General features: G+C 30.9%; 1 protein-coding gene and 2 long non-coding RNA genes across 7 annotated transcripts; 2 read left to right on the top strand and 1 right to left on the bottom strand.

The window, feature by feature from the left end:
• Positions 1 to 22,059: 22,059 nt before the first annotated feature.
• LOC129906653 (uncharacterized) lies at positions 22,060 to 23,399 on the bottom strand. 4 transcript variants are annotated; one of them, XR_008770841.1, is made up of 4 exons: positions 23,039 to 23,399; positions 22,932 to 22,965; positions 22,487 to 22,840; positions 22,060 to 22,426 (listed from the first exon to the last, which is right to left on the bottom strand). It is a non-coding gene; the product is annotated as an uncharacterized LOC129906653 (long non-coding RNA). The 4 variants fall into 4 exon arrangements; XR_008770840.1 differs by having other exon boundaries at positions 22,932 to 23,397; XR_008770842.1 differs by lacking the exon at positions 22,932 to 22,965 and having other exon boundaries at positions 23,015 to 23,397.
• A 5,916-nt stretch (positions 23,400 to 29,315) lies between these two features.
• LOC129921057 (uncharacterized) lies at positions 29,316 to 123,946 on the top strand. Its single transcript, XM_056002693.1, has 14 exons — positions 29,316 to 29,505; positions 29,750 to 30,006; positions 30,061 to 30,143; positions 38,477 to 38,623; positions 38,684 to 38,776; positions 42,631 to 42,848; positions 42,908 to 43,073; positions 43,127 to 43,289; positions 43,352 to 43,409; positions 43,478 to 43,561; positions 69,898 to 70,030; positions 107,939 to 108,038; positions 121,864 to 122,332; positions 122,401 to 123,946. Exons 2-14 carry the CDS (start codon positions 29,893 to 29,895, stop codon positions 123,321 to 123,323), a joined length of 2,751 nt encoding a protein of 916 aa, XP_055858668.1. The 5' UTR covers positions 29,316 to 29,505; positions 29,750 to 29,892; the 3' UTR covers positions 123,324 to 123,946.
• A 6,406-nt stretch (positions 123,947 to 130,352) lies between these two features.
• LOC129921061 (uncharacterized) lies at positions 130,353 to 132,099 on the top strand. 2 transcript variants are annotated; one of them, XR_008773456.1, is made up of 3 exons: positions 130,353 to 130,603; positions 130,661 to 130,896; positions 130,955 to 132,099. It is a non-coding gene; the product is annotated as an uncharacterized LOC129921061 (long non-coding RNA). The 2 variants fall into 2 exon arrangements; XR_008773455.1 differs by having other exon boundaries at positions 130,950 to 132,099.
• The last annotated feature ends 8,981 nt before the right edge of the window (positions 132,100 to 141,080 follow it).

Genomic DNA, 141,080 nt, shown 5'->3' with positions numbered 1-141,080 from the left:
TTCTATATATTTGGCTTTTTTTTACTTTTGTATCCCTTACACATTGATTTGACACTGAACAAGTTTAAGATTGACCTAAAATGACGACAAAAACTTAAAATGAGACTTTGTTCCTGAAAGTCTCAGTTTTAATAATCGGATTATATTTTTTTTTTTTTTGAAATATACCCGTAAACGTGTTTTTTTTTTTGTGAAAAACTCATATCAACGCAAGGCACGGACGAGTTCAATAACTTAGACGCCAAAAATTGATAACAGTTTTTGTAAAGGGGTTCAATACAATCATTTTTTTTTAATATGGGAGCGGGTGGTTTATTTCCACCCGGTTTGGTGAAAGGGAAATTTTCTTAAAAAATTTATTTTAAATAGAAAAAAAAAATGTTAAAAAAACGGCAAAACCAAGAGTTATGAATGATACCTTTTTTCAAGTTTTTCCAAGAGTCAGAATTATACACATAATTCTTATTCTTAAACCAAGTTATTTCAATTCAACATTTAGTCATTTTATGTCAACCTTTCTTTAACTTGTTTTTTGAAGAAAAATTTTGTGTCTACTATTTTTATGAATAACATTAAGTTTTATTTAAAAACATACCTGTATATACGCTCCGTGATCATTTTCTCGAATTCGCTTTCGGTTAGCGAAATCCAAAAAACGTCACACTTATTGCTTTCCATTGAAACGTCCTTGTAATTCGGGTCGTTTCCAGACTCGTTGAGAGACGTCGACGCGGACGCATTACAGATTGATATTTCTGGACCAAGCAGTTGTTTGCGAATTTTAATTGGTTTATCTCCACCCGGTTAGATGAAAGGGAAATTTTCTAAAAAAATTACTTTAAATTAAAAAAAAAATGTTAAAAAACGGCAAAACCAAGAGTTATGAATGATACCTTTTTTCAAGTTTTTCCAAGAGTCAGAATTATACACTTAATTCTTATTCTTAAACCAAGTTATTTCAATTCAACATTTAGTCATTTTATGTCAACCTTTCTTTAACTTGTTTTTTGAAGAAAAATTTTGTGTCTACTATTTTTATGAATAACATTAAGTTTTATTTAAAAACATACCTGTATATACGCTCCGTGATCATTTTCTCGAATTCGCTTTCGGTTAGCGAAACCCAAAAAACGTCACACTTATTGCTTTCCATTGAAACGTCCTTGTAATTCGGGTCGTTTCCAGACTCGTTGAGAGACGTCGACGCGGACGCATTACAGATTGATATTTCTGGACCAAGCAGTTGTTTGCGAATTTTAATTGGTTTATCTCCACCCGGTTAGATGAAAGGGAAATTTTCTAAAAAAATTACTTTAAATTAAAAAAAAAATGTTAAAAAAACGGCAAAACCAAGAGTTATGAATGATACCTTTTTTCAAGTTTTTCCAAGAGTCAGAACTATACACTTAATTCTTATTCTTAAACCAAGTTATTTCAATTCAACATTTAGTCATTTTATGTCAACCTTTCTTTAACTTGTTTTTTGAAGAAAAATTTTGTGTCTACTATTTTTATGAATAACATTAAGTTTTATTTAAAAACATACCTGTATATACGCTCCGTGATCATTTTCTCGAATTCGCTTTCGGTTAGCGAAATCCAAAAAACGTCACACTTATTGCTTTCCATTGAAACGTCCTTGTAATTCGGGTCGTTTCCAGACTCGTTGAGAGACGTCGACGCGGACGCATTACAGATTGATATTTCTGGACCAAGAAGTTGTTTGCGAATTTTAAATCGCGATCCCACAACATACGAATGTATGGTTGTGGGTTTTATCATGTCTTCCAATTTTTTGGATAATTCGGCCCAAACGGAACTGATTGCCGAGACAATTACACCACTTTGCACAATTTTATTTTTTTTTTCCAGCACTAATTGTTCCAGTGCGGACATATTCACTTTGGGACTTTTGCCTCTTTTATTCATTTTAGTTTTTTTTTAAATAAAAATTGTTTTCTAAAACTCCAAACTTTTTCACGTACACTTCACTTTACTTCACACTATATGGCTAGATACGCTTATGTATGGAAAATGTTTGCTTTGCAAGCATTTAGACCTACAATACTAACGGTTCTATTAAAATCATAAAATTAAGCAGATCAAATCGCGACACCTAGTGGTCAAAGTAAGAAAACAAATGAAAAAATAGGGTAGTACGGACTTACGTTGGCATCTTAAGGGCTTAACTACATCAGCTCAAAAAGCACAAGCACTTTTTTTTAGAGAATTTTTACTTTAAAACAAATATACCTTAGTTTGTTATCTTAAAATAATTTGTATGCAATCAACTGCACTAGCGGAATAAATATTCTTTTTGAATTTTTGCAAAAAAAAGGGTTAATAGCCGTGTTTTATTATTCATGTGGATCTGGATCACTATCAATTTTACGTATAAAACAAAAACAACACTAATGCTGCTTTCTGTCGAGAACATTTTCCTTGAACCAAAAATTAGTTCCTATTTTGATAAGTAGATGGCTTTTGTACGTCGATAGGTAGAAAAATAAGAGGTGGACATGAATTGGATAGTAAACAAACATGAGGGAAAAAGAGATGAATTTACAAATCTGCATCTATATTGATTTGGATCATTTTATTTTGTATCCCTCATCCGGATCATTGGTCATAATAAAACGCAGCTAATATGATTTATAGTATTACTCCAGTATTTTACTAAGAAAAAAGGTGAAGTAATTTTCAGTAAGTTTTTGTTCTTGAACTATAATCACTGAACTTAAAAGTCTCACGGAGGTAATGTACGACTTTTTAAAAAGACATAAGGTCTACTTTTTGTAAATAAAATGTAAATAGAAAGTAATGGTAATGAAAGTGCAATAATGAATATTATAAAATTTAGAGGTATAGTGAAGAATATATGCTTTACTAACTGATAATTTTCTACACATATTAATATTGTAATAATTTTGTAATACTTACATTTTTTTAGCGAATAATTGCCCGTTGAAAAACATTATTTTATATTAGTATATCTACATTATAGATGTCTGAAATTGTATTTCTGTTCCAACGCCGATGTAAAATCAGTTATCAGTTGAGTTTTGAACATCGTTTTCAAAATTTTTAGCTCTTAAAGGCGACCACTTAAAAAAAAATCCAAATAATTATTTATTTTCTCTATATATGTATGTTGATTTAACTTACTTCTTAAATATTGTGCAACACAAAAACGTTGTCAGCAGCGTTTTAAGGCTGTCCTACACTTAAGACGACCGACGAAAGAAAAAGCCGCCGACAGTATGAAAAAGGAACTCCGCAACTGAACGTCGACGTTTCATCTTTGCAGAATTGTTTTCATACAAAAACGTAAACGAGTGCGTTATGGCGTGTTATGCCTTAATTTTTAATTCAGAACCGATATTTTTTTATTAAAGGCATCAGCATCAGCATCACATTTCTTTTGTTAAACCAAATAAAAGACATAATTTACTTTTTGAAAAGAAATGTAAAAGGGACTAGCAAGTAGCACCATCAAATGGTCATAATTATTGTAAAGCCTTAACTACATTGGCTCAAAAAGTGAAAAAGTACAAAAGTGAAAATTTTCCAACGCATTTTTGTATAGTTTTTCGGCCTGAAAAATTAAAACAAATGATGCAGAAAGTTTATTTTTTGGTCTAATAAACAATTTGTTTACTCTTGTTCACAAAAAAATAGCGCTAGCCAGAAAAAAAATATTTTCAATTTTGTACTTTTTCAAAAAGTGGTGTATTTAGTTAAGCCTTAAATCAGTTTTTTATGGTATGTATGTACCTACTTTCTGTAGGTGAGAAGTATACATATATATACATAGAAGTATACATATATTTTTAAAACTCTCCAAATATTCGATCGCAAATAAAAATTTACAATGAAAAGTAAAGGCTTGATCACACCGAAAAGTAAAGGTTTGGCCACACCGAAGGGTACGTGCGGTATAGACATTCAATCCATCATACATACCATCACTCAGTTCTCAGAACATATCGTCGCCTCAATAAAATATTGTCGTATGTGCAAAATTGAGGTTTTGAGATTTGAATGCAGTTTTGCTAATTGATTTTTTCTTTTTCATTCTGTTCCGTTTTTCGATATCTGTACCCGTTTCCGAGATAATCACTATGCATTTTGTCGTATGTGTAGGTTTACAAACATTTTCAGTAGCTTTTTGTCGTAAGTGCACAGAAAACGTGCACATACGACAAAAATTATCACATACTACAATTTTTTCATACAAATCTGTGTTTTTCTTCGTTCGGTAAATAATCGTCGTATGTGCTGTTTTTGCAACACATACAACAATATTTTACTGGAATTTCAGTAAACGTTTGTCGTTTGTCCCATAAGGAAATACACTGACGAGTGTAATTTCAGTTGCAACCAAGATGTCGAGCAGGTCAGACGAGTCGACCTGCGCCAAGGTTTTCCGAGGAGCTTTATACTCTATTTAATGCATACAAAATGCATAAAATAGTGATGATTTTATTAATTTAACATACGTAACGAAATATTGGAAGATGAATTCTTTGATGCCGATCCTTTAGGTTCCCCCAATGTTTCAAATCCAGTGACAATGAAAACTTGGTCCTACGAAATTTGTATGAAGCTTATCGTGCTATCTTAAAACTGTAATAATTTTAATTCAACTTGAATAGTAATGCCGACTTTTCACGAGTCGATTTTGGCCGCACGATATGTCGGTCGACTAGGATTTTTCTATGGGGATTGTCACTTTAGTCGCCTGCGACTTACGTTCACACGGGTCGAAAAGCTTCGCCGCACGGCAAAAATCGACTCGTGAAAAGTCTCCATAACTTAATTTTAGTAAACTGTGATCTCAGTAATTCTAAAATTGCTTTAAAAATAATGTACCTATTATTTTTTTTTTCTATTTACATATGTGATTTTATCTTTAGGAAAGAATTTTGTTGTGAAGTCAATAACGCATAGTAATATACCTACCCGAATTTAGCAAAAACCTCGATTTTAACAAAAAAAAAAAAACATACATCTCACTTCCAAATTAAAAAAGTTATATCATTTTATAGGTGAACTGCTTCTAAACCAATTGTTTAGAAGTTAGATGTAGGTTTGTTATTTTACCATTGATGTTTTTGTTAAAATCGAGTTTTGCTAAACTCGGGTTACTACCAAGAGCCAATGTGATTTAATAAATTAATGTGAGTTAATAAATTAACGTTAGTTATTTGTTTTTCGCATTGAATTTGACATCTACATATTTGTCGTATATCGTAAACAAGTGTCGAATAAAACTTTGCTTATTTTTGTCGTATGTGTCATCAATTTGTCGTATGTGTTTGGCTAACAAATAGTTTCTGTGAAAACGTAACATACGACATGGGCATATTGGAGAAAATTGACTATTATTTGTTTCTGGATTGGAATATTGAAATAATTGTAACATAATTCAATAGACAAATATTTTCTTTATATGTCATGATATTTTTAAAAAAATGCACCGTACAGTTTTCGCGAAAAAAATATCTGAACTTTAATTGCGTTTTCCCAAAAGTAGCCGAATGTAACATACGACATTATTTTATTGAGGCGACGATATGTCCTAGAAATAAACATACTTCAAAAATAAATGGTGCATGCGATTGACCTACACAATTCAAGAACACCTTACCTCGCCACCAAAAATTTTTTTTTTATGACTTTATAGCAACCACTTAACAAAGAATGTAGTTACATAAATAAAATTGAAGTTTTTTTCCTTTACTTTGAAAAAAAAAAAATTCCAAAATAATTTCAAGTTTGCATTTTACATTAAAACCAAGTGTGACAATTATTTGACAAAAAAAAAATTAAATTTTGATCAGCGGTTTATGAAACAGAAGGTATGTCATGCTAACTTTATGTGGAAAGTGACTCAAAAAATAGTTTTTTTTTAACTTTTTTGAAAAAATCAAGATCGCGGCAATTTTTTTGGGTTTGCAGTTTTTATATTAACCCAATGCGGCAATTAATTGGCCAAAAAAATTTTAAAATTGTCCAAGGATTTAAGAAATAGACGGTTTGTCATGCTAACTTTATACGATATGAGGTCAAAAACAGTTTTTAACTTTTTTTTGAAAAAACCAAAAGCGCGGCAATTTTTTTGAGTTTGCAGTTTTTATATTAACCCAATGCGGCAATTAATTGGCCAAAAAAATTTTAAAATTGACCAAGGATTTAAGAAATAGATGGTTTGTCATGCTAACTTTATACGATATCAGGTCAAAAACAGTTTTTAATTTTTTTCGAAAAAACCAAAAGCGCGGCAATTTTTTTGAGTTTGCAGTTTTTATATTAACCCAATGCGGCAATTAATTGGCCAAAAAAATTCTAAAATTGACCAAGGATTTAAGAAATACAGGGTGTGTCATGCTAACTTTATATGGAATAGGGTTAACAAAAAATAGACTTTATTTTTTTTTTGAGAAAACCAAAAGAGATATATTATTTTTGATTTCACGTCATAATTACGGCAATTAAACTTTAAATAATTAGCGAAAAAAAAATTGAAATTGATCAAAAATTAAAGTTGTCATGCTAACTTTATATAAAGTTAGCATGACAAACCTTGGTTTACCGATTCTGACCAAACTAAGCGCGCGGCAATTTTTTTGACTTCACGGCATAAACACGGCAATTATGCGGCAATTACTGAGCAAAAAAAATTAACTTTTCAAAAGTTGTCATGCTAAGTTTATACGGATAAAAATGTGATAAAGGCAGTGTCGACTAAAATAAAAACTATTTTTAAAATATTTTGATTAATTCAACGTGTTTTTTCCACAATTATGGAAAAGAAAAATCTGAATTGTGACAGAAAACTATGCGCGCATGTGCTCATTATGGTTACTCCTCATCCTTGCGAAAAATGTTGCTTCTTGTGTATACGCATAACTTCGTTCGACGGGATTTCGCGTTCGAATTTCAGACTTATTGTACCTGTTTTCACCCTCAGTCGCAAAATGCGAATAGTTATCAGAAGATACTTCTGTAATGCGTAGCCACTATATCCCACTAAAACTCTGTCACTTATCGTGGGAACTGCCTGGCCATCTACAAACAATATTTTGAATTTTCAAATGAACACAAATGGTTTGAACATTGAATGAGAAATAGCCTTTTCTATTGCTATAAATTTCGGCTTCACTTCCTCCTGGGGATCTTATTTATATGTGTGTGCAGTCGATGGCTCCAATACATTACGGAAATTTAGCAATGTTGTAAAATTGTTGTCGAACATGATGTATTTCTACTTCAACTCCAGGAGAGTTTATGAATTGATTTTTTAAGGAAGCAATCTCAAGTGATACATGACGAACAGTTCTACTTGCTGTAGACTTATGGACGCCACTAAAATCGCCGAACCGAACACACTTAGAAAAGAGCCCGTAGCGTAGTATCTTAAATTAAGCATTCATTTTGATGCAAAAGAAACAGCGTTGTAAGTCTTATATTTGACTTACATGCTTGTTGAAGAAGATATTTTCTCTGTGAGTAGCTAGTCCTAAAAGAAAATTTACAGCTTCTTTCGACATCCGAAAACGATCGAAAAAATCCTGATCATTCCACTTAATAAAATGATCCGGTAGCAATCTAATTATTAAGGGTCTGCGCTCTACGCGGAAAAGCAATTAGAACAGCCAATTCAACCAAATCTTCATCTTCAACATCGCTTATATGAAATAGATTTTATTATATTTTCTTCGAAAATAATTTTTTTTTATTTTTGCTTTAAAACTTATTTTCTGATTTTTTTTATTTGTATTTTTTACTATTATTTATACTTTGATATAATACCCGATGGTATTTTTTCATTAACATCTTCGCTGTTTATATTTGAGACTTCAGTTTTTCGTTTCGCTTCAGCTGCGTACTAGGACTTAGACTAGAGATACATTTTCGTAAGATCTTTCTTTCGAGATTCTGGAGTTCACGCGCTAAATTTGGAGAGATGGTAAACCAAGATCGAAAACCATAAGACATCAGAGGACGAATTAATGTTTTGTACATCAGAAGCTTAGTATTCCTCTCCACATCCTTAGAGTTAAGAAGAGTTTTCAGAATTGCAGCTGCCGCTTTACAGTTATGAAGGGCATATCTTATCTAGCATATCGACGGTTAAACTTCATAACCTCGTAAGTCGTTTTTGCAAGTTTTTTAGAAATCAAAAAACAATTTGTTGTGTTTTTTGTTTTTGTATGGGATATATCAATACGAGCTTTTGAATTTCGTCATTCCTGAAAAATGTTCAAAACAACATTGTTGAACTGAATATACCAAAAGATAGCTCTGAATTTTCTGAATTGTTTGCATTAATAATATTTTTTTCGAATTTTTCGACTTACGAGGTTATGAAGTTTAACCGTCGATATGGGGATTTACCTTCAGTCTTTCATGAAGCCTTATTCCTAAATACTTAATTGTCTGCTTTAGGGGAATGACATTACCATTAATTGTAAGTTTTAGATGCTTAAAGTTACAAAAATCTTATATATGACTTACATGCTTGTTGGAGAAGATATTTTCTCTGTGAGTAGTCCTAAAAACAACCTACAGCTACTTTCGACATCCGAAAACGATCGAAAAAGTCCTGATCATTGCACTTAATAAAATGGTCCGGCCGCTCTCTAATTATTTTGGGTCTGCGCGGAAAAGCAATTATAACAGAAAATTCAACCAAATCTTCATCATTAAAAATAAGAAAAAAGAGGTAACATGCGTCTCAATTTGTATTGAATTTTCTTAGGATCTAGGTATTTCAATATTTCACATTCACTTTTATTTTATTTTGGGTTTATTATAACTTCAATTAAATAAAATAAAAGACTACAAAAAATATACTAATTTATTACTCACCTATTGTTTTAGTTTAATCTTTATAAGTTTATATTTTACTTATCGTTTTTTTTTTTATTTAAATTTCACTTGAAAATACAAAATTCTTCAAAACAACCGCGACCGCGAGCCGCAATGCCGAGAAAAAATAATTGTTTTAATTTCACTTGAAAATACAAAATGCTTCAAAAGTCAAAACAAACTCGAGCCGCTCAAAAAAAACTTAATTCTAAGACAAAAAAAAAAGAAAGTACTTGAAAAAAAAACAATCAAAAGAGGAGTACAATAAAGCAAGGAACAAAAAATATTTTTGGGAAAAAAAATTCAGTCTCTATCTGCTCACTGTGCCTTTTATCCCGATTTGAGAACCAAATATTTTCCATAAATTTTCTCTTGCTTTATTTCAAGCAATGACTTTCTTTTTAGGTGGGATTGGGATGTAGAAGCTTTTACGGCTTTTAACTGACTTCCAAAAAGGAGGAATTATTCAATTCGTCTGTATTTTTTTTTTTTTTTATGTTTGTTACCTCAGAACTTTGGACGGAGTGAACCAATTTTGATAATTATTTTTGTATTGGAAAGCTGTGCCTGCAGTGTGGTCGCATTTCAATTTCGTTCAGTTTTGGCCATATGAACTATTAGAAAAACCATAAAACCTAGTTTTGATCCATGGAAGTCGGTTTTGTTTTTTTGATAAAAAAGAATTATTTCGGCAATGTTTTTTGTTAAGGTGGCGTTGGTTCATTGTGTGCTCCTTCTTTTTCCAGAATCTTATGTTTTATTTTTAATAATTAGTTGGAAAATGACGAATTTCTTTGTGAATGGAAAACAACTTTCGTCACTCCAATCTATAAAAGTGGTTCAAAACAAGTCATTGCAAATTACAGACCAATAAGTAAATTATCTGTGATTCCAAAATTGTTCGATAAAATTTTATGTGATCGGTTTTCATTTCATTTAAAAGAAATAATATCTCCATAACAACATGGATTTATATCTGGTAGATCCACTTGTAGTAATTTAACACTTAGACTTTAGACTTAACAAATAGGTTTTCAATCGAAAATGCTGGATTGGTTAAGTTCATATCGCACACAATGTGTGAAAAGTGATTCAACAACCTCTAAATCTATAAAAGCTACGACTGGAGTTCCACAAGGTAGTCATCTTGGTCCACTACTTTTTCTAACATTCATAAATGACTTACCCAATGTTTTTTCTTCTTCGTCGTGTCTTTTGTTTGCAATGCTCTAAAAATGTTTTCTTGTATAAAAAATCCTAATGATTGTTATTTGTTACAAGAAGATCTTAATAGGCTTTCGGTATGGTACAATAAAAACAAATTGTTTCTGAGGAGATGGATATTTCTAAATGTCAAAGTTTTTCGTTTACTCGTCGTTTATCTCCCTTATTGTCTAATTATTGTATTGATAACGTTGTTCTCGAATCGAAAGAGTTTATGAAAAGAAGAATCTTGGAGTTATCTTTGACTATAATTTTAACTTGAATCAGCATGTTGACTTTATAATCAGTAAAGCCAATTCAATGTTGGGTTTCGTTATTCAGAATTCCAAAGATCCATTTGCACTTAAATCTTTGTTTGTAGCATGAAGTCAGATCAGTTCTTGAATATTGTAATGTGGTGTGGAATCCGTTTTATAAAACATAATCACTAAGAATTGAGAAGGTCCAAAAAAAGTTTACTCGATTTGTAAAAAATAAATTTCATTGGAATTATATACATATAAAAATAAAATTTAACAATTTGTTGTTACTGTTGAAAATACAAAATACAAAACCGCCAACGCATACCTTCCGGTGTGTTCATTTTTCATTAACATTGCCCAATATTTTTTGTTTACAGGCCGCCTTTACATGTTAACGTGTCTTAACAAGAAATGTCTTGTGGAGGCTCTGCATTTTTTGTTATGATTCAATAGGTGTGTTTTTTATTACCACCGGTCTTAACTGGACGAAAAAAAAATACAGTCTGGGCTAAGCAATTTACATGTTAAATACAACAACACTTTAGCCCCTTGGGCTTAGTTGTTTAGCCCAGAGAATTCTCTGTGGTTAACTTTTTCAACTGATTTAAATTTGTGCTACCAAATCAACTTGTTCGTAAATTGTTTAGAATTTGTTTAAAAACATCAAAACTAATGTTTGTAATGACAATTATTATTTTTAATATTTATTTAATAGTTAGTTAAACTTTTTTTTTTCAAAAACACACAAGAAAACCCAAAAGCGAAAAATATAACAACTTTATATTTTTTTTGTGTCAGCTAATTTCGGAACATTTAATATGCAGTGCTGCCAATTTTTCTCGCTAAGCCCCGGTGCGTTTTTTTTTGTCCAGTTAAGCCCTGTGGTAATAAAAAACACACCTAATGATAGACAATCGTGTCTTCGATTTTCTCACGAATGTCTAACATTGGAATTTGACAGAGAATTGTTTTTTTTTTCTGTTGACTGAAAATGTCATTTTTTCATAATTTGTTATCTTCTCCCGTGCGTGGTTGCTGCTGCAGTTGCGGACACATTTTGTATTTTAATTTTCAATGTTTAAATTGACTTTCGCTGATGGTAGAATAGTAAAGGTAAAATATTTGTAATGTAGGATGAAATTTTCAATAAAATTAAATTTTATCTTTCTAGGACAAATAAATTGGCTTTGGAACTTCAAAAGTCCTCTTTATAAAAGGACAGACTTAAAGAAGAAGGCATGGTAGGCAATGTTTACCTACTGTGTTCCTAAAAGACATAAATGAAATTAAAAAAAAAAATTAAACACCTTCGTTCGGCATATTATGTTGGCGAAAAGAAAAAAGTAGAGGACTCTATGCGTTCTGGCAGTGGGTGCGATAAGATTTACATTCCCCATCTGTACTACTACAACGAATTCAATTTCTTGGATTCTGTAATTGTGCTACTTAAGACCAACAGTTACTTTTCACTGGTTATTAAATCAACAAATCTACGAATTTGATTTAAATAAACGTTGAAAATTAATTACTTTTTTCTTTTTACAGGACTATACTCTGGAGAGAGCTGTGGAGGCTACCGAAGTACAGCAAGAAGAAAACATTTCGGAGGAACTCGATGTACCTCCAGCGAACTTTTTTTTGTAGGATGTTCTTTTTATTATCATTTTTTGCTCTTCTTTTATTTAATGTAAATGTAAAATATGAGTAACAATAGCATAGACATTAAAACATTATAGTTTGAATAATCAAACAAAAAAGAAAATAACAAAATAGAGAAATAAAATTCTGTATTCAGTGTCGATGTCCGAGTTAAGTTCACAGTTTCTTGCGGATGACAAACATAGATGCTTTGGGCTCAACCCTAACGAGTTCCTTCAGTTCTGCTTCTGCTGAAATTTGAAACATTTTCTCAGTGACACCTGGGCATTTGTATGAGCGAACATGGCTACTGGGATTTTGCATGAAAATTGCGATTGCGTTGATGAAGTATTTCCTTCTAAGAAAGTATGTTGATATATTTTTTTATAATTTATTTATTCATTCTTCACTTCTCTAAGCAACAATATAAGCATGTTATCCTTAGAGCATTTTTTTTCAAGTTAATGTATTAAAAGACAGTTTATAAATTCATTCATAACTCTTTGTGACTAATACGTACCTTCTTTCAATTAGATATACTGCAAAAAAAAAAAAAAAACAATCCAAAGAAATTCAAATTTCAATTTGTATCATTTTTTATTTCTTTTTTTTTTACTAATGCTGCATTTTTGAAATAACAATTAATTATGAAATAAAATAAATAATTAAATTAACATGAACAAACAATAAAAGTAACAAAAATAAAAATAATAGTAATAAAAATAACAAAAAGAAAATATCACTGCCCCCTAAATTGTATAGTATTTGTTAGTTTATTCCTAACTGGCCTTACAATTTCATTAATGTTATTCTTTTTAGCAGTGAAATGCAAAGCAACTTTTGAACATTGTTTAATAACGAGCTTTATAACTTCATATTTATGATTGTTGAGAACGTCACCGTCAAGCACGGGGCTATCGAGCTCGTTGTAAATATAGCTTAAATCTGAATTCCTTAAACTATTAAACTATATACATTTTTGGTTGTTAATCGTTTAAAATTTCTAAACACTTTTTGCAGTCAAACGTTTTTTTAAATTTATTATTATTATATATAGCATTCGCACTTTTATTTAAACTAAACACAAATTATTTAACCTTTTCACAAATATATTTCACCTTTTAGCAAATATATTTCACCTTTTAGCAAATATAATTAAACTAAAAGCAATTATAATTAAACTAAAGCAAACTATTTAAACTTTTAGCAATTCTATTTAACCAAAACACAAACTTATTTCACCTTCTAAATTCTTATCCCTTCTTCTTAGCACGATATCAAAAGCCTTTTCTAAAAAAGGTTAAATCATTTTGCGTTTAGGTTTAATAGATTTGCGAAAAGTTTAAATAGTTTGCTTTAGTTTAATTATGATTGCTTTTAGTTTAATTATATTTGCTAAAAGGTGAAATATATTTGCTAAAAGGTGAAATATATTTGTGAAAGGTGAAACTAATTTGTGTTTAGTTTAAATAAAAGTGCGAATGCTATATTATTATTATTATTTCTTCCGAAGGACAATCATTGAAAGGGATTATGCATTCGAAAGAAATATTATCTTCGTCTCCAATATCATCTAGAATTACTTTTTTCCTGCCAAGGTTTGAGGAGGCAGTCAATATACTTGTGTCGTCACAAGGAATGCAGTTTGCTTCCCGCTGCCCTACCAAAGGGCAAGAGGGAGAGGGTGAAGGTCAAAAATATAGTGAAACATTTTTTTTTTAAGATAATGATAAAATTCGGAAAAAGTACCACTAAAATCTGGGAAAACAACATTAGTTTTTTTCTTGTAGCTCTCGTTTTTAAATTAAATACATAATAATATTAATTAAATAATAATAAAAAAATATTAATAAAATTGATTTTTTATTAATATTTGCAGAACCAATGAACAAATACGCTTCCTTTGGGAAAAGCGTTGCCGGCCAATTGGAAGATTTAACACCACTGTGGAGGCATTAGCAGCTATGGCCGACATCCAGCAAGTGCTATCCAAGCACGTTGTGCGTTCATTTCAAAGAAATTCTCTCACTCCGCTCACATCCTCTTTATCAATTTCAACAGAAGGAACTAACTTATATTAGAAATACAATATTTAAGCCTCTCATTTCACACTCATCCTATCTATCAAGTTCTACAGGAACTGATCTTCTTCGAAATGCAATGATAGACTGCGACATAATATTTGACCGCGATAATTAATAAACCTCGATAAATAAAAATAAGTTTTACTGTTTAATTAATATGTGTTATTATTTAATATAAAACACATTTAACATATACACATTTTTGTTTCCTATTTTTATTTTAAAATTTTTGTCCATTGATATCGAACATCGCCATCCGTTACACACTAATGGGCTAAGTTTTCCCTTATTTTTGAGGCATATTTGTAGCCAGATGCTTCCTGGCTTCCTAGGTCCAACATCGTCTCCGGTAGTGGATTTGAACTTGCCTGTACCACATCAGGTGCTTTATTTAAAGTTGTTGAAAGATAGTTGTGGAGCCTGGAGCACACAACAAGCTTATACCAAAGCTTCACTTGTCCCCAAGGCCAATTCAATAAGACGATGGAAGATCCTGAATCGTGATGCTAACCGTCCAAATGCCATCAACCGACAACGACTAAGCCTACATATAGTTCTATATTTCCTGTTGGGTGTTTAGTTTTGCAGCCCTTCCAAAATCTTTCATTAGGTGCTTATCTAGGCTAAAAATGTCATCCCCAATAAAAAATAAGGAGTGACAACCTGCTGCCCTTTTAGGCATTTTTCTTTTGGAACATTGAGGCCATAAACAAAAAATACCAAGACTGGAAACTGAGCGGTCTAATGACGTTTGCCTACAAGCTGCGAGGTGTGGTGAATGTCGTCAATCTATCGTTGTGTTCGTGTTGGATGTGTGGTGAATGTCGTGAATCTATAAATGTGTGCGTGTTAACGTCATTTACCAACGTGGTGGCAGTCACATATATTCACAGACAACACTGAACACAAAATGGTTTTGGGGGGGAAGACGTAGGAAATTTTCCAGTCTTGGTATTTTTTGTTTATGATTGAGGCGACCGGCAGTTAGCCCCTTATACAGACTACAGTTTTTATATATAATAACATCAGAAGCTCTGCCTTTGCCCCCAACGTCTATAAACTTGCTGTGTGCGTCTACTGCGAGCAAAAATATACTAAAATAACCCTTATAGTTGTAGAAGTCTGATCCTGAATGTGATAGAGCGGTTATCCGAATATGTTTCCCATCTATTGATCCCAGAGTTTGAGGAAACTCCCAATATTTTTCGAACTCGTTCGAAATTTTCAACCACTCACTTTCTGTCCTAGGAGTTTAAAATAAAAATTTATTCTTAATTACATAATTTTTCGTTTAATTGGACAACATTGCATGCTTTAAGTAACTATTGTGAAGTGCATCATATATTGCAAAATGCACATCTGGGATAAACTTTCCAATGGTTTTTCTAGATATCCTAGATAGGAATTCCACTGACCGATACGAATCGCCAGTGGCAATGTACCTCAGTGTAACTGCAAGCCGCACTCTAGGCGTAGTTGCGAAAGGCATCCGAGTGTCCTATATAAAATCAGAATACCAAGAGAAGGACAGCCGTAAACCTGTCGATGGAAGTTTTGGTAATCATGACTTTGTTCCTACAAAATGTCTTTAAGCAAATAATGTTGCTCAAGGGCATCGGTCTCTCTTAAAATTAAGAAAGGATTGACCCAGAACCTATACTTCCTTTTTTCCTGCTCTTCTTCCATTGCCTCTAACTCCTCTAATTCCTGGATGGCCTTGATCTTCTTTATAGCATGCATATCAGTTTTTTTTTAATCTTAGGGCCTGGCTACACAGTGTTGTGCCCAATCACATTCCAATTCACATTTTCTAGGAACAAACATCAAAAAGAGGAAAATCCTCAGTCCTCACCCCTCTTGCCTACAACCTGACTGGATAGGCGATTGAAAAATCACCGTGTATCCCGGCACTTAAGCCATAACAATGATCTAAAAAGTGAAAAAGTGGGAAATTTACATAAGTGAACATTTTTTATCTCTTTCTAGCGCTATTTGTTTTTGAAAAAAAAAAAAAAATACAAAAAATGTTTTTTAAACCAAAAAATAAGCTTTCTGCATCATTATTTTTAATTTTGTGGTCAGAAAACTGTCACAAAATGACTGAAAATTTTCACTTCTTAACTTTTTGCAAAAAGTGGCCGTTGTAATTATACCTTTAATTAAAAAAAAATCTTATGAAAAAAATTTAGTTTGAAGAATTTAATAAGCTTTCTATATTTTTAGCTTTTTCATTTATTAATTATTTATTTTCACTACTTAAAAATACAATAATTTTAAAAGAAAAAAAAAAACACAATTTAAATAACGACAGATATTTTTTTTTAAATTTTATAGCCTGTTTTCACTAGAGCAAATGAGATGATTTCGATCAAATTTGCCAAATGAGGTTCGAAATGAGATAATTTCGCATACAAATTTCAAATTTGAAATGAGATAATTATCATCTCATTTCAACGAAATTAGCTAGGAAATTAAGTCAAATCGCCTGAACACAGACAAAACTTCCATTGTGAATAGGTCACAATTATGAATTCTGACAAAACGTCAAATAAAAAAAATTTAAAAAACAATAGCACATAGCGGTAAAATTAAATTGTGTATTTTATGTCGCGTCGGTAAATAAAAATATAAAATAAACCTTATAATTCCGAAATTTGTATGCCAGATCATGGTGCCACCAAAGGAACCTCAAATCGGTGTGTCGCATACATTTGCTGGTTGGTGCGCATGAAGAAGAAGTATGTCAAGTGAAAGTTTGTTCATGTTGTTGGCTTTGAATAGTTTTGATTGTACAACAGGCATTTGGAGCCAAACATCAGGTACGTGTTTCTTCAAATTATCAAAATTCATTGAACTGAATCCCATTATTCCAGGAGTTTGAATGCAATGCAACTTTGGAGGTATCTCCTTGCCACATGCAGTCGTGACAAATAAGTCTGGATCTGGGAAGTTGCTGGCGACATTGAGTTCTTGGTGAAGTCAATTCCAACCCCATGACAACTGCAACTCAATGGATCTGCTGATATTGCATTGGAACTTTTCCTGCCACTGTTGCAGCTTTAAATGCCAGCCCTACAAGGTCATTTGACACTCGAGGTGGCTTCCTAAGCATGTCTCTAATTGCTAAAGGCTGCTCTGAAGCCATTTGCAACAAATATTTTTTGGAAACTATGATAAATATTGTAAAAGTGAGCATCAATAACTCGAATCGCCTTCTTTGCATGTAGCCATGTAGCGAAAAGTCTTCGAAGATATAAATAAAAACAATCATTTCTTTTTGCCAACCAACAAAAACCTTCTCTTATTTTATTAATATTTTTTTTTTTTAATTTTATTTTGCACTTAAAATCTAGGAACAATAAATTTCTACTGAGCCTCCTTCATTGTTGCTGCTTTGTTCAACTCTTGGTCATCGTGCGTCGTCGTCAAACTTCACGTGATAAAAGTGCTATCCTGAGATCTGCAGAAAGTTGCTGTTTGTCAGTTGTTGGAAGATGGTTGTTTTTCTTGCTCCTTTTCGTGATGCTTTGAGGAAAACATGGCAGCGAAATTGGGGATGATATGGGTGTTGGTTTCTTCGTTGGTGGTTGGGCTTGAAGCGTTTGGACGGTCTTCTGTTTCTATTCTGAAGTAAATAATTTGTATGTATTGCAATTAACCTTTGAAAAGATAATTATTCAACTTACCAGGCATTTAAATTTCCATTTACTAAAATAATTCCATTTTCAAGAATGTTTCTTCTGTTTTCACTTTATTTTAAATTTTTTTTATTCATTGAGTGTCAATCTGTCAATAAATAAATCAAAAGTCATACTTCAGTGTTGACACTTGTCAGTCGAAATGAGATAATTTGTAGTGAAAACACTTTTTTGGTAATTTTCTAAATTACCTCATTTGGGGTGTAGTGAAAACAGGCTATTAAATTAAATTTCTTTTGATAAATAACTCCTATTCTAGTCAAAGCTTAAATATTCAAAATTGGTTGACAAACATGACTTCATAACATTAATTTTGATGCGTTCATACCATCAATCACCAAACCAAAATATTACATATTCATCAAACATATTTAACAAGGTGCATTCCTTAAATTTCGTCCGCAAAGATTTTTTCACGTCATCCCTCCATGCAGTCGAGTAAGGAAATTAACAAAATTTTCCCAGCCAAGAAAAAAAATTGTTGCGTTTTTATATAATTGTTCGTGTTAGACATTGAGTCACGGCCATATAAGCTGTGTTTTATTTTCCTCGTGATCTAGTAAAGCTAATAAAAACAATGATCTGATCTGGATCACGATTAAAATAAAATACAGCTATTATTCACTAGTTTACAAATATCAGATGTATTTTTTTAAATCCAATCGCGTAAAATCCAAACAAATTTAAACTGCTCTCTGGAGGTCTGTTTAAATTTTATAAATCCAGATGTAAAATTCATTTTCACAGTGGTTAGTTGTTTTGTCAAGTATTTTGAAAAGGAAAAATAAAGATAAAGTAAATTATACAAAATTTATTGAATAATCACATAATTTTTTTTTAAATGGTAGGTAGTCAGAAAATTTTTAAATTGTTGTTGAAATAAAAAAATTATAAACAATTTTGTTTTGGGGAGACGATTGCAGCAATCGTCTAAAGCGTGTTTTGAGGAGACCAAATGTGTGTTCAACAATGACACGTCCAAAAGAATGGAGATCGTTGAATCTCCTTTGTACATTTGTGATTGCCCCATTGTCCTTAAACGGAGGAACTAACCATTTGAGTGAGGGATACGCAGAGTCTCCGAGTAAAAACATTTTGTTTGGAAAAAGTAAATTTACATCATCAAAGGCAAATCTGAAGAGATCAGATTTTCTTAAAACCCGACCGTCATGCAGGCTTTCGGGTTCCCCACAGAATAGGATTCCGGGAATGTATGCATAAACATACTTTACCAAGACTGGAAACTGAGCGGTCAAATGACGTTTGCCTACAAGCTGCGAGGTGTGGTGAATGTCGTGAATCTATAAATGTGTGCGTGTTAACGTCATTTACCAACGTGGTAGCATTCACATATATTCACAGACTACACTGTACACAAAAGGGTTTTGGGGGATAAGACGTACGAAAGTTTCCAGTCTTGGTATAGTTTGTCGATGGTTGTATGCTTCAAATCTCTGCTCTCTTCTTCAAATATTGAAAATTCTGATGAACTTTGATAGGATTCCTCATCGCTTTAAAAAAAAAAAAACTAAAATTTAAAATAATGAAAGACAATTATTGTCTAATATATTTGTTAAATAAACTCACATCTGCAATCACCTCCATGATTTTTTGTTTTGTTTTGTTTTTATTTTTTGACAGATGACTGCATGTCAACTACCACAACAGAGAAAACAAATTTTGTACTGATCCAGATTGTTTTATTAGTGCCTGGCTACACAGTGATTTTTCAATCGATTGAAAAATCACATGCGGTGGCTACACACTGTTGTGCCCAATCACGTTCCACTTTTACATTTTCTAGGAACAAACGTCAAAAAGATTAAAAATTTAGCAATGGAAATGAACTTCCCTCAGAAAATTCAATTCATTTCGTGAGCATCTTCCCCCTTCACTCCTCATCCCTCTTGCCGACAAACTGACTGCTTAGGCGATTGAAAAATCACCGTGTAGCCAGGCACTTCGTGAGCATCTTCCCCCTTCACTCCTCATCCCTCTTGCCTACAAACTCACTGCTTAGGCGATTGAAAAATCACCGTGTAGCCAGGCACTTAGGTATTGTTGGTTAATCTATGCAGATCATTGGTCAAAATAAAAAATTACTATTATATGTATGAACAAAAAATTAAATCCTTGGATTTATGAAATTCATTTCGAATTCCTTTCAATGAAAAAATCGAATTTTCGGCGATCTTGAAGCGAATTTTTTCTAAAAATCATGTTCCATAGAAAAAAAATTCGCCTCAAAGTGCCTGGCTACACAGTGATTTTTCAATCGATTGAAAAATCACGTGCGGTGGCTACACAGTATTGTGCCCATTCATGTTCCACTTTTCCATTTCGTTTTGGGGGAACGTGAAAAAGAGGTTTTGTTTGACGTTATTTGACATGTTGACAGCAGGTTTAACCATTTTATTTGACAATTGAAATTAAAAAATAAGAAAGTGAATTTGTTTTTTGTGTTTTTAGGTTCATGGAAGAGGTGTGGGAGTCATCTCTGCAACCGGCTGTTGAGGCGGGCTTTTTGATTTACGCTTCGAAGAAAAACAATCAGTCAAAACATTCTGACCAGGCAATCATCGCTCGGACACATTTACAACTACCAGACTCCCAAGGTGGCACTTCGTCATCGTCGGCTGCCGCCACAGCTATCCCGAATTATTAGAATTTTGCATAAATGAGAGACTTCCTCCACGCAATGCTCACAGTAGTAGCAGTAGGACCAGCGTTGTGGAATAAAGGACTGATTCTGCTGCTGTGGCTGGGGAAGGTCACGTTGATATTCCCTCCTTATTAACTGCTGCTAAAGAAATGCAGAAGGTCAAAACACCAAAGTTTGGGCACGTATATATATCACTCCCCGCACCGCTTTTTTTGGATCTCAACACGTGGCTTTTTTCCTTACAATATTGGCTCCGAATTGTTCGTAACTTTAGCCTAATGTCTCTAACATTGGCATTTGGTTTCAATAATTCTATTTTGTCCAATATTTCTCTTTTTGTTCGGTTTGTGTAGTCCGAGTGTTTAATGTAATACAAATTGGGGTAATCTTCCAATATTTCTATCAACTTGGTTGTTTGATCTTTCGTCCATGTGGTCATTGTACTTCCAAAAAAAAAATGTTCCTTAAAAAAATATGGATGCTCGCTCCTTACAATATTTTTAAAAAAACACATTCGAATTGAATTAAATAAAAAAAAATTTCAAATGACAAAGCTAGAAAAAAATAAACGTCAAAAAGAGGAACAATTCAGTAATGGAACCACCCAGAAAATTCACTTCTCTTCATGAGTATCTTCCACCTTCATTCCTCATCCCTCTTGCCTACAAACTCACTGCTTAGCCGATTGAAAAATCACCGTTTAGCAAGGCACAAACGAAGCACAGTTCGAATTTTTTTTAAACCCTCTTTTTTTAGGGATTTACACGGATTTGCACACACACTTGGAACATTTGACATTTCTCAAACGTCAAGCTGAAAGTTTTCTTCTTGTTGTTTGAAAAGATGCACAGTCGCCTGCTCTCTCGATGTTGAAAAAGCCTTCGATAGCGTATGGAGGGTGGGGCTTATCTCTAAACTCGTATCAATTAATCTTCCTAGTTACATCTACAATATTCTGCACAGCTTTCTATCTAATAGAACTTTCTTCGTGCAAATTCAAGGGACAAAGTCGAACCCCCGAAGCTGCGACAGTGGCGTCCCGCAAGGGTCAATATTGGGCCCGCACCTATACAACATCTTTGTGCACGACTTCCCCCATACATGGTCAGAAAATAATTTGGTCTCAACCGGTCTCCTTTACGCCGACGACACCATCGCGTACTCCAACCACGAATATCCACTAGTAGCTCTACACCACCTCGAAAAACACATCGGGGTCATAAACGACTATTACAACACCTGGGGTATCAAGCTGAATGTCCCAAAATCAGAACTGATTTGCATCAGAAACGCGAGTGGTAAAGGTCCAATTGGAGTAGTAAGGGAAAGCAAACATCTCACACTAAACGTCAACGGTTGCCCAATCCAAGTTCAAAACAAGTTGAAATATTTAGGAATCAACTTCAACAATCTATTTAAATTTAATTATCATGCTAAACTCACCATTGAAAAGACCAGAAAAGTCTCTAACATGCTGATGCCCTTTTTCAGGCACAGAGCCTTAAACAAAAAATCCAAACTACTGTTTTATAAAACATTAGTTAGACCAGTAATGACATACGGGTTTCCAATATGGTTTACCATCTCTCCCTCGGTAGCCCAAAATATGGAAATCCTTGAAAGAAAACTTCTTAGGCTCTGTGCTGGTAAAAACTTTGAGACCCGGACCAAAAGATTCTCAAATAACTTTATTTACAGCGACACAAATACTGTCCCGCTGATGAGATACGTCTCGCTTCTCATGAAAAAAACAATTTCAAACTTTGAACAATCCGAAAACGACTTAATAATACATTCCTTAGCATCCCAGACTGGGTCCTCTTGGGACGGCGTTGGTTATCTGTCACCACTCGGAATACTCTCAGTGGATCTTGACGCTCCAGTGTTAGAACCTTTAGAGTTCTATAACAGGGCCATCCCAAATCAAAATCGCGGATAATTATCCATTCGCCACTTGCGTCCCGCGATTCACTACAGTGTACGTTGGGGGAACCCCTTTTCTACCTATAAAATTATTAAAAATAAGTTACCAAAATTCTCTAAAGATTGGCCGACAGTACTTACTTAAAAATACTAGAATAAGTATCATTTAGTTATCTTCTAATTGAAATAAAATACATTTCAAGTATTTATCAAACAATATATAACAGGTATTATTATAAAATAAATAATTACAAAATCACCAATGTAAAAGACAATTAAATGAACAACAAATCAAAAGTAAAAATATTTTATAAAACAAATAATTGTAATAATCAATGTTATCTGTCATTCATTATCTTCATTAATGAAGTTTCTTTTTTTTTTTCTTTTGTAACACCCTCTGTGTATCTATGTTTACCTCGTCTCGTACACAACAATCGAAGTATAAATGTGTTCCCCGATAAATGCCTTTTTCCTCCATGTTAATAATATTCACTAAAAAGGGAAAAAAAAAAAAAAAAAACAAATAAATAATGAATCTAAGGGCGTACTCGCTCTTATAAACGAAAATGTTAACCTAACATACAATGTATTCACAAGAATCTGACTGAGCTCTCGCTCTAACAAAAAAAAAAAAAAAGAAAATGTATATTTGTATTCCGTACATACTATGTATATTCGTATCTCACAAACCTAACAAATGTTCAAGGCATTCTATCGTAGGGTTAGTTTGTAAGGTATCTGTAGTTTTTTTTATTGTATATATGTATCCTAGTTTATAAGAGGGTGACAAAACGTCACACAGTTAACGTAAACAAAACTCTCTGTCATGAGCAAGAGTAGAAAAAAAAGAAAAACATTTTACTGACCGCCATGAGGCAAACATTGTATTCATTTTCATTACAAAGCAACTGAAAGAGCAGGCAATACATTATAGCCGCCAGTTTAACTTAAGTAAAGTAGTAAAGAATTGTTATTTTTAGACTAAGACAGCAACTGTAACCTAAAAGACTCAATAAAGAAATTCAATTCAAAAATTCTTGTTGTTTGTTTATTTGAGTACACCAACTTCAAATAAAGAGTAAATTATAATCGTAGGTATATCGTATTTTTATTGCGGAAAAATATGAAATAAATAAAAAAAAAAAACAATGTGCGATCAAACATATTTTTTCCTGGCATACTTTTTGTGAAAAAGTCAAATTACTGTGACTTTTCTTCCCATGATTGTCTTCAGGAATTTTTTTCTCTGTAAAACCACAGCATACGACCAAAATAATTAACCTTCTACATCTACTTCATCTTCACTCAAGCCTAGTAGATACGCAGATCGGGAAAATTTTTATTTCTCATACAAATTTTTTCTCGGGACAAATTTTGTCTTGAATATTTTTCCAAGCAGTACGCAGTTCACCCGCAAAATTTAAATTTTTGGAGCCGTTGTAAAGAAAAAGTCTCCACATTACTTTGCGCGGACAAATAATGTTCGAAGCCTTATTCTGTCGGCAACAATTGTGACAATGAATAAAATAAAACAAAATTGACAAAAAATTCAAACAAAATTAAGGTGGACTCTTTAATAAAATACTTGGAAAGTGAAGACGAAGCAAATACAACTCGGAATCAAATCAAAAACAAAAAAATGTATTTAATTTGAAAGAAGAAAAAAACTATTGATAGAAATTACTTAGAGTAAACTACCCTATTGTTGCCACTCCCTATGTGATTGGCACCTTGAGCTTAAAAACCATTTACAGCTACTATTTTAATTTTTTGTTTAAAAATTCACTCTTCTCGCCTTTTTTGGCATATTCTTAGCAAACGAGATACTAGCTGCGTTCCTTTGGAAATATTTATCTACTTTTTAGTACTTAAAACTACTTTGAACTACTTTTGCTATACTGAAAAAGTAGTTCAAAGTTTCAAAGCAGCTTTAAGTACTAAAAAGTAGATAAATATTTCCAAAGGAACGCAGCTATTAATTGCCGCATTGGGTTAATATAAAAACTGCAAACTCAAAAAAATTGCCGCGCTTTTGGTTTTTTCAAAAAAAAATATTAATAGTTTTATGCTATACGGAAAAAAACGGGAACCAATGATTGGGCAGTTTACCCTAGGTAATTTCTCCAATTTCAAAATTTTGCGCAGGATTAAAAATGTTTTGTAGAGATTAAAATTGTAGAGATAAAATTTGTTTTTTCCCGATCTGCGTATAGGCTTAAATTAAAGTCTGGCAGCTTTAAATCGTGGCTTTATATGGTTTCTGAGGGGTTAAATATCGCGAGTTTTCCAATTAATGTGAGTAGGCTAAATTAACACAAAATCACTATCTGAATATAAGGACTATGAACAAACTTACTTTTAAAACGATACAAAATTTGTTTTTTTATACATGCAGAAAATTCGCCTTAGGAAAATAATATGAAATTGACTTTCTTGATATGATTTTTAGCTTAATCTTCCATTTCCAAAAGAAAAACACATCTATCAAAATTATAAATTTTATTCCTATCCAGAAAATCAAAGATTAAATTCTCTAATATTGAATTCTCATGTGAAATTGAGTGCCTCCATTAAACTTTTCATGTCAAGACTCTTCGACATGCACTGGAACCTATTGGGGAAACTTCCTACAGATCGGTATTAGTTTTTACCTTAGTGTAAGGTAAAACTCACTCTATGGGAAGTTAAAATTGTAAAATCTTCATAGAAATCAATAAAATAATTGTTACTAGAATCTTAAAGTAAGATCAGTCATACGCCTTTTTAGTAGAAAGTATATTTTACCCTACACCGAAAAAAAAAACCAATATCAATTTAACATTTTTTAAATATCAGCCAAAAATGCTCTATAAAATGTGTTTTATGATATTTAAAATGTTAAAACAACATTTTTATTATCAGGATGATATTTAAATGTCACATTTTGGAATTTTTTTTTTGATATTTTATTATCATTTTTTCATATCAATTTCTCATTCCAAATTATTGAAAAATATTAAATAAAAATTCTTAATGTGTACTAATTTAAGGGCGCTTTGTGTTTTTTCGAAGTAAAATGTATGATTTACTGAGAAAATTTGATCGGCACTAAGATTTTACTTCACATAGTTTGGGAGAAAAAAAAAAACAAAACAATTATATCACCTATACATATAATAGAAAAAATAATATCACCACTATTTTGTAAAGAATATTCCCTTTCAGTAATGTTTTGAAAAAAGAAAGAAAATTCTTAAAATAATTAAAAGAGAAGAAATAGGTTTCATTATACCTTACAAACTAAAACGTAAAATTTAGTCAAGATTAATATTTTAATTGTCAAAGTGAAATTTTCACTATCCACTTAAATTTAAAAAAATGTCAAAATGATATTTTAACTACTGTTAAAGTGAAATTTTTACTGTCCCACCTGAAATTAAGAAATGTCGAAATGATATGATAAAATATCAAAATTGATATTTTAATTGTTGGACGACTTTTGTCACTGAAAAATGTTAATTTGATAGCTGTTATTATCAAATTTTTCGGTGTACGTATAGGGTCAATGTGGGTAAATGTAAACAGGGGTAAATGAGAACATGGCTCATAACAAGCTTCAGTTAAGTCTCTTTGACGCATACATAACTACAAATCGCGGACGCATGCATCTCTTAACTTATACGTCAAACTCAATGCTGTCAAGGGAGAATTCATTCGACGAGCGTATTTTCCGTGAAAGATAATTTTTTAAAGTGCCAAACAAGTCGTTCTCGTTAGTCTTTCAGAAATATTAAATATTTTTGCAGATTCAATTAAGTCAGTATAATTTGCAAATACTTCTTAGTTTTTAATTTTGATGTAGATTCTATGTTAAACAAACAAATTTTAAAATACAGGACATTTAAGGCTTGGCCACACCGGAGGGTATGCGGTAGCGGTATGGGTAGAGGTAACGGTACTTGTATGAAAAAAATTTCAAACTGACATATCAACGTTCAGATGTATAATTTTTTTCATACAAATATCGTTACCGCTACCCGTACCACTACCGCATACCCTCCAGTGTGGCCAAGCCTTTATGTCGATTTGCATGTGTTTACATTTATCCCAGAATATTTTTCATAATGGGTAAATGTAAACAACGTATTCTGGGGGTAAATATAAACATATATTTTTGCTGAAATTATTTGTTTTAATAAAAATAAAGTATTTTTAGTCATATACTATTGCTAAAGTGCCGTGGAGTCACATTTTAAAGTAGCCAAATCCATCATTTTCAGTGGATGATGTTGCAAAATCGGTCTTTGACGTAAAAACAAAAGAAATATGACGGTCAGAGCTGCTCAGGATGCATATTGGGTGCCTATATAAAGAATCAAAGGAAGAAAACAAAAACTTTTATTGGAATTTGAAAAAGTTTTTGTCAAATACCTTCTTGAACGTTTTTCAAGTCGTTATCCATATGATAAAGAGGAAATTCTGAATTTTAAATCAGTGTTCACATTTACCTCAAATTTGTAAAAAAACACAAACATGGTGGGGTATTTGTAAAACATGCCATATTTGACAGTAATTTCAACAATTTGGGAAATATTTGTTTATATTTAAAAAGAAGAATTGCCATCATTTCATATTTGCATTTGAAGATACCTGTGAAGTTGTTCCGTGAAAACATATTAAAATCTAAAGTCAAAAGAAAAAAAAGACATAAAATTGTTTACATTTACCCACATTGACCCTAGTAAATATTGCTATAGGTAAAGGGTATACTACTTTATTTTTCTCACTATAATTTTCTTGTTAAAATTACTACGGATCCAATAAATGTTCAATACGTAAGGTAAATTTTTTTTTTAAATCTAGGGTTTTTTACTTTAATTATGTTACTAGTTAGATGGAGTTAAAAATACTAGATTCATTTTTCACCGTGTAGCGGAATGGCCCTAAAGGGTAAACTGCCCTATTGTACCCACTCCCCATGTGATTGGCACCTTGAGTTTAAAAACCATTTACAGCTACTATTTTAATTTTTTGTTTAATAATTCACTCCCAGTGGCGTATTGAGGGGGGGGCTCAGGGGGCTCAAGCCCCCCCCCAAGCCTCCAAAATCATGTTACTATTTAGCTGATTTCATCATAATCTACATGATTAACTGAAACTTCTTCGTAAATCGTAGAGTTTTAGAGGCAGCTCAAATGATCGAGCCCCCTCCAAATTCTAAAATGGTTGTTTGTGTTTGTTTGAGTAAGAGCCTTAGTTGACGTTGAGGTTTGGGATTTTCAGGATTTTAGTCCAATTCAAAATTCTTCAAATAATTTATTTATTGTTTTGACGCCGAATTACATCACCGTTAAATTTTGCAAAGCTTCTTATGCAATCACGTCGTATTTTATTGTCTTGAGTATGAATCTACAATTTTTGGACAAAATATTATCAAAACTTATATATTTATTGTTTTGTAATATTTATTTGTTGTTAATTTAATACAAAATACATAAAACACATGAGGCATGAAATATCATGCCTCTGTGTTTGCAACCTCATTCGCTTTACACTTTATCTAATTAATTTTTCTTTGAAAATTTGCAATAATATCACCCATGTTCTGCATTACACTTACATATTTCATATGTTTCGCAAAATGTGATTTCTTATTTTTTCTTTTAAATGCTGCTTATTTCCAATAAAGTTGCCAATAAAATTGCATCCATGTTCAAAGTAGCAGTATTTTAACTTTAGAAACAAAATAAAAATGGATGATAATTCAGTTTTGACAGTTCGAAGAATTTTTGAAGTTTTCGAAATCGATCGAAGATCAAAATTTCAAGTGAAATTGAAAAGTGATGCCAGTTCACTTTCGGTCGAATTGCGGGAATATGGGCATTTATACCGAAAAAAGTGATGATTATAGCTTAAAAACTAGACGTGATAGGAATAAATCTGTAAACAGTTTTGAATTCAACACATGAAAAAGTTCGAACGTAAAAGTGTTTTTTTTTTTTTTAACAGATTACTAAACACCTTGCTGTTTGTGTAAAATGTTTGGGATACAAGAACTTGGAAAAATAGCTACTTTGAATGTGAAAGGAGATAGTAGTACGAAGTTGTCGGGAGCAGTAAAATGCTACTATACGACTTTCAGTACCGCAGCACAGCGCTTTTCTCTCGATCAAAGATGAATAAAAAAAGAGACAAATTTGTAGTACATTTACCTTATCAAAAATGTTAAAAATTTTTCAGCCCCCCCCAAATTTTTTTCTGGATACGCCACTGTTCACTCCTCCCGCCTTTTTTGGCATATTCTTAGCATATTGATAAAAAAGTATAAATAATTGTTTTATGCTATACGGAAAAAACTATACGGAAAAAACGGTTTGCCTAAGTATGCGTGAAAAAATATACATTTTTGGCTAAGTATGCGTGAAAAATCGTACATTTTTGCTTAGGTGTGCGTAAAAACACCGTGGCTACACTATGTGTGTTTTTCACATTTATTCACGAATACAAAAGAGATTACAACAACACGAAATAAACAAATGGGTTTTGGGGGGTAAAACGTACGAAAGTTTCCCATCTCCTTTGGGTATCTCTGTATAGTACCGAAGAAAATAAAAAAATTATTGATCTAAGGAATCTCTGGTTTTATTTTGCAGACATTTTTTTGATTTCAGCTTGACGTTCGTGTAAAAATTGTTGTAAAATGACACACATGCACTAGCAAAAAGTATTGGGTCTGTTTTCATGTTCCTTTTAACACCAAAAATTTGATTTTTTTTTTAAGCGATTCGAAAAATTGAAAGAAATTCGACATGAGTTTCATTTTGCATTTTGCAATTTCTGTCTGCCTGTAAAAAGAACCGATGAGTACATGGGATAAGAAAACCACATATCGCCTCCTAGCGGCAACTAGCATCAACTACCTCCACAACACATCCCTGTACTCTGTTTTGACAAAACTTCTTCTGTCTTCCACGAAACGAAACACCCATATGACAGCTGTCAACAATTTTCCATTCTAGTCAGAAGTTTTGCTTTTGCCAAAAAATATTTGTCTGTTCCTTCAAAATTGTTTTCACAGAAGAAAAAACTTTATTACGAAGTTTTGGAATAAAAACCAAAAGAATTCACAAATCACTTCACTCAAGTGTTTCATTCTAAACTTGATTCCAAACAAAAAGGTTAATAAATAAACCAATTAATTGCGTCATACCTTCAAAAACCAGTAAAAAAAAAATCGTCCCAAAAATTAAAAAAAAGACTTGCAAAACAATAATTATAAACTTTATGTGATAATTAGTTCAGACTTTTTGGAATGAATGACCTTTTTTCTGATGTTTTTGTATTCTCTTATTTTTTTTTTATAAATAGAAATTATTTATTTTGCATAAATTCACTTGAACATTGTTTTTATTTTGAAATTAGTTGGAGCAAAGAATAAAATGTTGCGCATGAAGTTATTCACATAAATCATCACACACATCACTCTTCAGTAGCTTCTTCGAATAGAAATCCCAACCAGCAGGGATTATATATCTAAAAGGACAAAAAAAAAAATAAACCAAAACATGACCGAACCAGCAGCAAATCCGAATTTGCCGCGCCCAGACAATGGCAACAATCCGGATGTTATCATTTCGCCACCCGTCAATAATGCCAACAATCGAAACAGGAACACTCAAGTAAGTCTTTATTTATTCAAGACTCAACTGTCTACTTTAACTTTTATTTTCCAGAATGCTTTGATTAACGTTCGGGACAGGCTTTTTCATGCCATTTACTTTAAGGCAGCTGTTCTCTATGCTCAGATATTTCCCAAGTAAGTACAATATTCTTATAATAGTGGAGTAACTGAAGCTAAAAAAAATGGCAATATTAGGGAACCCGACCGAACAGCTCTGATTTTGATGATTTTTTTTTTCAAACGTCGGTAATTAAAAACACTAAAGTCTATAGGTTAAAAATTGCCGCTGTTGCCGTTTTAATTTTTTAAATTTAATTGAAGATTTTTGTGAACAAAACATTTATTTTCTTAAATTTCATAAATTTATTAATGCCAAAAGATTGTCTAGACAATTAAAGGAAAACAACTACAGCTATGGACAAAGAAATAGCACAATTTTGATTTTTCTTATAAAATTTGGATTTATTTGGGAATTTTAACTTATACAGTGCTGCTAAAAACATTCCAATTTTTTTTTTTCATTTTCAAAAATTGAAATTTTATAACACAAAACTGGAACAAAATATTATTTTAATATTTTTTCTAGGTCGTTTATATATCAGTTAAGACTGGGTTCCCTTTTTCAGCAAAGTCAAATCTCATGTAAAAGCATTTGTGTGTATTAGTGAATGTGTTTCGCTCTCTCGCCATCGAATTCTCTGGTTTTTTACTCTCAGGATGTTGGTTATGGTTTTCATTCATTGTCTCTTTGTGAGATCGCCATCGCACTCACCCGTGCGGGGTGACATGCAAATGGATGTAGGTATACTACATAGATCTTTATATGGATATGGTGTTTGTGGACGAAAACTGGTTTGAAATTCAATATTTTCATGAAAGATTTCTGGAGTGTATACCTATTTATTTTTGAAATGAAAACTTGTTTCCATGTTGCTGTTGTGGATGGCATTTGAGTTTTTTGTGTATCAGAGAAATTTTTTGCATTATAATAATAATTATAGTTGTTCAGCGGAGAAGCAGGTAGAGGATGTGTTATATGGGTGCATTGATATAATATACTTGACAGTATCCTTTGTGTAGTTTGTATAAAAATATGAGTAGATGCGCAGAAGGATTGGTTTTCAGGTTCTTGCTCACTTTTCAGTTGTTCTTCGTTGAGCAATTTTTTATCTCGCACACGCGCGTGCCGGCTGACATGGAAATGTATTTACTTACAATATATAGAATGTTTAGGTTCTTATCTATATGTTGTTTGAGGATGGACTCGATATCAATCCAATTTACTTTCAACACCTTTTTAATAAAGATTTTTTTAGAGTCACCAATGCAATGAACTCAGTTGAATCGATTTTGTTTTTTATTTACCTATACCTACATTATTAGGAAACAAAAATAAGGCAGCATTAATAACACTGGTCAACAAAATTGAACTTTTTTTTTGCCACAAGAACCAAGATATACTTTTCTATAGGTTTTTGATATGCTGAACTCGAATCTGAAGTCAAAAAAAATTTGATTGGCCTCCGTTTTTGAGATATAACAGTTATAAAATGCTGAAAAACGTCATTTTGGCTCTTTTCTAGCTTCTGTTTTTATGTGGGGTAATTCATTATAAACAAATTTGTTGCCAATAGCATTTTTCTGATTGCGCATTCGAGTTCAGCAACTCAAAAACCTTTAAAAAAGTATATTTTGGTTCTTGTGGCAAAAAAAGTTTAATTTGTTTGGCCAGTGCTATTTCTGAGTCAAAGACCACTCCTTAAATTTTAAATATCTCGGGAAGTAAAAAAGATATTGGTAAGATTTAAACATTTTGTGAAAGAATAAAACCAGTTCTTATAGGAACCGTTACAAATTTTTTCATAAGGAACTACCCCACATAAAAACATAACCTCGAAAACAGCCAAAATGACGTTTTTCGGTATTTTCTAACGGTAATATTTCAAAAACGGAGGCCAATAAACATTTTCTGACTTCAGATTCGAGTTCAGCATATCAAAAACATATAGAAAAGTATATTTTGGTTCTTGTGGCAAAAAGCTTGTTGACCAGTGTTACTTATATAAGTTACTTTTTTTTAAACCTTGAAATTAATTTTTCAACTATGTAATCAAAGTTTAGGGAAGTTTTCAAAAATAATTTTCAAGCTCAACACTTTGAAAAAAAAAAAATGATCTATTTTTTCAAACTGATATTTTATTTATAAATTCAGATAGGCATTAGCTACTTTTTTGCTTGTTTCCTCAGTAGGTGTAATTTTAAAAACTTTGTTTTTGCTAAGGAAACATACTGAGCATCTTCACCTATTCAAAACTATTTCTATAAATACCATCAGGTGCATTCTAACCACAAATACACTTATATAACCCTTTACACATTCCCCCGCGAAAATATAACTATTATACCTACAAACCTACAAAAAAAAACCGAATCCGCAACATATAAACAAAGACTATGAAAAACAAAACGATATATTTATATTATATAACCCCGCACGCACGCGCGAGTGTAGTATAATAAACAATACAACCCAGAAATCAACCTAAATATAGAAATCAATCATTGTGCACAAGCACATGTCAAATGTCAATACACATTTTTACACACAAACAAATGCATACCACATATCTAATCCTTTACCTATATCCCCGCACGAGCGATGTGAATATTACACAATGCAAAGAATTTCGCTGACACCAAAAAAAAAAAAACCCAAAAGTGTCAACTCGCAACCGCGGGTGCGATATTATAAACACGAAATGAATTGTTAGAAAAAACCCAAGAGTCAACAAGAACAAAACAACCCTTTTTGAAAACAAAAGATAATGATCTTGCAAAAAATATCTACTATCTACCTACTCTCTGCAGCATCTTCATAATTTCATGAATGATTTCTGCCTGCCTGAGTGAGGAAATAGGAAACAAAAAAAAAAAAGTACATATTATGTAAACACAAAAAACAAAAACAAAATATAACGAGAAAATGAGAGCGCAAGAGCAAGTTTTTTTTCAATAAATAGAAAAGAACAGAAAAAAAGAGTTCATCAGCGCCAGCTTATGCGTGGCATTCTTTTGAACTAAATTTGCATGTGTGCGTGATCAATGGAATTTTCAAAGTAAAAAAAGCTAAAATAGACACTTTTTCAATAATTTATATTAAAAATACTGTGATATATATTTTTTTTTTGAAACTGATTTGAAATATAATGAAAAAAAATAATAAAAATAAATTGTGGTTGCTTTGACTGCCCCTTCCTCAAAAACAGAATGCAAATATTGGTTTATTAAAATCAAATTTTTAGTGTGTAAATAAAAAAAATATTTTTTTTTGGCAAACGGGTTGCATGAACAACTTTATTAACTTCTCATTAAAAAATACAAAAACATTTTAAAAAATAATCACGCTTTGCCCCACGACCAAAATGCTAAAAAAGTGCATTTTGACACCTTTCCTTCAAATTAACCGTTCAAACTAACTTCAAATTAAATTTTAGAAATTTTATTGGATTCTCCTAATTTCCCTTTATTGTTTTCTTTTTGTTTCATCTAAAAACACTAATAAACGGTAAAGTTATTCTAAGAAGAGTGAGTAAAAAAACATGAAATTACAACAAATTAACGAAGCTTTTTTTCTAATAAAAAAAAAAAAAAAAAAAAATCTGTTTCGCGTACTGCATGAAAACACATTTGATCATTATAAAACAAAAAAAAAATAAATAAAAAGTTTATAAACAACGGTGCCCCAACCAAAATTCTGATTCAATCTAAATTTGCAGGAAAAAAATCATTTTCGACCCTTATAAAAATCGCACAAGAAATGTTTCTAAAATTTAAATGATGCAAAAATATTTGTACGTTTATTACCTTTTCAAAAAAGTACGTTTCATAAGATTATCTTATAAACTGCAAAAGTTATACAACAATTAGTCAACCGTCTTCCATTAAAATGCTATGGAAACCCCCCCTTAAGCAATTTCAACAGAAAATAGTGATCTTTAATGCATACAAAAATTTTAAAAATTGAAAAATGAAGTAGAGTCAGAATTTCAGCTGTGAAAAACTAACCGGATTTTTTAATGGTAATTTTCAAAGTTAATATTTTGTGTATGTTCAATTGGTGAAAATGACAAAAAAATCCGGAATGTTTTTAGCAGCACTGTATGTTATAATTTTTATATTAGGACATACATACATACATACCGGGGATTCAAAAAATTAAAAGTTATAAATTAATTTATTTCATTTCAATTCAATTTTTAAAAATTATGATTAGTAGAGAATGGGCACGTTCAGGAAATATTAGGGAATAGATATTTAGGCAACGTCAATTTCCGAGGAAATTTGAGTAAATTGACTAAATTAGTTTGGATGTGATGCTATTGTCAAATTTCGAAATTTATTTAAGAATTTTACCGGTCGCATGGGTAAGACACCAAATTTCACTTAGCTGTAATGAATAAATAAAATTAATTATAACCGATAATGCACTTTTTAGTTGTTTTTCTCACAAATAAATTGAATTTTGCAAAATTAATTCTTTAAATAAAAACAATCTGCTGTCATGTTGACAAAAAAAACTTTCCTAAATTTTTAGGGAATATTTTCTTGCCTAACTTTCCAGTCAGCTTTCCAATAAAATTACCTAAATTGGAAGGATTTTTTTTGACAGCTCACCAATCAGAGACCGAGAAATTACCTAAATATTTAGTCCCTAACGTTTCTGAACCTGCCCAATTAAATATTTAATCCTATGTGGGCTTGAGGTCAAGCACACATAGGATTAAATATTTAATTCAACAAAGGTCACGAAGTAAGGAATAATTTATTAGTAGAGAATACCCTCTTTTCTTGTGGACAAGGAAATAGCACACATTCCGAAAATCATAAAAATAATCATTTCTAAGCAAAAATTCTTACAATTTCCAAAAAATTCAATACTACTAAGTCAGTAACTTGTTAGTTAGAAAGACATAAAGACCACGGTTTTTCAAAGTTCCGTGGCACCTTTTTGGTAAACTTTCAACTAACGTCTGGTACGTACGATACCACGCTTCTTTGATTCTGGGCCAAAGATCGTTTGAATTTTCGAAATTTGTTTCCCCAAGCTTAACCTTGACATCAATTTATAAATTTTCTATGGAGTTAAGATCGTAATTTGAGATGGCTAGGTACAAACATCGATTTCCGAAAACCTATCTTGTATTATTTTTGATGCATGTTATGGTCATTGTCATGTATGAATATCTAATTAACTAGCGAGAAATATGGTTCTTTGGTATTCTAATGTAATATTAAGAGAACAGAATTTATCAATTCTGCCATCCACCTAACCAATGGGTACTTACCATTTCAGGAAAATGCGCCCCAGACCATCAAATCCTATCTTCCTAGTTTCATCGTCTTGAGACAATACTTTGGCTTGTCCTTTTTACATTTAGGGCGATAGACAAACGTTTTGTCATCGGTTCCAATGCGATTAACCTTTATTTCATCGCTCCAAAAGACTCTCATTCAAAACTGCAAGTTTTTATTCAGATATTTTAGCTAATGTGAGGCGATATTTGATGTGTCTTTTTAAATCATTGGATTTGTATTGCCGTCTATACAACTCAGCATCATTAAGTAGAAATGACTTAAAAAGCCCACATTTGCATTTATTTGTGATCGCTCTATCCACTCGTATGAAAGTTTTGCGGGAAGGAAGTTAACGCAATTTAATTTCAGAGTTTAAATTTCTATTTCCCCCTATCTAAATAAATGGTATCCATCATTTATTCGAAAAATTTAGAGTTTAAGCTAATTGAGAAGGATTTTTCCTTTGACTATGAAGATCGAAAGTAATTCTCCCTCTTTTAGCAGTTTAATGATTTTTGCTGCCTATTTTTTTTTTAAATACTTGCTAATTAAATAGTAGCAATAAAATAAATGCACTTTTAAACGCGGAATAAAAATGTAACGGTTAAACAAATGTGCTATTTCTGTATCCACTAGTGAAAGAGACAGGAAAAGCATTATATTGCTAGGGCAAATAAATATAGAAAATAACGATACTTTTAAGATATTTTTGTCTCCATCACTTTATTTCGACAATATACCAAAAGAAAAAAAAAAGTTATAAAAACCATTCCTAATATCTAAAATTAGATTTGCATGATTCTTTTCAATAGTGTGCTATTTTTCTGTTCATAGCTGTATATAGGAGTGAAGGGAAATTTTCCATAGTTAAGGCGATAAATGCAATTTTCTCACAAATTGACTTCAAACACACACAAAAATATTTGAACACAACGGCAACACCTACAATATTCATATTTGTAAAATTAAAATTAAGTAAATTGAAGAAAGAGTTTTTGAAAAAATGGTAATTAAACTCAGATTTTTGAAACAAAAATTATTGAAAACTGTTAACATGTCCTTTTCAAAACTTTTTCATTCATTTATTTTTCAATTTTGATTGGCCACATTTATTATGATTTGAAATTATAAAAGGAAATGTCAATATGTATTACAGTTTATGAAAAAAATGAATAAGTACATTAGACTGGGCCAAAAAAATAAAATATTTTTTTTTTTGAAAGTTACTTCGACAATCTTGTTCAGGATGATGAAAAAAAAATTTGGTGAAAATTTGAGCCGTAAAAAAAAATTTTAAGAGGTCTATCATCGGTGTTTTTTATTTTTATACATGATATGATGTTTTACAACAGAACTGCTAGACGATCAAAGTAAAAAAAATTTCTGTTCATTTTTTCTTATATAAAATTAAATTTCCTACAAAAAAGATCAAATTGAAAATTTTCGTCAGACGAGCCGTATTCGAGTAATTAAGCTTTTTAAATCGAAGTGTTTTTTCAATTTGCCTGTTTCACTTTGGAATTTTGTGATGAGCAAATAAGTGAATAGAAAAATAAAACCTCGACAGATTCTTATAGGAAATTTATTTCTCTACAAAAAAGGTCTTGTAGTAATTTTCCCTAAATTGAGTTTTGAAGAAGTTATTCACGATTTAAATCGAGAAAAAAATTAAAAAATCAATTTTCAATTTCAAAATTTTCTAATTCACTGAAAATTCAATATTTTCAAATTAGCAAGATGTTTTCTTGTAGGGAATTAAACGTTCTATAAAAAGTTCCTTGGCAGCAAATTAATTGCTTTAACCGTTTAGAAGATAATCGTATTCAAATCGCAAATGCATACTTGTCATAAGAAAACTATTGAAATCAGTGGGCATTGGTTTTGATACGAATATCTTCTTAACGGTTAAAGCAATTAATTTGCTGCCAAGGAACTTTTTATAGAACGTTTAATTCCCTACAAGAAAACATCTTGCTAATTTGAAAATATTGAATTTTCAGTGAATTAGAAAATTTTGAAATTGAAAATTGATTTTTTAATTTTTTTCTCGATTTAAATCGTGAATAACTTCTTCAAAACTCAATTTAGGGAAAATTACTACAAGACCTTTTTTGTAGAGAAATAAATTTCCTATAAGAATCTGTCGAGGTTTTATTTTTCTATTCACTTATTTGCTCATCACAAAATTCAAAAGTGAAACAGGCAAATTGAAAAAACACTTCGATTTAAAAAGCTTAATTACTCGAATACGGCTCGTCTGACGAAAATTTTCAATTTGATCTTTTTTGTAGGAAATTTAATTTTATATAAGAAAAAATGAACAGAAATTTTTTTTACTTTGATCGTCTAGCAGTTCTGTTGTAAAACATCATATCATGTATAAAAATAAAAAACACCGATGATAGACCTCTTAAAATTTTTTTTAACGGCTCAAATTTTCACCAAATTTTTTTTTCATCATCCTGAACAAGATTTTCGAAGTAACTTTCAAAAAAAAAATATTTTATTTTTTTGGCCCAGTCTAAAGTACATAGGTATTTCATTTTCAAAGAACTTTTTTAATAGAAGTTTTGAAAAAAAAAAATGTAATTATTTTTTTTTTGAAGGTCAACATTTAAATATAAGGTTATTTTTTTTTCATTCATAAGCCCTTATTATGGAAAGTTAAATAGAAAAAGTTTAAAGTTCTTATTTGCCAAAGTATTTGAGAAAATCAATTATTTCAATGCAAAAATTCTGTTTTTTATCAAAAAAAAAAAAAAAATCCAATGAAATTGAAGTAATTTTTTTTTATGACATTTAAGCAAAAAAAAATGGTTTTGTTTAAAAAAAATTAAATTTTAACTAAAATAATAATTTTTTATTTTATGACATTTAAGCAAAAAAAAAAAAATGGTTTTGTTTTAAAAAAAACTAAATTTTTATTAAAAAAAAAACAATACGGCAACATCAGCAATTTTTAACCTATAGACATTAAAGTATTTTTAATTACCGACGTTTGAAAAAAAAAGATCATCAAAATTAGAGCTGTTCGGCCGGGCTCCCTAATAATTTGTTTTAGTTACTCCACTATAAGTTGCTTGTTTTGCTAAATGTTTTATTTATTTTTTCAGACCAATGCAACGCGCTTTGGAACTAATAATCCTACTCAAGGCGTTGGGATTTTTCTTTGCTTTGGTTTATATTCATGTGACATTTATAAAGAATCCAGCTACTTGTTTGATGGATGTTAAGGATTGGCCAAGAGATGGTGTTCTTCGGTATTTTTTTAGTTGAATTTATTTTTGTTGAGTCAGTAATTTAGTCCTTTTATAATTTAGAGTTGAAGTTCTACCAAATCTAGACAAACATAGAGCTCAAGTAGAAGCAGCGAGGTTGGATCGAATGCTAATGAAGAGTTTACAAGAAAACTTGTAAGTTACTTACTATTTATCATGTTAATATTGATTGAAAATTTATTTGGTTAGCGATATTTTAAGAAATAGTATCCCGAAGATACAGTTAATTGTGTTGCATTTGAAATTATGAATTAACCATTTTTTTGTTTATTAGTTTTGCTCACAATACTTTTTCTATGAAGACCAGGGGCCTGTTGTGTATTTAAACATCGTCAACGATACAACGACATTTCAATCTTAAAATGAGCCCCATTGATCCTAAATAATTCAAATGATCGAAAAACTATATTCCAAAAAGGATGTACTAGGAAAAGTTCAATGGATACGTCTTTTTAATATTTAAAGTCTTTGATGTTGATCGAGGAGAAACAGGTCGCAAGTATAAGTTCGGTTAAATGACATCGTTCTGGAGTGATAGACAGAAACGTCTATATGTATAAGGGGCATCTGGGCTCCTGAGAATGTGAGGGCCACTGTATAGAATTGAATGTGTACTATTATAGATTATATTGAGATTCAATGCTTTGGCTTCCAAATAAAAGTTTCAAGGATTCCAAGAAAAAGTTTTTCCAACAAGATAAATATATTTAATTTAATAAAAACGATGTTTTCGTTACAGAGTTTAGATTCAGAATAAAAAATAATTTAAATGAAAATTGAAAGCTAATAACAAACAAAAAGTAGATTGCTACAATTTCAATAGATTATTACTCCAATTCATCCATCTGAACTTTTTTCAAATATTTTAAAATATTAATTAAGTTAAGACACTCTTCACCACTTTTGTTCCTTGGGGTAAAAAAATTGTTCGGATCCAGTTTGAAACTCATGAATTCAATCTTTTAGAGCTAGCCAAATATATTGGAGGAATTCGTTCCGTTTCTTAGCTATATGATGAAGGTATCAATAATTCTATATCTCTTCAACGAAAGAGTTACCGTTAAATTTTATGCGTTTTGTCTTATTCTGTCCACTTTCATGTCGAGATTTTCCGAAAGCTTATTTTGATTTTGGATATTATCTTTTTTTCGATAATTGTCATACTTTCGAATGGGGAAATAATACTCCCACCTCACTACTTCACCTTAAAGTTTTACATATAGAGTTCCACAGGTTAACTTATTCTTGCACTCATCTCGAATAATCGGGAGCATCGCATTATAATCAAACGTAAAGTTAGTTTTCGAACACTCTTCATTTGAAGAAATATCTGACGACGCTACAAGAAGGTTTTGCCAAACTTAGATTTTGTATGTGGCCAAATGTGAGGTACATTTTTTTCAAAGAGAAAATGTTTTTTCTCTTAGAAAATCTGGCAGCTTATTGAAAAGAGTTCCAAATGAGATACTAATTTCTGCAGTTTTTTTACGTGCTCTAGATTCAACACATTTTTTAGAACTATTGTTTATTTAAATATTTCTCGTTAAACAAAAGTCTCTATTTTTGTTTGTTTTTTGCTCTGAAAACCCATGTTTTGTTGAATTCAAATTGTAATATTTTATGATCTAACTTCAACTTCAGAAACTTTTATACCTTTTTAAAAACTGCAATACCGGGACAAGTTTTTAAAATAATAAACCAGTTTCACACCATACAAATTTTTTTGTCGGTGTGTTGTTCTGAAATAAAAGTAAGAAATTTAATAATTCGTAGCAAAATGGCGAATGAAATGGAAAATTTGTTTATCAATTAATTGTTTCCTATTATTAAGCAATGTTTAAGTGAAAGAATATTAAAAAACAAAAATCATTTATGGGCGGAGGGAGCAAAAAACTGTTGAAAAGTAGAGATTTTTCAAAATTTCACAAAAACTGCCTTTAATAGAAAACCGTAAGGATTTGGGACCTATCAGCATATTTCGTTTGATCCACTACTTTCGAGACACCCTGTATAATATATCCGTAGACAGCATCTAAGTTCAAATTCAGCACCCAAAATCGAAATTAATTCCGTGGCAACTTAGCATACATTCAAAACTAGTTAATGGCCCATATAGGGTCCATCCCTTAACATACCACTACTGTTAGAAACAAAAAAGTATAGCGTGTTGTTGTTCAATACAATTTTTCTGTTCCAAATTGTTTATTGATGTTATCTGGAATAATTTAAATAAGGAAATATTTTATTTGCTGTTTTTTTTCGTTTGTTAATTTAGATCTATTTTACCATTGGATAACAATGATCTTGTAATTAAATTAATTACAATAAAAATATATTGCCACAGTTAATAGATCATGCAAACAAAATTCATTTACCCCCAGTTTCACCTCCATTTTTGGTTGAAACTTCAGTTCAATACTTAACCTTCCACTACTTGAACCTAGTTTAAGGTTCAGCTGAACTTAAGTCTAAATCTTTACTGTGAAACTGGGTTTTACTTAGCATTGTATCGATTCTTATTCAAATAATCCCTTGAGCCACAAAAGTTTGAATTTGTAGCAAAAAAAAGTAATGGATTGTTATTATTTTCAGTGTAAAAAACAGCTAAAATTTGGTGGATGAGGCATAAACCTTATTTTTATCGATATTATCAACTATCGTTACATTCAAATAGAATGATGACATTTTTTTAATGTTCTTCTCTTGGCAAGGGAGACTTTTTATTGGCTGTTGGCTTGAATTAATGACTTGAATCTTATACTTTATACTGAAAGCAAAAATAAAAAAATATAAAAATAGTGCATTGTTTCTGCGCTGCCGTTATTATAATTCCTCGACTTCAATTTGCTCAATGTCAATTGAAATGAGTTACGATCACAGATGGTTCCAAATAACATTCGATCCTACACTGCGACTAGACATGTTTAAAACTTTTCGAGCATTTATGAAACGAGCCTGAACGAAGTGTTAGAGCCCAAAACCCAGCTCCATCAACAGTAAATGAATTTAAAACGGCATTGGTAGTCGAATGAGAAAGAATCCCCCAGAAAGATAAACTGAAAAGTTAAATTTATCACCATAACAACTACAAAACACTACATAGTTATTAATTAAAAATTCTTGTTCAATAAGAGGAAATTGAATAGTTGAATAAGTTGTTTAATAGGATTTGGGAATCGAGTTTGATAAAAACCAACCAAAATTAGGATAAGTTGAACTTTGACTTTGATTTACTCTTGAACTAATTGATTTTATGAAAAATCGTTTGACTCATTTTTGTAGAGCGTTCAATTTTCTATGGAAAAGTGCTGAAATATTTCCTGCATGACGTTTTATTGTGGAATTATAAATCGTCACCCCAGAATTGGTTTAAGGCGTACGACAATGTTAGTCTATGCCAACACGACAAACAAATTTTCAGGCGACGAAATATCAGAAAAATCAATTTAATTTTGGCCATGTAAAATCAAAACTCAAAATCGCCACCTACAAATCTTAGCTGGGACATAGTCTAGAGATTTAATGATTTTTAAATATTTTTATATCGATTTTTAAATGTTAAGATATGCGTCTAGCTATACAAAAGTTTCTCCCAATAATTAAGTTAACTATCCTGAATTCGTTTCCATACGCCATGGCGTGACAGCTATACTTTTCAGCATTAATTCAAAGATATCTCATACCATCGCTTCCCATAACAAAAGTTGTGATCGTATTAACTTGTAAGAATTGTCGCAAGAAGTGTCATAATCCTCTCCTCTAAAAATGAATCCTTTTCCTTTTTTAAACGTACATAATTAAAAAAAAAGCTTAGAGCAGTTATACACTTTGTTGAAATAATAAAATCGAATAGCATTTTTCTTGAACTTCAAAAAAAAAAAAATAAAATAATTTTTCATAGATATTTGTTTAACTACAATTCGTTTTTTGTTCATATTATCATGAACTCTTCCTAGATTGTTTTTAATGATTTTAAAATAATTTTCAAGCTACTACGGAATTGGTCCTCAATCAAAGACCTATTATAGTAAGTACAAAGAACTCCTCAAAAGGACATCTGGTCAGTTTCGTCAAAGATATTTCCCTGCTGGAACAATCGCTGCAAATGATACAACCGTGCAATACTTTGAATATGGCACTTCAGATTCATTGAAGGAAACTACATCAAATGAAAAAGGCACTGCAACGGAAAACGCTGAATATGATGGTAATTTCACCCTAAAACAAAAAAAATATCAGAAATAACTTTTTTTTATTATCTTGTAGAAGACCAATACATTGTGGAGTATTCCTTAGAATATGGTCATTTAAGGCTCTCCCAGGCAACACGTCAAAGACTTAAAATTCCTGTTCGAGTTGTCCAATTAGATCCAATGAACAATAAATGCTTTGGAGATTCATTTAGTAAATTTCTCCTTAAAGAATTTTTAGGGTAAGCAACAAATCACTGTCTATTAAAAATAAACTAATTATTATCACACGAAGGTACGATGATCTACTGATGGCTTCAGTTCGTGTAATTGCTGAGCAAGAAGACAATAAAGGTTATTTAAGAAATGTAATTACAGGAGAACATTATCGTTTTGTCTCAATGTGGTGGGCTGCATGGAGCTCCTATCCAACAGCATTCTGCGTCATGTTGCTTTTTGTAAGAAATCTAAATGCTTAAACAAATGAAATTCTATTTAATTTTGATTAAACTTATTTCAGACATTTTCGATTTCTATGCTACTTCGTTTTTCACATCACCAGATTTTTGTTTTCATCGGTTAGTATAATTGTGTTTTCTCATGCAAATTCTTGAATCATGCAATCTTATTATTTTTTTTGTTTTAGTTGACTTACTTCAAATGCTGGAATTCAATGTAACTGCAAGATTCCCAATAGCTCCTTTATTGACAGTGATTTTAGCTCTAGTCGGTAAGTGAATTTAAAATACATAATATCAATTTGAAGTGATAAAGAAACTAATTCCGCGGGGTGTTTCGACTTGTACTATAGAATACTTTTTTTTTGCTAAGAACCTTACTATGAACTACAATCAAACATTAGACAGAATTATCGCCGACTGATATTTGTAGATTTTAATGCAGACTTCTCCATTAAAATAGCCCTATACTTCTCAGTAATCAATATTTGAAAAAAGCGCTATTTGTATGAAAATAAGGATATATTTTGCCGTTTTTTTTTTTTTATTTTAGAAAATCTAAAGAAATTTTGAAACTAATGCTAAATATTAGGATAGGGTATTTGTCGATAATTTTGGATAACAAATTTTAGGTTGTTTAGATTTAAAAATTTATCTTAAAAGAATATCTTACTCGTGTGCGCTTATTTCAGGTGGCGTACACGATCTCAACTAGTAAATCAGGTCGATTGTCAAAATTTTGCTAGTTTATCAATGAAATAATGTATCCAAATATAGTATTTGCTTATAAATTGTTATTATATTGATCTTTGGTGTATAAATTTTAAAGTAAAGTATGTTACTAGCACCGATTTCATATAAAACGAATGTTCATAAGGTTTAAAAAAAAGGCAGGATGAGGCACACTCTAGAAATAATTTTAAAAAGTAGCTAGCCTATATGGCTTATGTTTTATAAAGAACTATGTCCTACAAGAGCAAACTTATTTCGCTGTAACTCTGAAAGTATGGTGATCAAAATATAAAAAAAAAAAAAAAAAACACTTACGATGAAAAAAAACGAGTTTAATCTTTTTAAATAACGGTTTATTAGTTGCATTAACATTTTACCTTCCATATTTAGTAAAAGCAACTTTTGTTCGCGTTCAATGACATTATTTTCGAATTTGATGCGTTCAACTTCAACTCCCTTTAAATGCAATTTTAGACCATTGCGGAAATTTCTATAATTAATTCCAGCTAAAATAGCGTTCTAGCCCACAGTGCGCCACTTTAAATTAATTTTTCTTCTGTCCCTTTATTATATATTAAAACTAATAGTGCGTCAGCATGCCTAATGTGTTCCAATCATTTTAACCTGCGCGTATAGGTAGTTTTCAATGTATTTCTCAAATTTTCCACTATAGCAGGAATGGAATGCATATTAGCCTCTTTTTTGAATACATAGATTGACAGTAAAAACAACGATATTTTTGCTCCATAACTTGTCTTTTACAATTGACTAACGTGTTAGCCGATGCCACCCCAAGCCTTCCTTGGTTCATTAAGAGATGGTTGTTTTAGCAAAAATAAACAGTCATTGCCAATAGCGACTTGAACCAACAAGCTTTTCCAGAAAGCTTTATCCTTATCCAGCTCTGAGGGTCGATTCTCGTTCTGTGATATTTTGAAATGAAAAAAAAAAAAAAAAATTCACAGCTGCACAACAAATTCGATTCTTGTTTTGTGAAAAAAATTAAATAAATGTCAAAATATCTTCACATGAAAAAAAAAATATTTATCACAAACAAATTTTGTTGTGAAGAACAACTTTGAAAAGTTGCTCAGGAGATGATTGTCCATGTGTCCTTTCTTAAGGATTGGACAATGCAGAAGTACGGTTTTGCGGGCTTGCTTCATTCTTACCAAATTTGGCAACCAGGTCATCGCCTGATGCTATAGTATAGTAGCTTTATTGGATTTTAATTTGGATATGACTTCTTTCACTTTGGCCAGGTCGAAGAGACGGAAATGATAGCCTTTATCGTCCTTATTGAATAATGCAATGAAATTTGGGCGGGCTGGTTTCATTATCGCCATTATAAAGCTTGCATATCGACGGTTAAACTTCATAATCTCGTAAGTCAAAAAATTCGAAAAAATATTATTAATGCAAACAATTCAGAAAATTCAGAGCTATGTTGTTTTGAACATCTTTCAGGAATGACGAAATTCAAAAGCTCGTATTGATAGATCCCATACAAAAACAAGAAACACAACATATTGTTTTTTGATTTCTGAAAAACTTGCAAAAACGACTTACGAGGTTATGAAGTTTAACCGTCGCACATAGGAGTATTTGCAGTTAAAACCTGGTCATAAGTCGATTTTCTGAAAATCAAAATTGACACCAAAAAGTTTGGCAAAGTGGGTGTAAAATAAACATGTGTCAATATGCTGCACTCATTTTTTTGTTTTTCGATCGTGTCTTGTTAAAAAATGAGTTCAAAGTTAACTGTTACATCTACCTCATTTTTATTTGGATGCGAAGTATTTTGGTAAGTGTTATTCTATATGCGATATCGAAGTGTTGTGATAGAAATCTAAAAAAATTTAAATGGAGAATTCTTCTTCAGTTATTTATTAACGATATTAATAAAGTTTTGAAAATGTTAGATGGTTTTTTTCTATTTTAATTCGGGCTTAGAACTAGTATCTAAAAACTTGATATTTTTGGTTATTTTTGGTTTTAGTATACCCCGTTATTCTCCGATGAATTGAAATTTATGAGTTAGTTTATATATTCTTTAACACAATGCAGCAAAAATTGGGTGCTCTTAGGTGCTCTTTAGAGAATCGAGGGTCAATTAGTTTTTCACTTTCTGATAGAAAATACTCCTTACTTTATGCAAGGTTTTTTTATTTTTAAATTAAATTTATTAATGTTATTAGTGTATTTTATTTTGGGTGATCTTAATTAAGGTTGGGAAAGAGAGAAAAGAAACTGAGAATTGCGTATTAGGGATGAGAAAAAAAATTTGAAAAAAAAATAATGTCGACAAGCGGAGTACAGGTCATTAATCAGTTTTTGGTAAAAAAATAAAAATAACAAAACTAGGTTTATATTGTATTTTCTTGTAGGAATACTCATTTTAAACAGAAATAATAACAAAAACCACGAAAAATAATTATGGCCAGGTTTTTGATGACAATACTCCTATGTGCGTCGATATGAGATTTATGCAACATATTTACAAATATCAACATCGCTGTCAACTCAACTTGGATGTTTCCTTAGTCTCTGCAGGTTTTAGTTCCGGGTTTGTAATCTTAAGATATCCTTCTTTACCTCAGGTAGAACTTCCGTATCACATTCCTGCTAGTATAGCATTATTCTATTTTTTCGATGGATCCTACTTTTTTCTTTTAAGAAGCCGAAGTTCCTCTGTTCTTTTTTGCTTGTGGCTTCTGGTCCTTCTATGTAGTGCGGATTGTAAATTCAAATTCAATTAATTGAAATAAGAAACAAAATTGACGTATGGAGAAGTATTTTTTTTTTCTCGAAAGCAACAAATGAAATAGCAACCTTTTTTTTGGCATTTATGAAAGTAATATTAGATTAACTAAAAGGATGCAGATCAACGTCTATCATTAAAAAGCAACAGACTAAATCGCTTCGACCTGTCGGCCTTGGGAGACCCTTCTGCGAACAAGTTCCGCGGTTATGCTCCATGGTTTGACTTCATATAGACTTCTCCACCACGTCAAGGCTTACTTCCATTTTTGTTTGCGCTATGACGAATATGGTTTTGAAAAGAATGTTATTTGCAAAAAAGTTCACCACGAAGTCGATTCTTTTTTTGAATGAAATTTTACATAGTGCATTAAGAATCAGCAAATTCAATTCATAAAAACTTATTCCATTGCTTTGAGTATAAATTTTCTTACTTTCAAAATTAATCTTTAGGTTTTATTTATGAACATTAAATTAAAATCTTTTAGGCTTTACATAATAATACAATGAATGTATTCAACATATTTATAAATAAATTTATTCAAAGCATTAGTGTTTGCATTATGTATTAAATTTTAATAATAAAAAAAAAAGTAATAATATGGCTCATATTGCTTTATCTAATAATAGCACATTTGGAATTTTGTCATCGATGAGCCGATTACAAATTTAATAACCAATTCATAAGAAGATAATAAAGTTTCATGCTTCACCTATGCTCATATTAATTTAAAACATAATAAATCAATGAATTACATTTGAAAAATTGACAAAAAATCCAAACTATAAAAAAAAATAAAATGCAATATTGTTTCTATTATCCTTTTCGCTATGATTTCAGTGTTGGTTTAATAAATTTGACATTATAATTAAAGTAAAACCCTTCAAAAATGTCCACCAACAATATTTCTATAAAAAAAAAAAAAATGAAAATATTATTTATAATAATAATAACCAAAAAGAGAAAGAAAAAAAAGAATTTCCACTAATAATTCAAGTGTGGAATTTAATTTTGAATTTTGTAATTTAAATTCCCAATGTACATAGATGCAGTTATTGATTCAATTTGCAATACTAATTTGCGATTTATTGCAAATTGTCACTCCATACACCAATCCCATGTCACCGAATTATGCCAACCCAATGATGATGATATGGGCTGCTCAATCACTCATTGGAAATTGTGGGAATCATTATATTCTGACATGAAAGTCCACCTCATACCTCACACATGTTGGAATGGGTCGAGTAAAATTTCAAAAGCACGGACTATAATAATCAGTTTAATGAAAATATTAGCTGGTGCCAATTAAATCAGCGAATTTACACGCTTAATTATTGTAATAATTTATTTTAATTAAAGCCATGTGCTAATCAGATTGCACCTTTGCCCTCCAGATTTTCAATACAAAGTATATTATGGAGTGGGGAAGTGGGGGATATTATTCTCTCGATAAAAGGGAAATGCGTGTCATATATAGAGAGAGAAACCTTTGGTATTTCTGATGCTTGATAACTCAAAACTAATCGGCATTTACATGTGCTTATGGTTTTGTTTTGAGAAGAGTTCTTTAATCAGTAAAGTTCAATCCTATACCTAACCATAACCCTATTTTCACCTGTTTGAGCTGACGCTCTCGCTGCCGCTACAACCACTGCCGCTGCCAACACCGCTGGTGCCGCTGCCGATATACCGTTGTCATTTCATCCCACATAATGAGATCAAACACAAATACGATGGCAGTCTTTTCAAAATATCATAGGTACACTGTTTCATGTTTATATGTGTGGTTAATTAATTATCTGTTAAAATAAAATCAAAGCCATTGTGTTGTAAGTCGTATTGAAAATCGATTTTGTTGACTATCTATCCCGTGTGAGTATATGTTTAGCGGCTGTTCTACACTCTCAATCTTGTAAATAGATTCAACATGGAAAGTAATTTTTCTTGTTATGTAGTTCAGTTTTGGGGCAGTTTTCCCAATGTCCGGTGAAGATTCTCAGAATTTTTCTCTTAAAACCATGTAGCTCCTTTGTGGCTGTCTTGGAGATGGTATACCATACAGGAAATCTATAAGGAATCACTAATCGGAGAAACTGCTTGTAGGCCAAGTGCTCCATTAACTAGCTTAATCCGCTTCTTCTCTTCATCAGAAAGTGAACTTGATTAAAGGCATGGTTGGTTTTTGTGAGGACCAAACGAGAGTGTTTCGATTTCGATGAATTTGTTTCCTGATATGAGTACAAAATTTTCGGACGGCTATTGATGTACAAATGGATTAGCAATATGTGAGTGAATCGTCAGCATAGAGCAGGTTGTCTTATTCAATTGCAGTCGGTCGCGAGCTCGGATGTATTTTATTGTAGACTTCTAGTTCTCCATTTGTAAGAATTTTTTTTTTAAAGCACACATTTTTTTAGCTCACTAACCCGTGGGTATGTTTTGTATGGTCCCCATACAAATTTGTATAGGAATTTTTCTTTCAGGGTAAATCATATATTTTTTATTGATTGTGGTCGGAAAATGGTATTTTAAAAATCACATTCAATATTTCATTTCCCGCTTTAAATTTTTTTATATTTTATTTCGATTTTTACTTCTCAAAAAACACCATATATTACAAAATATTTGATGCAATTTTATTGGTTTATAATTTTTTTCAAAAATTTGTGTAGATTTTTGATCACTTTTGAAGATAACGGACACGCTACTGTACATTAAAAAAAAAAGCGCATACTAATTATTATGTACATGTAGGTGAGACCATAACATGTTTGGTTTAGGTAGATTGGAATAGATCTTGCTGTTTATTATTGTTAACACCCAGAAAAAAAATGTTGCCAAAGATAGATCTTCTGCCCTCGATACGAAAAATGAAAAGTCAAATACGGTTTACCTGTTGGCATTTTTCACTGACTCCAAATCTTTTGTTTCGATTTTCTTTATCAAAACTATTATCAATTTTGGAACTTGTATCAAGAATCAAATCAAATACTAATCATAAGTCTTTTCGTTCCGCGTATACTCACTTTCAGTGTCGGCATTGAATAGTACAGTCTGTCTTTGAGCCGAGTTGATTTCGTCATCGCCCTTGTAGAGATTTTAGAAGTGATTGAAAGAAAATCTCAGCATCTCTTGTGAATCTACTACGAACATGGATCCATAAGGGTCTAAGTGTGTCGGGTAATTTGCCTGACAACCACTACTACTACGATGTTTCATTGTTGGTGTTTGTAGGCTGTAATTCTAGGTTTATAACTTTGTGATGTTGTTATCTAATCCCTTTATTTTCTTGGTCGCTCCTTTCTCGTGTTGCCCCTTTTTTCTTCTTAGAAAAACCAATTGGCAGCTCTGGTCCTTCTCTCCAGTATGTTGTTTTCCCCGTTTACATATTACTTTTATCCCTATATTTTCACTATTTTAAATCTCAAAAACGTAAATTTACATGTGACTGTTATTATTTCATTCAAAAGCTATTCTAAAAATGTTGCATAAATTATTTTTTGTTAAAATGGTCCACAATGAAACAATGAACACCGAACCAACCTAAAGTTGGGTTCCCTCGATCTCCCAAAAAATGAAAAACATTTTGTCGCACGAAAATTTTATTGATTTATTTTATGGAGACAACTTAAAAACGTACTACTTTTTTTTCCTTGCGATAAGGAAAGTTTAGGATTCGTAAAAAAAATCGAACTCGAGATAACAATTTTACATGCCATTACGATGATGGAGACTGGAGAGTGCCAACAAAGTGGGTCCGGCAATTCTGTCTGTCTATCTGTGTGTACCTTGGATAAGCTAATGGAGCGATTTTCTTCAAACTTGGTATTTCACAGTTTTGGATGATTCCCTAGAGGACTAATTGAAATTTTTTTTAGACCAAAACTAACGGTACATGTCATACAGTTTTTTTCAAAAACGGCTCTAAGGATTTTGATTAAAATATTTGTGTGCAGCAGCGTTACCACTTGCAGAAAAAAAGTCGAAGTAGATTTGAAGAAAAAATGGAAGTAGATTGAGAAAAATCGAAGTAGATTTCAAAATATCATTTTTAATAAAAATCCATCTCAAAAAAAAATTATTTTCTTAAATTTATTTAAGTTAAATAATTTAATTAGTAAAAACAACTAAAACCAAAAATTTGAATTCCTTCAAACTCTATATTTTCGGTATAAATATTATTTCAATACATTATTTTATAACAATTTTTAGTCAAATATTTGGTTTTCTGCAAAAATAAGTAGAATTGGCTTATATTTTGATAATTTGAAGTAGATTGTAACAGAGATTTTAAAATGAAGTAGAATTCGTTATTTTCGTGATGGTGCGAAGTAGGAAGTAGATTTAATTTTTTTTTTGAAAAAAAGAAGTAGATCTACTTCAATTGAAGTAAAGTGGTACCACTGGTGTGCAGTGTATTACATAAAAGGTTCCTATAGAAATTAAAAAAAAAATTCTACCGTTAATAACGGTACCTGCCATAGAACGGTTTTTTTGATTTATGAATTTCTTGTAAACGACAAAGCAGATTTGGACCAAAATTATTATACAGAAACTTTAAAGCAATCATTATATAATTTTTTTTTTAGTTTCAAAAAACACATTTTTGGATTTTTAAAAAATTAAAAAATTTTTGAAAAATCCTTTTTTTTTTTTTGAAAACGGATTGATGAATTTTTTCAAAATTTCGGTTTTATGTGTTCGTTTTTATGTGTTCGTTTTTATGTGTTTTTTGATAAATGTTAAAAAAAAATTATTAAAAAAAAAACGGCTATAACGGCAAGAAATCAAATGGAAAACTTGGTTTTGTGTAAAAGGTCATTGAAAACAGTGTTTAATTAATTATGAAAACAGATTTTTTTTTTTACGAAACTCCTTAAAAATACCAAATTTAAAATTTTCCCTATTTGTGTTCAGTAAAAATCTTTAACATTAGAGTTACTTTTACCATAAGAGCAAGAACATGCGATCCCAGTCGTGCATTTTATTCTGTATTGACTTGGGAGAAAGTCAAGAATTTAAAAAAGAAAGATTTTGTAATAATGATTTTTGCGAAGAACCTTTTTCATGAACCTATTTTAATGACTTCTAGTGTGCAAGCGCATACACAATACATAGTATACATGCATTTATTTATGTGCGGATGCGGTATTTGTGGATATCCTTGTTTGTTGTTTCAATGAAAGGCTAGATACAATTGTTCAATATAATGTTTTCGATGTCACGTGATCACATGTCTGTTATCAGATTTTAGCCCAAACACCGCATTTTCCCAATACCTCCGACCTTATGTATGTATGCGCTGCATTGCACAGCACATACATCCATATGTACATATATGTATTTCGTACGTTGTCATTTCATCTCATATTACCATATGGGAATTTGGGTTCCATTCATAATGGAGATGGACAAAGAATACGTAATTAGGATGGAAATAATATTTTCGAACAGTTTGATTGAATTTTGGACCTTTGTTTAATTTCATAAATGTATTGTCTGAACAATTGGTTGAATCAACATCCCTATACTATAGATCAAAATGATGGTGTAGGTGCATGTTGTTGTTGTTGAGCACTGGCGCTACGCTTTTATACCCAAAAACATAACACAAAGTAAAAATAATGCAGTTAGAGTTTCAGTGCATGTTTTTCGGTTGAGCTCTTATGAAAAAGACTACCTAACCTATTCCATGATGAACTTGTTACATTGTATAAAAGATTTTATGAGATAAAATACATACATATACAAATTTACATGCTGTTTAATGCTATAAAAAGCTTAATTTTGAAAATCAGAATGTACGTACGCACAATTCTGTATAGTAATTCTGAAATCTGATTATAATTTAATTTATAATTTCGAAAGGTTTGCTGGATTTTTCGAAATAATCATGATTCCATGAAATATTTAACAGACATAAAATTTCTTTGGACTTTTGCATACATATATCTGCAAAAAAATATTGTTTTTAGAAGAATAATGTCATGAAACCATATGAAACCCCCACTGTGATCAAATCCACTATAGTGATGCTGGAAAGGCACTAAAGTTATGATAAAAAGGTTTTTGTTACTATATTCCAAATCGTTTAAAGTTTGTTTGTAACGGCTTTGTGGCGAACTTCCGTCAGTGTCTCATTTCGTTGAAATTGGCTAGGCTAGGTAAATTTCAGCATCTCAGTATTTTTATAAGTTTGGCAGATAAAATCCTTGTGGGCTTTTTGAACAAGATGATTGAAGGATAAGTATTTCCTACATATATAATATTTTTCGCTAAACTCGTACAAACTCTGACTATAGTAATACATTTTATTACCTAAACGATAATGCATAACACTTGTTAGGGGACTTTTTTGGGTGAGGAACAACTTATTGTTGTTTTTCTTAATCTTTGCGTTTGGTAATTCTGCTGAAGTGGCTAGTTCTTTGATTAAGTTTGATACATCTCTCTTCGCAAAAGTCTCTATAAGCTCTTCAGATGTTATACTTTTTAGTCATTTAGTTACATCTTGCACTTAAAGTCTTTCAAAATTAATGCATTAGAATCTTTAACTGGTCGTCCCATACTAAATGCTCTAAGATTTAGAACAAATATTTCCACAATTTTTTACAAAAGATGCTAGCAACTTATGCATTTTATTTATTGAAAGAGATAATTCGTTTTCAAGCCATGTTTCATTTGTAGTAAGAAATCTTAAAAGCCTTTGGAAGCTTTTCCTTCTTATCTCTGTTTTATTGTTTTTACTAAAACTGCTAATAAAAATTTTCAGACTTAGACTCTAACCTTCTAATTCAACATTGTGTTTTTCTATTATGTAATTATAAATGAGGTTATTCCTATTCTGCATTCTAATATGATGATAAATTTAAAAATTTCACGGTTTTTCATACTGTAGCGGTCACAATAACAACCCATAGCAAAATATGTTCAAAAAACTCCTAGCTGATCTAATTTTACCTAAAATTGACTTTTGAACTTTTCTTGGATCATTCATCGTTTAAGCCTAGTAGGTACGCAGCTGAAGCGAAACGAACAAATTTGAAGTCTCCAAAGTCAACAGCGACCATTCAAGAAAAAAACATCAGAAAATAGGTTTTAAAACAAAAACAACAACGTTCAAGTTTTTGTTGTGCTATTTTTGTATGGAAAATTTCGTTAATTAAACGTCTTTTCTTTTTAAATTCGAAATTGCAACTGCCAGAATGGCAGACAAATAAGGATGATACATGCTATAATAATGTATTAATACGTACAGCCTTGGCCAAAAGTATTAGGCACCCCAAAAAAATGCTTTTTTGAATACTGGAAGCGCGGATTTTTTTCATTTTCCATTTTTTTTGGCTGAAATTAGTCATAATGCACGTGGGTCTCTTAAATATATACAACTTTAACAATTTATCCATTGGTTCTCATATTGTTTGAATGTGGTATTGGGCCGATTTCACTATTTTTTATCACTAATTTTTAAATAAGTCGGGAAGAATGAAACCCAAAGTCTTAATTTTTCCTCCACTGTATTAAGGAAATGATGCTTCTTCTTCAGCACCAAATTTCTTTGGAATATATTGTTGCAAAAAACAGGTAGAAGGATTTGAATACAAGTAATTTTTTCTCCACGCATTCTCACTATATCTCGAAGGAAGTTCTTGTTTTCAGATGAGTGAGACCATGACTCTAGTATATACTGAAGCCTTCTAACTGTGAATACTTAAAGTTTTGTACAATTTGCTTCAGTTACTTCCAGTATTCAAAAAAACATTTTTTTTTGGGGTGCCTAATACTTTTGGCCATGGCTGTATATGATTCGTTTAAAGAACTTGTACTATTACAAAAGTAAAATACATAGAGAAACCAAAACAAAAAAATAGTGTTGCCAGATTGGTTAATTTTCAACAAAAATCATGAGAAAATTTGAAATTAATTTCTTAACTCCGTTATATTGTTTCAGTAACAAAAATGCCACCGTAATAGCGGTTTCGACTCAATTTTCTTTTGACCTGAGAGCCTATCAATAGGTAATATCTTCCGCACGTTGTAAAAATTTGATCGTCAAATTTGACAAAATTTGAGACCTTGCCAATTTTTTTTTACTTTTAAATTACCGACGAAAAACGCACAAAAACCGGATAAATCACGCACATAGCTAATTTTTTAATATAATATTTGACCATTTTCTGACAAGAAGCACCAACAAAATTTGTTATTTTTCAATTTATAATGTTTTTAAATGACATTTTATAAATTAAAACAAAAACAAATTTCCTGTTTACTGCGATTCAATATATAAAAATTAAAGGCCGACTCCGTTTTTTGACAACGTTCGGAAGATATTACCTAATTATGTGTACTGTGTATCAAACCGTAGAAATAGCATTTGAGGCCAAACAAGTTCCGACAAAAATGATTTATGGCGCAAAGCGTAGGTGAGTTCTTCCTTATCAAAATATCTTAAATCGACATTCGTACTGTTAAACAATTACACAATTTATGTAATTAATGAACAAATGGTCACCTACATTTTGCGCTATAAATAATTTTTGTCGGAATTAGTGTGACTCTTTTTTTGCTTAGATCTACGGTACTACAAGCAAATTAATAAAAGAGGTTGTCTGTAAAGCCGGTTTACGGACGATGATTTTACGTGATAACGTCGTCAGAAAACAGGTTGTGTGCTCTTGTTTAAAATGAGTGAATTGAATCGTTAACTTATTACAAACAATCATAATTTACAAGAAAAAGCTAAAAAAAAATACTTTTTTTATTTTCTCATTATATTAATTTTTTTTATTTTAAAAGCTTACAAAAAAAATTATGCAATTTAAAAGCCAAGTATTTCTTCTTAAGAATAAAACCATTTTTAAATTTTTACAATGCACAAAAAGTATAAATATAATTTATTGAAAACAATAATTTTCATCAAAAAAAAGCAAAATTTTTATCTTCTCACGTCATTAATTCCATTTTTTTCCCTAACAACCTATAAAATATATATATCGATCAGGTCTATGAGACATCTACAAAAAGAGCTATAATTTTTTGAACTCGATCAAATTTCATTAAAAAAAGCAAAAAAAAACATTTATTTTTATGTTCTCAGGCTATGGAATTAATTTTTTTGTTTGACAACCTATAAAAAATATATACCATGTGAACGCTTATTATTTCAACTTTCATATGACGTATCAATCTCATTTCAAAGATGCCTACAAGAGAAGTTAGAATTTTTTAAAGTCAACCATGTCGAATTTCCAGACTGAGATTACGGTACTTCCCACACTGGTGGCTGTTCGGGGGGCAACAGATCTCCACTGGTGTTTTGAGGTTTTTCGCAAGTTTCTTGATTTAACATTGTGTAGCTTGTAGTTAGTCTACCGTTATGTGTGATATACCAAATGAAAGGTAATTGTATCAGGATGCTCATAAAAGTAATAAAATTTCTATCTTCTCTTGGTCAAAAGTTATAACCTGTTGAGTTCTAAAATTTAATTTTACCGTTATCTCAAAATTGTGTTTACGAAAATGATTGAAACTTCGCACACATATAGTCGTAGTCATGGTCTATCATTACTCGATATACTTTATTCCTGTATCTATTGAAGAAAAAAAGATAAAAATAAAAAACGATGAAAATCGGTTACAAACGGTAAAAAAACGTGTTTTTTAAAAACTTGTTTCTTCCGTTATTCAGTCAAAACTCACTAAACGATTCCAAATTTTTTGCATAAGACCAAAACCTACATGTCCTATAAGTTTGAGATTTTTTGAACGCTCCAAAAAAAGCTAAAAATCAAAAACTACCCAAAAATACCCATGAAAAACAAGGTGTTTTTCAAAAATTAATATTTTGAAACGCAGAGTGTTGGAAAAAAATCCGTATCAGACGCCAACTTTTTTTTTCCCTCATCTTTCACCTGGCACTTTTAGAATTGTCAAAACAAATTTTCCCTACCCAAAATCATCATTTTGTCATAGCCCCAACACGTGTACAACTTTCAAACAAAACGTTATAGCTTAGTTTCAAAATTTTTAAGAATTTTTTCTTAAATGCAGTTATTTTTAAACTAGTCTCATCTATCTGTAGCAAAAAAAAAAAATCAACTCTCTACAACTTCGCGTTTAGATTTTAGCCCAAATTTCATCTTTCCGTTTTACCCATGTTTACCCTATTAAATGACGGATTTTTTAAAAATCCTTCATTTAGATTAAGCTTTAGGTTATTATCTTTCAAATAAGCTATAGAAGATTTTTGTATCTCTAATAGTTTATTTTTAATTGAAATTTTCGCCGAGAAATTTTTGCCGCGAGAGTGTAACGTTAGAAAATGGCGTCACTTTTTTGGCTGCCATGGTTCATCGATTTATAAGACGTTATAACGTCAAAAAAAAAAAAAAAAAAAAACTGTTTAAAGGAGTACCTACAAAAAGAAAACTAAAAGACTTTCAAAAATAATATTATTTAATTGAAATGAAAAAAGCTAATAAAAATAAAATTCAAAGAAATTATATTTATTCGTTTTAGAAACCCATCACTGTTGCTTCTAAACTGACATTATTATATTTTTTTACAATATTTTTTTAATTAAAATTCCTTCACTTATATTTTCCTTGCTTATATTTTCTTTGAGATGAAACAAATCTTTTGCTTTTGTGAAATTGTATTTGATTTCTTTTTGTCTATGAATGATTTGTATTACACTTACCTACGAGTATAATTAAATTATTTTTTTAATTTAATCTGCGTTTACCTTGTCTATTAAAATAAAAAAATTATATAGTTTCTGTGATTTAATGAAGTTTTTGGTTCAAACTTCACAATTTTTGTGTTGAGAAAGGAATATTTTTTATGATGGCAGGTTTTCAATGAATCCAATAATATTCCTGCAAATCATAGTTAATGTTAAGCATTTCCAAAATCTTTAATGCATATAATGCATGAATGAAATAATGAAGTATTTATTTCCGAATGGACAGGATTTATAAAACCCCCTCTCCAACGACAATGTTGTCAACAATTCCTGTTTACAAAAAAATGCTTTCTTTTACAAATTCAATTGAGATTATGGTCAAGGACTTTCAAAGAGTATTTTGCACTTTCTATCCTCTCACCAACCATTTAAATCTTTAGTATATTTGAATTAACCTAACCAAAAGGTACACAGTTTTTTTTTTTTTTTTCGTTGTAAGAAATGCTTGCAAAAAAAAAATAAACTACAGTTCCTTCGAATCACAGATCATCTTTACAAACCAAATGAAAATAAAAGAAGCATCTGTTGTACCGACTTGAGGTTTACATAAAAATAACAACAAATTTTATATGGCAAAATGCAAGAAAAGACTTTGCGGCAAGGCAAGGCAAGGCAAGGCAAGGCAAATCCACTTGGGTAAAATAGCAAAAGTGAACGCAAAGTTAAATTGAGTGCACGCTTTTGATCTTTTCTGGCACCCTCATTCTTTCACCTCGGATGAATGCCAATGGGCTCTATTCATACTTTGTTGTCTTTGTTCTCATCAAAAGCCATACCACCCACCTTGACAACCACTCTGCTCCTCCTCCCTTCTCTTCTCTATACGTATACTTTAATATCTACAAAAAGAAACAAGCAACAACAACAACAAGAGCAAAAGCAGCAGCAGTATAATAGTGTATAGTAGCAGCAGGACCCATCCAACTTGAATAACAAATTACCGACTTTAAATTATAATTTTCACCGGCAATATTCTTTGAAAGTTTCCTTAGCCCAGCCAGCCAGCGTCGTCGTCAATATGCATAGGGATAGAGATATTCATACTCCAACACCCAACAAACGCCCATCATCGCACCCAACTCGCCTCAACCCCAATCGTTGACTTTGTTCGTCTTCCCATCCGGTTTGTTGAATATTGTAGAGATGTTTATGTGTACTGACAGTCATCTTTATCAACTTACTTTGCACACTATTAATTTATACAGCCACTGGAAAATCCTGGTTTTATCTTATTTACTACTACCAACTATGGAGTCTCGGGTAAACATGCAAACAAACAATTTTTCGAAATGCTTAGCTTTTGCTCAGGCTTCCAAGAGTAGAGACGACCGACCGACCGACCGACCGAACGGCCCATCACACAGGTCTATTTAAGCTTTCCAGAGTGTTGTTGAATAGAAGGTCAGATTGCATCTTGTTTTGTGTATACCTACGAACATGGATGCTTATAATCTGGACCATTAAAAAAAATAAAGGATTTGGGAGACATGATAATATTTACTTCACTTCATATCATAACCCATCTTGTACTTGAAATGTGGCAATTTGTTTTTATGAATTTAGTATATAAAAACACAGTTCATTTATTTACTTTCTGCACATTCGTAGTCAAAAACCTACAAAATAGAGCAACATGCAGACGTATTTTGTTTATATCAAAAACAATTTTGGGGATTTAAGTATTTACCCAACAAGTTTGTTTAAGAATTCCATCGCTAACATAAAACACTTGAAATTCGGAACTCAGAGGTGTACCTTAACATATTCTAAGCACTAAATTACTAACGGTAAACAGTGCCATAAAACGATATTATGCATTTGGGCCTCAATTGGCAAGCCTCTCCAGTCTCCAGACAGCTCTATTCTTTGCCAGTTGGTTCCAGTGTTGTATCCCTTGTTGATTGCGATCCCTGCGCGCTCTATCTGTCTACAACCGAGTCCATGCTTCTTCCACCTTATTTGCTGGAGACAATTGCCTTATCATACCGAATAGATCGAGAGCCGGCAGCATATTTTGGCAGTTTTGGTATAACCGGAATTCGAGTGTGTACATATCTAGATATGGACCACAGTATGTCAACGCAAAAAGTCTGGCAGTGATCTTTTTCAGCTTTCCCTTGCCCAAAGTGCAGTAAAAAATCAAATTTTGGTTTTTTGGTATAACCGAATAAATGATACACAAAAAAATCATATAAAAATCCCCTGATTTCAAAAATGTGGGTACCAGAAGTTTTCTCCGGCCAGACCGCTTTAAAGCATTTTGAAGTGTATTTTTCTGATAAAAAACCTAATAACTTATTTTCTGTTAAGTATAACCGTATGATGGTAACAAATTAATATTCTATGTCTATTCCAGGTCTAGAAAATATAAGTTTAACCCATTGTAGCCCCATGTAACATTTCTGTAACAAACCGAAAAAGATTGCCCAAAAGCTGTAAAAAACATATTTCTAATCTTTTAAAGCTTCTTACATAATCTTTAAGAATTGCTTTTTCGAAATAATGCGCCATATTTCTAATAAATAGCCCCAATAGTTTTTAGGAATGCGCCTAAAAATAAATATTAGATAGCTTTTTGTTTGAATTTTTGCATTTATATACAAAAATAAATTATTTAAACTTTTTTTTTTACTGCGTAAATTTCGAAATAACTAAGCAAATAATGAATTTATTGAATTTTTAAAAAATACGTGTTTTATTATAGCTAAAGCCCTTTCGATTTACATTATTAATTTTAAAATTTACGATGTTGGGTTACAATAGTTTCGGGATTTAGGATATTGAGATTATTTTTTAGAAAATAGAGGCATAAATTGATAAAAATAAAGAAATACAAAACTCCTTATTACAACTTCTAAAATGTATTGAAGAAAAATGGTTCAAAAAGACCAAAAACAGTAGATTTTGAAAGTCCATATTTTATCCAATTTTAGCCGTATTCAGTTTTTGTGACCATTATGTTGAAAAATAAAGTATCTTCTTTTCTCCTTTACATGTTTACTATTTATAAATGTTCAAATTATAAAAATAGACCATTTAGTAAAAACATCAAATATTTCGTTTTTTTTTTTCTCTTTTATGAATAGTTTTTCTTAAGTTTTTTACAATATTTCAATTTTAATTTTTTTTTAAAGGGTACACATCGATGAAAATTTAATTATCTACAAAAAATTCCTTAATAAAAATTTTTAAATTCGGCTTGCTTTTCAAGTTATAGACAAAAACTCAGAAAGTAACAAAAAAAGTCGAAAATACTGATCGTTACAAAAATGGTCATATCTTTATAAATTATCCATAGATTTTGATATCTTTTTAACTTTGCCAGAAAGTGTACGATACACAAAAAATTTAAAACTATGAGGATTTGAAAGATTTTAGATTTTTTCTTTCAGTAATAAAGTTTTTTTTGCAGAAATTTTCTTTAAAAACGCGATTTTTAAAAAAATGTTTTTAATACATTGCACGTAAAAATCTGAAGTGACCCAGAAAAGTTGTTTTAGCGTTTGTTGCTTATTTACTCAGCTTTCAGTCGCCGGCTCTGTTCTGTTCAGATTAGTCGTTTATCACTCAAGATATAGCCCGAATACTTAGTAGTTTGGAAAAAAGAACAACAAAAAACTTTGAAAATTCATATCTCAAATATACATACATATACTATCTATGCTTTATCTATTTGTTCTTTTCTTAACCACAATAGCTCAGAAAAAGTTTTTAACTCATTTAAATTAATTTTTTATTTAAAAATTATTTTTTTTTTTTAATTCACTCAGTTTGTTTATTTTTTTTTAATTACTTTCAGTAGCCTTTTTTATGAAATAAAACTTATTTTTTTTATGAAAATAAATTGGGCTTTAATAAAAAGCACAAAATATTAATACTTATTAACGTATTTTTTTTGCCTAAAATGATATGAAAGTGTAAAAAACAACTTAAAAAACGAAGAAAATTGAGTTTGGTGCAAAATTGTGGAGAAACGGTTGTCCGCAGAAAAAAATGTTTTGAGACAAACTTAAACTGTAATAAATTCTTGATTGGTTGTAAAAAAAATCTTTCAAATCAAAGGTAGTTTGGCAAAGATAAGGCCAGTTAAAGGACAAGAGAGCAAAAATCATAAAAACCGTGGTAACTCGAAAACGGGACGAAAACTAGAAAACTAACTCTTAAGTTTTTCGACTTAAAATGACTTCAGGAATTCATGGTTTTCATTTGGGGCGGTGACTGTGGGACACCCTGTATATATATGAAAAGTACCTGTAACGACACATGGTGTCCAAATTTTTTTTATTTTTTTTGTAAACTAGTGTAATTGTTGACATCATGTCAATTAATCAATTAATTAATTAACTAAAAATAATTTAAATATGCAAACACAACAAATTCAAAGAAAACAACACTTTCATTATGCAATTCTAAAGCTTTTTTTTTTTATAATCTTTTAAACTGAATACAAGCTTTATGATAATAAAAAAAAACTACAAATTATATCTTATCACAAAAATACCCACTCCTCGTAAATTGTATTCAAAGTCTAGTAACTTACTGTGCCCTCTGACAATTTTACTTTAATCTCCCTTCATGATAAATGGATACAAAATTTTAATCTTCTCTCTGCGTGTGCAAACTCAATTTATGTTCATTTACACTGTCTCAAACACATAACTGAAACAAATTAAAAAAATAAAATCCTGAAATATCCTTCAAGATTGTTGTTTTTTTTTTTTTTTTTTTTGATTTTTTAATTCTAAACACAACGGTCTTATTTTTGCAAGAAATTATTTCAATTTGATATAATATTATATGAATGAAGCTTCCATATCACAGTAAGATGATTCTCGATACATGCGATACACGAAGTGTACAAATCCTTGGTAATTTCATTCATTAGAATTAATTAGATGGGTTCTCCCATAAGCTGTTTTCATACTATAATTACTCAGATTAAGATTGTTATCCAATTAGCCTATAGATCAGAAACGATGCATCTTTTCATCCTTAAACAAAATATGTATACAGTATATAAAATGAAGTGCAAGAACACTTCGCTTCACGTGATTAAGTCGCAATATTGTTTGTGTTTTAACTCTTTAGATAAATATAATCTGGTGTATTTCAAGTAGGTAGGTTGGAAATAATATGACGTTGAAATTATCATTCGCGATTCATGGAAAGAATGGAAAAGTTTTCATTTTAAGAGTCTAAGAGACGACTGTGTAGGTATGTTTATTTAGTTTTAATGATACTACAGAAACCTGTACTGATTTATGAAATTTGGCAGGGACTCTCCGTTTGTGGACAAACCCAGGCACCCAGAGTTTTGTTTTCAAACCACGATTAATGCACTCAAGATGGTGTTTTTCATTATTTTTTTTAATTGAAAACAAGTTATAAAAATTGGTAAGTGGTAGGTAGTTAAAAAAACTTAAATTTACTACAAACGCAATAAAATTCTCAATAAATCTTTTTAAAATTTGTTAAAAAGCAGGTGAAGTAGGAAAAATATGATATTTTACCACCTCATTATAGGAAACTGTAGAATTCTTCCTATTTTCGAAGATTATCATGATATCGAATAGGACCCCCAACTCCTCCACTTTTCAGCTGACGCCAATTTGCTCACATATCTCTTGAAGAATATCCTACATTATGAACCGGGTGAAAAACAAGCATATAGAGTAGGGTGGGTCAAAAACATCGAAATTCTTTTTTTTTGATTTTGTACTCCAAAAATTTGATTGCTAGACACCTCTAGAATATACACACCAAATATGAGCTGTTTATATTAATTGGAAGGGCCTCCGCTTCGCAATTTTTCATTTTTACATCAAGCTTCTACTAAAAAAAAATTGAAATTGAACGTTGTACAAAAAAAGCCTCGGACACTTTTTTCGTTTATCTAACCGTTTAATAGATATTTGAGGTCCGAAAATCCAGAAAATCTTTAAAAAATGTTCCAATTCACTGAAAATTCATTATTTTCAAATTATCAAGATGTATTCTTGTAGGGGCTTAAACGTTCTACACAAAATTCCTTGACATAAAATTGATTGCTTTAACCGTTTAGAAGATATATTCGTATCCGTATCCAAATCGAAATGCATACGGGTCATAAGATAACTATTGAAATCAGTGGGCATTGGTTTGGATACGAATATCTTCTAAACTCTTAAAGCAATAAATTTTATGTTATGTAATTTTTTGTAGAACGTTTAAGCCCCTACAAGAATACATCTTGCTAATTTGAATATAATGAATTTTTAGTGAATTGGAAAATTTTTAAAAGTAAAAAATGTTTTTTATATTTTTTTTTAACTTTGACCTCGAATATCTTTAGAATGGTTAGATTAATGAAAAAAGTTCCTTAATTTAATTTTTAAAAGTAAAAAATGTTTTTATATTTTTTTTTTTAATTTTGACCTCGAATATCTTTAGAATGGTTAGATTAATGAAAAAAGTTAACAAGACCTTTTCTGTGAAGCCATCAATTTCCTACAAGAATATGTCTTGCGGGTTTGATTATTATAATTTTTCAATTTTTTACAAAATTAAGAACAAAAAACGAATTTTTAAATATTTTCTGGATTTTTGGACCTCAAATATATCTATTAAACGGTTAGATAAACGAAAAAAGTGTCCGAGGCCTTTTTAAAGAAATTTGCCAAAAAGTCAATTGATAAAAAAATAACTTTTTTTAGTAGAAGCTTGATGTAAAAATGGAAAATTGCGAAGCGGAGGACCTTCCCATTAATATAAAGAGCTCATATGTGGTGTGTATATTCTAGAGGTGTTTAGCAATCAAATTTTGGAGTACAAAATAAAAAAAAAAAGAATTTCGATTTTTTGACCCACCCTAATATAGAGCTTTCCTTTCAGCCTAGGGTCATTTTTCGGCCTGCACTAAGTAAGACATATAACATTAACAAACTTAAGTAAGTCCAGAGAACAGCAAGCGTAAGAACGACTGGAGCCTTCCACTAAACGTTCTCTTGCACCTCTTACCCCTAGACCCTTATATTAAATATCAGGTGTTTTGCGGCGCTTTAAGACTAAAAGAAACAAAGCTGGATATACCACACAATACTTGTTGTCGCAGCTGTTTGGACAAACAAGAAAAAGAAACGGTCTTTCATTTTCTATGCCAATGTCCTGCCCTCGCTATCGCTAGGAATAGAGTACTTTCTTTGGGGAGTGAATTTTTTACTGACATTGATAAAATCTCAGAATCTACGATCAAAGACATGATTACATTCCTCAAAGCAACAAGGTGGATTTAGGACAGCCTACCTAAACTTGTTTTTCTTTAGAATCACCTTATGAGTTTTGGCATTCATAAGTTTCGGCATCAAACTTTTTTTTTTTTTATTTTTTTTCACGAAAAAATTACAAAAATCTTGAGAAAATGTTTTGATATTTTCAAATTACACACCAAATGAAAAAATAATGATTGTAGGTACTATTAATAACATTGTATAAGAAATGTTTTAAGCTGAGAGCACAAAAGTTGAAGTCTATTTTTTAGTAAAAAAAAAAAAAAAAACTAAAAGATAAAAATGCACGTAAAAACCAATGTGTTTTACCAAAAAGTCTTATTAAACTAGTATTAAATTTGAAGCTATTTAGTTTTTAGCTGTTTTAAAGTTAAAATTATGTTGTATGTATAGGGTAGGATGGTATAAGAGTGCGCGGTTGATAAGAGTGCGCAAAGCGATTTTCTACGGTTTGAAAGGGAATATAAGACTGAATGCACTTATTTTGGAAAGATCTAAGTGAGCTTGATCTGCAGTCAAAATTTCATGCAAATGTGTTTGTAAACAAAGGTGCTAGTTAAGTTTAAGTTTTTTAGCACTTTTTTTTCTAATTTTTCTTGCCAAAGAAATTAAATTTTCCACTAAACAACAAAAAATTACAATAAACAAAGTATGGGATATTGAAAAGTCGACAAAAAGAAACATTTGAGGAACACATAAGATTGGTCATAAAGTGCATTGTGAAATACATATATATTCTTCGATTAAATGTCTGAACGTGTAAGAGTGCGCACCATGATGATGTATAAGAGTGCGCGGGTTATAAGAGCAGTAAATGCTATCCAAGGCTTCAAAATAACTGGCATTTGTCCATATACCAGCAAACAGCAGCTAGAAAAAGCAATTCCAACCAAAAAGAAACAAAATACAAGTTTTACAAAAAACAAGCGAATGAAAGTAACTAGGAAATATTGAAATTTTCTGGGAACCATTAATCGAAGACTAAATTGATTGTTCCTCATGCAAGGAGTGATGGGTTGAAAAATACTCTGTTTATTTAAAGATAGGCAGTTTTATTTGCGACTTTTGTGCGAATTTACACCTATACGCAGCTGCGCACTCTTACAAACTAAGCCGCGCACTCTTACACAATAGGATGTATAAGAGTGCGCAAATGACCTAATGTGGTATTTTGTTTATAACTATTGAATTAATACATTTTTGTTACCAGTTTTAAGTTTTTTTCGTTGCTTTGATTATAAACTAAAAACTATATATAAAAAAGTAGTTAAATTCTTTTTGTTATTGTTTTATTTGGTGTTTTGTCTAAAATGCGCACTCTTATACCACCTTACCCTATGTCAACGAAGCAATAGATACAAATTATATCAATGCAAACGTTTAAAAAGTTCACTTACACTACCTCATTCTAAATTGTTTGTTTTAATGAAAACTTAAACATGGCTGAATTACTTTAAAAAAAATATTTTGAGGGTGATATGGCATATGCTAACACTATACTCAAGTACAAAATTCTAGTACGGAATGCGCCATTTCACCAGCAAAAAACTGCGCCATCTCACCCTTTTCCGCATAATACCTATTCGTTAGCGCTCACAAAAAGCAGATAGCACTAGAGCTCAGATTTCACATGCAATGCATAACTTATACTCTCTTGTATGTATTGGTGTATCAAGGGCATCTAAGACCCCAGCGACTCACAAAATATAGTAGGGGAGAGTGGGGCACATTTGAACACTTTTTCCTTTCGCAACGGCTTGAACGAAATATATTCGTTTTCTTGATCTGTAAAGTTTACTAACATTGAACAGTAACACTGAACTTCGATTTCAAATAACATTTGGTTAGTTAGACGAAATATTTATATTAAATTTTGATGTTTAACCAATATAGGCTCTTATGTTCAAAAGTGCCCCATGCATGGGGCAGCTTTGAACATAAAATGGGCACTTTTGAACAGCAGTATTAGTTTCGTTGTAACAAATAAATAACACTTAGCTTTTTATTAGGTTTTTAATAAGAACCTACATAAACTCAAAATTGACTTTTATATCATATTCAAGGAACCAAAAAATAATAAAAACTCAAAAAAACTAGGAAAAAATTGTTTCACCAATGAAAATTGGTAAAAATGTTTCATTTATAATAAAAACCCAAGAACCCGAACAGTCTAAACAAAAATTTTAGGTTAAAGGGTATTTTTTTGGGAAATAGTGAAAAATCCGCGGTAAGTCTGATAAAATTAGTGGTATAAATAGTAACCTTACGAAATTCATTAAATATTGGCTTTTTGGAACCAATTGCAGATTTTACCGTCTCTTCGAAAAAAACACCCTTTCACCAAAATTCTTCTTATGAAAACTCTTTATTCTTGCTTTCTATCCCAAAATCAATGTTTTTAACATATTTCATTAGGGTGACCCATATTTTTTGTTTTCACTCAAAAAAACACCCTTTTAACCATGATATTTTTATAGACACTTTACATCCTTGTTTCTTATCTTAAAAGTAACATAACAGCTAAATTTCAATTGGGTACCACTAATATTACTCTAGTATTAGACACTTTTTCAAATATACCCATATTTTCTTTACTTCTAAAAAAAACACCCTTTCATATAAAAAAAATTATAGACTTACAATATTCGTAGTTCCCATTTGAAAGTGAATATATGTATTTAATGAATTTCGTAAGGTTACCATTTATGCCACTGATTTTATCGGACTTACCGCGGATTTTTCTCTATTTCCCAAAAAAACACCCTTTAACCTAAAATATTTTTATAGACTTTTTGGATTCTTGGTTTCTGTTATAAACCAAACATTTTTACCAATTTTCATTGGTGTAACAATTTTTTCCCAGTTTTTGTGGTACTAATACCGAATTTCGTCATTTCTTAAAAAAAAAACACCCTTTCACTCAAGATAATTTTGTACACTTTAAAGATTCTTAATTCTTATACCAAGCAAAACTTTTTCACCAAGTTTTAAAAATTAATTAAATGTAAGTCAGCTGTTATGATACCTTTTTCACACACAACTCAACCCATCAAAAAAACAACCTTTCACCAAAAATAATTTTAAGAACTTTATAAATTATTTGTCCCTGCTTTATCTTAAACCTTCATCCCGAATTTTATCAGTGTAGCATGTTTTTCACATGGGTTTCGGATATATTTTACCTGTTGAAGTCAAAAAACAAGCACCCTTGTTTTTAATCGGCAATAACTTTTCTTAGAGCAATCGTATTGACTTTATTTTTATGTCATTAGATTCAGCATTAAAAAATACCTTGAAAACATGGGTCATGTGATGATATTCGACAAAAAAATTTTTTCAGTATATTTTTGACCTTCACCCCCTCCCTCTTGTCCGCGAAACTCTTGTCCGCGAAACTCTTGTCCGCGAAAAAACACCCTTCCACCCAACTTTTTTTTATAGACTTTTTATGTACTTGGTTCTTATCCTAAAAGCAAACTTTTTGCCAAGTTTCATGGGTGTAACAATTTTTTTTTTTAAATGCCTATTTTACCTGTACTATAGTAGAACTTTAAGAATTCAGGCATTTTTTTAAATCTTCAATAATGTTGTACATATTTCCATTTTTTTCTTTAATTTTGCCCACAATTGGTAGTTTCATTATTCTTTTTATAAGAACATTACGATTTACTAAATGAAACACATTCAAGTTTCCTTAAAATATCTAATACAAACTACTCAGGCGGTTTTGAACATGTTTAAAAGTGCCCCAACACACTTGTTCAAAACTACCTCAACTTTTTATTTTGTGTTGTTGTCTCCATGTTGTGTGTAAATTGATAAATAAGTGTAAGTGACTTTTGGTCAACAAATTAAGCCCGATGATGGATGACAAATATCCGAAACGCGTCGCTTTTTTAAATTTTAAAATACAAAAATGTTGTGATTTTTTCAAATTTAAAAATAAAATAAATATAACAAAAAAGTTTAAATTTTTAATTTTAAATATATTTTTCAAATTTTATTTTATTAATAACACTTATTTATCTACCCCAACTGTGTCAACGACATAAAATGTTGAATAAATATTTAACATTAATATAATCATACAAAAATTCACTGTGATTTAGTTTAAAATTTACTAACCACTAACAAAAATTGTATTTCGTTTTTTTTTAAACTCTTACAACTAAAAAACTGAAATAATGCAAAACCACTAAAAAAATCACCATCCACCAATAAATCTGAAAGCCAGCTGAGATAACCCAGGAAAGTCATTGACGTTTATGGATATCATGTTGACGGGTTCAAATATCGAATTACTTCTTAAAAAGATTGATAAACGAAAATGTTATATGCAGTGTTCAAATGAGCCCCGTGTTCAAAAGTGCCCCACTCTTCCCTAACAAAAAAAAAAAGAGCAAAACAAAAATTCGAAAAAAATTAGCACATTAATACTTCGATTTCAAAGCTAAAAATACTTTTCATACATTTTTAGAGCAATAAATGTACAAGATATTTAAGGTGCGCCATCTTCCCCGCCGCGCCATCTCACCAGCTTTTACTCTAAGTTTAACATACGAAATAAACGTAACATAAGAAAACATATAAAAGCAACGAAGACCGATATCATAGCCCTCTGTAGGCACACCCCTTTTTTGCGAATTTGGTTTATACTTTTTCATGTCGCTAGAACTTTTTTCGGTCTCACTATTTTGTAGAGAATCATATATGAAATTAATGTAGAATATTTCGAGGAATTCAAATATTGTATTCACAATTCAAAAAAATATATTTTCACCCTTATAAAGACACTTTTTTGTGACCACTTTTAATTTTTGTCCTGCCAAATTCGCACCCGTGTGCCGACAGAGGGTTAGTTACTTAGTTAGGTCGTTACTTTTACTACCCCATATAAAACCACTAATATTTTCCAAACTGTTAAAAATGACTTTAATCAAAAGATGCAGAGTGTTTACAAGAAATATTATACATAAATTATTATAAATGTTATCAAATTAAATTATAAAAAATACAGAATTTTTTATAAAGACTTTTTCAAAAAAAAAAACATGTTTATTTTAAAAGAATATTTTATTATTTTTTTTTTATTTCTTACAGGAATGGAAGCCATAATGTCGGAGTTCTTTAATGACACCTCCACCGCTTTTTATATAATTTTAATTGTTTGGATGGCAGATCAATACGATGCTATTTGTTGCCATACCAGCATCACCAAACGCCACTGGCTTAGGTAAGTGCTGCAAAAAAATCAAAACGAACATTATTTCATTCAATTTGAAAGGAATGAAAACAGAAAACTTATAAGGCAATTAGAAAATGAAAACAAAGTCCTTCAAAACTTTCAAGTAAGAGTAAGCCGCGACTTCTGTGTACCTACTTCTTCTTCATCTGACTTCTAAAGAAGAAGGTATTTATTTGGCTTTTGGTTGTGTGCTTTGCCATTTGCTATTATTCTACTAATTTTTGCTTAATTGTTTCAAATTCGTATACACATATAAATCCGCGTTTCAACAACGACGAGTCCTTCAGAAAGATTAATTCTCTACTACTTGGGAGAAGCAGTTCCTTACGTTTCCGGCTGAATTCAAAGAATTGTTAATAAGCCAAATGATTTGGAAATTCTTCTTTCAAGATTCAAAATTCTAAGAGGGAAGATTTTTTTTTTTTTTTTTGTATATTTCTTAAGCTTTATTCGTTTTAATAATTGTTTTTTTTTTTGTTGGTTTTGTTTTTTGCTTTTGGTAGGATTTGCATAGATTTAAAAGATGTTTATAAGACGATGCTAGTAGCAAGTAGCAATGAACAGAAAATCCAAAGGTGTCGTTATTATTTTTATTTGTTTCAATTAAATCCTGATGGCAATCAACGTAATTAGTAGCGTTAGGATTATTATTATTCTCAGTGGCGGGGGGCGCGGGGCGCGGGCTGTCTCGGGCGGGAGAATGGTCGTGGGAGTATTACATTGCACACTGGGGGTATGTTATGTAAATGTGAACACTTGAATTTGCACTTCCTAATTGTTTGATAATTATTTTAAGTTGCCGCATTGGTGAAAGAGCGCAGTAATGATATGCAGAACCTATTTATGAAAATTATTATTGTGTTTGGGAAATAATCCGAACGGGTTGCTACAGACAACTAAAAATACATTTAGATTTGGTTTGTCATTGAGTTTTTGGAGGCAAATTGTATAATTTCTAGGACACACACAAATGATGTTGAAATTTAACAGGTTTGAGGCTTTTAAAGTCTTAAAATAGAAATCCAGTGATAATTTAAAAAAAAAAACTGATAATATTTAAAAAAAAAAACGTGAGATACTTTGTGAGGTCATTAATGTGGATAATAAAATAAGCTCGATTTTAGAAATACCTCTACTTCCACCTACTTTACGATTTGTGTGCACCCTAGGGCGTTTGTTATACAGGGTGTCCCAAAAGTTACGTCGCAACGAAAACGGTAGATAGGGTAGGTGGTGACAGTTATCAGAAAAATAATAAACAAAATCGCAGCCATATATTTTGTGAGTTATGGACATTTGAAAAGTCGAAAAAATGGTCACCCTGTGACGGTTTTTTATGTGCCGTGACTACAAATCTTAATTTTTCTCATTTTTTTTCTTTTGTTACGGAACCTTGAATAACCCTGCTACCAAATGCATTCAAAAATTTTTATTCAGCTGCATCACTTTTAAAGAAAATTTCACTTTTTTGCCGAACTAAGTACTAAAAAAATTTACATGACTCTAATTCAATGAACCGTAGTGTAAAAAAAAATGAACTACGATGTTTCGGCAAGTTACCTTAAAAGTTGGTGTGTTCAATTCTCTTTTCAAAATGGTATAACATTGTTGAGAATAATCCATAAATAACAGAGATAATATTTATTTTCTTAGAAATCTAACTTTTTTATTAGGTTATTTTTCCATATTATTTAAGTTTTTGTATTCTGAAAGGTTCTGAAATTGAATTTTTTGAGAAAAACTAAAAACGCAGTTTTGTTAGAATCAATAAGAGTATAACGTACATCAAATTTCATCAAAATCGTTAGAGCCGTTTTCGAGAAAATTGCAATACCTCGAAAACGGTATATGGGAGGTATGCGTTAAAAAAGAGATATTGAAAAACTAAAAAAAAAACGGACCTAGGGTATTACGCAAAAATAATCTGTACCAAGTTTCAAGTAAATCCATCCATCCTTTTAGGCCCTAGCTCGATGTACAGATGGACGCACAGACGCACACACGCACAGACCGACGGACAGCATGACGAAAACCATTTTTTTGATCTTCTCCATCATCGTAATGTTGATTTTGATTAAAACCTCGAATTTTTTTTCTACACGAAACCAATACTTGCCCTATAGAGCAAGTAAAAAGAACCTCATCAAAAATTTGTACGTTAAGGCTATATCTAAAAAAATGGCCTCATAAGTCAACATACATATATGTGCCCTTGATTATGAAAGTGGACTTCACTTTTTGCACTGGTTAAAGAAAAACTTACATAATAATTTTCTTATAACGATTTAATTGTATTTTTATGAAATCACTAAAGGAGCAATAGAGAAATTTATTTACTGGTAGCAGGGTTATTCAAGGTTGCGTAGCAAAAGAAAATAAATTGCACGACTGGGGTCGCACGTACTTGCTCTTAGAGTTAAAGTTGCTTAAATTTTTAAGACTTTTTATATGTATAGAAATTTGGAAAAAAAAAATTCGTTTTTAAAAAAAAATAAAATAAAATCTGAAATTAAATTGCCCTCCAAAACAAGTATGCAGTTTTGATTGATATATTAACATGCATTTTTAGACAAAAAATTTTCAAAATCGTTAGAGCCGTTTTTTAAAAAACTAATTTTTTATAAATAATTTTTTGGAAAAAAAGTTTTAAAATAAAATTGGTATGCCATTTTGTAGAAATCACTAATCAACATCTAAAAACAAAATTTCAAAAAAATTCAATGTCCCGTTTTCGAAAATTTGATTTTTCAAAAAAAAATTTTCAAATTTTTTTTTAAAATCCAAAAATTATTTTTTTCAAAATTTTATTTTTGGCTTATATTTAAATTATATAAATGCTTCTTCAAAAAAAGTTTCGTTGAAATCGAATAAGAAGTTTCCGAAATAATCGGATTTGAAAAAAACGGTTCTATGGCAGGTACCGTTAATAATGATTTTCAAAAAAAAATTTTTTCATTGGAAGATAGACCTTAGCTTAAAACTAACATTTGAATTTTTTAAACAAAATCGTTGGAGCCGTTTTCGAGATATTTCAATTTTACTAAAATCGGTATATGACAAGTACCGTTATTTTTTGTCCAAAAAAATTAATTCCAAAAACCCCTCTGGAGAGTTGCCAAATAACGCTACATACCAAGTTTGACATTAATCGGTCCATCCGTTTAGGCTGTAGCTCCTTATACAGTCAGACAGACAGACTGACAGACTGACAGACTGACAGACTGACAGACAGACAGACAGACAGACGGACTTCCGGGACCCACTTTTTTGGCATTGTCTACCATCGTAATGTCATGGAAAAATGTTATCTCAACTTTTTTTTTGTACGAATGCATAACTTGATATATAGTACCTATATCGCAAGTAAAAATGAAAAAAATTAAGATTTGTAGTCACGGCACATGAAAAACCGTCACAGGGTGACCATTTTTTCGACTTTTTTTCAAATGCCCATAACTCACAAAATATATGGCTGCGATTTTTTTTATTATTTTTCTGATAACTGTCACCACCTACCCTATCTACCGTTTTTGTTTCGACGTTAACTTTTGGGACACCCTGTATGTACCTTTTTCAAATAAGAACAAAATTTAACCCTATTAGGGCACCATCTATCATCAAAATAAAAATCTGAAAAAAATTAGGGGATTTTTTTTTATGATTTAGAAACACTTAGGAACTTGATTCCCGAAAAAAACCTAAATAACCTTTGATAGTCTGTTGATCATTGACTGGTAACTTTAAGTCGTTAGGTATAAGAAGCTTGGCAAAATCTGTGTTATTGATATACATATATAGCGAAAAAGTAAAGAAGTTAAATTGCAGCCTTGCCTTTATCCTTCTTCTGTTCGAGATTTCTCAAAAAAATGTTTCCAAAGATAACTGCAACTGTCCGCACTCTTGGGTTGTACTGTTTGAGTTATAATGGTTTTCATTCAGAAGTTTCGAATGCAGTTTTAAAGTCAATAAAAAAGTGCGTAAGGTGTCTTTTTGTTACATTTAAATATTCCAGTGTGAGTTAGACAACGATTTAACGCTTTACGTAAATATTCAAAGCAGACTCTGAAGCGTAAAAATTACGTCAAAATCTGTTCGAAGGTGTCATGTCTTGAAATCGTCAAAGAAAAATGCTGTTAACGGTAACGACAAAAATAGCTTTGATACAAATTTTGTAATGTCCCTGTTGGTAAACTTTTATTAATTAGGTCTAGATTTTTAAGATACAGTTTTTCAAACACTCTTAAATCATGTACATTATGGTTCCATGGTAATGGTAGGTAGGTAGAAATGGCGGCCGCTGGACTACCTGCTCAGAAAAACTCATTTAGCGCTGATAAATGCTGTTTTGATATCATTGCCCTTGTGACCTTTATTGTTTGTTGAATGGTTAATTAAGGTTCTGGCTAAGGAAGACATGACAAAAAGTGCGATCGCTGATCGTTTTGATCATTAGGTACTGTACTTAAAAATGTAATGGTGTGTTCAGTGGCAGGAGATATGTTAAATTTGCTCCCTTAAAACAGTCGTCCGTGTAGGGATCTGTCAAGCTGATACCCGATATACTTATCTTCGATTGCTTTTCAGCAACGTTGAGTCCAAAGCCAAGTTCATCCATCAGGGGACCCAGTGAGCAAGTAGCTTGCTCCAAATTGTCAATATCGCTCACTTTGTAACATATTTTGCTTGATTAAAGTTGTTGGACCTATTACTGTAAAAGCTTTGACATGTAGGGACGCTGAATTGAAGCCATCGAAGCAGGAGCAGCTACCTAAAGGATACTGTCAGGACCTAAAGTGAGCTCGTTAAGAGCAAAGCCCGATGTGCAATGTACAGTTCTCTTCACTTAAAGGGTTTCTGTGACTATATTTCACTCATGTTCTTATTTCCATTGCTTATGTTAGGGCCATTTGATTAAAGTTATTAGGCCTATTATTTCTAGTACTGGCAAGTTAAGATGGTGAATATTCACCATCTTTCCGGTCAGTCAGTAGTGTGAAAATTGTACGTAAATGTGCAATGGTATTAAAGTAACACCACATTTCTATGTAATTTTTTTCTTCTTTCAACTTACATAGAAATGTGGTATTAATTTAATATCATTGCACATTAAAGCTAGAAAAAAAAATGCTAAAATTGGTGGTACGATTTTCATAGCACTGTCCCGGAAAGAGTTAAAGGGGATATTTTTCCTTGAAAGTAACATATTTCCATTGGAAAACTATTGCCGATATCAAGTTTTCGAACTATAGATAAATTCTTCCAAGGAAATTGTATGTATAACTTTATTGACGATAGGACTGATAAGGCCTTTTAAAGCACCAAAATACTTCGTTTGGAGGTTAAAGACATTTAAAATTTTTATTTTTAGTTTTAAAAATCAACTTCAAATATTTTTTTACATTTGTCATATAGACCAGAGTCGATCATTTTTGAAACCAAAAAAAAAAAAATCATAGTAGAATGAAACCCATTGGAAAAGGAGGTGATTTGATAAAAATGAAAGAAAAAAATAAATTACGGGCGAGCCGAGTTCGGGAAGTGTGTGGGTTAAGTTTTTAATGGTAAAAATGGTATATCTCGATTTCTGGCAAAGCTATGAGTCCCATGGAAAAAAGTTGTATAGCAAAGTTGTAGGTAATAAAAAGATCTACAACTTTTGTATTGACAATTTTTTCACATAACCTCAAAATTTATTTGAAAAATTCAAATAACCGAGATTTCGGCTTTTTTATTTTTATCTTTTTCAAAAAAAAAATTTTTTTCTACGAAATTTTGTGAAAACTTATCCTTATTATGTCCCAAACGAACGAAATACTCACCAACTTGTTGAAAAAGCTGATATTTTGACACGTCAATTTTTGATTGAAAATTAGAGTGTTTTTTTTTATATTAAGTCAAAATAAAGTGAAAAAATAAATATTTTAAATCAAATAAATTCCAGTGTATTTCGGACATAATAAGGTAAGTTTTCACAAAATTTCATACCAACAAATTTTTTTTTGAAAAAGATAAAAAATAAAATAGCAATAACTCGGTTATTGAAATTTTTCCGATAAATTTTGAGGTTACATATCGACGGTTAAACTTCATAACCTCGTAAGTCGTTTTTGCAAGTTTTTCAGAAATCAAAAAACAATATGTTGTGTTTCTTGTTTTTGTATGGGATATATCAATACGAGCTTTTGAATTTCGTCATTCCTGAAAAATGTTCAAAACAATTGTTGAACTGAATATACCAAAAGATAGCTCTGAATTTTCTGAATTGTTTGCATTAATAATATTTTTTTCGAATTTTTCGACTTACGAGGTTATGAAGTTTAACCGTCTATATGTGAAAAAATTGTCGATACAAAAGTTATAGATCTTTGTAGTATTTAAACGAGATATACTATTTTTTACCATTAAAAACTTAACCCACCCACTTCCCGAACTCGGCTCGTCCGTAATTTATTTTTCCTTTCATTTTTATTATATTCACCTCCTTTTCCAATGGGTTTCATCCTACTATGATTTTTTTTTACTTTTCAATGTTGTTGAAGGCTTCGGCACTGGTCTAATAATAATGTTTATAATGAAATTAATTTTAAACTATTCTCTTCTGAATTCTATAAAAAGCTTTAACAAGGAACTTTGAACATTAAATGAAGATGTTTTCAATTTCATTTTGTTAGGAAAAGTTCTCTCAGAATTGAAAAAAAAAAAAAATAGAAATAAAAATAAAATAATTTATTTTGTACCCAGAGAGAACAAAAAATTTCAGATAACCAGCAAAGTATCTGTATGTGAATCTTCAATATTGTATAATTCCTTTTGGCAACTAAAAAAAAAATCATAAATACAATTTTCTTGGCAGTCTTATTTGTGAATTGATAACGATGTTATTTAATAAATTCTTAGAGTTCTGGATAGAATTCGGAAAGCCTAAAAATCCCAAATAACAGAATTCCAGAATTCGAAAATCTTGAAAAACCAAAAAAAAACAAAATTCCAAAACCCCTAAAAAAAATTTCAGCACTTTTCTGCTAAAAATATTAAGAAAATTATATTACAAAAAATATTGTATGTGAATGCTATGTAAAGCATCTAACATCGGAAAAACTCGCCTCTATAAGCAAATATTAATCAATTTAGTTGGTATACCTGTGTATTATTCTTCCTACACAACAAATACAAAGTTAAATATTTCATTCATGAAAGTTTATTAAGACCCAATTACAGTTACTGCCTTTGCCAACCTTAATTTCAATTTTCATTTTATATCTTGCGAGAACAGCACATAAAAGTGCGCTTAAAATTACCATTAAATTTTGTTCTTCTCCCACACACAATGTCACATTTTTCTTTTCCTGACAAAAAAAAAAACAAAGAAAAACTGCCATTATATTTGCCACACAGATTGTATCCCTGGCAACTGCACCCTCTGCAATTTAATATTTTTATTAATATTTTTTTTTTAAGCAACAAAAAAAGCATTCCTCAATCTATAATCCCAAATTAGTCAAATTACTTTATATCGCTAAGCAAATGGCATTCCATCGATATTGGAGGCCTAATTAAAGATAAACATTACAGTTTACAAAAAAATTAAAAAAAACGAACATCTATAAAAAACATCTTCATTCAAAAAATGTATAAAAAAAATATAAGCTTGCTGGAATTTGCATCTTTGGGGAAAAGAACCTAAAGAAAAAAAAAAAAACCCACACCACAACACCGCCATCACACGAATTCCAATGGACCCGCTAACATTGAGTTCCTTTCCTTTGAATTGCTCACCATTTGCAGAAAAATTATTTCAAAGTTTAAAAAAATTAGGGGGAACGTAATTAAGTAGAATAAAACATTCAAAACACCAAAAAGTCGAAAGCCAAAATTCGAGTAAGTCCTAATAATATGTGATCGCTGCGCGAAAAAAAACCTCTTCTTTATATGTTAACTCTTACCTGATGTTATTATTTGCGGCAGCATCATCAAATTATTCATTTTAATTTATACGCCCTCCGCGGCACAGTATGTAAAAAAAAAAAACTCTTCCATCATCAGCAGCAGCAGCAGCAGCACAGGAATACATCATTTAGAAACCTTTTAAAATATACTAAGCGGGAAGAATAAGAAGCAGGATGCGCCCACTTGCAGCTATGACAACACGCTCCAACAAAAACAACCCCCTGAAATTAACTTATTGGGCTTGAGATATAAAATACCACAAATATGGCAATCACAGAGGGTGAAAGTATACTGAGAGAAAAAAAAAAGAATGAATAAAAATACAAAAAAAAAAGAAGAAAAAAAAAAAAAAAGAAAACAACAAAATTAGGAAGGGATAATAAAAGGAAGAACCATGTTTTTCCTCTGGATTCCTTTGATGTAGTGTGCAGAAAATAGAGAAAAAGAGTCTTTGATTCCAGAGTTCTTATAATGGAAACAGTATAAATGTAGGTATATGTTTGTAAGTAAGTATACTATGCTTGCGAGTTTTTGCTTGGCTCTTGATTTTGCCATCATACACTTGACTGTTACTTGACGTGGAGCTACTATACCTTCAAATAAAGTAGGTACCTACTGGCAGCATTATCCCCTTCTTTCTACTTAAACTTGATGCTAAATAAACAGTGCCGGATTAGCTATCAAAAATTAAGTTAAAAAGATGTAACTAATTTAACAAACGTTTTTTCTAAACAATTTCATCAAAATCCTTAAAGTTGTTTTAGATGAATAAAAGAAAGCAGGAGTAATTTTAGTCCCGAACAATTTATAATTTAAAACTTCTTCCAATACTAAAATCTGTTCAGGGGTTCAAACTTTAATCCGATGGAAAGACCAACTAGCAAAATAGAGAAAACCATTTTTTTTATTTTACTTATGGTACCATATTGTGGTAGGGAAAGTGGGGCCAAGACTGCCCCTTTAGTGTTTAACCGTCTTTAAAACCTATAAAACACATCTTTTAATTAAAATAAAGTGTTTATTCATTAACTTTAATGTTTTCTGTAGGAAATCTCATCATTAAAAAAAAGTTTTAAAATACTGAATAAAAGATAATACTTTTTGAAAAAACATCTAAAAAAAAACCGTCTTGCCCCCACATGGGGACAAGACCGCCCTATCAACTTCTGTTGATAATAAAACCGTTTCTATCTTAAAATTTGGAATCTATTTGCAATAATCACAAACGTATGCTATATTTTCATCGGTTCCCAACTTTTCTTACAAAAAAAAGAAAAAGTTAAGACTTTTAAATACTTCATTTAAAATAGTACAAATTTCTTTTCACACACAACCTGACGATTTAATGAAAAATCACAAAATTTACTATAACTTTTCGGGATTTCATTCAAACTTGCTCATACTTACAGATATAATCGATCTTACCAAAAGCCATTTATTTTATATTAAAAGTCCTGCCAATTTAATATTTTTTCATACAACATAGTACAAAAACCGTCTTGCCCCCACTACCCCTACATGATTTAAGTATCTTTCACAACTTAAATCTTAAAAAATCTGGATGCAAATAATAGAAAGATATTTGAATATATTTCAGCATTAAAATATCTTTAAATCATGTCCAACACAATTCTATTACCCCGTTATAGTATTAAAGTTAGAAAATGTTATTTTGGACGTTTAAAAAAAAAACACCCTTTCACCTAGATATTTATATAAAGAGCAAGTTCATAAATGCAAGACTGCAGCACGCAGCAGTTCTGCATAGAACTTCCATTTATTCCGCCAAGGACTGTCTGTTGAAAGAACGAGTACTAAATTAGTCATAATTCACTCGTAATTATAACAATATTATTAATTCTTTTTTGCTGCAGTCCTGCATTTATGAACTCGCCTAAACTCTTTGGTGCTCAGTTACCATGCCAACTGCAACATATGACCGAATTTTGTAGATATTTGGTTTTATTCACAGGGTATTTCGGTACTAGTTTCTAATCATTATCCAAAAAATACCTTTTCATGTAAAAAATGAAAATAGACTTTGTTGATTCTTTAGTGCCTTGGAAAGAGTAATTCACCAAGAGAAACAATGCAAAACAAAAGAAAAACATTTCTCATGATGGGCTGTCCATGATGAGTTGTCTTATGATATAATATGTCACATATTCTCTGCTTTCATATGTTGGGTTGATCTTAGTAAAAACTTCGTTTTTTGACTTTGACTAATTTGTACAAATTATGAAAGCTAATAAATAAATAACTGTTGGAAAAAAAAATGTTAATGAATTTTTATAAAGTTTTTAATGGTCTTAGTCTGCAAGTTCTGTATTCAATAGATACTTTTCGACAATATTCTTTAAGTAGGGTGTTGTATTTTCGAGTACATATTTGTTGTGGCAAAGATCTGCAAAGATTTGTTTGTATAAAGATCTGCTTTTCTTCTTTAAAAATCTGTTTAAATCTTTGCGATATCTTTTTTATAATACGAGATATTTTAATTTGAAGTTACTGCAGTTTGAAATAACCTTATTGATAAAACAAGCCAAAACACACGTACTTAAACTTCAGATATCTCGGATAATAAAACAGATATCGGAAAGATTCAAAGAAGTAAAATAGTTCTTATAGAAACCGTTTAAAATTGTGTTGAAATAAGGTACCTCACATCATAGCATAACCAAAAAAAGAGCCAAAAAACTTTATTTTGCGCAAATTCTTACGGCAATATTTCAAGAACTAAGATTGATAGAAGATTTCTGACTTCATATTCGAGTTAAGAATATTAAAAACTATTGGAAAAGTATACTTTGGTTTATTCATAATAAAAATAGTCAAATTTTGTTGACCAGAGCTATAAGCCAAAAAACGTGTTTTTGCATTTTCTAATGGCAATATTTCAAAAACTAGAGCTGATAGAATATTTCTGAAACCGGATTCGAGCTCAGCACACCAAAAGCCCTTGGAAAAGTATTGTATAGTTTATTCATCCAAAACCTTGTTGTGCAGTGTAATTGCCTTTAAACACATGAGTTTTTCTGCAGTTTCTTTTCTTTTGTACATTTTGTCTTTGCTAAAACGAATTAAGATTACCAACTACTTCCGTGACGTGACGTGAGAAACGTATTATAGGGAGGCTGATTTTTTCATATTTCGAAGAACGGTATGAAAAATCATTAGATCTGATTTTCAAAATGGCAACCCTTTGGCAAATTTGAACATTTCATTTATTTTTCATTTTGTATTTAATTTTTAGTTTGTTTATTTGAATTATTGGAATCCCTAATATGCTTAGTGAAAACAAAATCTTATATTTAGACTTCGACGTTAATAATAATTACAATAACGATTAAGACCTTATTTTACAAAAAAAAATTAAAAGTGCTATAATTAATTCCTTAAGAATCACCGAAACAAAACAAAAGTTAGTCAGATATTTGATAAAATTTCATTTTGCCCTCACCTTGCTAGACAAATCTGGACTTTGACCAACTATAAAATTGAATTTAATTAACTCACGGAATTCGCGAGTAGGTTGTAGGTACGTTAACAACGGCCTAGCAAATATTTTGTTTATAATTTGAAAAAGTACAAACCTGTTCTTGAAGACAAGTTTAGTATTTGTATTAAAAATCGAACTCGATAAACATTATATTTAGATAATAGAGATCGTGCACGTGTTTATCTAGACCTACAAACTAAGACCTAAACAACTGAAAAGATTTTGTTTTTAAGATTTTTAATCAAGGGTGTTTGTCTTTGAAGATTTCCACAGAGGAAATTAATTGGCTTTAGAAAACTATCCTAGAACCAAAACTAACGGTATGTACCTGCATTCGTAAAAAAAAAAAGTTGAGATAGCATTTTTCCATGACATTACGGTGGTAGAGAACGCCAAAAAAGTGGGTCCGTCGGTCTGTCTGTCCGTCTGTCAGTCTGTAAACGAAGCTACAGCCTAAACGGATGAACTGAATGATGTCAAACTTGGTATGTAGCATTATTTGGCGACTCTCCAGAGGGATTTTTGAAATTGATTTTTTTGGACCAAAAATAAAGGTACTTGTCATATACCGATTTTAGTAAAATTGAAATTGCTCAAAAACGGCTCCAACGATTTTGTTTAAAGAATTCAAATGTAAGTTTAAAGACAAGGTCTAACTTCTAATAAAAATAGAACCGTTTTTTTCAAATCCGATTATCTCCAAAACGAATTATTATCTCGAATTCAACGAAACTTTTTGTGAAGAAGCATTTATATAATTTTAATATAAGCCAAAAATAAAATTTAAAAAAATAATTTTTGGATTTTTAAAAAAATTTTGAAAAATCAAGTTTTCGAAAACGGGACATTGAATTTTTTTGGAAATTTTGTTTTTAGATGTTGATTAGTGATTTCAACAAAATGGCATACCAATTTTATTTTAAAACTTTTTTTCCAAAAAAATATTTATAAAAAATTAGTTTTTTAAAAAACGGCTCTAACGATTTTGAAATTTTTTTTTTCTAAAAATTCATCTTTTTTTAATTTTTTTTTCTGTACCCATGTAGTAGGTATCTACATTTTCCAAATTTCTATATAAAAAGTCTTAAAAATTTAAGCAACTTTAACTCTAAGAGCAAGTTCGTGCATTTTATTTTTTTTATTGTTTTCAACTATTTTTTTGAGCCAAATACTTATTTTAAGTAGCTTCAATAATACTGATGACATATTTAAAATGTTCAAATAAAAGTTTAGATTAAGAAATAGGTACAATATGTATTTTCTTTGGAAATCAATTTTTTTGTGTAATTTTCTAACCCAAAACCAAAATTTCAAACAAGTTTTTTTTAACTGTTTCCCAAAATTGATTTAAACCAAAATCAATTACATATTTTAATAACGATTTTTTAATATTTTGATGTCGAAAGAATTTAAAAAAATACTATTTAGAATGAAATTGTAAGTTAAATCCTAGGAATTCTGAGAAAATTAGAAAATTCCGGTTTTCATACTACAGAGAATTGGTAAAAAAGCCTTAATTTTCGAACTTGGGAAATTCAACTTTTAGATATCATTTTGTTTGCAAATAGGCGTCTAAAATGTTCAATGCGGTCCTGTAGCCGAAACATCATGTGAACAACTTGTATACCTACTGCTCTCTCTCTCTCGTACTTCAACTTATGTTTTCAGCAAATAAGTATTGTGTGACAAAACAAATTATATAGGATGTAGATTTTTACGGATGCTTCCTACTCTTATGTATGAGGTGGTGCTGGTTGTCGGGGAAACACATCATTATTTTTTCAATCAGCTATCTGTTGTTTTTTTTTTTTTGTTTTGTATTTGTTCCAACCCCGAGACGGTACTTCTTTTCATAGATTGACATTGCATTTCGATAAAATGAATGGGAACGTTTCCCAAATAAAAGAGAATATTTTTTTAATTTTTTTTTTCATCCTGCCATTGCGTCGTCATCATGGGTTGCAAAAATTGTCACAATTCGAAATTTAAACCAATTTACGCAATTGGACTGTTTTATGTTGAATAAAAAAAATTATTTTGCATTGTTTTCGTGGTTTTCAAAAATGGCCGCATATATTTCTGCTTGAATAACTGCGTTTTTTTTTTTAAATTTTATATTCAATATATCTAACCCCTTACATGAATGGAATGTATAGATCTCTTATCAGAGGGTGAATTATTACCATTATTAAAATATATGTAGATGTGTATGATTTCGATTGTAAAGTATTATATTCTTTTGAAAAAAATAGAATCGTTTACCACAAACATTAAAATAAAGCGTTTCAAAATTCTACATAAAATTAATTATCATTATTATCGACAATAAAACCTACAGAATATTCCAAATATTTGGTGACGACTAAAAATCCGAATAAAATTAGTTTTTATTTCATTATGCGCATTCCATGAGAAATAACTATAAATAGGCTGCATTTAAAGTTTGAACTGTTCTAATTACACTGGTCTGCAAGGAAATCCTCCTTTAAATAAAATTATACTTTTCTAAAAGATTTTTGTATGCTGATTCTGAATCCGAAGTCAGAATTGACCTAGCACGTCACATTTTTTAGATTTTCCCGTTAGAAAATCTCAAAAACCTATTTTGTTTGCTGTTTTCAAAGAAATGTTTTGGCATAACGTAATCTTTTTCAATTAAAATTGTAACGGTTTATAAAAGAACTTATTTTGTTCTTTCAAATTCAGTTTCAATCTTCTCAATATCTTTTTTCTTCTTCGAGATATCTTAATTTAAGTAAATTTAGTAGGTTTGGTATATCTTACCATAAAAAAAAATGATCTCTAAAAATTAATACATCCTTCTCCTTAGAACAAAAGTATACTTTTCTAATGGACTTTAGTGTGTTGATTTTGAATCCGAACTCAAAGAATTTCGGTCAGCTGTGGTTTTTGAGATATAGTAGTTTTTTTTTTGAAATTTTCTAAAAAAAAACTCGATTTTGTGATACTTTAATGCGAATATCTCAAAATCATGACGTGATAGAATTTTTTTGACTTCGGATTCTAACTCAGCACATTAAAAACTATAATAAGAAAAGTATACTTTTGTTTCTAGGAGAAACAAATCTGAAGCTTTACAAGGCAGTTTATCGAATGGTTAATTGCAAATAAGATATTTCTAAATAGAAAAAAAGTATATAAAATTACAAAACACGTACAAATTTTTTTAAATGTATTTTATTATGGTTTTCTTTACATATTTGACTTTTTAAATATAATGGACGTTGATATTTTACATTTTCCTTGTTTTTGGTGTTTTTGTTCATGTAGGATTTACTAAAAAGTGAGAAATTTCGATATTTCTGCTTTTTTTGTCAATCAGTATTTTAAAATATTAGTGAACATTAATGTAAAAAGACATATTTGGTGTCAATCGATAGGTCAAATTATGAGGAATAAGTCCTCTAAATTTGAGCTCAATGCGACAAATAATTTGAATTTTATACAAGATCAAATGAATCTAAAAGGATGATTTTTTAGAAACTACCCACATTTTTCAAAAATCATTTTTACAAAAATGGTACCTGAAACCTGATAGAATTTTTCTGAAACAAGATTTAGATTCAGGAAAGTCTAATCTTTCATAATATTAAAAAATTATTTGAAGGAGAAAAAAAAAGTTAAATTTTGCAGACCAGTGTTATTTCAATACTATAATGCAACGATTTAAAAAAAACTTAATAAGTTAGTTTATCGTTTGGTAAAAGACAATCTTTGATTTTAAAAATAAGGGAAATATGACTCCTGTATCAGCCCAGTCCTTCAACTGATTTTAAATTTTGGTCGGCTTTTGAAGCTTTCAATATTCACTAACCCAGCAAAGAAAATAATTTTGGATTATTGCAACGACTTTTAAAAAGTTGGCCCACTGTGTGCTGGCTCTAAAAGTATCATAAGGGTGTCCATGGGTGTTGATTTAAGAATGCCACTTATACCCGACCTTCGAACAAGCCAATACATTTCTTTGGATGATGAAAAACGTGCCACGTTCTTTTTTAAACTCTTTCTTCGATATTGAACTTCCAGGATAGCTTTTTTAGATAATCCTAAATATTTACCCTGAGTAGGGCGAGCGTAACACTTAAATAATAGTAAGGAGTTTGAATACCTTACGGATTTTGTATTTCCTCGTGAAGAGTACGTGTTGTGGGGACTATTATCTAATAAACACCCAATAGCCCAGTTTAAATTTTTTTTTTAACTGTTTGAATTTGGTGAAATCACTTCTGCAGTCTTGTAATCTCTACAATGGCTATGACGAACCCAACCCCGTCCAAATGCAGACTGCAACAAACTAAATATCCCATTTCGCATAACATTATTATATTAAAGTTAAAAGAATCTTGGTTTTACACCTTAGTTCATTTCTTGGATTCACTCATATTTAGTCAATTATCAATATATTGTAATATGTCGATCATGTTTTTCAAACTCAATTGAAGCTATATCTGGCGTTCCCCAAAGGAGCCACTTAGGACCACTTATGTATGTTCGTCCCAACTACAAATGATGTTGAAAAATTATTTAGGGATTCTGATTTGCTCATCTATGCGGACAACATGAGTATATATATGAAGATATCCTTTGCTGAAGATGCTCAATCATTACAATCTGACTTAGAGAAATTCTTAACTTGGTGCGAAAAGAACCTTCTTGTACTCAACATCTCTCAATGTAAAGTGATACTGTCAACAATAAATATATCTCCATAGTCAGTTCTATGCGCGATTTGGTCATTTTTTGTGACTCTGAACTTTGTTTTTGTTCAATACAATTTTATTAATACCGTATTATTAATAAAACTACTTGGGTTTATTAAGCAGTGGTAAAAAGAATTGTCTGATCCTTATGTCACCAAATCCCTATATATTACCTGTGTCAAAACACTCATCTCAAGTTTGGTGCCTCTATTACACAGCCTTACAAAAAAAAAAGTTTGGACCTGGGGTTCCGACTAGGTTTTCCACATATAGTTTTGGGTCGCTGAAACCGAATCCGAAGTCCGTTTTGTCCCATCACGTCAGGTTTTCGAGATAACCTCAAAAAATGTCACAAAAAAAAAAAATGTTTTTTCTCTGATCCTATCACGTCAGGTTTCTGAGATATTCTCAAAAAAACTGTCAAAACCAAAAAAACAAAAGTTCTTATCTGGGGTTGCGACTAGGTTTTTCATATATATTTTGGGTCACTAAACCCGACTCCGACTCTATTTTGCCGTATCACGTCAGGTTTTTGAGATATCCTCAAAAAGTGTCAGATAAGAACTTTTTTTTGTTGAGTTTAGACATTTTTTGAGGATATTTCAAAAACCTGATACGGCAAAATAGACTTCGGATTCGGTTTTAGCGACCCACAAAACATACGACTAACATATTCGCACCCCCAGATAAGAGCTTTTGTTTTTTTGGTTTTGACATTTTTTTGAGAATATCTCGGAAACCTGACGAAATAGGGCAAAATTGACTTTGAATCTGGATTCAGCGTTCCAAAAACTATATGATTAACATATTCGTACATCCAGATCAGAGAAAAAAAATTTTTTTGTGACATGTTTTGAGGTTATCTCGAAAACCTTCGGTTTCAGCGAGAAATGTAATAATTCAAGAATATTCGACCTTAATTTTTAAAAATGCGCCTTCAAGCTTTCCCTCACACTGTTAGTCATAACTCATAAGTTGAAAAATGTAAACCTTGTTTTAAGACATATCGTCGGTGGAAAGCAAAATTGTTCTAAATCCAATTTTTATCGAAAATGAGATAATGAAACGATTTTACTAATTTGAGGGTACTCTTTCCGAATTTGAAAAGCGTTATTGTCCAATAATAAAAACAGGGAAGTTGCCTTTTGAAACTGAGCCCGAGTATTCTTGATTGTTCTAAATCCCATCATATTTTGTTCTAAATCCACTTTTTATTTAAGGAAAGGGCGTACCTGTATAAGAATTCTTCTATGTCCAATTTTGGGTTTTTAGGTTTTTAAAAATATTTAAAAATAGTATGTATTTACTAATGAAGTAAGTTTTTATGGTTTCTTCAAAAAGAAAGAACAAACTTTATAAAAAACATAACTTGAATTACCGACGAGCAAAAAAATATCGCCTTCAATCAATTTGAAACTTTAAAATCGTACCCTGTAAAATTTGCTCTTTGTGACTTAGAACAATTTTGCTTTCCGTAAGAAGCTTGTGTTATTAAATTATAAATTCAATGTCAACAGTGAAGGCCAATATTTCCGCTATACGAAATACGGGTCTTAGGTTCTGCAAGCACATTAACCTAGCCCGGAAAGTTTTCCATTCCAATTTAGAGGGCCGGCGGCGCAATACAATAAGACCTCGTCTTAGGTGATGCGCAAGGGGAAGGGCTCCTCAATTAACTTCGCGTGCGAAATTGGCTAGCTGGAGAAGTTTGTAGATTGAGATCCAAATCTACGGAAGATTGTAGCCGCCTAATGGCGCTGGTTAATAAATAAAGCTGTTTGAAGAAGTTCTTCAAGGATCTGTTGTAACTTCCTTGAAACTTGGCAGTACATCATTCCTTGAGACTTTCTTCTCCTAGATCTAGCAACAGTTCCTTGTCCAGCAAGTTCCATTAAAGAGGTGATACGACCCCTTCCCTCCTGCCTTGACAGATAACACTGTGTTACAAACTAAAAATCATGTCAATTACTTTGGAAATGACCTAGCAGAGGTTGAAGGTATTACTGAGTACATCATATTTCGGCACTTGAAATTTTTCGTAGACCCTCAAAATTTCAAGTTATCGTCAAAAAACCGTTTTCCAATGTTTTCAGATTGCAACGATTTTTTACTCAGCCATTTTTCGGTCAGTTTCAGATTTTTTTTACAGTTCTAAACAGAGGAGTAACTACTTGTTCTTTTTGAAAATATTTTTTTACTATGCTCAAGCACCAAATTGGGTGTAGATTTTTATGGGCTGAATCTCAAAGTACAACATTTTTTTCACCGTTTTCATAAAATCTACACCCAATTTGGTGCTTGAGCATAATAAAAAAATATTTTCAAAAAGAACAAGTGAAATTGACCGACAAATATTGGATAAAAAAATCGTTAAAATCTAAAAACATTGAAAAACGGTTTTTTGACGATAACTTGAATTTTTGAGGGTCTACGAAATATATTTCAAGTGCCGAAATATAATGCTCTCAGTAATACCTACAACCTCTGCTATGTCATTTCCAAAGTAATTGACATGATTTTTATTTTGTAAACACAGTATAATTCTGTTACAAACAGTTATTGATCTTAAGTTAAGCTTTGTGGGTGTAACGTAAATTGTACATCGTTTTGTAACCAGTGCAACAAGCTCTACATAATGCGTTTTATCCCCTTGCCTCGTGTATATTATACCCTTTTTTGTAACAGTTTTGATATTATAAATATCTAATTAAATTAAATTAAATTAACGTTTTTATCTGCATAAATTGCCCTCTTTTTTTAGAATCTGCATTTAGATTAAAATTAAATTTGGGTTTCAGTTTTTGCGAACGTATTTTCGTAGACAATGTTTATCTCAATCAAAATGTTTATCGTTTGCCCAAAAAAGTTAACCCAAAATTATTTTCAACGCTTTAAAAATACCACATATAAAAAATAAAAAATCCATCTATAAAAATAAAAACAAAAAAAATAAACTGTCAATTTTTTAGATTTGTTTTTCATATTTTGGAAGAAAGTTTATTCATACTCATACGTATGTATGCATGTTAACATACATACATGTATAATCTCCGTCCAAAGCAGACATTATTTTGCCAAATAGAGTAATGTTCTTGACTATGGAGCCAATGAAGGAAAACAATAAGGATGAATATTCATTTATTATAATTTTTTTTTTCTTTTTCTAATCCGACATGAGATTAAAACTGTCGATTGCAGTTGGGTTTCTTTCTCTCGTTACAACTGGACGTCATTGTCGTATAGAATATAGACTCTTGCTGTGAGTAAATCAAAAACAGTTCAAAGAAGAAAAAAAAAAAAAAGATACCTACAATACACGAGCAATATCTTCTTGACAAGCACGTGACATATAATTGTCCTTTTTTTGTTGCTTATTTTCTTTTATTTCAACATACCTCCTAGACGGTTATAAAAGAAAATTATAAAATCATTGTGATAACTAAGTGACCTTGGAATTTTAAACTAAATATGAAATAATCTATCTATAATCACAATGACGAATAACCTTTTCTTCGATATGATAGTTTACAGAGCATAGTTAGTGGATTCTTGCCGTTAAGTTATATGCAAGCCATGTCCCCTATCAATAACTTTCACCTCAACGATTTTTTTTTCGTTTTTTTTCTTCGAATTGATTGTTTTCGATGAAGTAATTTTTTTGTCATTTCTTCGACTTTCCATTAGTTCGAATTATATTCAAACCTAAGGCTAAGATTGGGATTCATTATATAAAAGTAGTTTATAAAACCTTTTATTAGAAAAGAGTTCACTTGTAAAATTAAGGAAAAGAATGGGTGACAGGACGAAGCACAGTGTGAAAAATCGCTCATCTAGCGGAATTTAATTAAAAAAATCACTTGCAAGAATCTATGCAAAAGAGCCAATACCTTGTGCTAAGTAAGCGTGATAACATTTTTGAGTGGAGATAACGCAAACAAAAAATAACTGATCTAAAAGTTGGAATTTGTGATTTGTTTAGGTAAAATTGAGGTTTAAAGGTGCTTTGGTTACGATGGTTTTTTAAGTGTTTTTTAATTTGTTATTGAAAATTTTGTGTGATTTTTATTTTTTAAGTAAAATCTCATTTCATATGATGTTCAATATTTCACTATTTTGCGTTTTTGTTAAAAGTTGAAAAATCGTGTTTTTTGGGTTAGTTTTTACATTAAATGGAGATAATTTAAAATTATTCCATTGAGAATCCATATTAATTTTAAAGCTTTATATATTAGCTTTCCTTTTGCATTTTTAGTGGCTGCGCATAGCTGCGACACCCGTACATTTTTTTTTTTTCATTTTCGAACTAGCCTTCCAGAAAAATAACTATTATGGAAAGAATCAAAAACAAAATTATAAGGATTGTAATGTTAATTTGAAACGTTATTTGTGTGGAATTTTTTTGCCATTAACAGGTGTATTAAATGGTCCTTATTCTTGTTTTCTAAAAATAATTTTCGAAATTTTAAGACGCAAATTCTTGATGTTTGGGTGTCTTAATCTAAAATTAAATTCCCTGCACCACCAGTGCTAACTTAATAATTACAGGGGTATCTAATTTTTGTTTTTCAGACACCTAAAGCTTCCAACTAACTCTATGTGTTAAATATCAAAGACGGTTTTTGTTAGTCCCACTGTTAATAATGTCAAAGTTATCGAAAATACCCAAAAAATAAAAATCTGATAAAAAAGTTGTTTCCTTATGTTTCAATTTTCTCAAAAACTAGAAGGCATAGGAACATATGGTTTTTAGTGATTGAAAAAGAATCAATTGAGACAGATGGATGTATCAATCAATTTTGTATTGACATCCACAGTGTTTAAAAAAATAGTATTCTATGTGTTTTTTTTTTTTAACTTTTTTTCCCCAAATTTTGACTTTGAAATCGATTATTTCAAAAACTTTTTATTATAATAACATGATTTAAAAATAACAATTCAGTATAAAACTTTAGCTTTTGAAAAAGGTATCATTCATAACTGTGAGTGTTGCCGTCATTTTTAAATATTTATTTCTTTATTTGAAGTATTTTTTTTTTTAAATTGCCCCTCTTAAACGGGAGAAGATCCCCCTCTCTGGTAGTAAAAAAATGCTTGTATTTAACTCTTCTACACGAATACGTTACAATTTTTCACCTTCTGAGTTATTGAACTTTTGCCCAAAAATTACCTACATTAAACTAAAAATATGAAAAACTATTAACAAAATTGTTGCTAAATTTCATTTTGTATATACATATGTATTTGTTATAAATTCAACAAAAAAAAAATCCTCGAAAAGTTATAATCTGTGAGCGCTATTAATTTAATTCCGCTAGATGAGCGAATTGTCACACTGTGCGGAGCCTTGGGGCATTTATTTTGCAAGTTTCCAAATTTTATCGACCCAATACCCCTTTTTAATCCGAGAAAGAAGATTTTCATAGATACCTATCGCATAGATAACGCAATAATCTTATTTTCTCAAAAAAAAAAAAAAAAAAAAAAAAACATGGTGCCACGAAAGCCATTCTACCGGACATTAAGACTTTTTCTTTCCTCTTAATATTTCTTAATAGTGGAGTAACTAAAGCTTAAAAATTGGCAATATTAGGGAACCCGGCCGAACAGCTTAGATTTTGATGATCTTTTTTTTCAAACGTCGGTAATTAAAAATACTTTAAAGTCTATAGATTAAAAATTGCCGGTGTTGCCGTTTTGATTTTTTTAAATTTTATTGAAGATTTTTGTGAACAAAAAATTTTTTTTTTCAAAAATTTTTCTTTAATTTCATAAATTAATTGATGCCAAAAGATTGTCTAGGAAATTCAAGGAAAAAATATATATGGGAGTAAGGGACAATCTTTCATCGTTCAAGCGATAGATGCAATTTTCTTATTAATTGACTTCAAACACAAAAAAAAATATTTGAACACAACGGCAACACCTACAATATTTAAATGTACATTTTTAAAAAGCTAGAAGCTTAGTCATATTTGTAAAATTAAAATTAAGTTAATTGAATTAAGGACTTTTGAAAGAATGGTAACTCAACTCAGATTCTTGAAAAAAAAAAAAATTATTGAAAAAATCTTAACATGTGGTTTTTAAAACTTTTTCGTAATATAAAATGCATTTTTTTTCAATTTTTTTTGGCCACATTTATTATGATTTGAAATTATAAAAGGAAATGTCAATATGTATTACGGTTTATGAAAAAAATTAAAAAGTTTTTCATTTTCAAAGAACTTTTTTGAATAGAAGTTTTGGAAAAAAATTTAACTTATTTTTTTTTAAAGTTCAACTTTTAAATATAAAATTATTTTTTATTAATTTAATAACCCTTACTGTTGAAAGCTAAATAGCAAAAATTTAAAGTTCTTATTTACCAAAGTCTTTGAGAAAATCAATTATTTCAATGCAAAAATTCAGTTTTTATCAAAAAAAACCCATTGAAATTGAAGTAATTTTTAATTTTTTTTTTTAACTGTAATATATATTACCTTTTCCTCTTCGGAATTCAACTGATAATATTTATGGCCAAAAATTTTTTTAAAATAAATTCATATTTTATTAGAAAAAGTTTGGAAAAAAGTCATTTAAATTTTTTTTTTTTTTTACATTTTTTTTAAATTCTGAGTTTGAGGACCATTTTTTCAAAAACTCTTCATTAAATTTAGTGGATTTAAATTTAAGAAATAAGAATGAGCTTCTGGCTTTTTAAAAATGTATTTTAAAATATTGTAGGTATTGCCGTTGTTTTCAAAATATTTTTTTTGTGTTTGAAGTCAGATTGTGAGAAAATTGCATTTATCGCTTAAACGATGGAAGATTGTCCCTTACTCCTTTATACTTTTTTTCCTTAAATTACCTAGAGAATGTTTTGCTATCATTTGTTTTATGAAATTTAAGCAAAAAAAATTGTTTTGTTCAAAAAAATTTAATTTTAATTTTAAAAAACAATACGGCAACATCGGCAATTTTTAATCTATAGACTTTAAAGTATTTTTAATTACCTACGTTTGAAAAAAAAAATCGTCAAAATCAGAGCTGTTCGGCCGGGTTCCCTAATAATTTGCTTTAGTTACTCTACTATAAGCTTTATTTCTAATAAGATACAAAGAGTGAAGGTTTGTTGGTACAAAGTGTGTCTAACTTAATGTCTGGTTGTGTGTGATGGCATTGGTAGTTATTAAAGGTACCTGCCATAGAACCGATTTTTTTAAACCAAACCGATATTCTGCCAAAATGCTAATTGTATTTCAACGAAATTTTTTATACTAAAGCATTTATATAATTTTAATATAAATCAGAAATAAAATTTTGAAAAAAAAAATAAATTTTGGATTTAAAAAAAAATTATGAAATTTTCGAAAACGGGACAGTGATATTTTTTGATATTTAGGTTTTAGATGTTGATTAGTGATTGCTACAAAATGGCACACCAATTTTATTTTAAAACTTTTTTTCCAAAAAATTGTTTATAAAAAATTAGTTTTTTTTAAAAAAACGGCTCTAATGATTTTGAAAATTTTTGTTCTAAAAATGTTTCTTAATCAAATTAAACTGCATACTTGTTTTGGAGGGCAATTTTATTTCAGATGTTGTTTTATTGCTTTGAAAGACGAATTTTATGTTTTTTTCTATTATTTCTATATAAAAAGTCTTAAAAACTTAAAGAACTTCAACTCCAAGAGCAAGTTCGTGCATGATTGGTAATACTTTGGACAAGTTTCTTTGATGATTACTTCTTCGTAGAGTCGTTGGTTGATGCAGTCGAAAAAAAGTTTGGAGGCGAGGATTCTCGAGATTTTTCCCTCAAACATTTTTGACTCCTCCATGGATATCTTGTTGACATTACGGAAGGTTGGAAGTTGGAACAGACGATGACTGGGCTGAAAAGCTGCTTGTTGATCAGGCGAGGAATGAAGTCAATGGAACGAACGAGATTGTGTGTTGAAATTCAGGAGCTCGATAAAGTTGATTCCTAGATATTAGCATTGTGTTTGGTTGTCACTCTAGTTCCATTTGGCAGTGTTTGTATTAATTTTCTACAGTTTCCAGCCAAAGAATTCCTTCCTTCCTATCTTACATTCGACACTTAGCAGACTTATGGCTCAAAAGTGCGCTTTGCAAAACAAACTTACAAAACTTAATTCAGATCTAACCTTGCTGTAGTTTCTAATAACACGATTTCAAATAAATCCTTGATAGTTCGCTGTGATCCGTGAATTACTTCTCGATTTATTAGCTCTTTCCCAAGAGAGTAATATTTTCATATCTAAACAGAAATTATCTAAAAATCGAAGGGAATCATGGAAGAGATTTTTAATCGGGAATCTCACTTTTTAAAATAAAAAAAGGAAATATAAAGAAATCTTACATCATTCATAATAACTTAAAAACCAATTATTATTTTTATTTTCGTTTTTGAAAACTACCATAATGTCCTCTCAATGACACCTCTTCCTTACAAAAGTGAAATTTATACGAACCCAGCTGGAATATACAATTTCGTAAATAATAGACCAACATTGTATTGATACATCCATGATGCAATGTCAATTTCACGTAATTTCAGCAGAAACTTAATTAAGCTCTACCACCCCTGAGAGAGACTGAAACTAGAGAGAAAGAGAGAGAGAGAGAAGAGGGGGATGGAATGGAAGAACAGGAAGACGAAAAATAGAGGAATATCCACCCCACCTCAATCCCAACTATAGGTATAGTCGCTTTTAATATGTTTACACTTCAGGCACACCCATCAGTTGACTTTGGGACTTGAGCGCGCGATTGAGAAATGAGAAGTAGGTACCCAAGAACCAACAACAGTCAATTAGATTTCTACGATGGATGAGAATGGGAATGAGAGTGGGAGTGGGGTGCGGTTTCCTTACTTGTTCAAACTTCAAAACTGTATTTCAAAAGGATTAGACTTTGCCTCTTGTCGAATATTTAGCGGTGTATCGGCATCGGGGTATGTAAAGTTACACACAAGTTGAAAATCGCTCTATTATCGGTTGTGGATTGGACATATACATACCTTTAGTTGTTGGTTGACTCTTGAGTTTTCTGCCATCAGGCAACACAGCAAAAAGAGGGTGTGTTTTTTTTTTTGGAATAGGTACGGAAAACCTTAGCCAAGTCAAGGCACTTTGTGTAAATAAAGAACTTTATTTTATGTGTGTTTGTATATTTTTGTGTTTGCACACATTGGTGGGTTTGTGCATGGACTATAAAAGTAGTGACCCCGATTTGGGCAAACTTTGCGACCACCTTAATTTAACACCATAACTCACATTGATGTGCGGCAAACTCTGATAAAATTAATTTTTCCAACAAATACCCATTCCCCGTTATGCCATTGAATTCTTTATCGATTGTCATTTATTTTGGCCAAAGTTTTCTTCTACCTATACTGTTTATACGTGGAATAATTTTCGATAAAACATTAGTAAATAAATGACACGATTTGGTCGCATGTATTTGCTATACCTACATCGTTTTAGTTGCCTATAGAACTTACTATAGTTCTTAATAAAAAAAAAGTATTGCTCTACGTGTGAGTTTCAGTAGTGTACGATTAGGTACATTGTTTTAGTGCCAAAATTGATATTTTATAATAGGCTCTGAAATAATTTAAATATTGTAAAACAGTGTGAAATTAAATAAATGTAGTGAATTTTTAACCTGCGTAACGTATTAATGATAAATATACGACTGATATACTTCGCTAGGGCCGTATAGTACAAGAAATTTGTAAGAAAGACATGAAATTCCACCCTTTTAAAATTAAATTAGTACAAAAAATAATAGACGAAGTCGTCTTGCATCTAAACGGGGACGTAACTCACGTATAAAAACTAGTGATGGGAAGTATCGAATAAAAACTATCAAATTATTATCGATAGTTGTAAAATATTCATTTATTCGATAGTTTTAAATCATTCATTCATTTAGTTACTATGTATTATCGAATAGTTTTTTAATTCGATAGTTTAGTTACTATTTTCATTCGAATAGTTTTTTCATTCGATAGTTTAGTTACTATTTTCATTCGAATAGTTTTTTTTTTATACGACAGTGTTGTCATTAAAATAGTTTTTTTTTTTTTATTTGATAGTATATTCTTTTGATCATTATTCTTATTCGATAGTTTTCTCATTCGAATAGATTTTTTTTGTACGATAGTTTTTTCATTCAAATAGTTAATTTACTATTTTCATTTGAATAGTTTTCTTAAACGATAGTTTTTTCATTTGAATAGTTTTCTTAAACGCTAGTTTTTTCATTCAAATAAACGATAGTTTTTTTCATTTGAATAGTTTTCTTAAACGATAGTTTTTTCATCTGAATAGTTTTCTTAAACGATAGTTTTTTCATTTGAATAGTTTTCTTAAACGATAGTTTTTTCATTCAAATAGTTTTCTTAAACGATAGTTTTTTTCATTTGAATAGTTTTCTTAAACGATAGTTTTTTCATTCAAATAGTTTTCTTAAACGATAGTTTTTTCATCTGAATAGTTTTCTTAAACGATAGTTTTTTCATTCAAATAGTTTTCTTAAACGATAGTTTTTTCATCTGAATAGTTTTCTTAAACGATAGTTTTTTCATTTGAATAGTTTTCTTAAACGATAGTTTTTTTCATTTGAATAGTTTTCTTAAACGATAGTTTTTTCATTCAAATAGTTTTCTTAAACGATAGTTTTTTCATTTGAATAGTTTTCTTAAACGATAGTTTTTTCATGTGAATAGTTTTTTAATACGATAGTTTTTTCATTCAAATAGTTTTTTTAAACGATAGTTTTTTTATTTGAAGAGTTTTTTTTCATACGATTGTTTTTTCTTTAAAATAGTTTTCTTAAACGATAGTTTTTTCATCTGAATAGTTTTCTTAACGATAGTTTTTTCATTTGAATAGTTCTCTTAAACGATAGTTTTTTCATCTGAATAGTTTTTTAATACGATAGTTTTTTCATTCAAATAGTTTTTTTAAACGATAGTTTTTTCATTTGAAGAGTTTTTTTTCATACGATTGTTTTTTCTTTAAAATAGTTTTCTTAAACGATAGTTTTTTCATTTGAATAGTTTTTTTTATACGATAGTTTATATTCGATAGTTTATTCGATACTTTGTTCGATAGTTTTTATTCGATAGTTTTATTCGATAGTTTTTATTCGAATGAATAAATGAATGAATGAACTATTCGATAGTTCATTCAGTTACTAACTATCGATAGTTCAAATCATTCGATAGTTCCCATCACTAATGAAAACCAATGTTACATTGCCCAAGATTAAATGTTTGGTGCGCTTTATCGACGAACGGAATCATCGAACCCTTTTTTTTTTTTTTTAATTCGAGAGTACGATAAAAAATGAGAACAATGAAAATTATGATAGCATGATTCACCTAATTTATACCTATACAAAAATTCTAAAAAATTCCCTTTTTATACAAGAAATGATAAAGTAGGTCCGATGGCTATTGACTATTATGACTATTTCCATGACCTTCGCTAAGAAACACATTACATGGACCGGTTGCATAGCAGAGTTTGAGTATTGTTTGCGGGACTTTTTCCTATTATGGATAAGGGTCCAAATCATGGAAGTAGAAAATTTCGAGCACCGAATTCTTAAAAAATAAATTTGTTTTATGATAAAAATTTCATGCTCAAATGTTCGCTTTAGCCATAATTCATCGGTTCATGAACGGGCAGAGCACAAAGATGTATATTTTTTAATATACCACAAAAACCTAAAATTAGTACCTACTTACTAGAAAAACGTTCCTCGAAATAAACTTGTTTGTGAATAGATTTGTTTAATACTATAGCATAGTTCCAATTTTCTAAACACAAATTTTGTTATAATAGTTAGTATTACGATACTGAAATTATCTCTAATTTATAAGATATTGTATCTTACAGAGCATAATTATACAATGAATAAATGAAATGAAAATTATGTGTGTAAGAACACATTATTTAATCAGATTCTTAAAGCTTTCCCGGAAATGACGTTTTGACCTTGATTTATTTTTATTTTTTATGTCACAAAGTAAAACGCAACTTTTTTGATATTATATTGTAGTGGCCTCGATTTTTGATCTTATATCACCAAAAACATAAATTTTTGATCTAAATATACCTACCCCAAAACAAGCGTTCCCGGAATGACGGTTCATTGATGTACGCTACTTAAAAATTAAACTAAAACTATACATTTAATATAATTCATCCATAAAAATAGGTTTTTAAATGATAAATCTATATAATATCAACTTTAAAAAACAGCTTGAAGCACCATTTGTACGTAAGATGATTAAAATATTGCCACTTTAAGAAATTTTGCGACAAAAAGTAACACAATTTAATTTTGTGTAAGAGACATTCTTCTATGAAATATATTCATAGACATGTGGCTTTTATTTGAATTGGTAAATGAGAAAAAATCTTGAATCAAATGTAGTTTTGATATAAATAAAAATGCCTGAACATAAAATGTTCCACCTCAATGAATTTTACCCATAGATCTGCCAACAATACTTCTTCTGATTTTAATATTGAATACATAGGTATTTGTTGTAAATATAATTATCACAACAAAAACATTACTGTTAAAAAAGGAGCCAAGTTCTCCTATGTTAAAATTATGCTGGCACAAAAAGTACTGAGATGTAAAAGTGTACCAAGTTCTAAAGTTTGGGTTCAAATTCGTATCAATAAAATTTTGATTGTTCTCTTCTTTTAATTACCGATTTTTAAAGTTATTTCAAAAACTGCCAAGTAAACAATCAAAATTTTATTGATACGAATTTGAACCCAAACTTTAGAACTTGGTACACTTTTACATCTCAGTACTTTTTGTGCCAGCATAATTTTAACATAGGAGAACTTGGCTCCTTTTTTAACAGTAATGTTTTTGTTGTGATTTCACTACTTTTTGCAAGGTATGGTTGTAGAATTGAAAATCTCTATATTGGATGAAAATTCAGTGAAAATGGGCGGTTGCCACGCCCCCTGGCTGAAATTCTCAAACTTTAAATTTTTTCCTTTGTATAAACTACCATCTCTACCATTCTACCAAATTTCAAGATTCTACGATAATCAGAAGTGCTCTATTATATTTAATGAAAATTCAGCGGAAATGGGCGGATGCCACGCCCCCTGGCTGAAATTCTCAAATTTTAAATTTTTTCCTTTGTATAAACTACCATCTCTACCATTCTACCAAATTTCAAGATTCTACGATAATCAGAAGTGCTCTATTATATTTATTGAAAAATCAGCGGAAATGGGCGGATGCCACGCCCCCTGGCTGAAATTCTCAAATTTTAAATTTTTTCCTTTGTATATACTACCAGCTCTACCATTCTACCAAATTTCAAGATTCTACGATAATCAGAAGTGCTCTGTAATATTTGATGATAATTCAGCGGAAATGGGCGGATGCCACGCCCCTTGAATTGAAAATCTCAAATTTTCGATTTTTTCCTTTGTATATACCACAAGCCCTATCACCGTGTAAAATTTCAAGTTTCTACGTTAACGGGAAGTTCTCCATAATTTTGATGATCTGTCAGTGAGTGAGTCAGTCAGTCAATCAGTTACGGTTTTTGCGATTTTTGAAGCCCTATATCTCAGAAACTACTCATCGTAAAAGGCTGAGATTTTGTGAGGAGTTTGGTTTTGACAAGCTCAATAAATGTAGCGAGTTTGAAATTTCTAGCATCTTTGGTGTGGAAGTTAGAGGGGGGTCGAAAATGGCCTGAGTTGTTTCCTGTAAATAAGGGTGTAGTGCCAAAGTTGCTAGAGAACTTGTCTGGGCACTACCGTGCCCCTTGATAACCATTCACACAACCATCACATCAATTTCTCCTCTTTTTTTTTACGTGATAACGTCTTATAAATCGATGAACCATGGCAGCCACCACAAAAAAGTGACGCCATTTTCTCCCGTTCCACTCTCGCACTTTCGCAGTGCGCGCAAAAATTTCAAATAAAAATTAAAAATAAACTATTAGAGATACAAAAATCTTCTATAGCTTATTTGAAAGATAATAACCTAAAGCTTAATCCAAATGAATGGTTTTTAAAAATTCCGTCATTTAATAGGGTAAACAGGGGTAAAACGTAAAGATGAAATTTGGGCTAAAATCTAAACGCGAAGTTGTAGAGAGTTGATTTTTTTTGCTATAGATAGATGAGACTAATTTAAGAACTACATTTAAGAAAAAATTCTAAAAAAAATTAAAACTAAGCTATAACGTTTTGTTTGAACGTTTAACACGTGTTGGGGCTATGACAAAATGATGATTTTTGGTAGGGAAAGTTTTTTTTTGACAATTCTAAAGGTGCCAGGTGAAAGATGAGGGAAAAAAAAATTAGGCGTTTAAACGATTTTTTTCCAACACTCTGCGTTTCGAAATATGAATTTTTGAAAAACACCTTGTTTTTAGGGGTATTTTTGGTTAGTTTTTAGTTTTTTTTGGAGCGTTCAAAAAATCTCAAACTTAAAAACATGTAGGTTTTGGCCTTATGCATACATGTGCGAAAAATTGGAATCGTTTAGTGAGTTTTGACTGAATAACAAGAAACACACGTTTTTAACCGATTTTCATCGTTTTTTATTTTTATCTTTTTTTCTTTAATAGATACAAAAATAAAGTATATGAAGTAATAAAGACCATGACTACGACTATATGTGTGCGAATCATTTTCGTAAACACAATTTTGAGATAACGGTAAAATAAAATTTTAGAATTCAACAAGTTATAACTTTTGACCAAGAGCAGATAGAAATTTTATTAATTACCTTTCATTTGGTATATCACACATAACGGTAGACTAACTACAAACTACACAATGTTAAATCAAGAAACTTGCGAAAAACCTCAAAACACCAGTGGAGATCTGTTGCCCCCCGTACATCCACCAGTGTAGGAAGTACCGTAATCTCAGTCTGGAAATTCGACATGGTTGACTTTATAAAATTCTAACTTCTCTTGTAGGCATCTTTGAAATGAGATTGATACTTCATATGAAAGGTGAAATAATAAGCTTTCACATGGTATAAAATTGTTTATAGGTTGTCAAACAAAAAAATTGATTCCATAGCGTGAGAATATAAAAATAAATGTTTTTTTTTTTTGCTTTTTTTAATGAAATTTGATCGAGTTAAAAAAATTCTAGCTCTTTTTGTAGATGTCTCATAGACCTGATCGATATATATATTTTGAGCTAAGACAGATGGTATAAAATTTTTTATAGATTGTTAGGGAAAAAAATGGAATTAATGACGTGAGAGGATAAAAATTCATGTTTTTTTTTTGCTTTTTTTGATGAAAATGATTGTTTTATAATAAATTATTTTTATACTTTTTGCGTATTGTAAAAATTTAAAAATGGTTTTATTCTTAAGAAGAAATACTTGGCTTTTAAATTGCATAATTTTTTTGTAAGCTTTTAAAATAAAAAAATTAATATAATGAGAAAATAAAAAAAGTATTTTTTTTTTAGCTTTTTCTTGTAAATTATGATTGTTTAAAATAAGTAAACGCTTCAATTGACTCATTTTAAACAAAAGCACACAACCTGTTTTCTGACGACGTTATCACGTAAAATCATCGTCTGTAAACCGGCTTTACGGACAACCTCTTTTTTTTTTCAATTTTTGATTCATTAAAAAATCCTTGAATGCTATGTTAATAACCTATTTAGTTTTTTTATTTTATTTTATTTATCGTTTCCTTACACCAGCATACGTTAAGGAAACATCCTGCGCTACGAATAATTTTGTTTTTTTTTACTTTGTAGATGTTTTTTTTTTTTTTAACAAGAAGACTGAGTTTTTGACAATTGTTTTAAAGAAACACAATTTTATTGCGCACCCACCAAGCCCTTATTAGCATTTCTCCCAAGGCCAACGAATTTATTACAGAGCTGAATTCTTAATTTATTCAAACCTGCTGTTGATGATACACAACCACAAAATATGTATTTTGTATTTATAAACATCTTTTAAATAACAATTTTGTGTGAACTCAAAAAGTACATTGACTACCTACCGAAGTCTTTTATAATACATATTGTATTGTTGATGTAGTAGACTTATTGGTTTTTAGGTCAAAGTAGTTTTTGCCACAGCTAGTCTATCTTTTTTTTATACATGCAATAAAAATATGCAAGTTAATATTTATGAAGAAACCACTCGATCCTCTTGCAGCACATTTAATTGCAAATAAATTTGTGAGAGACCAAGAGAAAATGTGGTCAAACATATGAATATTATAGACCAAACCATGTTAAGGACAGAATGACCATAAAGGGCTTGAAAGTCATTCTCCATTTCCTTGATAATAAGGTTGCGGTTAAGTTATGTTCTTGTCTTTCAGTTTTGGTGTGTGGTTTGACTATATGACTTGAACAATATTCCATAAGAGTAAATTTAAATAATATTTCATTGTAGTCCAGGATTTCTCTTCGATATTTTCTTCGATGTAATAGTGAATTGTTAAAAGCCAACTAAATAATTAATATTTGATTTTGTCTGTTGAACTGCTATTGGATAATTTCTTTTAAAATCATTTGAGCAAATATTATTTATGATGCTGCACTATTGTATATTTTTATTTCTTGAGATAAAAATGAAGAAAAAATGGATAGCTACCATTATTATTTTTTTCTTAATAGCTGCGTTTCTCTACCAAAGTTGTAAGACTTATTTTTTTGTAAGCTATTGCATTAGGCTTAAAATCTAGAGCTCTTGATTTCGACCGGGTAATACCCGTCCTCACAAATACCCGGGTACCCGGGTACCCGAGTTTTCGGGTATTACTCGAGTACCCGGGTACCCGGGTATTCGGGTACCCGGGTAGTTCGGGTACCCGGGTACCCGGTAGTTTCATGTATTATAATACCCGAGTACCCGGGTACCCGGGTACAGTAAAGCCATTTGTTTGTTTTATTTGGAAGTGTTTGATTTAAGAGTATTAGGGCCATGGGATCTATGATGGGTGGAAAATTTTTTTTTTTTACCAAAAACCAAAAATGATTGGTATAAGCTAAGCTACAATTTAAGACAATAAACACTAACACTAGGTGTGTTTTTTTGTTTATCTATATAGATTTTGTGCAAAAAAACGACATCGGGATTTTTGAAATCCATGCAAACATTTGGCACCACTGTACATACACTTTGGCAGCTGTCTGTCAAAAAAGTTGCTGTTGTTTTTTTTTTTATTTAACTCCGAAGTGGGAAGGATGTAAATCCATGTTAGATACAAAAAAAAATTTTCACAAGAAAACAAAAACCATTTGTATGGCCATGGCATCCATGTTGGATTCAAAAATTTTTTTTTTTACAAAAAACCAAAAATCATTGGAATATTCTTAGCTACATTTTAAGCCCATAACCATTAACATTAGTTGCGTCGTTCTTGTGGTATAAGCGTTTGAAGGTAGCCACATTGATTTTTTTTTCGATTTTGAAAAAATCAAAAGTGGAAACTTTTTTATTTTTATTTCTAAGTTTTCGAAAAAACTGTGGTAATTTTTTATATATATTTGTTCAACAATCTTATCAGGATCCATTTAAGACTTTGATCTGGAAAATGCATTGCGTATATCTCGAAATATTAACATTTCAATACAACCATGTCAAACAAATTTTTGATTATTTTTTTCTATGAGAGCTTTTTTCAAACCTCATTTTCTCCGCTTTTTTTTTGATTTAATATTTTGGAAAATTTTTATGGAAATCTATAAAAATGAAAATAAACAAAATGAAAGGTATCTTTGCACACGACAAGGACCCTTCTCCGGTGGGCATAGTTCGGCCACCCAGAGGAATGGAGACGATGCGGATGTTGCGTCTGTTGATTTTTGCTAGTAAACCAATTTAAAACTCTTTTTGACGACGATTCTTCGCTTTGACTGGAGAACTGTTTTAAGTTTAATTTTTGCCTTCAATCTTATACCTATGGTGTGTTATTTACCGTTTAAAATGCTCAGTATTAACAATTTTCCTAACAAATCCTTTTTTTTCTTTTGATACCCGAGTACCCGGGTACCCGGGTATTCGGGTAACTAAACAACCGGGTACCCGGGTACCCGAACTACCCGGGTACCCGAATACCCGGGTACCCGGGTACTCGAGTAATACCCGAAAACTCGGGTACCCGGGTACTCGGGCGAGTACTCGGGTATCCGGGTATCAAGAGCTCTATTAAAATCTACAATCTTTTGGCACTTTTCTTGACAAAAATGAAATATGTACATACCTACTATATTTTTTAGACAATTTTTACCAAAGAGCGAAAAACCATCTTTTATTGATTTTTAAATATCGTGTCTTTTAAAAGAATTTAGAGCAAATTCATTTTTTATAGGAAATTTGAAAAATTTAAAATCGCTTAAAACGCTCAAATATTGAAATTGATGTATAAAACTAATTGCAATCGTTTGTCCACCTCGAAAAAATCATCGTTTTTCTACTCTATAATATTCAGTTAGTGAATGGTAAAAAAAATTCAGATGGTTTTACTATTCAGTCAGTCAATTAAGAGGAAACTAAGAAAGTCACTGTGGTGTATGCGTAACTTTTGTTGGGAATTTTGAGGACTTTTGAATTTTTCAGTGAAAATTTTTATATTTTGAATATATCCTGAACGTAGACTGGACAAACGATGATTTCCGGTATGTGTAAAGAACTACAGAAGTTTAAATTTTCGCAAAAAAAGAAGTTTTTGGAGATTTAAGAGATTGAATTTTTCAGTATGAAATTTATTTTTGAATATCTTCTAATAGCCCAGGCAAATAAGTAATCAAATCGCATTTTTTGCGATACAAAGTCTTTTTCATGGAATGTGTTTGGGTGTATATGTATATCCTCATCATAAAAAATTGTTGGAATCATAAAATGTCGGGAAGATCTTGTAGAAAATGTTGGTACCCTTTTATTTAATAGTTCCATTTTTATTCATTTTAACCAAAATGAACAAAGACAGACTTATAAATAATAATAAAATTATCTAACAAATGATATATATGTATGTACATTCCGTGAGTTGATTTAATTAATTTTTATACTTGGTCAAAGTCCAGATTTGTCTCGCAAGGTAAGGGCAAAATGACATTTTTTCAAATATCTAACGAACTTTTGATTTGTTTGGGTGATATACAAATTCGTTTGTACAGCGTGTTCCAAAAGACTTGAGAGCTCTCAGAATCTGGCAATTTGTTCACCCCGAATCCTTACGGTTTTCGATTAAATGCAGCCATTGTCAAATTTTGAAAAATACCTTCCTTGCAACAGTATTTTGCATCCTCCGCCCATAATTTCTTTTTGTTTTTTACTATGCTTACATTGCCTAATATATTTTTTATTTCATAAGCCATTCTACTGCAAATAAATTAACAGTTCCAAAATTAATACAAACTCAGAGCAACACGCCGAAAAAAAATTGTGTGGTGTGACACTGGTTTGTTATTTTAAAAACTTATGCCGGTATTGCAGGTTTGAAAAAAATTATACAAGTTTTCAAAGTTGAAGTTAGAACGAAAAATATTACAATTTCAATTCAACAAAATAAGGTTTTTCAGTGCAGAAAAATAAAAACAAATTTCACAAGAACTGCATTTAATCGAAAACCGTAAGGATTCGGGAAAAACGAGTTACCAAATTCCGAGAGCCCTATAGGTAGGCTTATCAGTATATTTCGTTTGATCCATTACATTTGGGACACCCTGTATATGATTTTTAACTGTGAATATGCATTTCTTTGGTCAGTTTTGGTTTAAATGAATTAAAAATGCAGCTATGTATTAACCCTTTCGGACCCAGCGTTACTCTCATGTAACATTTTTTTTTTTTTAATTCGTAAAAATATTAAACTATTTTTTAGGTTAAGATGGCTTAATCGAAAGATAATAATGCCTAGTTACTGGATTATTACAAAAAGTTAGTCAAATATCATACCTTTAATTTTTGTTTATCGAGAAAGGGACAGAAATTCACATTTTTTTTTTGCAAAAAAAAATTTTTTTATATATGGTCATAATTTTGAAAAAAAGATATAAAAAATGTTAATGCAGAAAGTGTTTTGTTTTTTTGCTTAGAAGAAGTAGCATACATTATAGTTTCATAAAAAGTTATTTTCTCAGTTGTCCGACTTTTGTTGGTGGTTATAGGCAGTGCATGTTACTTACATGTACCTAACATGAGAAAAACACATTAGTTTTGCTATTTATTATTTTGGAAAATAACTTTTTGCTATTCATATTTCTTAGTTGTGATGTTTTTGACCCGATAATACCGAAAAAACATTTTTTAATATTGATTTTCATAGCTTGGGTTCGAAAGGGTTAAATAAAAACTCCCGACATCCTATAATTTTTGGGGATTTTAAGGGGCTTTTAAATTAAAATGTGAAAAAAACAATATATTCCAAACTACATACCTACTAGGGTGTGTCACTTTTGTATGGACGAAAAAAAAATATCTTATTTTGCAATGTAATAGTGGTCAAAAGTTTTGTTAGGGTCTAAGGTTTAATAATATGTAAAAAAAATTATAATATCGTTCGCCTTTGGCTCGCTCAAATCGGTTGAAGTTGTTAGGAAAACAACGATTTTATATGAAAAAACGATTTATTTCCTTCGCATATTTTTTCGCAAATTCTTTACTAAGTGATCAATTGCAACAAATATAAGCTTAAAAGTTTTTTTCTATATATATATACATATATATATTTATATTATTTGTTTTTGTATTCAAACGTCGAAATTAAAAAAAAAACATATATTTAAAAATTTTTTAAAATCCAAATTTCTTCGATTTCTTCCTATATTTTTAGTGAGCCAAAGATATTAATTAAAATGAAAATTGTAAACGCAGGATTTATTTTTGATAAGTAATGCAACTTTTAAAAGCTTTTACATTTGAAAATACCATACTTTAGCATTTTGACACACCCTAATACCTACTAAATATTTTATTGAAATTTTTTTTAAAAAAATCCAACAATTTTCAAAAAAAAAAATTCTAAAAATTCCGAGTTTCCCTTGTACATTGGTCCTCTCAAACAAAAGGTCGTGAACTTTTTTCTTTAAATGATCATCAGCTTTGCGAATAATTTTAAAGAAATTTTGAAGCCCAATCAATTTGTCAAAATATGGTCATGAAATCGCAGTTTTTGAGAAACATTTTTTTTCCATGTACCTAATGTGATGTTTTGAACTAATGCTCGCCATTTTTTCCTAAATCTAAATCGGCTATGCAACGTAAACAAGTTACTATTTTAAAAGTTGCCAACTTTTTTTTTTATTATTATTAACTTATCTTTCATTTGAAATCAGTGCAGCCCTATTTATCAACTTGAATTATAAACCTTATAAAACGTGACTTTAAAAATCTAGATCCATAACTATAACGTAAAACATAATTAAATATTATTGATTCTGATTAAGTTCATCTGCTTCTGTGTTGTATAGAATTATACTCATGTAGCAGTTAATTTTTATAAAAAAAAAAAATACCTCCAACTGTATTAATTGAAATATTCCCTTCAATTAAGAGCAACATTTTCAAACACATAAATTACTCAATCATTAAATAAATTGAATACTCATTTTTCTCAATGACATGCAAAAACAAAGAATAAATTATTTCAGTAAATTATTATTTTTAATTTATCCCCGAGTACCTACATCTAAAACTAAACACAAAAATATTTATTTCTTCTTGCAGATTCTTCTACCTTTATCACTTCTCATTCTATGCCTACCATTATCGCTTTAGTGGACAAAACCGAAGTCTGGCTCTGGTTTCATCATGGCTCTTCATCCAGGTAACGTATCATTTTCACGCCCACATCAACACAGACATCCTTTCAATTTCAAAAGAACATTTATATTTTTGTAATATGTTTGTTTTGTTTTATTTTCTACAAACTAATTAAAAATGAGATACCACAATGCACAAACAAACACACACACACACATAAACACACAACATAAATTTATGCCAAGTATGTGTGATTATCGCCTATTCATTGGTCTTTTAGATTGCATTTCCTTTTATACTCAGACTCACCATAATTGCATATTCACTTCAAATAAACTTATATATATAGAAAGATATATAAATATGTATATAAAGATACAATACATATAGATATAAACTATCAGATATAAAGATAATAATTTAATCGTCAGATCAGAACAGGAAACGCAAACAGACCTGTGTTGTGGTATTCTCTCCATAAACATAGATAAATTTAACTTTGTAAAAGCCCTGCATCCTTTTCCGTTCGAAAAATTGTAGCTTTATTGCTGTTTGCTGCTGCTGTTCTTGGGCAAAATAAAGCGAAACTCTTACTCACCCACTTTTTCCAGTAGGTGAATGGGTATGGGTACTGGAGTAGGTGGATTGGGGTTTTAAGATAGAATCTTGTATACATACACTCGAACTCACTTGATTGAGGTTGTATATTTACATTAAAGAATTTGAATGTATTGATTGCATCAATAGTTGTGATATCGATTCGGTGTTTAATTAAAAATTTGGCAAACCTTTGACTAACGCTCATGCGAAAAAAATTGATGCATAGCGCTGTATAGTATTGTTTTACAAGATTTGCGATTCTCGGCAAATTATCCTTTACCAACCAATATGTTCCACTATTACTTTACCTTCTCCAGCCAGCTCTATCCTTAGCTAGCTGCTTCCAGTTTCGAACACCAAGTTCCACTTCCGTGCGCCACCTAGGACGCTATTCTTTTACTGCACCGTCCGGTCCCTCTCGGTTGGATTCAAAAACTTTCCGTTCCGGAGCATTGTTGGACAATGCGTTCCACATAACCTTGCCATCTCAATCGCTGCACATTTACAACCTGCCTGTTGTACCTTATTCTCCTACACAGTGAAAGAGCTTAGCTCGTATCAGAGTAGGTGCTGTTAAAGACACTGTTGGCGCAGTTTAAATGGTCTCCATTCTACGGTCATACTTTCCAAATTTGGCACATGAGTTGCTGCATTGAGGTTTGCAACCTTAAGTTGTCCATCTTTCTAAAACTTCCTATTATAGAGCATCCCTGTATTAACTCGTTCGCTCTATTCTGCCGTTGCCTCTTTATCCTCCTGAGAAACAGATAAGATATTCCTCAGTTTTCATTGTAGAACTCTCTCTCTCTGCAGTATCGCTTTGTGGGCTTTGTCTTTAGCTGCATGTACTTGCCAGCATTTAAATCAAACGAGGGATTTGGTTATGGTGGCTTCGTCAAACCTAGTATCTCAGAGTCGGCAGCTTTTGATGGGCAGTGTTGCCACTGGTTCTCAATTCCTTCTGCTGGACGCTAAGATCTTCAAGAAAAAGGCCTGGCAATCTCTTGCGACTGTAGTCTTCTGACGTTGAAATTCCTCACTGGATTTCATAGTAATGGCAAAGGTTCGGATGTCCGTTTCCCTTAATTGCCTACTACTAAATAATGGTCATAGTCAATGTTGACTCCTCGGAACTTTCGGACATCGTTGGCCTTATTTCGTTTGAAGGGTTTGTCATCAGTAAATTCATCCGTATGCAAGGTTTATCGACGTTCCATTATTACATTTTACTTCTGGACGAGCAGTTAACACGACGAAAGGAGCCCCCAGCCTGGAGAGTCAGGTCCCTCCATGCGGGAAGCCGGACAATTCGCTCGTTAATTACCTTACACGGAGAGAAAATAACGGAGGGCGATAGTACTGAATATTATGAATTAGTCCTCATAAGATAGTCCTCAGATAAGGCACCACCGTTGATCTCATCTGGGAGATTCTTCCGCTGCCGCCTCGGTCCAAGGTAAAGAGCCTTAGTGGACACACTTTTCAGCCTCTCTCTCATTTGCTTCAATTCATTTAGGTTTTGAACCGGACAAAATTATATACCTACAGCATTTTTACTGCAGTGGAAATTGTTGCCAGCTATTAAGAGAGGTCTTTAAGACCTGGCTTAATTCATCTGTACATGATGCTGAGATATGTCCACCTGATTATAACTTATATCGTTTAGACAGAAATCCTTCTAATAGCGTTTTCAAAAATGGAGGTGGCGTTTTAATTGCTGTTAAATGTTGTCTTAAATCTGAGTTGTTGTTTTCAAACAAGCATACAAATTTGGAACTCGTCACAATAAAGATAAATTACTGTCATTCTTCGTTTGTCATCTGTGGTATTTATGTCCCGTCTGGATCATCGCCTTCTGTTTATGAACTGTATTCATCTGCTATATCGGATATTGTTGAAAATTCAGTTATGAGTAATATATTTATCTTTGGGGACTTCAATTTAACAAATCTTGAATGGAAAAGGGATGATGATTTGAAATATACTTATAATGTGCTAGAGCATGGTCCAATATTTCAAAGAAATTTTGTTGAGACAGTACACTTATGTGGTCTAACTCAAATTAATAGATTAACAAACGAATTTCGTCGATTTCTTGATCTCGTGTTTACTGATTTCCCTGTTTCCTGTGATACTGTTTGTGTAAATGACTGGCTTTTGCCAAAAGTACCTCACCACAACGTACTTAATTGCAATATACAAATCGATCATCAAATTTCTTCAAATATTATTGCTGAACCTAACTTAGACCATGACTTTAATTTTAGTAAAATCGATTTAGTGAAGTTAGAACAATTTTTTATCGATTTTGACTGGACAAGTGTCTTAAGTATAAGTGATGTCAATGCATGTGTTGAAAACTTTTATGCTGTTTTAAGTAATTGTATTCATTTTTGTGTTCCTGTTATAAGAAAAAAAAAACAAATCCTCCATCAGTGAATTGGTTAAATAAGGATCTAAGACGCTTACGAAACTTTAAAAACGCATGTCACAAAAAATGGAAAAGAACGAGTTGCATCCAGTTTTATAACCGTTACTTATACTATCGCAAGCTATTTAACACAAGTTTAAAAACATCTTACAAAGCCTATATTTATAAAATTAAGTGCAATATATCAGGTAATCCGAAATAATTCTGGAAATATGTTAACTCCAAACGAAAAAGTTCAACATATCCGTCAACAGTGCAATATAAAGATAAAATTTCTAGCTGCGATAAAGAAATTAGTAACATATTTGCAGATTTCTTCCAACAGACATATACCTCGAGCAATCCTAATTACTGTGATAATATAGATTTAAGTTTTCCAACCTGTGATATACCTTTTATAAGATTGACTGAAGTGGAAGTAGTGCAATATATTGACGAATTAAAAAATAACTGTTTGTCCGGTCCCGATAAAATTCCGTCCATATTTGTCAAAGCAAGCAAGTCCTATATATGTTCTGTAATTACGTATATATATAATTGTTCACTGTCAACTGGTGTTTTCCCTGAGCTGTGGAAATCTTCATTTATTGTCCCTCTTCATAAGAGTGGAAATAAGAATAACGTTGAAAACTATCGAGGAATTGCGAAACTCTCATGCTTACCAAAATTATTTGAGAAAATAGTCTGCAAACATATTCAATTTTACTGCCAAGGATTAATTTCCCCTGAGCAGCATGGGTTCTGCTTGCAGAAGTCAACTTCAACAAACCTATTGGAGTTTGCTAACAATGTTAACATCAATCTGCAAAATGGCCTCCAAACTGATGTTTTCTACGCTGATCTTAGCAAAGCTTTTGATAGAGTGTGCCACTCCATAGGGGAGAGTGGGGCAGTTTTGAACACGGGGCACATTTGAACACTGCATATAAAATTTTAGTATAGGGTAAGGTGGTATAAGAGTGCGCATTTTAGACAAACTACCAAATAAAACAATAACAAAAAGAATTTAACTACTTTTTTTATATATAGTTTTTAGTTTATAATCAAAGCAACGAAAAAAACTTAAAACTGGTAACAAAAATGTATTAATTCAAAAGTTATAAACAAAATACCACATTAGGAAATTTGCGCACTCTTATACATCCTATTGTGTAAGAGTGCGCGGCTTAGTTTGTAAGAGTGCGCAGTTGCGCACAGGTGTAAGTTCGCACAAAAGTCGCAAATAAAATCGCCTATATTTAAATAAACAGAGTATTTTTCAACCCATCACTTCTTGCATGAGGAACAATCAATTTAGTCTTCGATTAATGGTTCCGAGAAAATTTCAATATTTCCTAGCTACTTCCATTCGCTTGTTTTTTGTAAAACTTTTATTTGGTTTCTTTTTGGTTGGAATTGCTTTTTCTAGCTGCTGTTTGCTGGTATATGGACAAATGCCAGTTATTTTGAAGCCTTGGATAGCATTTACTGCTCTTATAACCCGCGCACTCTTATACATCATCATGGTGCGCACTCTTACACGTTCAGACATGTAATCGAAGAATGTATATATATTTCACAATGCACTTTATGACCAGTCTTACGTGTTCCTCAAATGTTTCTTTTTGTCGACTTTTTAATGTCCCATACTTTGTTTATTGTTATTTTTTGTTGTTAAGCGGAAAATTTAATTTGTTTGGCAAGAAATATTGAAAAAAAAAGTGCTAAAAAACTTAAACTTAACTAGCACCTCTGTTTACAAACACATTTGCATGAAATTTTGACAGCAGATCAAACTCATTTAGATCTTTCCAAAATAAGTGCATTCAGTCTTATATTCCCTTTCAAACCGTAGAAAATGGCCTTGCGCACTCTTATCAACCGCGCACTCTTATACCATCCTACCCTATCAATCTTTTTTAGAAGTATTTCGATATTTGAACCCGTCAACACGATATCCATAAATGTCAACGACTTTCCATCGTTATCTCGGCTGACTTTCAGATTTAAAGGTGGAAGGTGATTCTTATAGTGGTTTTGCATTATTTCAGTTTTTTAGTTGTAAGAGTTTAAAACAAAATTGGTACGTGATTTCAAAACGTAATACAATTTTTGTTAATGGTTAATGAATTTTAAACTAATTGACGGTGAATTTTTGAATGAATATATTAATGTTAAATATTTATTCAACATTTTATGTCGTTGACACAGTGGGGGCAGTTTTGAACAAGTATGGTGGGGCACTTTTGAACATGTTCAAAACCGCCCCGAGCAGTTTGTATCAGACATTTTAAGGACACTTGAATGTGTTTTATTTAATAAATCGTAATGTTCTTATAAAAATAAATAATGAAACTAGCACTTGTGGTCAAAATTAAAGAAAAAATGGGAATATGTACATTGTACAACATAATTGAAGTTTTAAAAAAATGAATGAATTCTTCAAGTTCTGCTAGACTGTTCTCGATGAGAACTCGATTATATACCGCTTAAGCGTTATAGAAATTAAAGTCAAGCTACCTACACACTTAATTAATGCTCCTGGTACATGAAGAACATCCGCTTTGTTAACATTTGGATTTAATGTCTAGAAATATATCTATATATATTGAAAATAAATCTATTTTACTCTGAGAAGCATAAATGGTATGAATACCATTTTTTTAAGATATATTTTAAATGAATTTTTCTTGGTTTTTGTTTTTCTTTTGAACTTATAAATGTGATAAACTGATAACTACCTATAGTTTAAATTTTAATGTTATTTTTTCTGAGTTTTTATTATTTGTTGGTTAATTGAATATGATATAATAATCAATTTGGAGTTTTTTTATGTTCTTATTAAAAAACTAATAAAAAGTTAAGTATTATTTATTCATTACAACGAAATTAATACTGATGTTCAAAACTGCCCCTTCCATGTTCAAAACTGCCCCATACATGGGGCACTTTTAAACATAAGATCTAATATTGGTTAAAAATTAAAATTAAATATAAATAATATGCTAAAATAACCAGATATAATTTAAAATCGAAGTTCAATATCACTGCTTCATATAAGTAAACTTAACAGATCAATAAATCGAATAAATATCTTTCTAGCAGTTGCGAAAGCAAAAAGTGTTCAAAACTGCCCCACTCTCCCCTACTATTTAATAAATTGGCAAAATACGGTTTTCCTGAATGGTTTCTTGACTGGATAAAATCTTATTTAAAAGCACGAACACAGTTTGTCATCTTTAAGAAAAGTATATCTAAGCAAATTGATGTCTTATCCGGAGTTCCACAGGGTAGCCACATTGGACCACTTTTATTTATCCTTTTTCTCAATGATATTTCGTATTGTAAAATTCTCAAATTTGGTGACGACTTCAAACTTTTTTACGGTTATTCGAACCCAAATGGCTATTTATTTCTACAACACGACATTGACAGAATATTTGAATGGTGCAATACAAATGGAATGAAACTTAACAAAAAAAAGTGCAAAGTAATGTCCTATTCCAGGAGCAGGAACCCCTATTTATCTTACTACTTTGTTGAAGAATACATGATCGAAAGAGTTGAACATTTCAATGACTTAGGAGTCTTATTTGATACAAAGCTGTCGTTCAACCCTCATATTGACATCATCACAAGCAAGGCAAGGAGTCGCCTCGGTTTTATAATGAGGTTCTCAAAAGAATTCAATGATCCTCATATTCTAAAGGTTTTGTATTGTGCTCTCGTCCGTCCCATCGTTGAATATTGTAGCTGTATATGGTGTCCTAGCTACGACGTAGCCATAAATAAAATTGAAAGTGTTCAAAAACACTTTTTACTATTTGCTCTTCGACATCTCCCTTGGGACCCGAATCTAAATCTTCCGGCTTATGAAAATCGCTTAAAGCTTCTTGGACTGTCGACACTTAAGAAACGGAGAGAAGTCACCAATGTTCTTTTTATCTACCAACTTATATCCGGATCAATCAATTCACCTTCTATCCTCAGCATGCTGAACATCAACACTCGCCCAAGACTTACTCGCAACCCTTCATTTTTTTATACGGCTTCATCCAGAGTTAACTATGGAATTAATGAGCCTGTTAATATTATGTGCATGGACTTTAATCAATATTATCAAAACATAGATTTTAATTTATCAAAAAATATTTTAAAGACGAAACTATTGAATTGTTAATTATGATTTCTTAAATTTTTTAAAATAACTATTGTTACTATTTTAACAACTTAGACACGTAGTCTGTAGTTGAATAAATAAATAAATAAATAAATTGAATCCAATCTAAATTCAGTTCAATAGAAAAAAAACACCCTTTCATCCATGATATGCTTATTTGCTTATGGTCTTTTTTATTCTTGATTCCAATATGACCATCAATATTTTGAACCAATTTTTTTAAATCTATCATTTTTTTAACAAGGTGTTTTGATTGCACAACGTTTTTTTTTTCGTTAAAAAAAAACACCCTTTCACACCCAAAAATATATATATATCTAAACTCCCTGGCGTACTACCTGCATCTTTCCATATTTATTCACTATAAGTAACTTAAGAAAATAAAATTTTTCTTTTTTTTTGGTTCTGAACAATTTTCTTAAAAAAACTATTGTGAACTCAATCAAACAGCGCAGTGTTTAAAACTGTATGTACACTTAATTTTTCAGTCCATATACGATATTGTCGTATTTCGAGGATTCAGTTTAATTCATTGTCTTGTGGTAGTATAGTCATCCTCATCGTATACATAGCCGACCCCCTTTTGAGTATTCTTGCAATATGGTGACACGTGAATTAATTAAGTGGTGTTTTATCACGTGAAAAGCAATGCACTCAGAGAGCGCACCCACGTGATGGGAGTTTCAATTAATTTTTGTTTATAAATTTTTCGGTTATAGGATTTCTGCTGTGCCATGGTGTGCAACTTTTGTTTATGAGTTTCGAAGCCTGTTGAAGTGAGTTTTAGCAAGAGTTTCGTATCTTATTTTTTTCTTTCTAGGAAAAATAAAACAAACTTTAGTTTGTGTTTTAACTTTTTTTTTCTGTTGAAAAAGATTTGCTGTGAGTTCAATAAATCTTTGTGTGTTTACCACAACAATTTTTAGGCTTCATTCAATGTTCGTTTTGTTTTGAGTTTTGTTTAAATAAAAACTAATAAATAGAATTGGATTACTTTTTTAATTAAATATATAATTACATAAGGTTTCAAGATAGATATGTAGAATGTAGGTATTGGTTTTGGATTGAATAAAATATAATTATAAAAAATGTACCTAATTTTTTGTGGATCCTGGAATTGAGGTTTTAGAAATGAGCCTTAAATACGAATTTCATTTTGTATTTTGTATTGTGCACTTGTCAGAATCAGATTTCACATGAACGACATACCATTTCATAAACACACACACACTTAAAAAGAATTCGATTCGAGTTTAGCCAGAATTCATGCGAAGTGAATTCTTGGGTAAGGATATTTTTTTTTAAATTATCAAAAACAAATAGAATATTTCAGATAATAGAAGAGAACAATTTAAACTTCTTAGTGGCCAACTTGATATTTCAGTAAAGCTTATGTTCGTATAATTGATAGATTTCAAAACTACGAGAATAGTTTTACATCTAAACTATTTTTTTGAATTTTTAAAATTGAAATTTTTCCATGAACTTGTAGTATTACCGAAATTAAATTTAAGATTTCAAATTTTTTATGTCAAGTGTCTCTTTATTAATCAATTTTTTTTTTTTTTTTGTTAATTTACAATTTTCAACCTTTCGTTGAACTTTCTAAAAAAATCTACTTGAAACTATAGACCAGTGCCGAAGCCTTCAAAAACATTAAAAAGTAAAAAAGAAATCATAATAGAATGAAACCCATTGGAAAAGGAGGTGAATATGACAAAAATTAATATAAAAATAAATTACGGGCGAGCCGAGTCCGGGAAGTGTGTGGTTTGAGTTTTTAATGGTAAAAAATGGTATGTCTCGATTTGTATGGCAAAGTTGTAGGCAATAAAAAGATCTACGACTTTTGTATCAACAATTTTTCACATAACCCCAAAATTTAGGTGAAAAATTAAAAAACCCGAGTTTTTCAGTTAATAAAGTGTAAATTTTAATAAAAAGGCCAAAATTGTAAACAATGATAAAAAAATTTTCGAATTCAAGCTTTTTTCATTTTATGAGAACATGAACTATAGTATACTAATGTAAATTTTTTTTAAACCATCAGAAAGTTGATATTTCAACGAGCAAAATGCCTACCAACTTTTTGAAAAAAGCTGATATTTTGACACGTGAATTTAGGTGAAAATTGATTGAAAATTAGGGTGTTTTTTTTATATTAAGTCATAATAAGGTAAGTTTTCACCAAATTTCGTAGAAAAAACTTTTTTTTGAAAAAGATAAAAATAAAAAACCAAAAACTCGGTTTTCTTAATTTTTCACCTAAATTTTCAGGTTATGTGAAAAATTGTTGATACAAAAGTTGTAGATTTTTTTGTTACCTAAAACTTTGCCATACAACTTTTTTCCATAGGACTTGTAGTTTTGCCGGAAATCGAGACATATCATTTTTTACCATTAAAAACTCAACCCACCCACTTCCCGGACTCGGCTCGCCCGTAATTTATTTTTCCATTCATTTTTATCATATTCACCTCCTTTTCCAATGGGTTTCATTCTACTATGATTTTTGTTGGTTTCAAAAATTATCGACCCTGGTCTACAACATTATTGAAGATTTTAAAAAATGCCTGAATTCTTAAAGTAAAATAGGCATTTAAAAAAAAAATTTGTTACACCCTTGAAACTTGGCAAAAAGTTTGCTTTTAGGATAAGAACCAAGTACATAAAAAGTCTATAAAAAAAAGTTGGGTGGAAGGGTGTTTTTTCGCGGACAAGAGTTTCGCGGACAAGAGTTTCACGGACAAGAGGGAGGGGGTGAAGGTCAAAAATATACAGAAAAAAATTGTTTGTCGAATATCATCATATGACCCATGTTTTCAAGGTATTTTTTAATGCTGAATCTAATGACATAAAAATAAAGTCAATACGATTGCTCTAAGAAAAGTTATTGCCGATTAAAAACAAGGGTTCTTGTTTTTTGACTTCAACAGGTAAAATATATCCGAAACCCATGTGAAAAACATGCTACACTGATAAAATTCGGGATGAAGGTTTTAGATAAAGCAGGGACAAATAATTTATAAAGTTCTTAAAATTATTTTTGGTGAAAGGTTGTTATTTTGATGGGTTGAGTTGTGTGTGAAAAAGGTATCATAACAGCTGACTTACATTTAATTATTTTTTAAAACTTGGTGAAAAAGTTTTGGTTGGTATAAGAATTAAGAATCTTTAAAGTGTACAAAATTATCTTGAGTGAAAGGGTGTTTTTTTTTTTTTTAAGAAATGACGAAATTCGGAATTAGTACCACAAAAACTGGGAAAAAATTGTTACACCAATGAAAATTGGTAAAAATGTTTGGTTTATAACAGAAACCAAGAATTCAAAAAGTCTATACAAATATTTTATGTTAAAGGGTGTTTTTTTGGGAAATAGAGAAAAATCCGCGATAAGTCCGATAAAATCAGTTGCATAAATGGTTCAAAAATGATCGACCCTGGGCTACTAGTAATTCGAAAGAAAAAAAAAAAACATACCATAAAGATTTATTTTTACAATTAACATAGGTACATATTTTATCCAATTTTAGTCGCATTCAATTTTTGTGATCATCATGTTAAAAGATAAAGTATTTCCTTTCTTCTTCACATGTTCAATGTCTATAAATGCTCAAAGCATAAATATTCTATTTAGTAAAAACATCGAAAATTTTTTTTTCTTTCTTGAAATAGTTTTTCTTACAATTTTTAAATTATTTTATTTTTTTTTATTTTTAAATTATGTAATGTACATAGAAAATTTAGTTTTCTACAAAAACTTACTTAATAAAAATTTTCAAATTCGGATTGTTTTTTTAAGTCACAGACAAAAACTCGCAAAATAACAAAAAGAGGTTACAAAAATGATCATAATATTTATATTATAATTATATCCTTAGATTTTTAAGATTTTTTCTTGTAGATTAGTCATTTATTATGCTTGGAAAAAAACAACGAAAAAAACTTTTAAAAAATCATATCTCAAAAACATATCCATTAAAATTGTTTAAAATCTGATTTTCGAGTTTTCTGGTTGAAAATCTATACGAATGGTATAACGGAAATTGGTGCTTAAAGTTTTTTTTATTTTTTTGTAAACTAGTATAATCTTTTGAAAATTGACGCATCTTCATTTTTGAAGACTTATTTAAGTTGTTATTAATAAAAAAATCGTGCGTTTTCTCATTGCTTAGAAATAAATATAATGCACTTAAATTCTTCTTTAACTCACTTCCTTTTCCAAATTAGAAAGGATTTTCGACGCACTTTGGCAAGTTTTGAGACTAAAAACGGTATCTACGAAATTCTCTTTTGATTTAAACTAATAGTCAAAAGCCATGCTGCTAAAAGTCAGGCCAATACGTTTGGTTCCCAAACAATATGCATCGAGTTTTTGTTGGTGCATATTAACGATTAATGAATTTTCAAAAACAAAATTCTAACCACTTGCTAGTGTTCCTTATGGCAACCGTGACCCAATGACCTTCCTAATTTTCGGATAAAAGTGCCGAACGTGTCACTGTCAAAAATGCACAAAATGCGAAAAAAGACTTAAATTATTGTTTTTAGGGTTATCCTTAAAAAACTAGTTGTTGGCAATAAAGATGTATAACAACCTTTAAGCTTATAAAATTTTGTCTAATTTTGAATCTTAAACCGTCTCTGGAGGCTTATTGGTTTTCAAAATATTGGTTCTCGAATATCATTATATTGCTGAAATCGAATAATTTCTTTATTGTTTTTAACACAAGTAGTCTAAGGGCCATTTTCTTCACTATTGCTCAACTTGAAGCAAACTCGAGAGTTGGCGAACTTGAGAGTTGACTTCAACTCGAAGGTTGGAACAAAAGTTGAACATTTGGTTTTCTTCACTTTTAAAATACAGAATACTGTCAGTTTCAAATTTAAAAAGCAATCGAGTACGTCATTTAAATTGAAGTTCTGTATATTTGGTGCAATTTTTTTTGTCAAAATGTCAAACTAATTTTTTTAATGCATTTTGGTTTGTTCTCTTTTTTGTAAAAATGAATTTCAAAGGAATAATTTTTTTTGTGCAAAAGTGTGTGTGTGTGTGTGCGGGCAATAGCGAAAATCGGTGGAAAATGTGTATGACAATTTTTTAATGAATAATAATATTCTGCGATTGGGAAATATGTTTCCAGAGATTGAATTCTCAATTTTTTTACGAAAACAGAAATAAAAGAGTTTTTCCCAAGATTTAGCATAAAAAAAAGAAAAAAATATGACATTTCACAGAAAACTCTCAAGTTTGCTCTATCAACTTCTGCTATTTTCGGAAGTTGAGCAAACCAGAAGTTGACCAACTGGAGAGTTGAGAATCAAAAGTTGAAACTGTCAACTTTGAGTGAAGAAAAACAAAATCAAAAGTTGAGAATAAAAATCCTCAAGTTGACTTCAACTTTTGGTGAAGAAAACGGCTCTAAATGAGAAATTTCCTCCTTCAAAAGGCGAATTTGTTTGAATTTTGTTTAATGCTTGTCGACTTCTTGTCACCGTAAAGAGTGACTCATAACTTTGTATCCTTTTCTAGTTTCTTTTGATCAGGAGTTCAAGGAAAATAACCGTATTCAAATTTCATATAATCTCTCAAAGGGGGCCCACTTTCCTTACAAAACGTAATGTTCCGTTGTGTATCTTGGTTTTGATTCAATCAAATGCTTTTTATTTTTAGTTGTTCATGTCTTAACCCTCTGTAGGCACACCTCTTTTTTGTGAATTTGGTTTATACTTTTTCATGGCGCTAGAACTTTTTTCGGTCTCACTATTTTATGGAGAATGATATACATATGAAATTGATGTAGAATTTTCCGAGGAATTCGAATGCTGTATTCACAATTCCAAAAAAATGTATTTTCACCCTTATAAAGACACTTTTCTGTGACCACTTTTCATTTTTGTCCTGCCAATTTTTTTTTTCACACTCAGTGAAATCGGTCAATGCGTTGGCTCTCTGATATCCAAAAAAAAAAAAATATCTTCACTCTGTCAACGCACCGGCAATATTAAAATTCAAAATCGTGTATCAGCCCGAGTGTTATCGTACTCGTCAACGCTTTGATATCATTTTCTGAGGGCGATCACACGACATGGCAATCTTGAAAAGATTTTGAAGACATTTTCATGTCAGAGAGCCAACGGGTAATCCTAGCTTCAGTTCTCCCTTTTAACTTGAATGACGGTTTATGTTCTGTTGTTTTTATTAAAAAAGAAAACCGTATTACCTTTCTTAAAAAAATACTTGCTTTTTAGAACATTAGTTTAAACTTTCTAATTTTGTTCATAAAATTTAACATTGTCCAACTTAAAATAATTCTATCGATTTTAAAGAACAAAACAAAAATAATAATTTTTCCCCAATCCGATTGGTATTAAAAATCAGTTTTTTTTTTTTGTAGACAAAGGATTTTCTCCTGTGTAGAGCTATGAAAAAAATGAGTAGGTACATGAGATACCAAGTTTGAGTACCTTTTTTTTTGCAATGATGGACATTGTAATATTATGTTTGATATTTTCCCAAGTTCGTGTTTCATTTCATTTTTCATTTCCACACACATTTCAACCACAAAAAAAAAAAAAACACCAATAAATGAAAGAATGTTCCAATTTTGTTTCAGCAAATCATTAATTTTTTAAATTTAATTCAACAAACCCCATGGTTGTATATGGGTTGTGTTTTTTTTTTGTGTTTCATTCCAGCATTCAATGTTTTACTTCTTCCATCACTACGAGCTGCCAGTAATAATTCAGCAAGCACAGTTCCTTATCATTGCACGAAATCAAACCGGACAGAATGCACCCGCCGGCGCTGCCGGTGTAGGGCTGGCAAATCGTATTGGTCTACTCCGCAATAATGCTCCGAATAATCAAATTATCCGAAATCAAATTGCCAACAACATGCTGGGTGGGCTCCTGCGGCAGTTATTTGAGACAAGAGCACATGCCATAAATACACTACGGCGTGTACTCTTTGGCACTGGGTGGATGGCACCCGTGCGAGTTCGGGTTGAAATTGGAAATTTGCAACGAATTAATTTGGATTCAATCCAAATAAATCCGGCAAACTTTCCTCTTTCAACGGCTGCCGCCGCAGCAGCAGCAGCAAATGCCCCGCTGACAGATCATAATCGTCGCATAGAAACAACCGACCCACCTGCAAACACTTCAAGTATGTATTTTGTATTTATATATATTTTTTTTTAATCCAAACTAATTAAGACTCTGCACTCTGTTTAGGTAGCTCTGCAACCGAGATCACAAGTATCTCAGAAAATGAGCCACCTCAAGGCCAAAGTACCAGTCTCACATCCGAAGAAAACAACCCAAGTCAAATTACATCTGAAGCTTCAGCAAAAACTGCTGAAAACTATAAAAACAATTCACCCACTTTACCACCTCAAAGCGCACCATCATCACTCGAAAAACCAGAGAATGGTAAAAGTTTGGAGACAACGCAACCAACTGGATATCAATTAGGGGGACCAACCCAAAGCAATACCAATGCTGACGACGACAATGTCGAAAAACCAAATTCGTATTCGGTAGAAAGGGTCACCCCATTATCACCCACACCAGCTCAAGGAAATGACAAACAAATTTCCACTTGCCTATCACCAAAGGGCACCCATGTAAATTCCAGCGGCATCGACATCGTCTCAAAGCCGAAGCCGAATGTCGATTCAATAAATGGCAATGGCAGTGCTCCACTCACAAGTCGGGAATTCGAACTTTCCCCCACAATGAATGGAAAAAGATTCCATTCTGTCTGCGGTGGTTACAGCTCTGTTGCTGTTGCTGCTGCACCAAAAGAAGAAGTCACCTCGCAGAAACACTCGTCTGACTGCGACAACGACGATGAAAGTAAGCAAGCACCTTCAACAATAGAAGCAAATTATTCACATGAACACCAGCAAAAGCAATCCGATGCAAAGAACATCGCTTGCAAAATGGCACAAGAAGAGGTGACTGTGCTAAATAATGCAGATGTGAACATAGTGAACACAGAACCAGAAGCAGCTATAGCGGAAACCAATGAAAAGCACAGCGTAGTAGGGGAAGTGAGCAATTTTCCTCCAACTGATTTCAAAGAGATTACAAATGAGGATCCAAGTTTAACTCCTACTCGGACAACCCAACCCCAGTCGGCCCAGCCGGAGTAAAAAGCCGAGTTAAACTCAGCATTGATGATAGTGACAGCGATGTATGTGTTTGGTCTATTTTCCATACTTTCTTATTTTTGTAATTATTTCGCCTTGCCAAAAAAGCATGGAAATTAAAAAAAAAAAAAAAAAAAAACAACTGAAAAGTACTGCTCGAATGTTTCCTCGGAATTTTTTTTATAGCAGACTTTTGTATTATTATTTCCTCAATCTCAATCTATCGTATATAGTTTGGAATGTTGAGCAGGATTGTACGAGTATATAATATGTGAATGAATTTGGAAGATGGTTTCCCTTAAATTTAATTTTGAATTTTTTATTATGAACTGTTTAAAGAATAAGGATATCTGCTGGGTGTTGTTTCCATCGACTTGTGCTCATTTTTGTTTTTGATTTTAAGTTAAATTAAATTATGTATTAACGTTATAATAATTATGAAGATGATAATATGATGATAATGTTGTTGGCTTTTTTTGCGGCCAGCTTTATGATGACACTAAAAATATTGATAGTGACTCAATGTGTACCTATTTAATAAATGAAAATAAAAAATAGATGTTTTTAAAAATGATATCATTTGAATTGAAAATTGAACAAATGAAAATGAAAATTGAAATTGAAATTGAAATAAAGAAAAAAAAAACACAATGTTGTCTGAGTTGGGCTTCATTGTGATTAAATTTACATGCGTTGTTGGGTTTGAGTTTTTTAATTTATTTAATGAAGATGATTCTCTTCAACATTTGAGTGGTATATTCTGAGAATGTACAATTTTCAATTATTGCAATTCGAGTATCATCGATAGATACCTACTCTTGCATGTCTTTTAAAATCTTTAAAATTTAAAACATTAATTAATCAATAAAAATCCGTATAAGAGGTTGGATTTAATTTATAATAAACCAGGAGACGAATACCTAAGTGCTTTACTCATCAATCAAAAGCGAATTTCACTATTTTAGTAAAAGGTGACTATTATTACTCGTAGATATACCTCCTCAAACTCATTTATCATCATAGAAAGTATTCATTTTATGCCTGGCTGAGTTAAAAATGAAACTGGTTTCAAATTAAAGGTATTCATGCCTACTATTAGTGAATAACCTCCCGGGGAGTTGACTGGATTCGCGGTAGATTCGCATTCGCGATATTTCGTTATTAGTGAATTCGACGAATGAACTGTATAAAAATCGAATACTGTGTAACATAGTCGAGAGCTTCTCGCATCGAAAAATTGTGAAACAAAACTTCCAATCGGTTATGTACTTATAATTTTACGTGTCATTTCCAAATGCTCGGTGGTCTGAAGGAAGAGGACTCGAAAGGCGACCAAGTAGGTACCAAGTTCAAGTCATGGTTGGGGCCATTGTGATAATGTCAAAAAACAAAACGCATATCGTAAATTTTTGACTTTTGTTATCGATATCTCGAAAACGGTTCATGATACGCAAAAAATGTGTATGCATGAATTGTAGAACATGGTAAGACCTACAAAAAAGCTCCTTGTAAAATTTTCTTATCTCGAAGTATAGCCGAGTTGTTGTCAAAAAAGTTATTGCGGAAAAAGCTCATAGGAAATCTTGGTCGAAAACTTCAAGTTAAGCTTTTTTAAGCATCCCCTACAACATCCAAAATTTAGCTTTCTCGGTCATTTTGCATTTCCAAATGTATATAAAGACTGGACTAAATGTGGAGTAAAACAAATTGTATGGAGTGCGAATGATCTGCGAATTCAGTAATAGCAAATAAGTTGAACAGAATGACGGTCTCGCAGGATCTGTTACGGACATTCGATCATCTTTCTATCGTCGAATTCACTAATAGTAAAATATTCAAAAATGATTGAAACTGTCACTTTTTCCCATTCGTCGAATTCTATAATAGGGGTGATTAATTAATTAATTAAATGCCAGAAAGCTAATTGCTATCTTATGAATAAAAATCAAGTAAATTGGATGAAAAATGGTGCTATAGCTTATTTTTGCCTGTTTTTTTTTAACTTAATAATGCAATATAACAATTTATCTTCAAAGTTTTTTAGACATACATATCGATACCTTCCCGTAAGAATGTATTAAGCGATATTTTTTTTTCGAAAATGACTTTTTGATGTGGTTGTTCTATCATGTAACATGTATACAAATGAAACTAGAAAGAAAAGAAAATTGTGCAGCCCATACATTTCCTCACAGAATAATTTTGTTTTTTTGCGTTTCTTGAACAATTTTAGAAATGTCGCTTAATACATTCTTACGGGAAGGTATCGATATTTATTGTTGGTACAATTCAGATAAGAAAAAGTTCATAGCATGTATTTCAGCTTATATAAAAATAAAATGCACGACTGGGGTTGCACGTAACGTACTTGATCTTGCAGTTCAAAGCACTTTTATATTAGTTTACTTGTAGATTTTAAGATTTATAAATTTAAAGAAATTTTTTTGATGTTGGGGAAGAGCCGACATTTAGGAAAAAATTTTGTTAAAAAATGAAAAAGAAGTATTTTTTTATTTGACTTAAAAAAAAAAATAAAAATGCAGTTTTATTGAAATTGCTTTGAATATTAAGTCTGCAAAGTTTAATCAAAATCGTTAGAACCGTTTTCGAGTTATTTGGTTTGAATTGAAAAATTTGTATAGGAGGTACACTTTCTAAGAGAGATATAAAAAAAACAAAAAAAAAAACAACTTTCAGAATTCCATAAAAATCATCTGTACCAAATTTGAAGAAAATCCATCCACCCGTTTAGGCTGTGGAAATGTGTATAGATGGACGCACAGACGCACGGACGGAATTGCGAGACCCACTTTTTTGGAATTCTCCATCATCGCAATGTTGGTTTTGATTAAAACCTATAGAGCAAGTAAAAATAGTTTGACGAAGCTGTCAAACGATGTGATTTTTTTAAAGAATTTTTTGACAAAAAGCGGCAAAACAAGTATAACTTTCCAGTTCCTTAAAATATTTTCAAAATGGAAACTAGTTTACGATCTTTGCATGAGTAATTCTATTTTGACTTTTAAATTACACTCAGGAGGACAAGAAATCGAATCAAACTTTGCGTTCTGTAAAAACGAGTATTGATCAAGATGTAATTGACATATGTACGTGAATGTTAATGGTAGGTGGTCCATTTTCTTCACTCGGAGTTGAACTTAAGAATTTTTAATATAAAAATTCTCAAGTTTTGTTCAACTCCGAGTGAAGAAAATGGACCTAAAACACATAAAACCAATATTCTGCTCAAATTTAACGCACATCTATTGTAAAAAACCTATTATAAAACTTTGTACCCCAGTTTTATGGTTCTTTTCTCAGATGAGACAAGAGTCAGCTTAAATTCAAGGGATGGAATGAAATATTTAAGGAGTAGGTTTGGGAAAAGATTTGATGAAGTCTGTTGGTAAAAACGCGAACTTGTAATAGGTAGGACATATATTTTACTGTTATATAATCTGCTTTTGTAACACGTACGGATTTAGTGAGATTTCCTTGACCTGCTTTAAGTGTCCAAGGATAGAAGACTAATACCTTCGAACAGCATACCCTAGTTTATTCTGATTCCCGATAATGCATGAGCTCATAGTTTTATATTAATTTGAGAATATCTTTAAGGCGTTGGTATACTAACTTTGGACTGACCATCCAGAAATTCTGATTTTAATCCAATAAAACATGTTTGAGAAATGCTAAAGAGACGCTTTTTCTACCGAAATCCACCTCCAAGCAGTCTTGATTAGCTGGAAAAGTATGTACAGTGAAAAAAGAGTCGAAGAATATTTTATAACAATACCTTCAAAAATTAATTCGTGGAATGGACAGACAACTCCAAGTTGCCATATGTCATAGAGGAGGTAATAGGTACCAAGTTTTGAATACAATTATTGGAAAGAACTGTCACTTGTTTATAATTTTTTCTTTTTTATTCTTAAAAAATAAAAGTTATCTAAAGACCAGTTTTCAGAGCTTCAGTTGTTAAATTTTGTTTTTTTTTTGTTCTTGATACCTAATACTGTTGCTGTTAACCATTTTTTCGACTTGTTCTAATAAGCAAACACTCAGCGTCATCTTGTTTGTAATATGAAGTAGCTAATTGAATCAGTGAAATATCCTGGATTGTATCTGGTAAATCATATTGGAGAACCTCCATCATTTAATATTAGCAATACAATCCAAAAAAACGGTCCCTATCAAGCACACAAAATCAAGAAGAACTTTTTGAATAATTGTTCCTAGGACTTAAACAGAAATAAACTAAAACTACAAAAATAAATTTTTAATTCTTACCCATTTTTGAATAAAGCAAAAAACACATTTCTTAGAGATTTTACCTGGTGCCGGTTTTCCTAAATATGATATAATCTATGAGTTTTCTGGCAAACTTGTAAATGACTTTTTTGTTCATTATTGTTTTCTTTTTCTTCATAAGAATAAATTTATAAAACACTTTGTTTATAACACATTTATCGAAGAAAATCGGCCCCAAAGTCAAAAATTATCATTGGTAAGAAAATAATAATTCCATTTAAAAATTAATATCTGAGCAATAAAAAAGATATTAACATTTTTTAAATACAAGTACAAAGAATAGCATTTCTTCTAAAAATCAAGACATCAATGAAGTTTTTATCATAAGTATTAACGGAGTTATTAACATTGACATGAGTAAAGGCATACCAAAGTAAGCGTTTTCTTAAATCATCGCTAAAGGGTATCAATTTTACAGATAGAGAGTTACTGTAGAACAATTTTTTTCTTAGAATATACCCAAAAATCATCCCTCAAAATCTTCTTATCTCATTCCTGGACACCCTGTGTATTCAATTGTGTTCCATTTCGAATTAAAAGCAGATGTGGGTTCAGTGCTAGTTTCTATTAAATTGCATTTAGAAGCTATTTTCGATATACATAGGTCAACGGTATGCAAATGCATAGGCTATTAATTTTTTGTTGTTTAATTTAATCTAATTTTGTTTGATATAAAAGTCCACAAAAATTAAATTATTTTATGTGTAGATACGAAGATAAATTGAAAGTCGAGAGAAACATAATCGTAATTGCTTACACTTTACAGGGTTTTTCCCTTGCCAATCGATTTTATATTTCGGGTACTTTTTGGAATCACCTTAGGTGAAATAATTTTTTTATTAAGAGAAAATATTAAAAATGGTGAGAGATTAAAATAATAAAAATTATATCGCTACTAAAATCGACAAAATAGATTTGGAATACAGAAAAATAAAGATGTACATGGTGAAAAAAACTATTGATGGTTGTTAGTTATGTAAATTTAACATGCTTAACTAATCTCCAACAATTTTTCGGAGCGAGATTGATGTTAAACGTAATTTAAGTCACAAAAAATGTTATTACTTAAAGTGACAAATTTTTTATTGAAAATTCTATTTTTTATATTTTATATCATGCATTTTTGGTATTTCTTTTATACATATACATTAGGGTGTCCGTTATTTCCCAAAGTGATGTTTTCGGGGGAGACACCCCCCAGATCGAAAGTTTAGGGCCTAAATAAGGGGAATTTAACAAAAAAAAATTTTTTGGAGGTCATTAACCCGTGACTCTAAGGTCATACTTTCCCAATACAAATTTGTATGGGATATTTTTAACTCATACATAAAATTTTTTTTCTCTAAATCATCTATTTTTAAAATGTTTGTTGATTCTGGTTGGAAAATAGTTCCTTTAAAAGATTACATGCAAAATTTCCCGTAAAATTTTTTTTTTATATTTTATTTCGGTTTTTGAAATTATTAGCTGTTTTCGTTGTTTTTGCTTTCACCTATCACATAATTTTAAATGCAGTTTTATTGGTTTTTAATTCTTTTCAAATATTGCATTCAAAAATTTGTATATAAATCAAAAATTTTAATTTTTTTAAATTTTTTTTGAAATTTTTGCCGGTTTTATAATAAATAAATATTATTAAATACTTTACCCTTTCTTGTTTGCAACTTTTTTGGTGTCATTTTTTAGGTGAATAATTTTTAAACAAAATTCAATAAAAATATTGTAAACATATCTTTTGTAGTTCGAGAAAAATAAATTTTAACGTATAAAAACGGCAAAAATTTCAAAAAAAAATTCCCCTTATTTAGGCCCTAAACTTTCGATCTGGGGGGTGTCTCCCCCGAAAACATCACTTTGGGAAATAACGGACACCCAAATATACATATATTTAAAAACAAACATAGTTTTTTGTAGCATTTCATCGAAAATTTCTTGGCTTCTTCAGGGGCCCTTTGACGATTGTCAGTTTATCAAATTTTATCACATGATAGTTGGTATCAATAAACATCTAAAATGGATATTGATGCTAGACTTAAAAAAAAGCACACATCGCATTAGTATTACAAGACTGATGTAACTCAACTTTTTTTTTTGCTTGATTTGACATCATATTTTAATCAATAACTTTATATTTATATTATCTAATGTGAAATTTTTTAATAATGTACAATTTTTTAAATGGCGGCGGCGGGGGTAGTTCAGGATGATCGCAAACTCCTGTGCTCGCATCAGGCGACCAACTAATTCCTACAGTTTTTAACCGATTGGGCTAAAACTTTGTGTGGAGCTTAACAGTACTATTCTCCACTGAAGTATATATTAAAATTTAACGATTGTATGGTCTTTTTTCACAAAATTTAGTTTTTGGAATAAATTATTTTTTTTTTTTTCAAACTAATGCCAATTCTTTAAAAATCATATTTAGTATTTATTAGTTCATTGAAGGCTTACACAGTAAGAATTTACTTCTTTTAAGATAGTGTTAAGCTAAAAGTTATAACAATACAATGTGAAAAATAGTGATATTACAAATAAAATTAATAATAAAATTAAAACAAAATAATAATAATTATAATTAACATTCCAAAATATTATTTAAATTTAAACAATAAAAAAAAAAAGAATATCTTATATATAAAAATGAGTTCGTTAACTGTGTGTGGCCGATAAACTCGCGTTTGGCTGGTCCGATTTTGGTAATTTTTTTATTTGAATGGTATTAATAAGTAGATGGTTTGTATCAAAAAAAAATAATACCTTTTCTCGCATCTTTACACAACTGTCAATATGAACGAGTGAAGAAACACTCTCTCTTTTTAAAAATTTTAACTTAGCTTAATTTGTAAAAAAAATTATTAAGACAGGCTTTCAAAATAATTATTATTGTTTATAGTCTGATTTTGAATATTGTGATGCCTGTCAAGGTTTGAATTAGCTTGAAGCAGAAACTCATTGGGATCCAACGCTTTCTGGTGCATTGGTTGCTCTAATGTAATCAAAAAAGGATAACGTGATATTCTTAATTTTAGGGCAAGGACCCAGTCTAGCATAGATATAGAAGCTTCGAGCCTCGAGCCCGGATAATTACCAGACCGGTCCAATACTTATTTTTTTGTACCGAGGAATAACGTGGCATGCGCTTAACTTTATGGCAAGGATCGCAACTTGCATAAACATAGAAGCTCTGATCCTTTCTCTGCCACCGGGTACAAAGGGGTTAAGTCGTAAATGATAGTTTGCAAAAAAAAATGCGATTGAAGTTGAGGTAATGTATGAAAATCGATGAATTTTTGAGCATTGATCATCTTATTTTTATAGGAAAGAGTTGCTCTAAATTTATGTTTTTAAAACCAAATAAAAGAGAAAAAAGAGATTATTCTTATTTCATCAAAACCCGAAAATGCAATTTTGTGACTTGACCCCTTTGTACCCGGCGGCAAAGAATTATTGGCTGTTCTGCTATTTAAGTGCTGTTCTGCTATTTCAGGGAAAGGCTCCAGACCAACACAAAAATGAGCTTGGGAACGTTTTGATTCTACGATTTCATAATAGGCTCGAGGCTCGAAGCTTCTATATCTATGCAAGACTGGGTCCTTGCCATAAAGTTAAGAATGTCACGTTATTCCTTGAAATACAAATTTAAGTATTGCACCGGTCTCATAATTCTCCCGGCATGAATTCCATAGGAAACGTCTTTTGGGGCTTATCCCTTTTTGTACGTTATTTTGTATCAAAAAGTATGAATTCTTTGACTTTTTTTAAGGCAATCCTTATCAACATGATAAGCGCAGGTAAATGGGACAGAAAAAAAGTTCAAGACATTTAGACAAAAACCAAAAATTTTATTTTTTTGCTTGGGCCTAATAATATGGCAAGGCTTTTTGATACACACCATTTTTTGTTTTTGCATCTTTGATATATGTAAATATAGCATATGGTTTTCTTACTCGCTAACAGCCAACATATATGTAGTTGACAATGGGAAAAAACAGGATTCACTAAATTAATACCACATATTTTTAAAGATAGACCTTATTTATGGTTATAGCAAATGCCAATGTTACAGAAAATTGAAGACGCTTAAATTCAAATGGGAAAACTGACAGAATCATTGGACCTTGAGAAATCAACACATCTTCGCCTTTGAATTTTCCACAAAAAATGGTAGCTTCAATTAGCCATTAACTTCTTCAAGACAAGTCTTGTACATTGCAAAGTTTAGGTTGCTGTATGTTCTGAAGCATTATAATGGGCGCTACTACTTTCCGCGCTAAATGATGTGGCGGCAGTCCTGGTATATCCAATGAATTCAAAAATTTCGTTTGGTAATTTAATACAATGCTTTCATTTGTGATAGGGTCAACCGATTTGTTGGCAAAAAAATTGTGTGTTTATATCGTTAAAAATTGTTGCATTGATTTCAGAAACATTTTTTTTGTACCAGCCATTATTGCACGTTACTAAACCAAGCATGATTTTTGTAATTTGTCTTTATACTTGGAAATACACTTTGAATCAATTCATTTTCTGAATTTACATTACAGTTAAAATTGCTTTGAAGTGTAATTCGGCCTTCAGAATCAAGTGCCATTATTCCATTAACAATGTCCAATAACTGCTTAGATTACAATATTGGTTAATGTTCATTACAATAAACAAGTTTTTTTTCGGTTTAAATTTATTTTCAAATAGGTTCTATTTTTTTAAAAGTGCACTCAGCGAAGCGGGTGGGGTTAGCTAGTTTATTATAAAAAGAGAAAATTAAAAGATACAATCTGTCTCCGTAAATGAAAAGCTGAATCAAAAACTACTTTTACAATGCTTTTAGTCATGAACATAGCCGTATTTAGGGGGGGGGGAGGGTTTTGGGGGTTTACCCCCCCCGAAATTTTTTTCAGAAAATCAAAAGATATATTATAAACAAAACCAATATGTGCAGCACTAAATGTTTTGTTTTTGTATTTTAGTGATTTGATTAGCTATCTGAAAATCTCCCTTAAAGTCTCTACCAATTTTGTATCGTTAAAGAAGCTGTCGATGAAGTTTTTATAAGGGAAAACAAAATTTTTTTTGGACCATTACAACGTTTGGTAAGGGATTTTTCGAAAACGAGTTTTTGCCTCTGACCATTTCCTTAAGCACCATGTTAACATCTTAAAATGCTCTTTATACTCTTTAAATACCACAAGTATTTATGCAAGGTTTTTGGTGCCGAGACTAAACTATACTTTTTCAAAGGGTTTCGGTGTGTCGAACTCGAATCCAAGGACAGACATATTCGATCACATCTCGTTTTTCAAATATTACCGTTAAATCTATTTAAATCTTTCCGACATCTTTTCTACTGTCCGAGATATCTCTCGCTTGTTAACCACTTTTGTTCTATGATAAGCTTAAATCCAGTATATAAGCGAAAATAAATGTATCCATTTATTCAGAGGGTGTAATACCTATGAACTTAATTTAATAACGAGAAAAAAAAAAAACAAAAGTAATAAAAAAATTATTAAAAATATTTTTATTTTAAGTGGGCGAAACGCTTTATAAATTTGGAGTTGAGGTCACTTGAACTTTAAAATTGTATGTACAACATTTCGTTATTTTTTTGTTTCAAATTATAAAATTAAACGACTTCAGTTTATTGTTAATTTTCAAAGTGAAGTATAATAAGCTCATGCCAAACAACTTGGATTATTTAAAGTTTTTGTTTTTAAGTATTGCCAATTGAATTTAGAACTCAATAGATAAAATGTACCTATTAATTTTCTGTCCATTTTTTACTTGCTCTATAGGGCAAGTATTGGTTTCGTGTAGAAAAAAAATTCGAGGTTTTAATAATTTTTATCATTTAATCGAGGTTTTAAACATTACGATAATGGAGAAGATTAAAAAAGTGGTTTTCGTCATGCCGTCCGTCGGTCCGTGCGTCTGTGCGTCCATCTGTACATCGAGCTAGGGTCTAAACGGATGGATTTGCTTGAAACTTGGTACAGATGATTTTTACGTAATTTCCTAGACCATTTTTTAAAATTTTTTTAATATCTCCCTTTTAACGCATATCGCATATAACGTTTTCGAGGTATTGCAATTTTCTCGAAAACGGCTCCAACGATTTTAATTAAATTTGGTGTACTTCATACTCTTATTGATTCTAACAAAACTGCGTTTTGAGTTTCTCTCAAAAAATTCGGAGAACGGAAATATGGCGTTGCCGTTTTTCAAAAATTGACATATTTTTTAAGTTCATATATTTCCTCAACGAATAAGTCAATTTTATTCAAAACTTATAGACATAATTTGGAACAGTCGAATGTAAAAAAAAATTAAAAAAGTTTTTGAAAAAAAATTTAAAGAGTTTTTGAAAAAAAAATTTTAAATTTAAATTTTTAAACTTTACATTTTTTTGGAGTTTTTTTTTCTCGACACTAAACAAAAACTTAAATTCCAAATAGATATTTAAGATAACGATACTTTGAACTACAATGGCAAGTACGTGTGACCCAGTCCTGCATTTTATTTATATATAAAATTGTGCGAAATAATTTTTTTTATAAAGCCTAAGAATGGTTAAAATTTGTTTCTTCAACAAAATTTTCTTGCTCGCTAACGCTCACAATTTATGTCAACCAACTTATTCGCCCTTTTTTACCAATTTAAACAAGACATGCCGCTGAATATTCGCCCATTTTTAAATTGGTTTACAGTAAGCAGAGCTATTTTAAACTTTTATCTACGAATACTTAAAAAGGATTTAGGCAAGTTTTTCGCTTCGCCACAGTTCTAATGACAATTTGCTTTAGCGGGATTAAAAATCGACTGCAGTTACATACAGTTGATACAAAGTATTGTGATTTCTAAAAAAAATTGTTTGGTCTGAGCTAACCCCCCCCCCCCCCCCCCCCCCGAAATGAAATCCTAGCTACGGCTATGGTCATGAAAGTGGATTTGTAGAGCTCGACCTCTCACACCTCTTAGGTGCCTTGGTAACGAGTTCCACAGTCGGATGGCGTTGACAAAAAATTGTCTATCAGAAGTCAGACATGAGTAACGCGGCTGAATTAGTTGTAGGGATCTGTTAGAGGAACCAAACTGTATCCTCTTGTATAAAGTACAGGGTTGCTTGTTTTGGATCACATTGAAAAGCAATAAAATAGTACGAAAGCGCATAAGGTCATCAAGAGAGATTTTAAATATTTGAATTGAAAACTCTAATATATGGTCAAATCTCCTTAAACCAAAGACATAGCGTGCTGTATTATTAAAAGCGACATTAAGCAATAGCACAAAACTTAACACCCATATGTAAGTATAGGTGTTACTAATGTTTTGGCTAAGAGCAATCGAGTTTTTAGAGGAGTATAATGTTGAGTTAACAGTTAACCAAAGCATACGGAGTACACCATATACTTTACCAACAGCAGCGTTAATATGCATATCCCAAGACAATGCACTATTAAATAACATGCCAAGATTTCGGGCAGAAGAAACATAACCAATTGGAGAATTGTTGATATACAGAGTGGGAAAGTAATCGATGTTCAACGCTTTCTTGCTTATTATAATACATTTAGATTTAGTAGGATTTAAGAACAAGCCATTGCAAGTCGACCATCGAAATATTTCTTGAAGGTTCTTGTTGATTGTGTAAGCACAGTCTTCTATTAGCCCAAGTGGGCAGCTTTTATATAGCTGCACATCGTCAGCATACATTTGGATAGAAGATCCTGATATTTTATTGGGGAGTTCATTAATATATAGGGAGAACAGAAGTGGTCCTAATATTGAACCCTTTTTTATTTACCTTACCAACTGCGGTTGAATTCTTGAGAACCTTGGTTTCCACCAATTTGAGTCCTGTTTAGGACTGTCACTCGCAGCATTAATATAATCGCTCCTGTTTTTTAGGCAAAAATGTTAATTTATTTGCTTAAATTATATTTTTATAAGAAAAGTTTTTTTTTTAAATATTCCATACAAAATATTCATAAGCAATATTATTAACTGCGGATACGCAATCAAACATTATAATTGATTAAATGCTTTTAAAACTCATTTAATGCAACTAAAAATGTAAGAATGCATTTCTTTATACATTTATTATAAAAGTAATTTTTTTTTCATTTATGTAATAAAATTTTAAATTTCACAAAACACTGTTCTTCATAATTATGTTGTATAAGCTTGTTAACTACGTGTATTCTCAAGCAATAACAACATAAATAGTGTGTTAGTAACCCAAGAATACGCGTGGCCGATCAAGTTTGTTTTTCGTTGAAATTGTTACACTTTATATAATATTTATATTTTATAACTTTTGCACTTTTATTCAATAAAAAAAATGTACATTAAATAAAACTCTTTACTAACCTTTTAAATTAATTGCTTCCAAGCTGTTACTTACGATGCTTTATAGTGTGGTTTAAGAACTGATATTATCTGAAGACACATAAATAAAAAAAAATATTTTTATTTTTTTTTTTAAACAAAATTATAAATTTTCAAAAAACAGTAAATTCAATTGGTTTAATTTTTTTGCAACTAGAATTATTGTACTGTAGATACAACTTAAAGATAACACGCTTTTGTATGTCCAATACAGACTTCATAACACATTCATGTGCGAGTAGGTACCATCAAAATTTAAAATTTAAATTCACATAAAAATATTGAATAAAATCAACGACAATACTCAAAGATCGATCCCTTGCTGAGTTTTGCAGAATAAAACAAGTTAAAAAAAAAATATAAATTCATAAAATGCAATGCGAAAAGAAACGAAGAAAAAAAAATAAATGATGCGTACCATGTTGCTCGAATTCAAATGATTTCAAGTGAAAAGTTGATATGGGACCATGGAAAAGGTGACAAAATACATTACCAACAACCCTAAGACAATAGAATTTTTCCATCTTCATCGTCCTTCTATATGCGATTGTATATATTTCCAGTCCAAAGGTGGGTCGCAAGCAAGGTGAAAGGTGTTAAAGTTTTTACCTATGTAGAAATTCTCTCTACAAAAGCAAAGCAGATTCCGTCCGCCTTCTAGGTGGTCTTTCTTTTACACAATAAAATATCATCCTTTGATGGCACCAAACAGAGAGCTACAACTACTACAATACGTGGTGGCAGAATCAGGACCAGAACCAGCACCAAGGTACAGTTGCAGACAGAATAAAAATAAAAAATCACGACTAAGAGCTTGAGAACCATAAAATGGATAAAGGGATAGACTCTCAGGTAAATCCCTGAACTGAAATTGAACATAAAACATTTTAAGATATGGGTGTTGTATATGGGATGAGAGAGAAAGAGAGCAGCGAGGTAATATGATTGCAGTACTAATAAATTATTTTATACCATTTCATTTGGTTGGGTCCAGGATACAGACTCAAAAAAAAAAAATTATACATTAAAAAGTGGTTTTACCTTGGAGGTTTTATTTCTGCAAGTTGTTTTAGGATGTTAAAAATGGCTAACATAATTTGTTCACATTTTAGAAATTGTAATTGTCACCGATTTATTGTTGGATTAATATATTAATTTTGTTCTTAAAATTATGACTTTATTAAATTATTTCTTAAAAAAAAAACTTGGGTAGGAAAAATATATTTGGTTTAACTAACATTAGGTTTGGCCGTTAGAATATTTGTCTTTTGTGAGTTTGTCTTTTTAATAAAATTTTTTATAATTTTTGAAGATGATTTTTAAGATTTGAACAAAGTCTGTGAAAGTTCCAGTTCAATGAGAATATTTGAAGTTAAAAAAAATTTTTAAATTTCCCTTTCAGCTTGTTATGAGCAATACCTTTTCCAAGGAATTAAAATCATTCCATGTTTTTTTCTTCCATGAGAATCATATCCGAGGGACATCCAATATTTCACAATGAATTTTGGAAAAAAAAAATATTTCAAGGTGAACAAAATTGCCATTGAGGTTCAAGACAGAAGCATTTTGAAGACAAATTTTGGAAGCTGAAAATAGTAACTTTTTAGTGTAATTTGAAATCTCGGGTCTGAACCGAACCTACAACCATTCCCAACTTGTTGCCTACTACACACGAACAAAATATGACTTTAGCATATTTTCCTACTTCTTACCTTAAAAATGACTCGCGATGAATATAAGAAGCTTTAGTTTGGAATACATTTGGAAAAACAAAAAAAAAAGTTATGTATACACCGTAGTGACCGTTAACAAAATTAAATGCAATAAGTTCACTTTTGTTTACCATGAAAAAAATGAATTTATTGCTTCCTTTTAAATTCTACTCATAATTGCACATAATCAATATAGACTTTCATAAAAATAACAGTAGAATTTGTTACTAAGTGCAAAGAAAAATATGCCAACTTAATTATTGTAAATTCTTTAACTTAAATCGAAATAACACAAAAATTATTGTCTTTATTTTAGAAAATGAAATATTAATATCAGGGGTGTGACAAGAATTGTTCTGGAAGAAAATAATTTGAAAAAAAATCAATAGACGTATGATCAAAACCAGAGGCGTACGTTTATTTTTTTCCCTTAATAAGGTGAGACATCAAAAGGAAGGTCATTCATGATCTGAAAGTTTCTTGGAGGTCTGATTCCTGAGTTATTTTCAACTAAACCTTTTTTTGTCTTACATTTTGAATTCGACATCTTTTGACAAAAGTCTCGAAAGTCTATGCATTCAAGTAAAAAAATTTCAAATCTCTTTTTTTTTACAGATCTTCAAAAAAAGGAAGTGAAATGTATGTTTTATTACTACAGATTTTTTCTATCGAGTTTTTTTAAATTCGGCGCTACTACTAAGGACCAGTATTTTATAAGTCCTTTTGCTTTACTATGAGAAAATATGAATCTATTCTGGTCTATATTGTTATCGAATTTGTTTAATTGTTTTTTTGATGGTGGAATCCTTCTGGTGACACTTTTGATTGGCATGTACCTATAAATGAGGCCCCTATTGACATTACTGATCGGCAGATAATATTGAAACTTCTGATGGCAATACTGATCTGCATCAGAATGCAATACATTACTAAGCAGTCACTTTTATCGGAGTTAATTTTCTAAATTTTTTTTACTCCAAATCAAAACTCTGTCAAAAATAAACGGCCATTAACTACATTATTTTTTTTTTTACTGGTTTTCGTGTGGCTTAAGTTTAAGTTGAAAGGTAAGCTAACTATAACCAACCATGTCATACTAAAAAGAACTTAAAAATTAAACCTTTTGTGAATAAGTGCTGTATCAAAATGAGTGGACTTCTTAATAATTTGACACGCACATAGTAACAGGTTAATTCGCTAGACTGTCTTTAATTTGTAATTTGGTTCGATTATTTTAAGACGTATGTGGGGGGCAAACCAAAGGTCTACTTAATTTAAAATATGTTCACCTGATAAAGTTATGAAGTATGTGCTCCATTTTTATTTTTTTTTTTTTTAACTCAGCCCTTTTTTAACGAATATTCTTTCATATTAAATAATTTAAACAAAAAATAATTTCAAAGTGATGCATCACATTACATTATTTCTAAAAGCAAACCAACTACTGTCCCTTTTTAAACCGAACACAAAAAAAAAAAAAGTAAAAAACAAAATAATAATGTCCTGCTGCTCCACTATATACAATATACATCCCTACAAAATAATAGTCAACAGGAATATAGTTGTTATCCTTTTGAATAATTTTTACCCCACCAGCTAGCCAGGCTGACAATGATTTCGGCGAGGCTCAAATTGTTTGTCACGAAGAACAAATACTTCGTGACGTTGATTCAGATTTTGGTATTATTTGTGATTTATACAGGACTATAGAGACAATGACAAAGGGATATGCATTGCACAGTCGGAAACCATCCAACCATCTAGCAATACAAAATACAATATCACAAATAAAAAGCAAAAAGCAAAAAAAAACATTAAAAAAATAAATTTCATTTCGATTTTTAGTCTATAGTGTGATTTTTAATGGAAATTCCCGGATTGTTTTTCTTTTTCTCGGACATCGATACGTCATACCCTTGACAGTTTGACGAAACACTCGCTGATTGTTTTACCATGGTTATATTGAGTTTCCAGCGCAGTACTTTGGAGGAAGAAGAAACACAAAAATGGAAAACGTGTTAAAAACTATTTGTGATGCGAATTAATTTCCAGGACACAGCTTTGCTAGGGATCATAGGATTCTATGTTGGCAATGAAGGCGGTCGGTGGTGGTGGTGAATACAAGGCTCAAATAGGAAAAAAAATATGATCAATTAGGGCACGAAACGCAGAAGAAGAATTTTAAATCTTTAATTGCTATGCTATCAAGCTAAGTCACTGCACAAGACCACACGATGGCAACTTAAGGGACAACCCACACCCACCGCAATTATTATTCTCCCTGTCAACAAATTACTCCATTTCAAAAGTCCCAAAGAAGGGTTATGGGGGTTATGTTTGTTCAAGAAATAGGATAAAGTGGGCTGATTGGTTCTATGGCTACCATCACGCAGCAGAGCACTCAACATCAGGGCAAGAAGCGAGGAGGATACAAAAAATAAAGAAAAAAAAAAAAATAATTCCATCAGATCACGACTGAAAATCAATCATAATGTCAGTCAACTTAATGCAAACCGCCCTCTTTGTGGTTTGTCCGAAAGGAAACTCTTGTCGAAGGACCAGACCCACTATATCGCTAGAAATGAAGTCGAGCAAATATTTTATTTTATTCGTAGATACAACATGGGACATGCCACAGAACAAAATTGAACCTGATAATGGTGATATAAAAGTTACAAAGTATACATATACCCGCTGTGGTATATTTTTTTTCGGTAACTCTATGGGTAAAATTTTTGAGGAAAAAATTTAATGTGAGAGATTATTGCTAATATAGTAAAGCTAACTGATATGATATTTAAAGAGATTGTTTTTTTTTGGATGGCAACGCCCTTTTTTCACACATCAATAACACACTCTTCACATCACTAAAACTACTCTCAATCAATTAAAGTTACTTTAGTTGAGTGGAGCGCGCTATAATCATGTAACTAAATAATTGATGACCGCAAACTTTGAGAATGATTGATTGAAATTGGTTTATCGATGTGAATTCTGTTGGAAAAAAATTGCGCAAAAGATGTTGCAAAATTATCATACTCTTAACACAGTTTTTATTTTTTTAAAGTAACATAAAACATTTCGGAATTTGAGGGTAGTTACGGTTTTCTGTTTTGTATGAATATTTAAAAAAAATCATAGTAGAAATGTTATCAGTAGAGTAAAGCAGAAAGGAAGAAACGTTGTTTTCTTTTGAGAGACCTGCTCGTAAATTTAATCGTCAACCTTTTACGAAAAATACTGAAATATGTAAGTTAATAATTGTGAGTGGAAGATTTTTAAGTTTTTTTTTATGATTTGGTTAAGAGCAAGTTCAGTTTTAAAGTCCTCCAAAAAAATTTAAAAAAGTACC

Source organism: Episyrphus balteatus, chromosome 1, assembly GCF_945859705.1.
Source record: "Episyrphus balteatus chromosome 1, idEpiBalt1.1, whole genome shotgun sequence".
Taxonomy (NCBI): domain Eukaryota; kingdom Metazoa; phylum Arthropoda; class Insecta; order Diptera; family Syrphidae; genus Episyrphus; species Episyrphus balteatus.
The sequence above is the reverse complement of the archived record's forward strand: the minus strand, read 5'-3'. Positions and strand labels throughout refer to the sequence as shown.

Bases quoted from the DNA above. Each gene is read 5' to 3' on its own strand.
- LOC129921057 (XM_056002693.1), top strand. From the start codon at position 29,893: ATGACCGAACCAGCAGCAAATCCGAATTTGCCGCGCCCAGACAATGGC. The intron at 30,007-30,060 runs GTAAGTCTTTAT...TTTATTTTCCAG, and splicing joins ATCGAAACAGGAACACTCAA to AATGCTTTGATTAACGTTCG. The intron at 43,562-69,897 runs GTAAGTGAATTT...TATTTCTTACAG, and splicing joins AGTGATTTTAGCTCTAGTCG to GAATGGAAGCCATAATGTCG.